At 40.5% G+C, this 138,607-nt stretch overlaps 17 protein-coding genes and 1 non-coding gene across 25 annotated transcripts; 6 read left to right on the top strand and 12 right to left on the bottom strand.

Moving 5' to 3' along the window:
- Positions 1–21,171: 21,171 nt before the first annotated feature.
- LOC116263053 (short-chain dehydrogenase reductase 2a) lies at positions 21,172–22,498 on the bottom strand. Its single transcript, XM_031642632.1, has 2 exons — positions 22,379–22,498; positions 21,172–22,009 (listed from the first exon to the last, which is right to left on the bottom strand). The coding sequence occupies exons 1-2, from the start codon at positions 22,459–22,461 to the stop codon at positions 21,172–21,174; spliced, it is 921 nt and encodes a 306-aa protein (XP_031498492.1). The 5' UTR covers positions 22,462–22,498.
- Positions 22,499–28,450: 5,952 nt separating this feature from the next.
- Positions 28,451–33,227, bottom strand: LOC116262927 (uncharacterized). Of its 2 annotated transcripts, none has more exons than XM_031642463.2 (2): positions 32,364–33,227; positions 28,451–28,773 (listed from the first exon to the last, which is right to left on the bottom strand). In XM_031642463.2, exons 1-2 carry the CDS (start codon positions 32,696–32,698, stop codon positions 28,572–28,574), a joined length of 537 nt encoding a protein of 178 aa, XP_031498323.1. In that variant the 5' UTR covers positions 32,699–33,227; the 3' UTR covers positions 28,451–28,571. The 2 variants fall into 2 exon arrangements, with proteins under 2 accessions (XP_031498323.1, XP_031498324.1); XM_031642464.2 differs by lacking the exon at positions 28,451–28,773 and adding an exon at positions 30,304–31,089.
- Positions 33,228–37,757: 4,530 nt separating this feature from the next.
- On the bottom strand, positions 37,758–41,736 carry LOC116261886 (uncharacterized). Of its 3 annotated transcripts, none has more exons than XM_031640810.2 (2): positions 40,690–41,734; positions 37,758–38,281 (listed from the first exon to the last, which is right to left on the bottom strand). In XM_031640810.2, the coding sequence occupies exons 1-2, from the start codon at positions 41,076–41,078 to the stop codon at positions 38,074–38,076; spliced, it is 597 nt and encodes a 198-aa protein (XP_031496670.1). In that variant the 5' UTR covers positions 41,079–41,734; the 3' UTR covers positions 37,758–38,073. The 3 variants fall into 3 exon arrangements, with proteins under 3 accessions (XP_031496670.1, XP_031496672.1, XP_031496671.1); XM_031640812.2 differs by lacking the exon at positions 37,758–38,281 and adding an exon at positions 38,292–38,521 and having other exon boundaries at positions 40,690–41,735; XM_031640811.2 differs by lacking the exon at positions 37,758–38,281 and adding an exon at positions 38,528–40,575 and having other exon boundaries at positions 40,690–41,736.
- Positions 41,737–43,075: 1,339 nt separating this feature from the next.
- On the top strand, positions 43,076–47,602 carry LOC116261722 (U2 small nuclear ribonucleoprotein B''-like). The gene is made up of 5 exons (XM_031640539.2): positions 43,076–43,233; positions 43,977–44,149; positions 45,309–45,402; positions 46,313–46,386; positions 46,896–47,602. The coding sequence occupies exons 1-5, from the start codon at positions 43,161–43,163 to the stop codon at positions 47,181–47,183; spliced, it is 702 nt and encodes a 233-aa protein (XP_031496399.1). The 5' UTR covers positions 43,076–43,160; the 3' UTR covers positions 47,184–47,602.
- A 1,162-nt stretch (positions 47,603–48,764) lies between these two features.
- On the bottom strand, positions 48,765–58,750 carry LOC116261865 (uncharacterized). Of its 2 annotated transcripts, none has more exons than XM_031640774.2 (9): positions 57,941–58,750; positions 56,682–56,845; positions 55,335–55,458; positions 55,115–55,247; positions 54,747–54,802; positions 49,723–54,574; positions 49,536–49,622; positions 49,354–49,458; positions 48,765–49,261 (listed from the first exon to the last, which is right to left on the bottom strand). In XM_031640774.2, the coding sequence occupies exons 1-9, from the start codon at positions 58,093–58,095 to the stop codon at positions 49,199–49,201; spliced, it is 5,739 nt and encodes a 1,912-aa protein (XP_031496634.1). In that variant the 5' UTR covers positions 58,096–58,750; the 3' UTR covers positions 48,765–49,198. The 2 variants fall into 2 exon arrangements, with proteins under 2 accessions (XP_031496634.1, XP_031496635.1); XM_031640775.2 differs by lacking the exon at positions 57,941–58,750 and adding an exon at positions 55,843–55,901 and having other exon boundaries at positions 56,682–56,817.
- A 9,793-nt stretch (positions 58,751–68,543) lies between these two features.
- Positions 68,544–73,105, top strand: LOC116262952 (uncharacterized). 4 transcript variants are annotated; one of them, XR_004174543.2, is made up of 5 exons: positions 68,544–69,017; positions 69,142–69,211; positions 69,329–69,422; positions 71,533–71,592; positions 72,918–73,105. XR_004174543.2 is itself a non-coding variant. In XM_031642499.2 (4 exons), exons 1-3 carry the CDS (start codon positions 68,631–68,633, stop codon positions 69,379–69,381), a joined length of 510 nt encoding a protein of 169 aa, XP_031498359.1. In that variant the 5' UTR covers positions 68,544–68,630; the 3' UTR covers positions 69,382–69,422; positions 72,918–73,105. The 4 variants fall into 4 exon arrangements, 1 of the variants encoding a protein (XP_031498359.1); XR_004174542.2 differs by lacking the exon at positions 71,533–71,592 and adding an exon at positions 71,394–71,466; XR_007574514.1 differs by lacking the exon at positions 71,533–71,592 and adding an exon at positions 71,394–71,466 and having other exon boundaries at positions 69,329–71,050.
- Positions 73,106–76,917: 3,812 nt separating this feature from the next.
- Positions 76,918–80,929, top strand: LOC116263333 (F-box/LRR-repeat protein 3). Its single transcript, XM_031643025.2, has 7 exons — positions 76,918–77,646; positions 78,032–78,157; positions 78,868–78,972; positions 79,177–79,567; positions 79,670–79,799; positions 79,889–80,183; positions 80,268–80,929. Exons 1-7 carry the CDS (start codon positions 76,996–76,998, stop codon positions 80,523–80,525), a joined length of 1,956 nt encoding a protein of 651 aa, XP_031498885.1. The 5' UTR covers positions 76,918–76,995; the 3' UTR covers positions 80,526–80,929.
- A 637-nt stretch (positions 80,930–81,566) lies between these two features.
- On the bottom strand, positions 81,567–82,319 carry LOC116263334 (heavy metal-associated isoprenylated plant protein 33). Its single transcript, XM_031643026.2, has 3 exons — positions 82,192–82,319; positions 81,987–82,062; positions 81,567–81,843 (listed from the first exon to the last, which is right to left on the bottom strand). Exons 1-3 carry the CDS (start codon positions 82,195–82,197, stop codon positions 81,713–81,715), a joined length of 213 nt encoding a protein of 70 aa, XP_031498886.1. The 5' UTR covers positions 82,198–82,319; the 3' UTR covers positions 81,567–81,712.
- A 3,803-nt stretch (positions 82,320–86,122) lies between these two features.
- LOC116262672 (WRKY transcription factor WRKY24) lies at positions 86,123–89,219 on the bottom strand. Its single transcript, XM_031642155.1, has 5 exons — positions 88,923–89,219; positions 88,400–88,603; positions 87,537–88,207; positions 87,277–87,438; positions 86,123–86,606 (listed from the first exon to the last, which is right to left on the bottom strand). Exons 1-5 carry the CDS (start codon positions 89,217–89,219, stop codon positions 86,123–86,125), a joined length of 1,818 nt encoding a protein of 605 aa, XP_031498015.1.
- Positions 89,220–94,149: 4,930 nt separating this feature from the next.
- Positions 94,150–94,222, bottom strand: TRNAA-CGC (transfer RNA alanine (anticodon CGC)). Its single transcript has one exon. It is a non-coding gene; the product is annotated as a tRNA-Ala (tRNA).
- Positions 94,223–96,398: 2,176 nt separating this feature from the next.
- LOC116262324 (germin-like protein 5-1) lies at positions 96,399–97,304 on the top strand. Its single transcript, XM_031641576.2, has one exon. It carries the CDS (start codon positions 96,469–96,471, stop codon positions 97,132–97,134), a length of 666 nt encoding a protein of 221 aa, XP_031497436.1. The 5' UTR covers positions 96,399–96,468; the 3' UTR covers positions 97,135–97,304.
- A 1,250-nt stretch (positions 97,305–98,554) lies between these two features.
- LOC116261985 (uncharacterized) lies at positions 98,555–101,867 on the bottom strand. Its single transcript, XM_031640956.1, has 2 exons — positions 101,319–101,867; positions 98,555–99,182 (listed from the first exon to the last, which is right to left on the bottom strand). The coding sequence occupies exons 1-2, from the start codon at positions 101,328–101,330 to the stop codon at positions 98,715–98,717; spliced, it is 480 nt and encodes a 159-aa protein (XP_031496816.1). The 5' UTR covers positions 101,331–101,867; the 3' UTR covers positions 98,555–98,714.
- Positions 101,868–101,990: 123 nt separating this feature from the next.
- On the bottom strand, positions 101,991–103,018 carry LOC116261984 (NAD(P)H-quinone oxidoreductase subunit S, chloroplastic). Its single transcript, XM_031640955.2, has one exon. The coding sequence runs from the start codon at positions 102,953–102,955 to the stop codon at positions 102,212–102,214; it is 744 nt and encodes a 247-aa protein (XP_031496815.1). The 5' UTR covers positions 102,956–103,018; the 3' UTR covers positions 101,991–102,211.
- A 4,537-nt stretch (positions 103,019–107,555) lies between these two features.
- LOC116262671 (hexose carrier protein HEX6-like) lies at positions 107,556–108,389 on the top strand. Its single transcript, XM_031642152.2, has 2 exons — positions 107,556–108,141; positions 108,307–108,389. Exons 1-2 carry the CDS (start codon positions 107,556–107,558, stop codon positions 108,387–108,389), a joined length of 669 nt encoding a protein of 222 aa, XP_031498012.1.
- A 912-nt stretch (positions 108,390–109,301) lies between these two features.
- Positions 109,302–114,426, bottom strand: LOC116263306 (rhomboid-like protein 14, mitochondrial). Its single transcript, XM_031642995.2, is given in 4 exon segments — positions 109,302–109,911; positions 109,914–110,310; positions 113,277–113,820; positions 114,348–114,426. Coding segments are annotated over 3 exon segments (963 nt in total). The 5' UTR covers positions 113,487–113,820; positions 114,348–114,426; the 3' UTR covers positions 109,302–109,555.
- A 946-nt stretch (positions 114,427–115,372) lies between these two features.
- LOC116262107 (phytochrome A1) lies at positions 115,373–121,561 on the bottom strand. Its single transcript, XM_031641199.2, has 5 exons — positions 120,956–121,561; positions 118,204–120,288; positions 117,245–118,061; positions 116,850–117,140; positions 115,373–115,940 (listed from the first exon to the last, which is right to left on the bottom strand). The coding sequence occupies exons 2-5, from the start codon at positions 120,260–120,262 to the stop codon at positions 115,727–115,729; spliced, it is 3,381 nt and encodes a 1,126-aa protein (XP_031497059.1). The 5' UTR covers positions 120,263–120,288; positions 120,956–121,561; the 3' UTR covers positions 115,373–115,726.
- A 2,058-nt stretch (positions 121,562–123,619) lies between these two features.
- LOC116261884 (protein COP1 SUPPRESSOR 2) lies at positions 123,620–131,345 on the top strand. Its single transcript, XM_031640806.2, has 9 exons — positions 123,620–123,740; positions 124,770–124,851; positions 124,935–125,014; positions 126,594–126,970; positions 127,152–127,349; positions 129,340–129,463; positions 129,700–129,773; positions 130,285–130,442; positions 131,004–131,345. Exons 4-9 carry the CDS (start codon positions 126,900–126,902, stop codon positions 131,162–131,164), a joined length of 786 nt encoding a protein of 261 aa, XP_031496666.1. The 5' UTR covers positions 123,620–123,740; positions 124,770–124,851; positions 124,935–125,014; positions 126,594–126,899; the 3' UTR covers positions 131,165–131,345.
- Positions 131,346–134,488: 3,143 nt separating this feature from the next.
- LOC116262269 (putative expansin-A17) lies at positions 134,489–136,897 on the bottom strand. The gene is made up of 3 exons (XM_031641457.2): positions 136,686–136,897; positions 135,721–136,042; positions 134,489–135,099 (listed from the first exon to the last, which is right to left on the bottom strand). The coding sequence occupies exons 1-3, from the start codon at positions 136,810–136,812 to the stop codon at positions 134,793–134,795; spliced, it is 756 nt and encodes a 251-aa protein (XP_031497317.1). The 5' UTR covers positions 136,813–136,897; the 3' UTR covers positions 134,489–134,792.
- Positions 136,898–138,607: the final 1,710 nt, after the last annotated feature.

Below are 138,607 nucleotides of genomic sequence, written 5' to 3'. Positions count from 1 at the left end.
CCCACACACAAGCAACAAATGGTTCTTAAATATATAAAAGGTTTTTCTCTGCGGTAGTAATAAAAATGGCTGGTACTTCATGAAAAACGGCATGCTAATCTTTTTTTTTAGTTATTTAAACACTCATCAATCACTCTAGCCTTGCTCACCCTGGTGGAAGGACCAATAAGAGAAGGGTGGCAAAAGGCAGAACCCGTTTGCAAAATGAAAGAAGATCACAGAACTAGTTCTTAGAACATAGTGCCCAACGCGACCACCCACCTCCAAAACTCGGATATCTTAATCAATTTCTGGGATGCGCCGGCCTTTTCATTAAAAAAGTGAGATAAAAAGTTCGGAGCTTGTGTCGGGAACCACGATTCGAAAAGTTCATGCTTTATTAATTAAACCAAGTGTTTTCAACCAAATTGCACCCACTTAATGGTCATAACTTCTTTTGTGCTTTTCAACAAGTCGATGCCGTCTCAACTACCCTTCATTTAGTGGCATATTTTTTGTCTTTTTGGATCTATTACATAGAAAAATTACATTTAGGTTCAATATTAAGAGTATGGTATCCTACCAAATGATGGGCAGGTTGAGTCGGGGGCCTGTATTAATCACGTCTTCGGTTTTGGTTCTATAAAATTCAATCTTATGCAGCATTAACCAGCATAAATGCGGTAATCATTATAAAATAACTCGATCACTGTCGACTATGCGACAACATCCACTACCAATGTGGGATAGAGTTAAATTAATTAACCGATCCACGTTAAGGAATTCATTGAGAGAGCCACCTATAAAGAACTGTGACCAGTGGCCTAGCTAGAAAAATTGGTTGGAGGGACATTTATTTATAAATATTCATATTTGGAGGGGCACCTTTATTAAATTTGCCAATATAAAAATAATGAAATTTTAAGGAGCTGGCGTGGGCAACTGCCCACACCAACCCATATGCCACTCCGCCATTGATTGCGACGTGTCACAATTCCTTGTTCTTTTGATGTGGACGACAATCAAGAGATTGCGGCCATTACAGAGTATGATTTAATTATGTTTTAGGTTAGCTTTTTAATTGTACTTTTAAAAAGTTGTTTTTAATTTTCTTTTTTTGTAATAGGCAAGATGGGATATGCAGTAATTTGACATCTTAGCGAATAGCTGTAGAGTAACGTGGTTGTGGATTCTGTGCAATAGTATTCTTATAAGAGGAAGAAAGCTGCTCGATGCTAATCGGTGTAGCCACTAACTGCCCTTTCGTTGCGTGAAGAGAGCTGCGATAGTTGCATGTATACGCTTACAAGAAAATTATTGACATCATGACCTATGGACATATTTCATATGTGAAATGAATGAAGTAGTAAACTGGTAGATGGTTAGTTTTGGTTTCGAACTTTTATGCTACAAAAAGAATGACCATTGACATGTAAGTTGAAGGCCGCAGCACATCGAAACACTAAAAACAAATCCTATACCTTAAAGGGTTGAGTGGATGCTTCAGTCTTCACCCAAACGGTGGGTTTCTTGGCTCACTCTATCAGTTCGATCAGATATGCCAAACACATTGCATTGCGGTTTAAACCCTAGTGTTGCTGAAATGAGGCTATTTGAACTGAATCAAACTTTTTTAAAATTTGATTTGGAGACCCTTTTAACGGAGGCACAAGGCATTTCAAAAAACAAAAAAGAAAAAATTTCATGCGAGCTCTTTAATTAGTTTTTCTTAATCTTCAAAAGAAAAACAAAATTTAATTTGATTATGATCCGATGCAGCTGATTCTTTGAACCGTTTTGCCGACCAACCATTCAATTATTCAAAGTGCAAACACCGAAAAGCGTGATCATGATCGAAAATATAATGTAGGAAAAATGCCCACATTGGCAACACCCAGTTTTGAAGAGAAGGAAGAAGACAACGGCCAAAGGAAGGAAGGAACTGGGTCTGGGGGTTCGCCGTCTTCTTGTCGACATGCATGGAGGAGGGGCCTGCCTGCCCCATGCCCGCTTAATTTCATCATCAAGTACTCGACGCTGCCGTGATGGAGTTTGGTTTTAATGGGGGCCGCGGCACTTACTGCACACGAAGAGGCCCCCCATTCTCTACCCTCCAATCCGTGGAGCTGTCCTGTCGGCGTCTATGAATAATTCTTCAGCAGCAGCAGACGCTCTTTAACACGGTACCGATGATGGCAGCAGTCGTCCATTTTTAAACAATGTTAAGAAGACAAAGAAGGCCGTCTGAGCCAAAAAGATCAGAAGCTCATCCCCGACGGCAGAGTGAGAGGAAACAGTGGCAGAAGCCGAGGAGCATCCAATGCCAAGTGCAAGGTGAGCACTTCATTGGACCATGAAATTGTGCTCAATTGGCATCCAGGATACTTTGTAAAACATTAGAAACATTATTAGCATGAACATATCTCAATCTTTATGATGTATTTACGAGATACTTATAAAACGTCTCTGCTATCCTCTTGATTACATTTTCATTTTATAAAGTATTTTATTATGTGTTTGAAAGGTTAGGATGTTTTGAGATGCTTAAATTTGTGTTAGTATTGCATGGTGCCTTCCAACGAAAAGTTGGAGATTCTGCCCTGCTGCTATTAATCTTAGATCAGCCACCAGTGTAAAATTCACCATCAAACGCCGCCCCCTTAATAGGCTGTTCATGGGAGAGGGCCCATCAATCTCCAAGGTGGGGATGATGATTGATGATGATGATAAATGGAGTTGGGCTCCATCGGTTGGCGCAGTTGACTGGTTCTTTGGCCACATACCAACACCGTCAATGGTGTCACCTTCGTTCAGCCTGCGTTTTGTAGGATCCCACATGTTCTTTTGGACGCTCCCTTTTTTGTTTTACCCTTGAAAACCACTGTCTCACGTGTCTGAATTTTCAATGTTAATTAAGAGGGTGTTTGGTAATTGAAACTTGGTGTTAATTAAAACTCGCATGATCTATGCTTAGGGCTGCATAATGAGTCGAGCAAATTCGGGCTTATCTTGAACTCGCTCAAAAAAGACTTGACCGGATTTTGACTCCTTTATGAACAAGTTGAGCTCGAGTTTAAACTTATACTCGAAAATGTTAAACAAATTGTAAAAACTCAATTCTTTTAAACTCGCCTCAGCTTGACTATGCAAAATTTGGTTCATCATAGTTGTATTTGGCAAAGGAGTTAAGGAGTTAGACAAATTGATGGTTATACGAGTTAAAAGAAACAAATTAAACTAATAACTCGAGTCCAGCTCGACCTCGACATTGTATAGTTGGGACGAGCTCAAGCCTGATCCATACAGCTCGATTCGAGCTGAGAAGTCAAAATCGAGTTCGAGTTGGGCCAGTTCGAGCTCGACTTGGCTGCAACCCCATTGGTGCCTAAATTGCATCGGCTTGTGAAAAAAAAAATACTTAAAATGAACACTCATCCAAGTTAATCAAAAGAAGGATCTCCTTATTAGGCGATCAGCTGCTAATTTTTCCGGAATAGTTAACAACAGAGAAATTCTAAAATGTAGAACTTTCTTTTGAGATTATGCAGGGAAGTGTGGATCTCAAATGAAAAAGCTGCCTTTGGGTATTCTCATTTAAAATATCGACATCTTCTTGTACACAATATCAGAAAGCGATCTAACATATATCTGATTTAATTCGGCTTCCCAACAACTTTTAGGTAGGAGGTCCAATTTAGTTAAAGTTTATATGCATGTTGAATTATATATGTATGTTGTCAATTTCAACATCGTGCCAACAAAAGAACTGTTCATGTAACAGGGGCTTGCACTTTTTTCCTAATTCTAACTTGTACCGAGATGAACACGAACTTTTCCAAAAATTGATAGACAAAATCCAAGTTTTTTCTCTTTTTATAAATAATGGGTTCGAATAAGATTCATGAGTTTCCTTATTACATGTCAAAAGCTAGTCTTTAGACACGGCGTTTCCGTATATGCAATTAATTTTCGATATATATAGCTGATTCGTATCCATAGTTATTAATTTGCAGCTTTAAGATTCAAATTATTCTTTTTACATCCTTCAATTCATATGGCCTTATAAAACACCGATCCCACAATTCTGGTGTGACAATTGATCAGGAAACTATAATTCAAATAATTATTAAACTTTCTTAAATAATATGGCTGACACTCGCCGCAAAGTATAGGTTGCAGAAGATCATGCGGCTAAATTTTGTACTGAAACAATATCAGAAGGATTTGGCACTGCATATATAGCTTATTTTCTTCGCTTTTCCAAAGAAAATGTTTACAATCAAAAGTTTTGCAGAAACCCGAGCTTACAACTTGTGCTTGATCAGTCCCCTTTCATCGTGGCTTGTAGCTATCTTTAACCGTTACGGGCACTGTTCAACATGCAATATAAAGCTTGAAAAGAGTTGAAACAACCAGAGATGTTCGTGTTTATGATCAGCTTATGTCATCTGGTATGATGCTCTGCTAATTTGTAACACTATTAGTGACCACATATTACCAACTACAATACACCATGTGCAATCTAAGCAGTTCTCTCAGGTGAAATTTCATATTAATGGCGTCATCTACATGGTGATTGCTGAATCATCTGCTCGTCCCTCGCCTTTTGATATCCATAGAACTCGGGAATGCACACTAAATATAATAAAACCTATAGAAAAAGTCATAGGAACCTCTCTCGAGTAACACCTGTCTTGCTGAACTAACACTGACGGGTGGGTGTGGAACTAATAACTAGAACACGTAATGTTGCTTAGCTGTAGTAATTCTTTGTTTAAAATGAGTAGAATGGCCTTTCTTTTTTGTCCATGGCAGTTTGTTTATGATGTGGCGTTTAGCTAATCAGGAAGGTGTCTCATGCTCGGATGACATACAGTAAGCAGTATCTTTATTATTTATTGTCTTCGGTGACGACGAACCATCCAAGAAGGAAACCCTTCATGTTGCAAGTGGCAGAATTTGTCTCGATTTTAGGCTACTCATAAACTTTAAACAAATCTTGTTCTAGGGGAAAAAGATACAAGTCATATGTGTTAAAACTTTAAAGTATGGAAATTATGTATTTAATTTTAAACAAAGTTATTTTATGGGAAAAGAAGGATGTGGTTATATAAACAGGCCGCTGGATGTAAAGATCATGATATATAAGAGCTCATCAGGACCGCCTTGGGCTACAGCATTACATAATTTAAGTAGTCTATCTGCTGCCACACATTTAAAGTGCTTTGGAGGATTAGTGACATATTTTGGTGGTGGCGTTGTGTGCATCAGCAGCCCACACTGTAAACAGATCACAATATTCTATAGTTAGGTAAGAAAAATACAAAATTGCAGAGTGGTGAAATGAAGAGTCCAGATGCAACCATCACCAGAAACGATCAGCCATGTTCTCCATGAAAAAATGGCAAGTTTGGATTAAAATACTCAGTCAGAATTGGTTGTAGTGCTACTACATCCGGCCATGATGTCACTACCTAGAAAAATTTTGCTTCCCCTTTGTTTTTTTTGTTTTTGTTTTTGTTGGACAACCGGTGCAATCTTTCTGGCTTTGTACTGAGCTTGTCCCCTTGGGTCCAAACATATCAGTGGAGTGATAACTTGAACTTTTTGCCTGCAGAAGCAGGAGTTTATTAGCAGTAGCACAGATGATACTGGAAAACAGAGCTCTGATTTTCACTTGATCCATACACTCAACATGTTCTGCTTTGCTCATGAATGGTATGAAAAATGATACTGGAAACAGGACTCTGATTCCCATTTGATCCATGCGTTCAACATGTTATGAATGGTTCTTCTATGAAAGTGTGGTTTTTCTAGCCCAGTTGTGTCAAATTGTTGAGAGTTCTGAAGAAGGGAATGTCATAATTAAGCTATCTGACAAGCTTGCTCTTGATGTTCCCTCATTTTCGGGTATACTGTGGAGGGTAATGTTGGTCACTTTTCTGACGTCCCCAAGTTCTGCTCTCTGTGTCATCATCTTACAGTACTCTCCTAGTTATGGCCGTCATGGCTGACAAACTTCTCAGAGCACGCACTTTTAAACTGCCCCTTTCATGGAAGAAAGAGGGACAGAGAAAGAGAGATGACACGGACTCATCAACGAACTCCAATGTCACCCGTCTCACCTGCCTAGCTGATTCCCAAAAGGATGGGGGCTCATAATCTTTACAATTTGGGGATTTTGCAATTCAATCCTGCATTATGGACTCTTGAGATACTCATCCCTATCTTTTATGGGAAACTTGGTTCTTTCATAGTCATTCCGATCTAGTTTTTGAGGTCTTTCCTTCTCATGTAATGAATGATACAGGAAACTTTGAGAGACCAACCAACCAACCAAAAAAAAAAAAAAAGAAAGAAACTGATGGAGTGAGATGAAACTATTCTTAGGATAACTCTGAACCATTTCTGGATATACTATAGCGGGACAGTTGGAGCACTTTTGAAATTAAGCACATTTTGCTGATTGTGTATATAAATATAGTAGGCTTCCATCCGTTGTTAAAATGACAAAAGCATGAAGTTTTCTCAAAAGCTCAATTGATGAAGATGCAGTTGAAGACCAGAAAAAGCCAGGGATGCATTTATAATTGGAGGATGAATCTGAAAACCCTTTTGGATCCCCATTAGCTTGGGAACTTTGCATCTACCATGCGATCCCGCAGTTTCTATCGGGTGTTTCATTGCTCATTGCTTGTTTGTTGAGTTCCCGAAGAATATACAGTAAATTTGAGACAGATGACCAAAAGTAGGTGAGAAGGCCGAAAACTAAAGGTTTCCCATATCTTGATAATTAGTCGAGATCGAATAGCAATCGCGTATATTCATTGGACCTTTTTGCTTTTGAAGAATTTATTATCATATCGATCTGCATTAAGTCTGATTCTGAAACTGTTCTCTAGATGTGAATTCCCTGGGCAAAATGTTGTCTTAATCATGAAAAAGATACCCAACTCTGATATTTGCAGTCGAGCTTTGGTTGGCAATTACTTGACACATTTTACACCTTTCATCGAACCAATCTGGATCGTAAATCCTATATGAAATGGATGGAATCCGAAGTGGTGGAGACCAGGGGTTCAACTCGACTAGTTGCGGTTGGATCCAGTTAGATCTGCATCTAAACCACAACCTGAATCTCGATAACAATGATGCAACAAAGTAAAAGTGAATTCAAATTCAAAATATGTATGTTAGATCAAACCAAAACCATCGAGGATGTCCCAGTGTACCACCATGAGGCGTCTGCTGCTAAGAGCATATATTCATGGTTCCTGGTACACGTTGCATGAAACACCAGGCACCAATCGAGTTTTCACTTTAGTAGGGACCCCTACCAATAGCCGTGCTGTGGTCATTCTCTACTAGCTACGTGCTGTCATCTGCATATAGTGAAGCTCACGTGGTTGCGCCTCAGATTTCACTTTCCCCTGCCAGCTGCTCATGAGCAAAGGATCTGGTCATTATGGTGCCATATTCATATAATTTATCAACAAACCTGTCGTAGTTGATTGGAGTTAGGAATGGTTTTACCTGGTTCCCTTCATTGGCCTTCACTGCAGTATAAACTATGTCATCCATACCTAACCACCAACTGTTTGGACAAAGATGTGCACTTAGACTACTTGATGTGCAAGTGGTTCGCCGAAAATGTGGCTTAGTTAATAAACATGCTGTCATATATACCAGGGAGATGATCATCAAACTCAGACTAACAGTGTTCTGACCTCAGAAGCTGTTCATGTACAGACATCCTGCTTTCCGTTCATGTTGAAAGGGGCAATACCCAAGTGTATTCATCTGGGTGATCCCCCAGCAAGGTTGCACCGGAAAGAAGCAGCACCTAGATGAACCTATGGCGGTGAGGCAGATAACCAATTTTAAGCCCGCACTGGATTTAAGTACTGGAAAGGGTTAGTTCAGTGCTCCACACATTCGCTACATAGATGTGGTGCATGACATAAGTGCTCTCCCTCTCTCGCTCTCTGCAAGGGGCAGCCAATTATGGCCCTAGACAGACAATGTCAGTGGTTGCAATTTTATATTTCTTGGAGTGCTTTAAAACTTACTACACTTTGGTCTAGCATAGAAGCAACGTGCAGGACATTTGCCTGTTGCTGCTGAACTACTTTGATTCAAGTAATCTTGTATGTGCTTGATACCTTATCAGACTCTACTCTCGTTTTATGATGCAAGAAGATATCCTTGGCGCATGATGGCATTGCCTTCATAGCAAGATCAAACATATTAAAATTGATTTTCATTTCATTAACAGACAACTGCAAAGTATATTTCTGCAGTAACATATTTCATATATCCTGTCCAAAGCCATTTGGGTTGCATTTTTTGGTCGAATGACCATAGTTAAAGGATTGCATGAACTACTAGCCAGGCGAGAATAAGTGATTACATCTGGGCCTATCCGAAAGAACTGGAAGTTCCTCTTTGTCGTGCTGAATAGGACGAACCGGCCTCCGTTGATATCTTTGCTTCGCGGAAATATTCCCCCATGTCACACCCAGAATATGGGGCCAGAAATTGCAGAGGAGCAGGATCGGAAGCGGTGGCTGCTACAAGAATCGAATATTCCAAAGCATTCGCTTCTGGAAGAATTTGAACTAATTGTGCCACAGTCGATATGCATATATCAGATGCCAAATGAGAATCTATAGATCAAACGTGAAGTCAGTCGTAGAACAGAGGAAATTTCTTCAGGATTATTTAAAACAAACCTGTTCAATGTCCATTGAGCAGGTGGCTGTGCATGCTGTAATTCTGCATAAGAAGTACTCTGTATATATATGGACTATGGTACCTGCCAAGTTGGGAACCTAAGAACATTAAGGATATATATATAATTGCAAACTACTGTCTCAAACAAACTTATATTCAACTTTGTAAAGTACCTAGTTTAAATTTGGCGTTTGTTCTGGAGAGTCTACTTGTTTATTCATAGGTCTTTCCCAAATGTTACTTATGTAAATCTAGCGTGTCCCTTATGAAAATTCATTGAAGAATCGGTCCATCAATCTGTCGAATTGGAAGACCAGCTACTCTCTATTCGCTTTATGCTATAACACGTTTCTACTCTTTACTCCAGGGACAAGGGACCTCAAAGAAGAACGAAAATAAGTAACAGCTTAATTTCATTTTCACTTCAAAGTTTTCTCAGAGTAGGAATATGCTGAGGGATTACTTGTCAAATTTCGTCGCTTCCATTTTAAAAGGTCAATATGGGAATCAATTTCATACCATTAGTCTGGGGAGCATCCCACTTCCTGCAGTTAATAAAAATATGGCACTTCATCTACTGAGAATTTGGAAAAACGATTGTGCTTCGAATGATCCTGAGATATCAATAAGTGCCAACAAAAACAAGTTCGTCCCTTCTTATGCGATTGTACCCATCGAACCTCCAATGAACGTAACCATACTGAACAACTGCATATGGGTATCAGGTATATATTCTTGAAACTGTCTACGATGAATCCTATTAGATCCATCCCAGCTACTCCTTGATCATGATCTGACTTAACATTTTCACTTTCATTTCTTTTTCCCTGTATCTAAGCACATGTTCTTTGAGCCTAATGTTGACGTTGAATTATATGAGACATGAGTCAACACTATGAGGTTCTTGCCTGTCCTCGTGTCCAAGCCTGTAGCGAAAGCCAATGACTGTTTAAGCGCATAAGTGAGCTATGACCACCATGGAAGCAATCGCACGAAAAGCTGAAGGTGCGGAAGTATCGGTCTTTGTCTCAAGGTTCCGAAGTTCTTGCACTCTCTCAGTTTGGCAGGAGACGTAGCATCTTTGAAAGGCTAAAAGTTTGTCTTAGTTCATTTAACTTTCTTCCAGGTGTCAATTAGATAACGCCAAAGACTTAAAGCTACGCACTAGTTCTTCCTTAAAGAGAAAGAAAGCATTTGATTTCTCTCAATGATGAACGGATGTAGTTCCTTCGATCTATTTGAGCCAGGAGCTGACAAATGTCACTAGCAGGCTAAATGTATTTTTGATCCCACAAATCCTACACTTTCGGCCCATGTTCACCATTATTGCTTGGTTGTGATCCACCTCCGCTTTCTAAACATATTATTCTCTTGTTATAATATTTTATCTAATATTCCCGGCGCCACTTAATTATGTGTGTTGTTTAAGAATGCCCTTAGTTAATGTGATTTCAGGAGGAATGGGTCCACAGTTTGATCAAAGGGATTCCTGTCCTGATCACCGCCCCCACTGTAGGTGGTGTTAATGAAAGGGACGGCAGTAGCATAAAAAGGCCCTACATCTCTTTTTATGATGTACATCACTTGGAAAAGGGTTCTCACCCATGGTGGAAGGCCAAAAGCAATAAAAAATGGTTAGCAATATTTTGAAAGAAAAAAACTTCAAAACGAAAATATTACTCTTTTGTCATGTTGTTGCGTTTTTTCCTTTTTCAAAATGATGAAGTCCCATTTACTGTTAGGATCAGTTAATTAGGAAGGCGCAGTTGGAATGACTTAGAAACAGTTGCTGAATTTTCAAATACTGGATGTGAGAAGAAATGGATTTCCGCAGATTGTGGATGGACTTCAGAAATGGCATGGAAGAAGGTGTAATTCTTTTTCATGGCTCGGGTTTAATTAGAACTCCCTCATACTTCCTATTTTTGTTGGGAAAAGGCAGTAATACTGTTGAAAAATCTACAGCAATCCTTCTAGAACAGGGAAGCAGGACTACCTTTCCATGAAGGAGGAACCTGGAACAAGGGAGGGCCAGCTTCTTCCTCCGAAGCGCCTAAATTCTTGCGACTTAGTTCAACTAGGATAGCTGTCTCCAAGACTCCAACACTACCATCCTAATTCCTAAGCCCTTCGATAGTTCCAAAGAGCCTTACGGAAATAGATGACTAATTTTCCTTTTCATTCCAGTTTAAGGAGGAAGAGAGTTAAGTTTTATTTATAAACATCTAAATCTGTAAGATACTTAAGGTAAATGACTAATGATATGGGGTTCATATTTGGCAAAGTAAGAGAAATTCATGTCCGCATCAAATATCTCAGGAAACAGAGATTTTTCTGGCGAATTTAAGAAAAAGGCCTCTGTCTGAAAAACAAAATTTCCCCACCAACAGAAATGAAAAGCACCTGTCATCTGTCAAAAGGATGCCATCCGACTCTTATCTACAGCAACCTTTCGTTGAGAGAAAGCTGGAGGATGGACTGTGCATGCAGCTCAAACACTAGGCCTTTTTGAAGCGACTTGTAAAAGTTGATGAGCATCAAAAACTCATAGCTCATGTGCACATCGCTTCCTTTTTTAGGAAAGCTCGAAAAGGTCAGTCTACCCAATAGCCAATGAAGCTGTAAAGAGTGCCAGATCATGGTCTGTTTACTTTCTTTTTCTACCTTAAAAGCAGCAAGCTTACAGCTCACGGTCGATTCCGCAAGCTCCACTGTAAAATTTGATAGTGGAATGCTGAATCTTAGCACCTAATTTTTCTGGTACAGCGTACTTCCTTCCTATCAGTAAGCAACAAACGCAACTAAGACAAAGTTGTTTATTATGACTGCTGAACTGCGTGGCCTCTAGACTCCTGATTTGTATAGCTACACTTGGGACAAAAGGAGTATTGGCTAAAAGTCTACTGCAGCAGATAACGTTCAGATTAGAATAGATTATCTTAAAGCCAGACTTTTTGCATGAGTAGTGGACATTGGTAGTGCCAGCTACCGTAGCTACTTGTTCGGATAGGCTAGCGTCCTTTAGTTCAATGAAATGTCGAAAACCATGTTCTCCAAATGAGCATGTTATGTAAGTGAACTGAAATGTCTGGACTCCAATTTGGTGATGCCCACTTGCAATATGAGCGTTAATGGTACACATTTTATAGAAAAGAAAGTTTCTGAAATCATGAACTGATAGCGAAGATGTTCAATCTATTTAAGAATGCAGTTTGGCAGAATACCAGCAGATGCGCACTCGATCGTTCTCCATAGATCAATGTATGATAATTTGTTTTACTGTAATCAACTTGCTTTCCTATTTGTTCCTTTCCATGTTCCAAGATTCTGAGATCTCTGCTTGGGAGGGCATATATTTTAACATGCTAGCCCGACAAGAGTACCATTTGCTTCGTATAGGAATCGCTTGATAATATCGCTAGGTTACCACTTTAAATCCGCAGTGTCCATTGTTATGAGGTTGAAGCTGGTTACATCTCCAGAGTATTTGACAAGAAGGGCCATAAGACATTGGCCAGTCAATGTAAGGTGGGTTCTAAGGGGTTTTCCCCTTACCCTAGAAATGCATCCTAAACCATATTCTATAATAAAGGAATGATATGATAGCAACTTTATGCGATCTAGACACAATGTCTGCTAGGAAGGTGCAGAATTCCTCAGGCGCAGATATACCCCACTAGCCATCACTGAGTGAATGATTGAATAAGATGTAGATCCTCATAAATGTGAAGGGAATTTTAAATTAAAGCTTTCAACTTCATGTTTTCAACTGAGATATGTTGCTCAAAAGATGCGTCGACGCAGCAAAACATTTTGTTTTCTGTTTCTTTTTTATTCTGTCTCTTCTCTGTCTTTGTCTCTCTCGCAGTGGACACATATGTAACATGACCATTTAAAGGCAATCATATCTAGCTATGGCCTAAATTAGATTCCATGACCGGCTTGGCAAAGTCAAGAGCCTGAGAAGTCAACAATGGCCCCCCTCTGGTTCGGCTTTTTCCATTAACAGAAGGAAATATTGCTCATTGCATCGCAACAGCAACTTCCACAGCTACATGTACTCCGTTGGTCAAACGCCTCCACGGCTGGCGAAGGAGCTTCATGCATGTAAACGGCATGTAAACGGTCAATTTCGCGTAAGCCGTTTTTGCTTTTGTACTTTGTCGGTACCAAACCAAAGTCAGAGATCTCAATGACAGACGGCATTAATTTACAGACGAATCCGGAGTTTATGTCGTAGCGGCGATTATAGATTATGACTGCCTTAAGAAAAGAATGTAATTTAGGAAAGCATATATCATGATGACCGTTCTAAGAAACACCATATCTATTTCCAAGGAGCTGCTTCCAAAGAACATACTGTTTCATAATATTTTTTGTGTCAACACCTCTTAACTTTTTCTCCAAATTCTGTGTTGTCGAACTTGGCAGTAAGTTTTAGCAATACTTTTGAGCGTTGACTAACCAACAACCGATTTAAAATGGTTAGACAAGAGAAGATCAAATCAGGATCGTGAAGTTAAGAAATATTAAAAGCTAGATGATCTCTGTGATCTTCAAATTCCATGCGCGAGTCAATGGACGGCCACAGGAAAAATCCTGTTTAGGTTCAGAGAGATCTTGTTGGGGTCGTAGACTATGCCCATCAAGTTTTTGGTCAACAGTCAGCGTAAAAGTAGCACTTGTTTCTCAAAGATAAGATGGTACGTCTGACCAAAACCAAATTCTGGCTTTCTCAACTTCCTTTTCTCCTTTCTTCTGTTTTTCTTCTTGTTCACTTTGAAACCTCTTCTCCTTTGTCAATGTGAACATCTAATTGACCGTCATTATATATTTTGTAGAGAGATAGCCTTTGAACTCCACTGTTCTGTCCAACGCGCCGAGCTTTGTCCTATCCTAGTGTTAAGGAAATAGATGTCAAACCGTGTGAAGCATTAAGGAAAGAGGCAATCAAGGATTACAGTGTGGAGAAATAAGGCAAGAAAATGAAGATTGGCAATCAGGAATTGCCGTGTGAAGATTCATTCCAGCGAATGAAGATTTTCAAATGATGTAACTCCTTATCATATGTATAGCTGCCTCATCACGTTGTATCTAGTTACCATTTCTGTATCAACCGTGTAAACATTATAAATACAGTGAAAACTCTTGCAAAACATACAACAAGAGATTTACTCACTTGCCTGTGTCGTTTTTTCATGGTATCAGAGCCAGGCTTCATATTTTCTTATGCGCAGCCTTGGTTTCTCTGCACGGTCGTCGGATAGGTCTCTCTTATCCAAATTCCTGCTGCTCTTCTGTTCAGCCATAGTTCCTTTCTTTTTCAGCGTACCTGTTCTGCAGCAAACCGTCGCCAGTGCCTTCCTCTGATTGTACCCAAAACCATCTGCCTGGAATCCTCTGTTTTTCGTCCGTCTCCCTTGTTGTTTTCTTCTTCCTCTTCAACGTGTGAAACAGAGTTTCAGCCCTTCACTTCAAGAACCCGGCGCCTCCTCTGTTCTCATTTTAGGTTTACCCTACGTCGAGTAGAGGAGACCCAGCCGTCATCTCCAATCTCGCAGCTTGCCCGACGAGCTCTGCCCACTGCTCACCAGCCGTCATCTCCAACCACTCGCCCACCATCTGCCCAATCGTCATCTACCCACTGCTGAACAGCCATCATCCGCCCATCGCTCGCCCCTGCCGTCATCCGCCCACTGCTCGCCCCCTTGCCCGACAAGCTCCTGGCAGACCACTAATCCTTGCCCTTTTGGCTTCCGATTCCTTCTCGTATTAAGGTTTTTCCTTCCCTTTGGCTGCGGCACCCTATTTTTCTTTTGGACATTATATTAAGCACATATTGTCGCTTTTGGACTTCATTGGTGTCTAAGTACCATGGCTGCTCTGTCGCCTATACAATGGAACGCTGCTGCAGCGTTGGTCTCCATCAAACTCAATCGAGATAACTACTTGTTATGGCGAAGTCAACTAGAGTCTGTAATGGACTCTCAAGATCTTCTTCAATTTGTTGATGAGACTCAAGTCGAACCACCAAAGGAGATAACAAAGGACGGCCAATCTGAAGTAAATCCAGATTTTATAGCATGGAGAAAGCTGGATCGACTTGCATTAAGCTGGATCAAGGCAACGGTCACTGAAGCTGTCTTGGGGCAGATTATGCATGCCAAAACTGCCTATGATGCTTGGTCGACTCTTGAGAAATCATATGGTTCTCAGTCTCCTTTGAGAATCATGTTGCTGCGTAAAGAGTTGCTTCTTATCAAGAAGGGAAGTATGTCTATGCAAGCTTATCTAGATCAAATCAGATTTCTTTCGGATACTTTATCTACTGCTGGTCAAGAAATTTCTGATCAAGATTTAGTACAAGTCACACTTAATGGATTATCGTCTGAATATGAAAGTTTTATAACTATGCTTACTAGCCCATCATCATCAAATCTTTCATTTTCTGAACTTTTTGATCTTCTGCTCAATCAAGAAAAACGGCTTGCCCTACTTAAGTCGACTTCAATAAACTCGACTGAATTTGTTCAGCCAGCATCGCAGATTGTCAACCAAACTGCATTCAATGTTTTTCGTGGGCAATGCCGAGGCCGAGGATTTTTTCGTGGTCGAGGAGGAAGAAATCAAGGTGGTCGTGGATATCAATTTCAGGGACGTGAAAATCGGCCTCAGTCACAAATACAACCTGGTACGACCAATTCACAATACCAACGTCCTCCTATTGTTTGTCAATATTGTGGACGGAAGGGGCACTCAGCTCGCACATGCTATGACATTCCACAAGCCTACTCTGCCATGAGTCTGCAGGACTCATTAAATGAATACTGGTACCCAGATACAGGGGCTACAAACCATATTGTAGCAAGTGATGATATGATGCACAACAAAGCTCCTCAGGATGGACAAGAAAACGTCATGATTGGTAATGGCTCTCGCCTTTCTATTAAACATACTGGTCATCTATTAGTTGATGTTGATGGGAATTCCTTTAAACTAAAGAATACTCTCCATGTTCCCACTATTGCTCACAATTTGTTATCAGTCAGAAAATTTACTACTGATAATGACTGTATTTTTGAGTTCTCACCATATGAATTTGTGATCAAGGATCGGCGAACAAACAAGATTCTTCTTCAGGGACCAAAGAAGCGTAATGGACTCTATCCCATTGCGCTTAAGCGAGCTAGCGAGAATCAAGAAAGAGCCGCCTTCAGCAGTTGGTTTTCACGTCAAAATAATGCAGCCTCATATGAATTATGGCATCGCCGGTTAGGACATGCGAATAAAAGGATTGTGAATCTTTTGAATACTAGTTGTTTGATTTCAATAAATTCTTCATCTCGAAAAGAGATCTGTGAATCATGTCTTGTTGGCAAAATGCATAAACAATCATTTCCTTCTTCTGATTTTCATGCTTCTCGAGTTCTTGAAGTTTTGCACATGGACGTTTGGGGACCGGCTCCAGTACTCTCCAAGGATGGTTTCAAATATTTTCTTCTAATAGTTGACAATTTCTCTCGCTACTCATGGTTATTTCCTTTAAAGACAAAATCAGAAGTGGTTGACTGTGTTTGCAATTTTAAAGTCTTGGTGGAAAATCAATTAAGTTCTAAAATTGCCACCATTCAATCAGACAATGGAGGAGAATTTTGCAACAAGGTGTTGGAGTCATTCTGTGAAGAAAATGGAATTCTTCATCGATTTTCATGTCCCTATACGCCCGAGCAAAATGGCATAGTGGAAAGGAAAAATCGACATGTTGTTGAAACCGGTTTGAGTATGATACATGACTCTGGCCTCGAGTATAAGTTTTGGGTCGAATCTTTCAGAACGGCAGTATATATTATTAATCGGCTCCCGACTCTCAAGCTCAAACGAAAGACTCATTTTCAATTGGTGTTTGACAAGGTGCCTGATTATACTCATCTACGAGTTTTTGGAGCCATATGTTATCCACTGCTTTCTCTATCAAATAGCACCAAATTCCAACCAAAGACCATTCGATGCATTTTTCTTGGCTATGCAAGCAGACATAAAGGGTATCTCTGTTATGATACTACACTTCAAAGGACTCTTATATCTCGACATGTAATTTTTGATGAAAGTTTGCATATTGGGCATTCACCACCAACTTTTGATTCTTCTCTATGGACGCCCAGGGCTCAAATTGATCAAGGTACGTTCGATCTTGACCACAGCAACTCTCATAACATGAGCACTTCACTACTCGAGCCGACATATCAAGATCATCTGCTTTCATTAGTCAATCCCGCGTCATCACCATCTCATCACCAAAGTTCTTTTGTGCCACACGTCGTTGAACTTCCAGCCTCTCATTCAGACATGTCTGTCTCTCCTTTACAAGATCTTGCTGAAACTACATTCATACCACGACAACCAAGCCCGTTGTCACTGGTAGATAATCTTATGCACACACACGAGGCTGAAAATGGAGCAATACATGAACTTGCTGAAAGCTCATCTATCACTCGACCAGCTCAGCATACTCACCCTATGGTCACCAGATCGATGACCGGTTCCTTGATACCAAAAACTTTTTGTGCTATATTCGATCAAAAGGAACCATCCTCTTTTAGAGAAGCAATTAAACATGGTGATTGGCAGCAAGCAATGAAGCATGAGATCAAGGCGCTCAAAGAAAATAAAACGTGGCGACTCATTCCCCCACGTTCTGACCTTCATGTCATTAGCTCAAAATGGGTGTACAAGATTAAGCGGAATGTTGATGGGACCATCGCTAGACATAAGGCAGGTCTTGTTGCTCGTGGTTTTCTTCAAGAAGAAGGCATCGACTACTCGGAAACATTCAGTCCAACAATAAAACCCACTACTATTAGGGTTTTACTTTCATTAGCCATACAATATGGGTGGCCTCTTCGTCAACTTGATTTTGACAATGCTTTTCTTAATGGCTACCTTCATGAAGATGTCTATATGACTCAACCTGAAGGATTTGAAGATCAAGAACATCCTACTTATGTATGCAAATTGGAAAAAGCTATCTATGGTCTCAAACAAGCACCCAGAGCGTGGTATCAACGGCTCAGTTGTCATCTTCAAAAGCTTGGTTTCTTCATCTCACAATTGGATGCGTCACTGTTTATCTATTCCAAAGACAAACATAACATTTACATACTTGTTTATGTTGATGACATAATTGTTACTGGCTCGTCTCCATCTCTTATTGATTGGGTTATTCGACAACTCCAGGTTACATTTTTAGTAAAGGATCTTGGACCCTTATCGTACTTTCTTGGGATTGAAGTTAAAAGGACAACACACTCATTATATCTATGCCAACATTCTTATATCACCAACATCATCAAACGTACCAATATGGCCAGGGCTAAGCCTACTGTACTAGTAAAGACAAAGCATCATCTCTGACGTCCTTTGATGATCCTTCATTGTATCGAAGTGTGGTAGGGGCGTTACAATATGCAACCCTTACTAGACCCGATATAGCGTTTGCGGTTAATCGAGCATGTCAATTCATGCATTCTCCTACAATGAATCATTGGATCATGGTGAAGAGAGTCTTGCGATACTTAAGTGGCACCAGTCACTATGCTTTGCACTTCAAAAGATCGTCAACATTGCAACTCTGTGCTTTTGCAGATGCTGATTGGGCCGAAAGCCCAGAAGACCGAAAATCTACAGGTGGATTTGCTGTGTTCCTAGGAGAAAATGTCATATCTTGTGATTCTAGAAAACAAAGAACTGTAGCCCGATCCAGCACTGAAGCGGAATACAAATCCCTAGCATGTGCAGCTGCTGAACTGCTTTGGTTAAAAGCTCTTCTCAAAGAATTAGGGATAAATTCCTCATCTTCACCTGTTCTCTGGTGTGACAACATTGGAGCATTATACCTTGCAGCTAATCCAGTCTTTCACGCTAGAACTAAACATGTGGAAGTGGATTTTCATTTTGTTCGAGATCATGTCAATCAAGGAAATATCTAAGTTAAATTCATACGCTCTGCTGAGCAAGTGGCTGATGGAATGACGAAAGCTCTCAGCACTGGTTTATTTCAATCATTTCGAGACAAGCTAAACGTGGCTGATCCAACGTTCAGCTTGAGGGAGCATGTTAAGGAAATAGATGTCAAACCGTGTGAAGCATTAAGGAAAGAGGCAATCAAGGATTACAGTGTGGAGAAATAAGGCAAGAAAATGAAGATTGGCAATCAAGAATTGCCGTGTGAAGATTCATTCCAGCAAATGAAGATTTTCAAATGATGTAACTCCTTACCATATGTATAGCTGCCTCATCACGTTGTATCTAGTTACCATTTCTGTATCAACCGTGTAAACATTATAAATACAGTGAAAACTCTTGCAAAACATACAACAAGAGATTTACTCACTTGCCTGTGTCGTTTTTTCACCTAGGACAGGGAATGGCAACTCAAACTGTTCTTCCTTTTTTAAGAGCGGAATGTCTCAAAGCGTTCTCTTAACATTGTCTCTAAAGTGCATCCCTACAATCAAACACCAGATTGATTGTCATGAGGCATTCAGACTAAACCGTGTACTTTTGGATAGAATGTTGTCGTATTCCTAGGGATGCCGCGGGAGGGACAGCGTTATGGCACATTTTCTCCACGACAGTAATTACAGAGTCTCACGACGCATCTGAATGGGTGGAGAAAAAAGTCTCAAACTGTACTTTTGTACACCTGAGACATTGTATCTCAAGTTTTATACTCACGAGTTGAGTGGAATGGTGTCATGAGACACTCAATCAAAAATATCAACTTGCGTCATCGTATCCCTAAGGATGCAACCGGAGAAACAGTACCGTCCAAAACTTCTTTTCCTATGAGTGGATATCTGAAACTGGGTGTCTCGAGACAACCTTATTGAATGCATCAAACTAACCTTAGGCTGAAATCCCTGCCACCACAGTACGTTACTGTTAAGCATAAAGATGAAGGCGAGAATCCGGTGGCACTAAGTGCCTTGCAAATAATTCATGACTAGGTGGACATCATATTGATTATGTTGTAATCCCGTGGAATCATTTTAGGAACAGCTTCCATTAATTGTTGCAAACTGTTTCCTTCCTTGCTGTCTTGGCTGAGTTCGTGTTCTCGGTAAATACTCTATTATATACATGAATAGAATCTTCTTTCCACAAATCTTTGTTAACCGTTTCAGTTTCTCTAACAATGTAAAACTCTTTAACTCTAAGGCACCTTAAAACTTAATCGGAGTTATAGACAAGTTAGACTAAGCCAATTAATGATCCAGTCCACTCCCCAACTAGGCTCGGATTTCGACAGTTCCCAACCCGTTCCTTAACAGTTTTAAGTTCCAAAAAAGATTATGAATTAAATTAATCAACCATTTTAACAACTCATTTTATAAACCATTGAAAATCTTTCACAATCTTTAATATAAGATTAAACTTTTCATAGGGGAGCCTTACAATCCACCTCCTTAAGGTAGTGTTGAATTGTGCTTTGATATCACTATAACAACTAGACACACTCCCACACTTGGCCTGAGCTTCTGATTCGATAGATCACAGCCTACACCCTAACACTTTCGGTTCGAGCCTCAATTATGACAACTAACCACTTTAACAACTCTCTTTGTAAGCTTATGAACACATCTCATAATGTTTAATGCATGATTAAACTTCTCAAAATGAGGCATTACACCCATGGCTTGGTCAGTAGACATAAATCAATCAAGCATACAAACACTTCCATACCAAAATTTAGGATATATAAATATAGACCTGGTTTATTACGAAGCCCAGGCATGGCCCAAGTCCGCCTCGGTTTACCACTTGGTTCAGGCTATCGGCGGCCATTAACCTTGTCAGATGAAACACCGCCACATTTTCTTAGTGCTGTTTTATCATTGTCATAGAGTAAAATCAACCAAAGACATATATACATGTAATCGCTGATAATGCTGCAAATCGATCAACACCAACTTCACCGCGTAACCTTACCCCCTTTTGACATAAAAAGCCAAAGAACTTTATGTCCAACTTAAATAAACGAATTTTTCACTACATTGCCCATGCAGCCAGGATTACTGAAACTTCTCATATTTTTCTTTTGGCAAGCTGGCCGGTTTCAAACTTCAAGCAGGAGCATCCTCAAGTTCTTGCATTCCTCATCATGAAGGCCTTATAGACAAGTAAATGGCTATCCCATTCAGTAATGCAGGTTTTGCGTTTCATTGTCACTTTATAACTGCAGTCTTTAGGATGCATATAGCTCTTTGGATGTTCTCCTCGTTAGCTCCACAAAAATGGTGACTTTTTGGATTTCTATTCGCCATTGGACTGCTAATCACCAACAAGAAAATCTTGAAGGAATGACATTAACATGGTTGGGAACTTAGGTAATACTGGTACAATTTGCCTCACAAGAAAGCAAGGGCTCACACAAACAGAATTGCTCCCTCTCTTTCTCAGTTACAGGCCTACGCAGTTTCTTATAGTAGTTACACCACCATCGACAACAAGGTTATGACCGCTGACATACTTGGATTCGTCACCGGCAAGGTAAAGAGCTGCCTCTGCAATATCCTTGGCCTTCAAGTTGGTGCCCTTCAAGTTGGCCAAGCTTGCAACAAATTCCTCCATCTTCTCCACTTCTTCCTCCTTTGGCATCCTGCTAGCTTCCATGTAGTCATCCTCTTCGTCACCATCACCTCTCCACGCATTGATCAGCATCGATGTGGCCACCCCAAACGGAGAAATGCAGTTCACCCTTATGCCATACTTCCCCAGCTCACACGCAGCGTTCTTGGTGAGGCCAACAATGGCGTGCTTGGACGCAGTGTAGGTGTGCGGACCAAGGCCACCCATGACACCAGCCACACTGGCCATGGAGATGATGCAGCCGGTGCCTCGGGGAACCATCACCCGAGCGGCGTGCTTCATTCCGAGCGCCACTCCCCGCACGTTTATGCGCATGACCCGATCGAACTCGTCGGCATCGAAGTCCATGATGCTCTTCTTGGATTGATTCCCCAGCACCCCGGCATTGTTGACGAGTATGTCCAAGCGTCCGTGCCGGGAAACGGCGTAGTCCACCGCGCGGCTGACGTCTGACTCCTGGCAGACGTCGCAGTGGAGGAAGGTGACGATCGTTTGAGATGTGATCGTGAGGGCGTGGGCGAGCGCATCGCCAGCTGCGTCGTCTACGTCGGCAATGAGGACCTTCGCACCGTGCCTTGCAAAGAGCCGAGCTATTGCTTCCCCGATCCCTCGAGCTCCCCCTGTTACGATTGCAACCTTTCCCTCGAGCCTGCATAATGAATCAAACAAACAGAAACCGCTTCTCAGCAGTTGATAAAAAGTTTCGATTCGTTGTTGGTCCCTTGATGCTTTTTCTTATGCTTTTTTCTGACTACCTTCTTGCACCTGCTTCCTCTTCTTTCTGCTTTCCCTTTTTGTTTGGAAATTAACAAAACCCTCTAGACTTTGTGCAACAGTGTGGCATTCCACTACTTGGGAGATGGGCTCGAGTCAGGATGTTAGAAGCACAGATGATTATGCTCATAAGAGATGAAAGATTGCCAGGTTTTAAAAAACCTAAAGATCTTGTCTCAGATTGATCGTTTGTGGCTATGCCTGTGTTCCCCGGGAGAGAAAGAGAGAGAGAGAGAAAGATTACCTTCGAGGGGAAGGAGTGCCGGCCTCTCTAGCTAATACTTGCATCCCAGGAAGTGAATTTTCTGCCATAATTTTGACTGCCATTTTCTCGTCCAACCAGGAACTGAGGACACCAACAGAGAAAGCGAGCGAGAGAGTAAGAGAAATCTTTCTGATGGACAAAGAGACAGATGCTTCGATGAATAAGTGGTGTTATGATGCTGTATTTATAAGTCAAAGGTGAGACAACATTCCCTTCGTGAATTGAATAAGCACCATTACCATGACTTCTACTGTGCACCGTCCAGCTCAACTTGGCTCGGCTCATTTGATAATGCAAGCATAACATGCAGGTCACTTCCCCAGCTGCTTGTTTTTTTTCTCTCTCTCATGCAGGTCACTTCCCCAGCTGCTTGTTTTTTTTCTCTCTCTCTCTAAAATTTTGGTGTTGGAAATTTCTCAGTAAGAGTCTCGTCCCTTGGAACAGAAGCAAACGTCCCAACTCGCGTGCGCATCCGGCCGTGCATAGAATCGGCCGGAGCCCTTCCCACCATTAAAATAATATCGATGTTGTCGGCATCTATCTCCTTTTTCGCGCTATTCAAGTCAAGCAAGAGTACCTGCTCGGTTGGCCTGTAGATGTTTCAGATGCTTCTTCCTTTTCATTATTTTAAGCTTAACACTCCATTCTTTCCAAGCAAAAAGCATTCCGCTTTGGCCATTATCAGGTCACAATTAAATTAGTTTGTCAGCGCAGCACTCTCTTCTTCTTCTTCTTCTTCTTCCCAAAGAGCTTAGAATCAATGACCAAGACGAGTCCGTCCAAGATGACTTCTGAAACCAACTTGCTGTGGTGCTTCGATGTGAACAACCATGATCAACCCCATGACGATGGACGAACTAGACGATTAGAGGCGTACGTGGTATACCAACCTCCGTCTAATTCCGTCAGTAAAGGGGAGATACAAAAATAGGGTAACACCGTCTTCTGATCTTTCCTCGATCGTATCCCATTAATGGTGAAAAGAAAAAGAAAAAAAACACCTGTTTAAAGTCCTTTGATTTCTGTAGGCCACTTTCCGTCACGCCAATCAGAAAACATGATGAACAAAAGAATGTCTTTACCATAATAACTAGTGACAACCTTATTAACCATTTTAAGATTATCCTTTTTCCAGAAATATTCATCTTTCTAAACAATCATCCTACAAAAAGGTGCTGATATCCATAAAAGAGATGGGCTTTTTTCACATCTACAAGTACTTTTTGTATGTAAAATTAGCTGCACGAATGCAATCATCATGACAAATTAAAACCTAAACACTAACTGGTGTCAAAATTCATACTTATTGAACAGTAGATTGGATTCTGCTAGTATGGTGCGTATGAAAAAGGACTTAATTTGTTAGAGTTTGCCCTTTCCATTGTTTAAATCTAAAAAAAGAAGATCCACTCTACAAACTAAAAAATATCGTTTCTAATTTTTTTCACATGATCACATACAGTCGCATCTTTTAAGCAACTTTTCTTAGAGAAAAATTTCGATGTTCTAAGTATCTTTTGGATTTAGTTCTCTCCAAAATCATTTCACCTGCCATGTTATTGACTTTCAAAATCATCATTCAGAAAAGGGCAGTTATGCCTTCATATGAAATCTGGCAGTTTTTGCTAGTCTCCTTAATAGTCTACAGCTGCAACACTAGGTAAGAGGGAAAAGGGAAGGACGAACTCGGGACTTGAAAACCAAAGGAAGAATCTGGAAAATGGCCTATAATCTTGTAGGACTATTATGAAAAAATTTTATAACTAAAAATATAAAACTTCATGAACAATCAAAATAAATTCCTTTCATTTTATTGTCAACAAAAAGTAAAGCGAATTGATTTTTGAATTTGAGTGCACAGCATTCCCCGTTTATTCAAATGCCAAGGAGAAGCGCAGCTGTTGTTTCCTCTTTGATTCCTTTTTCCACCACTGCTTAAAATCAATATCATGGCAGCGCAGGGGACCAGACTGTAAGAAGAAAGGTCCGGCAAAGTTGGTCCTGATAATTGTAAGGGTCAAACCGGGATGGTCCCCTTCTATTATTTTTAGCTTGAGAATCATCACCAATTTGGGCAAAGTAGGACGCACTAATTAGCCGAGGCTTCTCATGGACTGATCATGGTTCAGATAGTTGTCGTTGGTCCTTATTTTTAATTTGAAGACCAAGTCTCGAAGATGACTGATCTTCTGCTGCAGAAGAAGAAATTAAGGAGCACCAACCAAGCTAAAACTTGTTGAGTGAGTGCTTGCTAGAGAGGCCAATGGTAGAAATGAGAGAAATTGCAACATATGTTGATCACCAATCCTTTTTTGAACTTTACAACCCAAGTTGTGTTGGCCCAACTATATATATAGTGTAGATGTATTGAAACTCGTTGGTTCTAACCGGTCCATATATTAAAAAACCATGATGTACATTAGATCCCCATCAACTAGGCCAAGCTTCTGAGCAGCATCTATGAAGTAAAATACAAAATTAAAAACAAGAAAGGTGGTCCAATTAGTTTCCATGTACAGACAATTATAAACAACTGGTGGAATCATCAACACTTATATGTAATTTAGTCGGATATGATTAATAACTGGGTTTTATTTTCTTTACAGATCCAATAGGTCTGGAATTTCATGCTTTGATGATGAGGTTTATCTCATCCATTAACAACCCTAGATCGTGGTAGCATCGAAACCATACAGCAAATTCTATATTATATATCAATCGATGTGTGGCTAGTTATGATTGAGTTGAACCGTGATTTATATATTGGCAAAACTTAAAGCTTTCAGGCAAGAGATGTTGATTATTAAGGAAATTATAATACACTTGTTATCATCAGCCTTGGCCCAAGTCAACTATAGCCTTACATAGAGTAAAATGAGTAAATTAAGCCTGAACCCTCAGATCATGTAATAATTGGCAGCGACCGTGCTACCGCCAAGAAGATCAATTGGGAGCGATCGGATCACATTTGTGACACTTTATGAATTATCGACCAAGTTGATAGGACAGCTTGTAATCAAACTTTATAGTCTTTACATTAATTATTGAGTTCACCTATACATTGTGTCAATATCAGTTTTTTCTAAGATTTTATGTATCAATTTTCTGGAATTTTCCAGCTTAAAAGTTGCGTTCTACTTATCCTCAAAACATGGATTTTAATTTCAATTCCCAACCTTTTCGACTTTAAAGTCGCTCCGGTACAGCTAGAATCCACAGAATGGTAGAATTTTAGCTTAGAACTTCTGAAAAGAAGAGAACAGCAAACAAACAGTATTTCTGAAGAAAAACAGAATGTCATTCGTACTGTCCATGTGAACGGCAATGGCTTCTGAAAAAAAAGTTTAAATGATGACGATGAGGTCCGACCACCAGTGACGTCTTTGGCCATTTACCAACTGTTGAGCACAGTAAGGTCCACTCAAAGCGTTGACGTGACCACGAATGGTGGAACAGAGAATGGAGAAGACGCCGTAGTTTTTCAAATTGCTTTGCTGTTCTGAACTGAGCTCCAGGAAAGGACAAACTTTCGCTCGCTGTGGTGTTTGGCAAGCATCTAATCAAACACGGCGACTCCAGACATCGAAGCTTAGCTAATATTGGAGAGGAACGGGGAAGAAACAAGGATATTCCGCTCCTCCTCCCATACTCTTCATCATACCCGAACTCTGCACTCACTCGAAACTCGTCTCACAATTGTTTCAAGCAATCCAGACTTAGAGACGGATGCATCATGACTTATTTCCTGTGACTTGTCCTTCTAAGTCATGTTTTTCAGAGAGAGAGAGATGCCTTACTATAAATGTTGACAAATGGGCAGTCTAATTTTCGCATGCATTTGCAGAAATTGTATAGATCAGACTCTGATAGTCTCCAGAGAACACTACTGAATGGCGATGACGAATCCACTATAAGGTCCTATTTTATTGAAGCAAAAAATGTATACGTGTGCTCAGTTTGAAGGAAATCAGAGAGCAGAGATGGATTAATACTGGATCCAAGGCCACCTTTGGCTGTCGGATAATCAAGATGTTGGCTCAGTTTAAGAACATGAAGATCTGGTTTTCTTGGTGGCAGAATTGTGGACACCCTGAACAGTTTGAATTAACAATATTCATGGGGAATATATCATGGAATCCATCGTGCAGGCCAGCCTCAGTAGGTCTATTAAAAAAATTTTTTCCAGAACATTGAGTCCAACAAATTAATCAGCTATTTGGAATGGATTCAAAGGCCAGCTTTCCTAAAGAAGGAAGGCAATGCCCTCAGCAAAAGAAACAAAAGAAAATTCGACCGACATTTTCTTGTTAAAAACTACCAATATCTTAACATTAGTGGCTCTGGTCAGAACGTCAAACAAGGAAATTCTGCGACTCTTTATTCGGTTTCGTTGAACACATTGCAAAACGTTGAATATGCGCTATAATCTAGTGTAAAAAACCATATACTTCACATGCAGCGAGCAACATATGGAAAGATTAGAATCAAGATTTTCGTTCCTTATGCTTAAATGGCAATCGTTACGGCAGAAAAAGAATGTACGCATATAAATTAATGCAGATCGCACGAAACTGTGGGGTTGGACATGAATTCCTGCAGGCACTAGAATTAAACGACTTATAAAAATTTATTATAGGGAATTATTTCGCTGCATGCCTTTTGCAATAGGATCAGAAGCAATTAAACGATAGGCTAAACTATGTGGTATGAGAAGAAAGGCTTTAGATTGAGAAATTTATCGCGGATTAAAACAAAAGGCGCCTCTGGTGTCATATATTCATGTGTCGAACTAAAATTTTTCACTTGAATTCATGCAGGTCTCCAGTAGTATTTCTGCGAGTTAGATGTAAATCCGAGGTGCACCAAATGGAATATTTGCCGGCAACAAGTGGCCCGCATCTAGCTATTCCAGGGGCGCTAATATAGAATTTGAGTCTTTAAAGCAGTCTCTCCACGTGAAAAAAGCGTACTATCAACCTGATCCCTCCTGCAAATTAAGCAAAAGATATATATATCCTGGAGTAGTAAGTCAAAAGGTCATTAAGAAAAGAAACTTTATTATAAATAGAGCATGGAGATCTAGAGGGGCTGCACCTTCCAACATTGGAATGCCCACAGGCACATGGCTGCGCCCCCATAATGTGTTTATTATTATGGGCTTTGTCCTCTTTTTCGCCTTCTTTTCTGGGGAGGACAGGCAAGAGATCAAGGAATAAATTGAGTCCAATTAGCTAAAGACTGGTTACCTCAGTGTAGGGATGGAATAAAAATTTGGATCCTCCATTTGGGTTAAGGATGCATGACTAAGACTGAGTAACTCAATTCGATTTGCCATGACCGGACAGGGATCAGCCTAAAGAATACGTGTTTCCCTAAATCTTGAAGTATGGTATGTATAGCTGATGAAAGATTCGACATGGTTTTCTGATTGAAACTTATGAATCAGTTGGACGACGGACGGAATAGTGTGTTACTATTCTATAAATATGGCCCAAAGATTGGTGCTGATTAATGTAACATCTTAAAAGTTATTGTAAGTTGATATAGATTCATGAAACAGTTACAAACTGCTCCATTTTTCAAACCAGCTCTACGTTCTTCTTCTCCATCTGGCCTTTTCTTTGAAATAAAACCAACATTAATTTTTATCCCAGTAGCTTTTATGGAATGCGAGCAGTTCATGATATTTCGCAATGCCTTGACTCCTTCTTTCTTACGCGTTCCATTGAAGTGATTCATAGCGTCTTGTTTGTTAAACTATACAGATCACATCACATCTCTAGTGATCTGATGGTGTTGTGGCAGGAAACTTGGAGGACATAAAATTTGAGGCGCACCATTCTTATATAACAATAACATTGCATCTAGGTTATAAAGATGGTGTCTCAAAAGAGATTGGTGCACTAAAAGATCGAGGCAAAAGGTTTACAATGGTCTCGATTTGACTTGCCTATTAATCCAACGGAAAACGAAATCGATTACCAACAAATCTTAGTAACAGCTTCGCTTTGCTCACTCAAGTAGAGTTGACTCAAATAACTGAAGTTGGTGTATGCGAAAAAGCCAAAACATGAGTAGCAAATGAAGATTTGCACTCAAATATATTTACAATATCAAATCTTTGGTTCACATATAAGTGAACAAGAAGAAGGGGCCTCAAGCAACACGAGCATCATCTATTTACATGAAAGAACCAAAGAAGAACAAGACAGATGATGACTGCAACCATGACAAGGGTGCAGAATGGTTGTTGCTGCCACCTTCTTGGCGGTGCTGCAACTGGTAGAGTTCTCCCCCCGTTCCAATCTTGAATGAAGTTTCCGTCGCCCTCTCCCGAGACATTTTTCGCTTCCAAGCCGCAGATTTCGCATTCTCTGCACCAGCAAGAAGACCAATCGGTTCGAAATGTGGTTCTTTCTACCAAGAGAAGTTAATCATAAAAGATTGGGCCAGTTATTTGTCTTGACATGGAATCTCGTTACTCATAGTCAAGTTGTTGAACCATCTTTTGATGGAAAAATTAAGGCAGAAACCAACGACCCAGAGCTTGCACCTTGATGCAATTGGACCTAGGATGCATTAGATGCGTTTGATTACTTTAGATTTAAAATCCATGAATCTGATGTGACATGTTTTTTTATAGATGTGGTGAAAAATTCATCCTAAAATGTATGTTTTGTCAAACTGATGATCTTAAGTCAAACATAAGATCCACCCTTTGAATCCTTATGTTACCTTTTTTGAATTGATAAAAAATTAGTATTTAAGTCAAAGGGGAGGGTTTGATATTAAACCGGCGGTTCTCAAATCTTATGGACTTTGGGTCAGGGGCAGTCAAACACCCGCATAATAATGTCTCAACATCTCCATCACGACGCTTATACTGCTCAATTGTTTCCTACAAAAGACTCACAGTTTACTTTCATACTTCTCATTTACTTTTCCTTTTTGCTGTTCTTATGCTTTCAAATTCTATTTGATGACCAACGTGAGTAAAGAAAGAATTCTGGCACCAGTAACAAATTTATTACTATCTGGGTAAAATTGCTCAAACATTGAACGAGATTTATGAAACCCTGTAACATAGTGGTTCATGAATCTATTTTAAATTTTACAGCAGAATCATCAGATAGTAACAATCTGTTATGGTGTCAAACGGCACTTTGAAACACAAATAAATAAGTTTAGTTCTACTATTTTTTCTGATAACATGCATTAAAGAATTCACTACAAAACTGTGGTATTTTAACCAAGTAATAAGCACTTAGTTCAATAACTAATAGAGACTGAAATGAAAGTCAAATGACTCAATCAACTTGAAGAAAAATAAACAAAATACTGTAATCTTAGTCTCACATCATTGGCAATAGCACAATGCTTACAAGTTGACAATCCCCTATCGAAAGAAATGAAAAAAAGCATGTTGCAAGGTTGTTCTATGGTTTACTGCAGGAATATATACATGCGTTTTAAAGAAATGAGCAGAACCAATACCATCCCGATATCGAATCTCCAAAATTCATTTTCCTCATAATTTATCAATCCTATTGTGTAACAAATAGTTGCGAAAAAAGAAAAATTAAGTTTACTGCAGGATTATATACATGTGTATTAAAGAAATGAGCAGAACCTATACCATCCCGATATTGAATCTCCAAAATTCATTTTCCTCATAATTTATCGATCTTATGGTGTAACAAATAGTTGTGAAAAAAGAAAAATTAAGAAGAGAGAGAGGGAGAGGTGAAAGAGTGAGTATATATATATATATATATATATATATATATATATATATATATATATATATATATAAAGAGAGAGAGTTGAACACATAATATCTTAGACTGTAAGTGATTAAAGCCGGGGTCCAACTCGTTATGTCACGGCGTTACAATCGAGAGGTCCTCAAGATATAAAATTCATTTATTGGCTCTTGACCTTTAATCAAGAAAGCAAGCCACGCTCGTCATCTATAAATAAGTTGCAGCTTTTCTTCGATCAACATATTTGGTCATCATTTTCACATAAAGTAAACCTGTTATAAATAGGAACTCAATAACATATATATATATATATATATAACACGGGGAAATGTTATCGTAACATGAATTACAGAATTCCAGAAAGCAGTGGAAAGCAAAAACTAAGAAAGCGGGGAAGCCAAATTCTGATCGGACATCAATAAAATTATAAAATATTACATAGCGTTGGGCGTTCGGCCCTTTTCACGGTTCTTTCAGTATTTCATATCATCATTTAAGATATAACTTTTTTGCAAGGCGCCGGATACGCCAAGCTTACATTACATACCCGACGACCGCTGTTCCAGTTGGATTCGACGTCGTGACATTTTGACCGCCCTCTTTATTCTAGGAGTCCCCCGTCTCGATACTAATCCTGAAAGCCCCCTGACTTTCGTACTATTTTGAGAAACGCCTCAATGAGCGCGTTTAATATTTTCATTTGCCGCTGCTTGTTCATTTAGTTTTAATAAACAAAAACACCTCAAGGCTGTCCCTGAAATATCGGTAAAAAAGGTGAGGCCTTCAGTGAAATATCTCTCTCCCCCTCGCTGCGGAAGTTGGTAACCGGTCAGGACGGCTCTGGTCACTAAACGTTCCGTTTTTGTTGAAAGTCAAAAAGCAAAGGCCGCCTTATCTCTCTACCTCCACCACGTTTCTCTTGCACCTCTATATATACATATTATATATTCCCATTTATATAAGTATCTAGAAGTTTCAGATATACATTCCCATATATTTAAATAATTGGAACATTCAAAATAAATCATGTCAACAAAGCATTTGCCTTCATGTTAACAAATCATTCATGCATGATTAGTTAATAAAATTAAAGGCTCTATCTTGCTCTACTGGGTAAGTAATTACAGTGTTAATTATCGTAGAAGAAGGAATGCAGTGCACGAAATCTTTACCACTTCCAAAGCACTTTATTATATAACAACAGGATCGAAATCTTAATAAGAAATAATTAGTGGGAGGCATCATGAACCATATGGAGCATTAGTGGGACAATATTTGCTTACTTTATTCATCCTTTTGCTACAAGATAACAAAAAAATGGGGTGTCCCTGCCGCGTATATATTCATTTACGTTGAATCATGTAATTTTTTTTTTCTCTAGTCTTTGTTTAGAAGTAAATATAGGCTTATTTTAATGCATTCAATAGAAAAATCGAGGTTTTGACAATCTATCTCCTCTGGAAGGGAAAAACTTTATACGCAGTTACATGTTGTTGTGTGAAAACTATGTTTGATAAAGTCAAACTGCAAACTCATTTCTTTTCGGGAAAGTTACACTTGAGGCAGCGACAAGTGAACCATCTACATAATTTGACCAAGAAGCTCGTAACGGTTCTCATGAATCCCATATTCCACAGTCATCAAACAATTCATACAACTAGCCTTTTTTTTTCTAGGTTTTTGGATGCTAATCTTTTAATTAATCTAACCTTGTAATTAATTATACTACCTCAATATGCATTGCGGTTCGGAATCTAAAGACTCATTCTATCAAAATCAATAGATTAGATCACGTTCAGCTAATTTAATCGTATATTTATATCAACAGCAATATCTAGCATATAGATATATATGTATATAATGTCTGGTCTGGGTACTCTATCGGAGTATCTGAGAGCTCTTTCCTCTCAGTAAGATACTGACATGGCTGCATTCACATTCAGCAAATTAGAGCGCCGTTTGGTCCAAAATTAGGTGGACCAAACTGTGAATGTTCATCTTGTCGATCATGTGCTCTACAACTACGGGAGGGAAGTTGCCCTTCTCTCACGCCACCATGCATCGAAATGTTCGAATGCAACGGGAAAAACTTGAGGGGGACTATAAATTGTTGCAGGATCGGAAATGGTGAAGTGCAATCAAACTACGAAGAGTAAGCAGTAGTAGAAGAAGAAGAAGAAGACGGAGAAAACGACGGTTACCTGCATCCTCTGATCGTAAACCAGGCCTCAGCGCAGCGCCGATGAGCGAGGCCGAGCCCGTTCTTGCAGCCACAGCCGAGATGGATGAGCTCGCCCTGCCCCGACTGCGGCTCGTCGGAGCCGCCGAGATGGCAGACCCTGCACATCCGCTCCCCATCCCCTTCTCCTTCTGCGGCGGCACCTTCGCTCCCCACATCGATCACGCACGACGCCGGCTTTCCTTCGGCCTCCTTGCTCGGCCTCTTGTCCGCCGCTCCACCGCGCTTGCTTCCGTCTTCTTTGTTCGCAGCTGCTCCATTCTGATGAGTGGCTGCGCCACCAATCTGATCACCCATCCGCTCACACCACCATCACTCTTGCAGGCTCCCCGATCACTCTCTCTGCCGGCGGAGAAAGAGATAGGAGGAAGGCAGGAACGGGGAAACTCTGCGCCCTGATTTTTCGCGTTTTATATTAAGAATGAGACGGTTCTCCTCTGTCGTTTCCTCCGCAGAAAATTAATTAAAACGAATCGCAATTGATCACAGCTCTCCGAGTCTACCTCCCCTAGAGAGCTCCGAGAGAGAAGCGAGAGGGAGAGATACTTAATACTTTGTCCCCTTATTCCTTTCCCTCTCAGTTGGTTCCAGGGACGGCAAGAGATATTTTGGCACCTAACGAGAGATCAGGAGACTTTTCTTTTGTTTAAATATCCGCCCTATGTTTGAGATTATATCAAAAGAAGAATTCTGCTAAACAAAGGGAGGGTTTTGAGGAAAGAAGTGTTGATTGGTGGAAGCCCACAAGAGTTATAACCTGACGTGTTAAAGCCAAAATCTTATGGACGCCAATCAATTGAAAAGAAACGTGAAAATGAAAGATGGGGGAGTCAATAACTGGGGATGTAGAGAAGATCGGCCTTGGAGTATTTATAATATATGTTCGTGTTTCTTCTGTTCTTAAACAGGAGGATGTTGTCTTTGCTTTGCTTTGCTTAGAAACGACGTTGTTAGATGGATTTGCACGCGAAGCTAGGGGAGCAATCACATGCTTAGGTGTGCTGGATCTGGTTGCCAACACATAAACATTACTTATTACTAAATTTATATTGTAGGCGATAGCTGTTAGTAAACGACTTCGCATGGTCGATAATTTGACGCTAAGAAATTGTTTTTGACTGCTTGGAAAAGGTGAGGTTGCGCCTGAGTCGGACCTTTTCTCTCTCAAATTCTCCCTTGAGTGTTTGATGGTGTTTTTCCTCAGACATGTCGTCCACGCCGCTTTATATATACAAAGTTTTGAGTCACATCTGCGTGTCTGCACTCTCAAAAGCGCCCACAGAGAAACTTGAAACCTTGACTTTCTCTGTTTTTCTTTCAAAGAATCGAAATAGGAAGACGAGGAGGAAGAAGACGATGAAAATCTCCATGAGAAAGAAGAAAGGAAATCTCATTGCTGACACGATCGATGACAGCGAATTGGAACTTTGTCGACGCTCGTTTTCTCTTTTTTTTTTCTTTTTATTCCACACGAATGCAGTAGATGTGTAATCGGCTTTGGCCTTTTGCTCCTGTCCTCCTATTAAATGATCAGCCGCTACGTCATATATTTCCAAAAAATGTTCCCCACGTGGAAAAAGAAAATGAAGCCGCTGGCTTTATATCATCAACTGATATATATATAAATATATAGCATCGATTTGATGAAACTAAATGAATGAATCACTTTGATAGGAATTTTTTGCTTTTAAAATCTGTTTGGTAGGTTTTGAGCTTTTCAACTTTTGTGAAGTGATGGCGAACATTCTTTTAGTAATTAAGAAGTGGATGGAGCGAACATCAGAAGCTGCGGGTGAAAAAAAAAAAAGTAGGAGATGGAAGTCATGAACCCGAGCTTTCTGGGTTTGTAGGTAAAGTCAAAGTAATCACGCAACGGCCGGTGCAGTTGCCTTCTTTTCCTCTCACTTGATACAGCGGCAAGCTGTGAAACTCAGTGCCCGGAATTCCCATATTTCACGGACGGCCGCCGCCGGCCGGGTAGAAGTGCTGTTGCTAATTATCGGCATGGCCATGTTAAAATCGGCTGATATAACGGTGAATCGGCTAATATCGATCTATGTGGACCAGCATGATCATATTTGTAAATATGTTTGTGGGTTTTTGGATGGCGAGGTTTTTTAAGAATAATAATACAAGTTTAAAAAGGAAAAATATGCTAAATTTTTAAAAAGTTTTAGAAGTCTTAACTTTAGAGAGAAATAAAATTAAAAATTAAAAAAATATGAACAACCAATTTGACATTGAAAAAAAAAGGACAAAAACGTAAAAAAAAAAGATGAAAAACATGTATTTTCGTGTTTTTTTCGTTTTGGCATCTTTTGAATGCAGTTTTTTTGGGGATACTCATTTATTCATATTAAAATACGTCGGCTTGACGTGGGGGAGAAGTTTACTTTGAAATGAAATAAATTGCCTTGAAAGTCAATATAAAACGGCCATTCTCTTCGAGAGACTCGGAAAAATTTATCGTCGGAAGCTACAAATTGGTTGATTCCAAGATCCAAAGAGGAGACTTTCCACATGGGTGACACCAATGTCCATGATTCGTTAGGTTTGAAATTATCAGCACCACTGCACACCGAAAGATAAAGAAGAGCCAAGAAAACAAATTTGTGGACACTATTTTTATCCATTTGGGATTTGATGTCCCATAATGTTGTTCATTAAATGTAGAGTTATATATATATATATATATATATATATATATATATATATATATATATATATATATATATATATATATATATATATATATATATATATATAGTTGATAAAAAACAGACCACTTGCATAAGAGACAAAAATCAAACATATTGAATTAATTTTTTTCTTTTTTTGAAATCTAACTTTATAGATATGATCTTAAGAATAATTTGATGAGAAACATACATTAAGTTAGTAGTTTTCTTTGCTTAAATAATCATTTTTAATAGTAAAAAAATGAACGGCTGTTATAACATCAAAATTTTGGTAGGTATAAAGATCAAATTCTTTTACAAAAATAACTTGAATTAAAGCATGATTCATATTAAATTAACGTTTATAAACACATTAAAAGGTTCATATTTGTTTAGAACACTTTTTAACATGAATTTAAGAGCCCAAATGGTCAATGGTCTGGTAACGAACAATCACTCTCTCTCTCTCTCTATATATATATAACTACTTGGAGATGGCAGTTATAATGATCATGGAATTATCATTTTGAGCAGCTTGTTAGTTGGTTATGGAAACTTTAAAAATAATCATCCACTTGGTGCTTGCCTTTGCATGATCTAACTTTTTAAATTGTAGACTTGGTTGAGATCAATGTATTGGGTTTATTATTAAATCAGTATAGATACGTGAGCATGAACCTGATCTCCCCCACTTAATCATAAGTCTTAAGCCGGTGCTCATGTCAGGCGTACCAGCTGTTCAACTCAAGTTAGTTGAGTAAACTTTCCACACATCATTAATTACATTGCACTTTCATCTTCATGTCTCCATGCTTATCCAAGTCATGAATCTCAATCTTATATATATATATATATATAGTCATGAGACTCATTTCACCTCTTTCAGTCACTACATATATATATATATATATAGTCATGAGACTCATTTCACCTCTTTCAGTCACTACCTGAATTTTTTCTAGAAGAAAAGATCCACCACAATATTTCTTAAGAGGGAAGAGGGAGTGGATGACCTTGCCAAAGGCCTCTATCAGTTGAACATCTTCCTCCGTGAAGGCAAATGAATCATCTCATGCATGTGAATTTAACTATTATGAATATTTACGTCTCTTCAAGAATGTGCTTTTGCTTTGATTTATTATCTATTCCCATCATCATCTTCTTCATCCACGGTACTGTAACTTAAAATATATACTCATAATGCTATTGCAAAGGGCAATCATTCAAAAATGTCTAATGCCTTCGCTTTTCTCTTTCATGAAGAAGACAAGAAGTTGCATCCTATTTATTTTCTTCACCATCTTTTCTTTTTCAAAGAAGTCCTTAATTGTTGCACTAGTGACTTGATCATTCACTATTCGCCTTCCTATATCAATTTTCCTTTGCATGTGTTCCACTCATTGGTAATTCATTGATCATTGGGCTTTAACATCAACTTTTTTTTTTTAAAATTTACATGTAAATTTTGAAATATTTCACTTGTTTTATATAAAAAATTTGAAAAATCTCTGGCTCCGTCCTTGATCCACGAGTGCTTCACCTCAAGGTGAATCAGTGGTAAATACTCTTGCCTGTCCCCAACACATTCTCCAAAGTTGTGTTCCTTTATTCTGCTCCACATGATCAAGAATCTCTTGACCTCACTCAACTTATTAATAAAAAGTATATGGGGCAGCCCCTCCAAACTGTATACCACCCAATGCTTATGATCATTCTGCAATATTGAGTTGAAGAATCAAAACAAGCCTCCCAAAGCTGTATATGTAGAATTTAGAAGTGATTGCAAATTTGGAATTTAATAAGAATGCCTTGTCGATCCAATGTCGTTTTGGGATTGGGATTAGGAAGGGTTGGTGTTGAAAATGGACAGGGGGGCCCTAAGATTTGACTAGATGAACCAGTCATGTAGGTTAGATAGAAACTTATAGAACTCAAACTATGGACTACCCATCTAATAGCTATGGTGCACTCATCTCTGCAAGCCTGATTTTTGAACTTTAAGTTGTTTGACAACAGAAATTCTGATGATTTTTCCATGTCCAGCAGCATAAGCACGATTTTTTGTTGCTTGATTTGAAATTACTTCTATTTCATTTGAAGATTGTGATGGTGGTATTTCCTTGATTGCACCAGTTTGTTCGCTGTTGATAGGCTGGGGCACAGAACTCCTTTTGACTCCTCGAGAGAAACATAGCTGAAGAATCTCTTTGCACTTAACATTGTTCTTCTTATAATAAAACACCATGTGCTAACTCGTATGATCATGCCTTCAAATTTGATCTATCTATCAATGCGCCTATGAGAGCGTTCTCGTGCATCTGTTGTATCTCAAATAATCTTCCTTTTTATAAGGAAGAATTCTATTCTTTTATCTCAAATTTGAGGGGTTAAACACTACGGGGCATTTGATAGCCTCGGATTTGAGATCCTGAAGATTTGAGAACCATGAGTTTAAGCTCTGGGCTTTTATCTCATCTGGTCTTAAGTCCGACGGTTGTTCAATGCAAAGAAGCAAAATAAGGACCTTAAGCATTGATGGGATGTTTGATATAAGACCTTTAATTTGATGAACCATGAATCTTTTACTACATCAGCAAAATCATGTGATGTTGTATTAATCCACATTAGATGAAATTCAAATCAGAGATAATCAGACGCTCCTTAAGGATTGATGTAATATACATTATATGCTTATGAAGTGGTAGGACAAGACAGAAAACTCTAAAAAGATGACAATATTGCTATCCTTTGGTTGTGTAAGACTCGAGATCCTGACTTGCCAGACACATTCATAAAATTATGGGCTTTATTCTTCCATGTTCAAAGAGAAAGACACACAGGGCTACATGCTCATCCGACCTTGATCCAAACAAAACTCTGGATCCCAACTTCTCTTTACTCACTCAAGCTGTGTCATGCATGAAGGTGATAAGCGGTCGAATTTCCACGAGCTTTGCATGAGAAGTAGAAGGGTCCAAGCCCTAAATATGCACATCATAAGCCGATGTGAAAGACCCCAAGAAGAACAATACAGATGATTACTAGAAGCAAGAGGATAGTGCAAAATGGTTGCCGCCTCCACATTGGCACCGAAGTCGGCACATCTTCAGGGCAAGCTCTCCCCTCATTCCACTCTATGAGGAAGTTCCAATCCGCCACGCCCGTCACATTCTTGGCATCCAAACCACAGATTTCGCAGTCTCTGTGTCATCAAGAGCACTGTTAGAACCCGATGGCTTAGCATGACCCAAGGGGGATTCGGCCAGTTGGTGGCTCGTCACAGGTTCGAACTTCAATATCATTGCAGCCCTTTGCTTTGTAAAGGTGATCTGTCCAAGTGTCTTTCACCCCGGAGCTGTATAATATATACGGGGAGGTCCGGACCGCAGGTATGACAAGTTAAACCAGCACGGCCAGTCCTCCCGCCCCGAGAGTGGTTTCTCTGTTATCGAAGAAAACAAAAGGAAAAAGAAGAGAGCAACATTCACAATGTGCATGCATATATATATATATTAATCAATACGCAAAGTTAATCTTCAAACAATTTGCCATGTGGGTTGTGCTGAGATCTACTACATATTTTTGGAACTGACCAACATGAAAGGGATAGAACAGTTTGGATTTACTTTATACATGTATTTTCCCACAAGGAGAAACAAAACTGGAAGCTTTATAAATGATATGTAGGAAAAAGTGTGATAAGTATTACGCGGAGCAGTGTCAGAGCCAAAAAAATTTTACTACGACCCATGGTTACATTAAATCCGAAAAATAAGAGTTGGCACCGGTTAAAATTTTTTAAACATTCTATTTAAAAGTCATCACCTAAACATGAGATCTTGGCTTACTCTTATATATATATATATATATAATTAAGAAGGGGCTGTTCCATCTTTCAAAGAAGGATATAACATATTAAAAGGCGATATTGACCATGTATATAATTTAGACTTGAATATTTTAAATTGTACGAAAAAAAAAGCTCAATCGCATTTAAAATATACCAAAACAGGAAAAGTCAAATCCAAAAAAGCAAAAAACCGTATTTTAATAGAGATTGACTTTGTATTTTACTGGGACCAAAAGGCGGGACCACAGCCGTGCAACAATCAACCTTATACAAGTGAGAAAGCAGCGGCGAATCCATTGACTTGCAAACGCACTGGACCCCACCAGCCGAGCTTTTGGCGAATAGGACAACGCCAAATGTACATATATACAAGTAAACGTTGACCACTAATTTGTCTGTATCCTCATTTCCTTTTTGTTTGCCCATTAGTACATACTTTCAATTTCAATGCCATCCAGTTAATTTGGCGAAGAAAGAACAGCGACAGGCATTTTTTAAATGCACGCATGTCTTGTCATCTATTTAACAAAAAAAAAAGTGCCTGATTAAATAAATTCTGTGAGAAATGTCGAATTCTCCATCGTCGATACGAGTAATTCATTTTGCAGTTGCCGTCGGGAAATCTCTAATGTAATATAGGTTCTTAATTGTTGATTACATGTCCAAAGTTTTGGTTCAGTTGAAAAGGACTTGTAATCATGTTGACAGTAAGTGGCCGAGGTGATTAAATCAATTGGAGGCCACAAAATTTCTGCAGGATTTTCTAGCTAGTTATTTTTCCAGCAGATTTTCGCAAATGCAACAGCTCAACAGAGTTACGGCGCAGGCGTTGCATGTTAGATAGCTCAAACTAAATTCGGGAAAGAAGATTTTATGGTTTGATCTTCGCTAATTGAGCTTTCTCACAGTGTTGCCCTCGTAAAGCTGGTCGATGGGAAAACATTATAGAAACAGAACAAAGTGGCAGGATTCAAACTCAACCTAAAATTTTCAAGCAAAATCTCTGAGAACTGCAAAGATTTTGAAGGTTTGCTTTAATTCACGTGAACACAATGGGAGTGAAGTAAGTCCTGCAAGATCGTCCCTCTTTGTGAAATCTAAGCCATATGTATCTGTAAAACAATCGTAATATGAAGAAAATACCGGAGGCTGATGAACGCTTGTTATTCGTATGAATCTGCACTTAATTCTTCACACTTTTATTTGTTTCCAAGAGAGCGCGCGCGCGTGCACCTTTGTTTGGTCTGAACTCTCTCTCAGCTGCACTAACTGCAGTTGAGCGGGAGGCCGATTGAACGACCATGAAAGCTAATTGATCATATATACTTCAGATGGAGTCCTCTAGTTCTCTTACTACTTTTCTACTTCTATTTCATTGAGAAAATTTGATGGTAATTGGAGATAAACTGAGTTTTACTTTGAAGTAGTTTAAATGAACTCAGTGTGGCAAGGAACACAGTTTGGATAAAGCCTTTCATGACTTGACCGTCCAACCAAAATAGACGAGGGAACCACCTGTTGGTTTAATACAGCTACAACAGAGTCGCTGCCAAATGGAACAAGATCAGATGGTGGCCAGCTGATCACGCGTGTACACCTGTGTCTGAAGCAGATGCCCTTTAACAGCAGAGGGAAGTTCATCCTCTCTATCAGGATTTTATAGTTCAGGCATCAATTGAACTTCACAGATTGTGGGTTTCCATTAATCAATCAAATGCAATAAGAAAGGAAAACAGAGAGAGAGAGAGAGAGAGACTCACTTCCTGCCTCTGGTCATAAACCAGGCCTCGGCGCAACGTTTGTGGGCAAAGCCGAGACTGTCGGTGCAGCCGCAGCCGAGATGGATGAGCCCTCCCTGCCCCGACTGCTGTGATTCCTCGGTACCAAGATGGCAGATTCTGCACTCCCTCTCTCCATCCCCTCCTCTTTCTTCCTCTTGTCCTTCTTTATCTGCGGCACCCTGATCGCGTGATCGACCTTCTGCATCCTCCTGCCTCACGTCAATCACACACGACTCTGGAAGTCCTTCCTCCCCATCTCCCTGATCTGCTTCATCACCCTTGCCCGGACCCTCCCCCTTTCCTGGTTCTTTCAGAGACGTTCCATCACCACCGGATCCATGGACGTCATGACCCTTCTTGTTTTCCATGATCAAGCTCCCTCTGCAGATTCTCCCCCACTTGGAGAGAACGGGGAAGAAGTAAAATGAAAAACAAGTAGAGGAAAGAAGGGAAAGGGTGCGGAGCGGTGACCCCGTTCGGCAGTTTTTTAATACTGAGAAGCTTCTTGCATCCCAATTGGTTGAAGGCGTGACAGTTTCCACCTAGAATTTAATTTTAGATAATGAAGAGAATATGTACCATTAATGAGCCACCACCCTTCTCCCTCCTCTTCCCATCCTTGGGTCTACCTCCCTCACTTTAATTGCACCATTTTTACAGGCAAAAGACATGCTACCTGTTTCATACTCGGTAAACACAGGGCAAAACCATGGAAGTAATGGCGTCATGGAAGGGGAAGCCCGCTTCTGAAACGAACTTGGCTTGTAGACCAAATCTATTGGCCAAATTCCCCATGAATGAGTGACGTTCTGACGCGCAGCTTCGGCCTTCAATGCTCGACTTTCTTGGGAAAAGAAGAAAACCTGAAGGGAACCCACTTGTTCCTTATTTTTAATGTACGTGTGTTCATCAACGACGGGGTTGTGATACTCTGAAATAATATGTATTATATTAAGCAAGATCACAGATCGGCGTATCTTTTCTCCTCGTGAAAAATTTTCAGCTGCCACTGTACATGAATGAGCTGCATCGATTTGTTCTTGGTAATTCCAAAAGGGAGAAAACATGAGTTATCTTTTCAGACAGAAAACTCTCAAATCTTTGTCATGACTCATGTGGTTGTGAATATCAGTTCTAGTTGACTATAGGAAAGCATTAAAAAGAATGATGTGTTTCGCCCATACGCATCAGCCTTTTGTCAGGTCTTCGCCACATTAAATTAAATAAAAGATAAAAGAATAATTTATTATTATTTTATTAAAAAATATAGGCCGGTCAGATTTTCGGCTATCTCTAATTGCCGGGTGAATTTTTATTTATTTTTCATCACCAAAAAACGTCACAAAATGCAAAAGATGCATTGACCATGGTTTTTTGTTTGACACCTGTTTTCAAGACATTTAACAAGTGTTTTTGTTATTGATCCCTTATTCTTTTTCTTATTCGTTTTGTTGCTCTTTTTCGGATTGCATTTGAAGAAATAAAAAATGCAAAAATCAGAATTTTGGAGAGGAGCTACTTTACCCTTTGACCATGAGCCTACGCATTTAGTTATCTTTCAGTGCAAAAGATTCTGACTTTTTTTTTTCTTTTAAACCTTATATAACTTTTTTTGAAAGATACCATCTTGGAATATGTTCAATGAGTGGAGCCAACTAGAGCTCGACTCAAAGTCACTCAATTAAGTTTGACTTAAACTTGACTCATAAGTTAAACAAGTTGAGTCCTAGCTTAACTCATAACTAGAGTTTGTAAATGAGCTGAATTCGAGTTGGATGAACTCCATTCGATTAAACTTGATTAGATTTATTTAACACTAATATTTATTTTTGTAATTTCAAAAACTTAAAACAGTTTAAATAAAAATGTGAAAATTTTAGGCATAAAGCATATATTAAGGAACACGAGCTTAAACAAGTTGAGCTTGAGCTAAAACTCAGTTAAGTGAATCAAGCTCGAGCTTACCTCATAAGCTCAAGTCAAGCTCCAGCCGAACTATATGTGAGTCCAGGTGAGTTTGAGCTGGCCAAGCTCGGCTCACTCGTTGTACATCCTGAATTTCATCTCTCTCTCTCTCTTTGTTCATAATATTGATAACAATTTCATTATATTAACCTTATATGCATAAGTTGAATGAAAATCTCTCTACTTGAAACAAAATTCAACGATGAACTCTTGAGGCTAAGAAGAAAGGAAAGACTTCCGCTCTTAAGGAGTTAATCCTCGTGTTTGCTCGGAATGAATAGAAACAGGATTTGATTTTTCCCACACGCAGACTCCGACACGAATCCAAACAAGCCGTGTCCAGTCATGTCGCGCTCATCAGAGGCACCTACCCGACCCGTTTTAAGCGCCTCCTTTACCTAGAGGGCTCCAACTGCTTCACTGCCCTCACTGCTCTCTCCCTCCCTCTCTCTCTCTCTCCCTCTCTGTCGTTCGCCTCGGTGACCATGCTGTCTGCAGATATCCCGCCGAATCAGACCATCTACATAAAGAATCTCAATGAGAAGGTGAAGAAGGAAGGTGTGTCATGGAGTTGCTTCCCTCTCTCTTGCGCCCTAGTTTCTTCATTTTCTTTTCCTTCTGTTTTCTCGTTTGGTCGCCTCCTCCATCATTTTAAATATCAGTGTTCTAGGCGTTAACGAAGTTTGTTTTCTTTTGTTGTTGGCTATGTTTTTTTTTTTTCCCTCTCGAAGTCCTCCTTGCCATTCGCTTTGTTGGTGATGTGGTTTTTTTGTCTCCAAGGAAACAATTTTTCGTCGAGCAACCAACTATCGGGACATTTTAAAATGCGACTGAATGCCCCTGCTTCTAGATACCGTATTCAATTTGTGGGCGTGTTTTATACTTTTAATGGATGCGATTAATTTGTTTTTCTCAGCCTCAATGTGGCGATTTGAACTGAAATTGCTGGCCAGGATGGTAGTTCGTGAGATTGAAATCTCATGGGGTCGTCAGAAGGACTATAATAAGATATGCAATTAATCACCAAACTTTATGTGGCTCAATCTTGAGTCATTGTGACTGACATGCCTGGATTATGATGAAGCCTGGGTTGAGGGTGTCACTGGGTCGAGGTTAACATTGTTTTCGAAGCTGATGTCGTACATCAAAATCTCTTTGTTGTTTTAGTCTTGACAGGTTCTTTTCTGTATGAGGGATCCATCTTGATTGTTAAGAATGTTACTTTCTTCTTTGGATTCGGTTTGCAATTTTTTATTGAACTAGAATTTCTTGTTGTAACTGTTTTTTTGTCTTTTTGCTAGAATTGAAGAGATCGCTTTATGCTTTGTTTTCCCAATTTGGAAGAATTTTGGATGTTGTTGCTCTGAAGACTGCCAAACTACGAGGTCAAGCATGGGTGGTATTCGGTGAAGTGACGGCTGCAAGTGCTGCTGTGCGCCAAATGCAAAGTTTTCCATTCTATGACAAACCAATGGTGTGTCTTAAAATGACTTTTCCTTCTTCTTCTTCTTCTTCTTGATTTTCGAATGTGACGATCCATGGTTTTGTGGCATGAAATTATGTTTTGCTAGGATGGCGTAGAGTTAGAAAGTGCAGCTCTTCTGCTTTCCTCTAAACTGATGTTTACAGCCTTACTGTCATCAAATGATCACTTGCGCGTGATTTTGTGCCTTTGTGTTGATCTCCCCCTCATTTTAGAAAACTTGTATGCTGAAAGTTAACTTTTGGCTGATTTTTCTCTCCCAAGTTCAATGTGAGGAATGATTCAAGAATTATTCATGGAGTGGGTTTGATCATTTCTGAGCATAATGCTTGTTTATGCTTAGTTTTCTCAACTTTGAAAGCATGACACTGCATGTTGGTAATTCCTTTGCACCGTGGGAAATCTTCACCCATTACCCGTACCTTTTTAGACCTCTTGACTTTTGTTTAGATATTACCTTCTTGTCACTTTCTTCATAAAGTATCTCTTGAAATCTACATATTTTGTTTGGCCTTATAAAGAAACCATCCTTAAAATGTCTCTTGTATTTCTTTTATATGCCTGCTTCACAATGAATTATATATGAAATTGTTGATTTTTGGTTGTCAAAATGATGCTTCTCATTCTTCTCTAGAAATGGCATACCACATAATTGGACTCATTTTTAAGTCTCTTCATTCCTGATGTTCCAAGTAGTCCTTGTTTTGTCCAAGCGACAAGACAGAATAGGATGACTACAAGCACGTACGTTATAATGTGATGTGAACGAGTACTGACCAGAAAGGATACTGAATTTGAAGTTTGAACCAATAACCACTTGGCAGTTCTAAAAAGTAAAAGTTAATCAGACATGGTGGGGATGAATTGCCAAAAAATTTTAGAATTGTTTAATTTTTCATGGAACTTTTGGTTGTACTTTTAGAAGCTGGAGTTGTTTGGCTTGGCAGACTTAAGATGCTAGGCTTTTCATCAAATAGATACTTATGTGTAGTATGTGTGTCTGTGAAATGATCCCTTGCCTTGCTTTGTGTCTGTTAAATGATTTGTTTAATGCATAGTTTCATTTATTTTCATAATATGTGTTATAAAATGAGTGGCTGAGATACCGTACGTAGGGCATTTTGAGATTATTGTCAAATTTATTCCCCAGAGAATACAATATGCCAAGTCAAAGTCTGATTGTGTTGCAAAAGCTGATGGTACATATGTTCCAAAAGAGGAAAAGAAGAAGCAGGAAGAAAAAGGTGAGAGGCTTTCTATATTAGCTAATGGCGTTTCACATTCTGATTGCTCTTTCCTTCAGTCTCCTTCTGTCTGTGCAGTCTCATATTGTGGTGCATGCATGTAAAGGTTTAACATTTGAGCATTTTAATCTTTCTTTCCTGTTGTCTCTGTCATGTCTGCCCTTTTTTTGTCCATTATATAGTTCTCAGGTCATTTTGCACTTCATAGGTTTTAATGATGGACATGACTGTGGTTGTGCATCTTATGTTTCATCTTGGTATGAGATACGTATCTCTTGTTGCATCTTAAGTCTTAACTATGTTCACTTTTTAAAAAGAGGTCCAGCCAGTTTTGGCAGGGTTCTTCTTAGTACCAAGTCATTCTGTGTTCACGTGCACACATTTTTTCCTAACCAACGAAATCAAGAGCTTTTAAAGGCTTAAACTTTAGACTTCATTCTGAAGCCTTTGCCACAAATAGAGAGTGGACTTTTGGACTTCTAGTTGGTACTGTCATTAAAGCTGATTTAGATTGTTTTCATCCTTTCTTTTGTGGCTTAAACCAGTGATAATAAAGAAATAGATTATGTAGTCAATGATACCGATTAGGAGGAACAGAGCGAAGAATATGAAAATGATTACTGATGATCAGTATCATCTATGTTATGTTTGCTTGAACATTGTTAGTGTTACTTATGTTTGTCTCATGAGTCATCTGTTGTTCTTTCTTGGCTTCTAGACTTAGATGATTTGAGTTTTTATTACTACAGGATATCATTAATGATTAATTATCTTGTTCCTTTGGTGTTTGATGTTTTTATGTGGTTTATTAGTATTTACTATATCTGTATTAGTATTTACATAGGGTTCATATGCTGATTTGCTAGCTTCTAGCCTCTGTCATCAATATTGTATTTTTTTTTTTTTTCAGCTGAAAAGCGTCGCAAGGCAGAAACCGAACAGCACCCAGGTGCCGGTCCTAATGCAAGTGCTCAAAATAATGGGGTATACTCATACTTAGTCTTTTTTTGTTTCGTATAGATTATCTTTGAAAGGACAGGAGTTAGATACTATGGATGTTATGACAGAAAATATGTTGCTGCAAGTTTCAGCTGAAGCCTAATGCTAGAATAAAAATACGTTTGGTTTTCGGCATTGAACAATAATCTTTAGGAGACATTGAAAATGGCGTGTGTGTGTGCATTATTTTAATTTGTGAAATGTGTCTTCCTTCTGCTGCTCTTGAAGGGTGCATGAAGATTTCTCACTGTAAACAGGGTGACTTGTGAACAGCTAGTCTCATTGTTGTCAGGCAATTACTTTCCAGAAATGTGGCACGATCCTACAGCTTTTGTTGAAATTCCTGTAGTCAATGTCTCATTGCTACTTGGGTCTGTGGAGTAATTTGGTTTCTCTGACCAAACCATTTCACCGCAGAATCTGTGTTGGTGCTGCATGTTCCATTTTTTGAAGGGTTACCTAGATAAACACTGCCGTTCTGGTGTTTTATGCAGGCTTTCCAATCGTTCCGCCAAGGGAAACCCACTTCGCAAGAGGCAGCTGCATCTCCTAACAATATTCTGTTCATCCAGAATTTGCCTCATGAGACGACAAGTATGATGCTGCAGATGCTTTTCCAACAATACCCTGGTTTCAGAGAAGTGAGGATGATCGAAGCGAAGCCAGGTATTGCTTTTGTTGAATTTGGAGATGATGTGCAGTCATCCATCGCTATGCAAGCTCTGCAGGGATTCAAAATCTCGCCGCAGTATCCCATGGCTATAACATATGCCAAAAAGTGAGAAAAGACGACGAGGAAAACCAACTGAATGTCGGCCTCATCCTTCAACGTGGTCCCCCATTTCCTTCATATGGTGGCAGGTGCTCTGTGTTGTTGACATTCTGTTGCCCAGCTTTTTCTGAATTGTTTGTCTGCAACGGAGAAACCCCTGTATGGTATCACAGTCACTCCCGCACAGCAGATGTGCAGAGTTTACATGTGAAAATGCTGATTGTGCTGAAATGGCTTGATGAAGGACCTCTTTGTTTAAAGGGTGAGTGTCCATGTTTTTGTTCAAAAACTCTTCGCTGGCTGCACACAAATTGTTTTTTGATGAGAATTGTGTTTATTATACTTTCTAAACCCGTGGGGATTGCCTTCAAAATTTGTTTCTCTCGATAAAAAATGTTGACATTGAGAAAGTGCTGTCTTTTTCTCTCACTTTGTTGCTCTTAAGGCCCAATTTGTTTCAACCTGTGTTAGTTGAGAAAAACTTTTCGTGGGTTATGCCAACAGGCAATCGTACGAGGGTAAGTGGGATTGAATTATGGCTCTTGAAAATCGTCCTAAGTTAACGATGGGGCCCTCGCATTCTCCCACCAGGTTGATTTTTTTTTTTTGGTGAACTCGCACCAGATTGTTGGTTTATGACCAATAATTTTGTAACGATTCACAAGGAAGTGAAACTTAGAGCCCCTTGCGGTAGGATTCTTTGGATGTGCTTCCTTGGTTTCATGCTGGCTTGTACAAGGATCCGCGCTCGTAAGAACTGAATTGTCCTTCACAATGACAGTCAAGGCTCGCATTTCTGTCAGGGAATGAGGCCCATCGTTGCAGCGGTTAAACTTTTCCGGTGCCGAAGGGAGACAAAGCGTTAAACGTTCTACACTCCGTGAGTTGGATAGTCTAGTTTTCCAGTTGGGATGTCTATTCAAGAAGCAACTGAAATTGATATTCCGTTCAGCACAGAAAACCCATTTTTGTGAGTTTTGAGTCAGAACAGGAAAATCTATCCTGATATGTGCGATCATCCTATATCTGCTTACAGTGACGATCTTAGCATGGTCACCCTGTTGCCTCCGTAAAAAAGAGCGAAAAGATTCGAACAGAACCTGACAGAAAAGACAGATGTCAACAGGCCGCTCCTGTGTTTTATATCATTGTTCTCTCCAACTCCGATCAGGCCCGAAAAAGCAATGTGGATACGATCAGGAACAGGCCCCAATCCAGGTCATGCGGAATAAGAGATACGTAGTTTTTAAAAGCGAGAGAGAGAGAGATGGTTATGATTAGCTTATACGATAGAGATTAATAGGCGTTCCCTGGTGGAGGGATGGGAAGATTGTCCGTGCTGTATCTGTCTACATTGTCCGTGCTATATCTGTCCACCGCAATTCACCCGTTTCCCATTTACAAGAAGCAGTAGGTTTCAACTCATCCGGAGTTAAGGGCCGGCGCAGACGAGTTATTTTAATCTTAAAGCACGCCCTGAAGATGGAAAATCTCTTGACGAAAGAGTACGGTGTCGGACTGCGAACATTCTGCACGATGCTAGATCCAAAATTTGCATACCGGTCCAATGGAATCCCACGTACTACACTCGTCTTGAAAACAATTTTCCTTCCACTAATGCATATTAACGCAAATTCATCAAACACCAAAAAAATGACGGATGGAGAACTTTACAATTGATTTCGTCATTCCTGACTCGTGACATCGAACCTATAGAACATCTCACAAGGCAATAATACAAAACTTTCACACATACACCGGCAGCACTTCACCTATACACACAAGCCATTGAACTATTTTTCTCTTTGGACGGTAGGGGTGGGAAGGGGCGCTAATGTACAGTTACAGAGGCGACGAAATGACTTGATTCTTCCACCTGCCATCTCCAAGCAGACTGTTGATGAACCATGTCGGCCAGATCAGGAAGGTAAGAAGAGAGATTCTGCTGATGACTTCAGTCTCATAAAAGATGCAAGAGGCAAGTTGGTTAGCAACTACCAAGGTTACTGCCAAGCCAAGTAAATATTATGTGTCACTCCACTTGTCCGCTTCATCGTCGTCGTCATCACTTCCAGTTCCAGCACACGCCTGCATGTCAACAGACAGGGCTCCAGAAAACAGGCACAAAATAGTATGAAAATATCAGGTATTGCAGATAAGCAAAGTTGCCTATCACCAACCTGGCGTATCGCATTTGCTTTCTCCAAGATGGCAGCAACTTTAATGTTTGTTTTAGGACCTTGAATTGCAGGTTTGTTTGCAGCTATGGGCTTCAGGTTGAAGGACTGACAATTTCAGTAGAGTACGAGTTAGAGCACAACTAGAGGTAGAAATCACGACAAATAATGGAAATACATCAAACCTTGGCTCTAATTTGCTCCAACAATACTTCTCTTTCATCAGCTTTCGGTTTAACTTCAGCGCGATCACGTTCAGTTACCTTTCTCAACTGCAATAATTATAAGTTGGTTCAAGAAACAATTTTCCTTTCAAACCTGAATCTATAGAGGCTAAAGTGCACGATCTAAATAATCAGAGGATAAAATTACCGTAGACTTGTCATGAGATGCGACAGCCTCAATCAGAGGATCTTTTGGTCTTCTATACAAGGAACGGTGTTTCCATGGGAGACCACCATTACGTTGACCAGCTTCAGCAGTTGGATAGCTCGGAATAAAGATTGGCTGCTGTGATGCTTCTCCAGGTAATGGGAAAAAACTCTCACGGGGCCTTCCCATTATCCATTCCACTGGAGGAAGAGGAAGTGGTGGCATCCCATCTGTCTCAGTTCCAATACCAAGAGGAGGAAACACTAAAGACGTTGAGATATTAAGGCCTGCATTAGTCTGATGTCCATTATGTACTAATTCTCTCTTGTGGTTTTCTACCTGGTCTGTTTGAGAGATAACCTGAGCAGAGCCAAAAACAAGTGCTGACGATGACCTTACGAGGGCACCTGAAGGGAATAGCACACCCGGGACTGAACTATCTTCATCTTTCACAGGTAGAAGGGGCTTCCCAAGTTTTGGCAATCCCTGATCCGGTGCAGTTGAAGGAATACCTTCCACAGAAACATTGTTAGGAAGTCCAGCATTCTTCAAGAAGTCATGAGAGACACGGTCACCTGATTCTTCTAGATTTTCTGCGGTTCCCAACTCAAGAGTTGAACTTTGATCATCCATATGTGCAGAAGTCGTGGTAACAACTTCATCAGCTTGTAATTGGTACTGCTGTGCTAAAGAAAGAACTGGTTGAGGAACTGTTTCATTCCTTTTATTTTCAGGAAGCTGATAATTAAAACTGACTGTCTCCTCAGACTCAATGAACCGCATGCGGTCTTCAGAAAGGGTAGAGCTGGAAAATTCAAGGGCCTCTGAAATGCCACCTTGCTCCAGATGAACTAAATTCCTTGAGTAAACTTCCGCATAATCAGAAGGATAGTGATCATCCCTGATAGACTGCTCTTGGATGTCGTCTTTCCGAAGTTCTACAGAAGCAGAATGTGCTTCCTCAGTCTCAAGTCCAATTTTTAGAACCTCCGAAACCATGGTTACTCCTTCATTATGATGTTTATGTTGATCAGCATTGACTTCTTTGACTTCTACTTTCTGCTGATTGGCCAAACATTCTTCCTGAGAGATAACTGTGAAACTACATGAGGTGTCTGAAACCACAGATATTTGTTCAGCATAAAGTTTGGATTCATCCAAATCCGTTTCTTTCCTTGGTGCATCTTGCTGATAGCTGGGTTCCATATAAGCAGAACATTCTTCCTGAAGTTCACCTCTGAAATTGTCTGAGGTATCTGAAGTCACAGACATTTGTTCAACTTGAAGTTTAGGTTGATCTACACCCATTCCTTTCATTGCTGCTTTCTGCTGAAGACAAGGTTGCATATAAGCAAAACATTCTTCATGTGAATCATCTGCCAAATTGGCTGGGGCCTCTGGAACAGTCGATATTTGTTCATCGTGAAGTTTACATTGATCAGATCCCAACTCCACTTCTTCCACAGAAGCAGCTGCACTGCTCTGAACATTAGCATCTCTGCAGTTCTCTAAAAGAGGAGCCACCGGCATATTTCCCTCGCTTTCAACTTGAGCTGACACAGAAGGAAGATAGTGCTGTTCAGGTCCAAGATTTAAAGGGCATGGAAGCTCAAGGTTGTCGAGCCCAGAGGACACCAAGATACCTGCAGAATCAAGCTCAGAAGACTCAGCAGAGGACTTATCAAGTGCACGAACAGGACTTGTACAAGTATCCACTTCCAGCTGATATGGAGCTATCTCTTCACTACAAGTTACATCTCCACATGAAATTTTTGCATAATCAGAATGAAAGTTCATTGTTGCAGGAAACCCCAAAGGTGCCACCACGCTGGGTCTTATAGTAGTACCATGGGGGAATTCATGGGAAGCAGAACCGTTTGACAAGCCAGATTCAGATATGATACTCAGTTCAGCCAAAACATTTGAATGCTGACCATCAATTGCCTCAGAAGCAGGACAACCTTCTAAATTTTTATTGTTGCTTAAAATCTCCAGAGAATCATCAACTGTGCTAGCATTGTCACCTTCTACAAAGCTAGCACTAGAAATACCCGATTGAGAGGAGGCCTCTACAGTCCCAGCCACATTTGGCAACATAGAGTCAGATGGCATTTCTCTTTGAAGAGAATCATTTAGTGTGACATACCTAGAAGCCAAACACATCTCATCCTGAACATGTTTATCCTTTGTCTCACAGTTGCCTTCTACAGTTTCAGTTACCACGTGAACAGGTTCTATATCAACACAATGAGAAGATTCCTCTATGACATTAGTAAAAGGCTCTGGTTGAGAATCTTCAAAAATCGCATCTGTAATTGTAGGAATTTCCAAATTTTCAGTCTCATCATGCAACTTTCCAGAGAATTCTTCCCTTTCAATCTTCACAGATTTTGATGTAAATTCTTCAGAATCAGGAACCTTGGAAACCGAATAGGACTCGTGCTCATCCATAACCTGTGTTGTGCTGACCATCTTGACAGATGGTGTATTTAATGTTTCAAAAATTTCAGATAACACATCATGGACATCATGAGATGTGACATCAGCTTCAGCTGACTCATTGATAACACTGTCGTGCCGAGAAACAATAGAAGTTGCCTCTGCAGCACGCCTCTGTTCAGATTGTTTTATTATAGAAGCAGCTGTAGTTTCTGCAGATTCACCTATTATCATGCATTTTTCATCTTCAATAGCAGTAGTAGTTCTGATGAGTTCTAAATTTCCTCTAGGAGCAATGTTCTCTCTGCTTTTATCCATCTCCCCATGCTGGAGCTTAGACAGATCTACTGAAACATCTTCTCTTGCCAATATGCCAGATTCACATTGTTCTGGTTCTTTCTTGCCCATCAAAGGAAAAGGATCACCTGATTCACTAATGAAGCTGTCACAAGGAATCGCTTCATCAGGACATTGCATGGATGCTTCAACATTAAGGACAGCTACAGTTGATTGGGATGGGGCATCAGGTAATGCCAGTTGATCGTCGCTATTATCGACCGGTTCTTTTGATGCAAAAGCTGTTGACGGCTCTAAATCTGAAGATGTATCAGGATTGGAGATACGTCCACCTTCCTGTGGGAAAGATGTCTGTACTTCTTCAAGGCCAGATCCATCATGTGAGCAGGGCAATAAAAGGGTCCCATTAGGCATTGAGGAAGCACAAGATGGTTGCTCCAATATCAAACCAGAACCACCCTCGGAAGGCATGCTGCCAAGTATATCAGAAACCTGAGATTCCACAAACTTATCTTGTCTATTACTTCCTGGGAGCATGGCAGAAGCTGGCATGTAAACCTCATCCGAGGTTGGCTTGTCATGTGAGAATGATACTTCTCCAGACGTCTGACAAGAACTTGCACCCTCAAATTGTACATCACAAATTATAAATTTTGCAGGCTTACATTCTTCATTACTTTCTGGAAACATCACAGGGGCCGGTTTTTGAGCCTTGTCTTTGATTGGTTCCTCATGTGGGGAAGCAAAAGTAGAGACTGCATGAACCATTAAAGAAGCAGAAGCTTCTTCTCCAGACATCTTACAAGAGCTAGCACCCTCAACATGCACATCGCCAGTTACATCAGAATTTGGAGTTTCCACAGATTTATGTTGTTCATTACTTTCTGGAGTCATGACAGCAACCAATATCTGACCTTCATCAGGGCTAGACTTCTCATTCATAGAAGAAAGCTTTGAGGCTGAAGCATGCTCAGCAGAACCACAAGCTGCATCTTCAGATGTATGGCAAGAAGCAGCAGATTCAAAAGGCGCATCAACAGCCGTACTAGAAATTGGAGCCTCAACACATTTTTCACTATCTTCTGTCAATGTAATATCATTCATGTCTTCAATAGTCGATGATCCATCACTTGCAGATGACCTAACTAAAGCATCATCAGTTAAAGAGGTGGGTGTATTTTCAGCAGACGCTGGGTGTGGTTCATCACACAAATTGCCAAGCATCAAATCCTTCAACTCTAAAGAATTTTGAGAATCTGAAGATATATTCATGGTTTCTAGACTGTCATCTATAGGCAGAACTTTAGCAACCTGAGGAGGTTTCCTATCTGTCAAGCCATGAAGAGAGTCTGTGTAAGAAATTTCTCGGTCCCCTTTCACAAAAGAACAATTTGAATCATATGATGCTGGAGAATTTTCAACATGGGAGTTGCAACTCTCAGAAAGTTGACACAGCTGATCACCATTTCTATCAGAATCAACACCTAGGTGATTCAAGGTAAAGAGTTCATTTTCGTGCTTGATTTGGCACTCAGAATCTGTTTCAATTTCAGACTCAATGGTAGCAAGAGCATCCAAATAGGTTTCTAAATCACCGACAAAATCATCAGACCTTTCTTCCCTGGCAGTCATTACTGTTTTTCTTTCACTATCAACTACGATATCCTCTTGAATCCCATCATTAACAGTGACTGCTTGTTTCTTACCATGGTCTATAGTTTCAACTGAATTTTCTGGTGCACTTCCTCCAAGATCACAAACTGACTCATTGGAAGGCAGCGCTAGCATATCTTTCAGCCTCTTAGTGGATGGAACTTGTACATTTCCATTCTGTTGCAGGAAATTCAAGGAATCTTCCTTATTCTTTCCATGAAGTTCTAAAGCAGACGACACATCATCTAATGCGTTCACAAGTGAAGAGAAGTGATTTACAGCTAAAATGTGGTCATTGTTATCTACAGTTGCTTCAAGAATCTGTTCCATGTAAGTTCCACCCAGTTTTTTGTTAGAGCAAGCATATCCATTCATTTGCCTCATCTTCAACTTTACTATGTGAAAAGGAATTTTTTCAGTTTTGGCACTTTTCACATCAGGAGCCAAGGAGGCGTCATCCGTGCTGCATAATGGAGACATACATATTGTAAATAAAACCACTTAGTTCGAATGTGCTTTCAAACACTTTACTATCAGAAAACCAGAAGAAAAATTGCAACAAGAGTAAAAATAGAGCAAATAATTCTGTAGATGCTTTCAAATGCTTCACTAACAGAAGACAGACAAAGACACACCTAGAATCAAGCAGTGCCTCCAAGGTATCACCATTCCTTTGCCTGAATGCCTTTCTCTGTTAGAAAAATATGAATATGAGTTTCAAATCAGTCTGTCTCGTATTTACTATTGGAAAAAAGGAAGATTACAGTAAAGCCCACCAAGACAGCATTCAACCAAAACCTTAAAGAATAAAAAGAGAGATTATTATCAACTCTCATGGTAACCATTATAGTACATAGTAGACAGTCAGTATTCTGCATGACATTTTTTAATTACTATGACATGATATCTCATCACAAGAAGAGAATTTCATTGTTTACACTTGAAAATCTAGTAATGTTTTTTTTTTTTAAAAAAAAATCTGTCAACATTTTAAAGTGCAAACCTTGACTCTACGAGCACGTTTCCCTATTTGAACTTCATCAGCTTTCAATGCCCCTGAAGAGGCCAGCTCCATCTTAAAAAATGAGGGGTCAGAGTATCTCTTCAAACATGCACCAGCACCAGCAATATCAAACCTGAAAAGGAGAAGACAACATTATTTCTGTAAACGAGGAAATGAACAAAAAATGCTAAACACAATTTGTGAGAATTTAAAACCATACTTATCCAGCAAAAATAATCGTGGTGGAGCACGACATTCTTCATAGGAGTCCATCACAAAACGAGGCAAGTCACCCCGTGTAACAAGGTTTTGTTCAATTCTCTCACTCGAATGCCAATCAGAGCCTAAAACCAACGAACTCAACATATCATTATTGTCAATGGAGGCGCTAAACCAATTAAAAACAACTCAATTTATTAATCAGTTATTGTTAACTTCTGTTTCTTGTATGTGAATGTTAATGAGATTGCTGTGTTAAATAAATTAGTGTTCATGAAGAACAATGGTCAAGCAAATCTAGCAGTACAATCAGTTGACAACAAGATAATATCTACCAAAGGAGATAGACTAGCCTTCCCAAAAGGTACTCAGTTAATAAGCACAATCCATTCTGTCAACTACAAGATGGTCTCAAAAATTCATCAAAAGCATAGGTTGTCAACTGACTCAAACTCATAATTTTTATCTGAATAAATCTCTTTACATTTTGTTAGAAACTGAGAACCTACCTGACAAGTACGTTACACAGGCATTAGCAAGCTTGTCCATGCTGTCACGAAGCCACTTCCTATACACAGTTAAACATGTGGCAGACACGGTCAACACCATATCCATAGTATTAGCAATTTTTTTTATAATGTTACTTCATAAACTTTTGTTTACCCATGTGTTTTTCTATCCAAATTTATTATTTTTATATTATGTTTAGAATTTCATCCTAGTTTATAAGCTAATGATACAAAGTTATCCCTGAATGTGTACGGGATATCCTATGTGTTATTTTCCTTAGACAGAGAATTTTCACTTCACAGCATATTTCATCAATACGCATGCACAATTTTGAGTTACAGACTAGAATATTCAGTATCTGGAACATAAATATGCAGACGACCAAAATAATGTTAAAACACACCGAAACTAAGTTCCTCCCAAAATGGAGGTCTATAAATCATCCTTATGTCGTATATGAAGAGCTAGATTAACAATCAGACAAAAACAACAGCGTGAAAGGTGTCAAATCTGTACATTATGAACATTGCAAACACCAGTACTCCATGGGCATGGCGGCATGCCAAGCCAGACAAGATACACCAACTTGAGCTCTTTATAAACAAGTTCTGAAAGAACCTCTTATTCAGCTCGTGCTTTCACAAACTTGATGGAAAACCATTCGCCTCATTAATTAGAACTCGTTTTTCTTAATTAGACTAACTAACATAAATTTTCCAATCCATGCACATTCTTCGGTAGCACCTTGGAAGCAATCAATAAGGCGATTAGCAAACTAGAGGGCTAGAAGAAAAATGAAAAGAAGGAAAGGACAAACAAACATCAGAGGTATTCTAACCTGTACCATAAGCAAATTCCAAATGATTGGTACGTGATAGAAAGGCCTTCTCAATAGAAGGCAACTCTGCCTCCAGTTGTTGAACACGAATCATAAGACCATGGCCTCTTGCCGATGTAGCCATTACTTCTTCATGCAAGTCATGGAAAAGTTCAGCTGCAAACCTACAGAATATATCAGAATTCAATGTCAACGAACAATTATGTAAATCAAAAAATCAAATTAGAAAGCAGAGATGTTACAATAAATTCATCACTTCCCAAGGTTACTGGGGTCAAAGCGGTCTTCAGTTTGAAGTTTTAACGCTGTAGGGAAGGTGATCTCAATAGGTCAGGTCAAACACCCCAAGAATAGTTTCTGTTCTTTGAAAAGGAAGAAGACTCTTCGATTCATTAATAGATAAGTGTTCAAATTGTGCAAGCATCCAACAACGTTACGCTTCTATCCCTTTTAGTTGGTTTTCGTCACTGGTTTATCAGCTCCATTTTTGTTTCAGCAAGAGGCCTTCAGTTTATTAAACATAAACTTGAGAATGTGGCGCTGAAAAATGGGCCTGTCTATGTTTTATAAGTTTTCTCTCTTCAATCCATCATTCAGTCTCCCTCTTTCGCTATCATAACCAGAATTATTTTCACAAAGAGAAATGTCGAACCAACTCAGTTTACACGGCAATATTGATCAAGAAAGTTCTCCAGGCGAGTCACTGCATACTGTAAGATAATCCGCACCATTGGGGCGGTTTCTCGTGAGAAAAAGCAAACAAGAAAACGCTCTGAAGATTGTAACCAAGGAAACTATTACAAGGCCAGTTAGGAGGGACGCTACCCACAAAGTTATCAACTCACGAAGAGCCGATATAGGGCCACACAAAAGAGAAGCCAAAAGAGTGACGCTGTGACAAAATTCTACATACATTGTAGATGCTAATAAAAAACTTGCCGTCAGGGATTCATATAGGCGACCTTAATCCCATCCCACACAAAAACCCTCACGCCAACCTCTAACCCACAACAAATAATCGTTCAAGAATGTTAACGAATTACATGCTAAAGTGACAGATCCACCAAACTGCCCAACGCCTAACTCTCAAACCCAAGGAAAGAAGCAACAGCAACCTCGCTTCTACTAGCAATCACCAGAATGGAGTTGTGGATATCGCCACAAAAAAAAAATCTAAACCACCAATTACTTCAAAAGAGCACCACTACGCCCACGCGCCCGCGAGAGAGGGAGAGAGAGAGAGAGAGAAGGAGACGTACTCGGCCAGGTCTCCGAGCTGCCGCAAGACGCCGATAAGTCCGGCCATGGCGATCCCTTCCAGCAACGCCTCCGGGTCATCTTTCTCCACACATCTGTACACCTCTGGGTCTGCCAAACTGTACTCATTTCGAATCACGTATCTCGTCAGTGGCATCTCTCTCTCTCTCTCTCTCTCTCTCTCTCTCTCTCTCTCTCTCCAGATGCTCCCTCTCTCTCTTTTCTCCCTCTCTCTCTCTCTCCCCTTCTGGTCTAGAGAGATTCAGCTCGCTTTTTCACTTCATTCCTCCAAAGGATCCTCCCCAAATGCTCTCTCTCTCTCTCTCTCTCTCTCTCTCTCTATCTCTCTCCCCTTCTGGTACAGAGAGATTCAGCTCGCTTTTTCACTTCAACCCTCAAACGGATCCCTCCCCAAATGTTTTTTTTATTGGGCTTCCCCTTCCTTTCTAGATTTTCTTTTCTCCTCCACCTTTCAGTTCCTTTTCCACGACGTTCTTTCCTTGCTTTATTTAGCGGACAAGGCAAGGGAATGTAATGGAAGACAAAGCGGCAGCTGAGAGCAGTGGGTGGGGCGGGTCAAGAAGACGATGGGGAGGAGCAAGGAGAGACAAGAGAGAGAAAATGAGTGAATCAATATGCGCAATGGAAATTGGGAAAGATCGTCGCCCATTTATTATTATTATCATTATTATTATGTAATGATGAAAGTTATTTACGATCGATCACAGGGTGCGGTAGCAATGAAGTGTAGTAGCCACTCTAAGAAAATCTTCCTTCCTTCTCTGCTCTCAACTTTTTGTTTGTTCTTCTTCTAGCTTTCTTTTCCCTGGTCCTCTCTAACTTGGCGTGTGGGGGGATTCAATGGACCATTGCTGTCAATTGTTTAATAATTGAGAGTAACGAGAACCGAAGTTGTGTAAGGTCTTCTTGGAATGAAACACCATTCTTCTTTCCCTGCCTTGGCTCTGTTTTTAAACTATCCCTTTTTTGACCAGACATATTTTAAGCCATTCTTCTCTTACAGACTGAATTTTTTTTGCTCCTCAAACTGTGCCGCTGCTCTGTTTTCCAAGTTTCTTACTTTTACTGCCAATCTTTTCCTATATTCTGCACATCCATTTTTGTTTGAACTTTGAATACCATTTCATAATTGACTATGAAGATATGCTTATATGAAGTCCGGACGGCAGCTTATAAATATCATGTCCGGACCGCTACTCTATCTGCATTTTACATGCTCAAAAACTTAGAAATACAAACAAAAAAGGGATACCCTTTTTCATGCGTACATGGAATCTTAAAAAAAAAATTAAAATTGAATAATATGAATTTTATAGTTACTATTTTAAAAGAAAATTGTTGGAGTTTGACGTGGGTTTGTTACTGTAGCATACATAGGTCAACAAGAAAACGTAAACTAGGCAGTCCGTAGTCATGCGTAACATGCGCTTGGAGAGCTAGCGATGAAAACTGGGTAGCTCCTTGCATGAAAAACTTAAATGCGCCTTAAATTGATTCTATTTAAAGAATGCCCTAGTGAATGATCAGCCATGATCACATCTGCATGTTTCAGATTTGGATTAAAAAAAGAAGCAAATCTAAACATTTCTTTTAGGATCGTTTCTGATACGATGGTTTCCAATGTTTAATGATTATATATATCTCTCTCTCTCTTTATTATATATATATATATATATATATATATATATATATATATATATATATATATATATATATATATAGAGAGAGAGAGAGAGAGAGAGAGAGAGAGTTTTTGCTGGCTTGCTGCCATTTGACGTTTGAGAGCTTAAAGAAGAGTGCAGATCAAATTTCATGACGGGAGATTTATGAAGAAGGGTTGCTTTCAGTAGCGAGGTTTGGCAAGCTAAGGTTAGGCAGATTTTACCAGATTATGTCGATACATATTCATTTGATCATGGAGAGTTATCCGACTTCCTTCAACAGGAACTTCTTAAGCAATCCTCCATCGAAGGGCAGATATTAGGCCACAGAAAACTGATGTTAGAGAAGTACCTCTAACATGGTGTCAGAATCATCGAAGCCGGCCACAGAGAACTCTTGAAACTGTATGGTCTTTAAGTTTCAACTTTGATTTCTACTGAGAAATGGTAAGTAGGTGGCCGGAAATGGTCCCAGACTCCCAACACATCAAGACAGCAACACCAAGAGGGAAAACTAAACAACAGTATGGAATGGGTTGGCCGTAGCCTTAATGGGTATCACGCAAATGGTTGATCTAGTGGCTGATAGGCAGCCAGTCAATGGTTCAAATTTCAGAAACACCTGCTTATTGCCAAAGCTAATGCAGGCTAGAGTAGCTTTACACCATGGAAAAGCGATCAAGTCTCCTCAACCTGTTCAGTTTCCACCAAATAAAGAACAAAAAAATGGTTTCTGGTTTTGAATCTAAGAGCCTGGCCAGCCATGGAGACAACAGGTCTGTGACAAAACTTTTCCTCTTCCTCCCCCTTCCAAACACACACTGCCTGAACTATTGATCAATGATTCAATGTCATCTATGTTTAGCTCATGTACTTAATTAGCAGACTCCAAACGCAGCTCTAACATTTTGACATTCTCTGCTGCTGATGCCTTCCGGGGTTTATACACTGTCACATGCATTAAGTGCTAAAAAGGATTTACCCTTTATTGACTTCCTTTTCAAGCTTTTTGTACTCTTCTCTGAGCCCCATGTGATGTGCCCTCTCTCTCTCTCTCTCTATCTCTCTCTAAACTAAAAAATATGTGCCATGAAGTTATAGGTGCCATCCAAGCAGATTCTCTCTCTCTCTGATGTATATATATATATAAAGATGCGCAAAAGATGCCAATGTAAATGCGTTGAATTGGGATCAGCTAAATGCATGAAAAAATTTACACCAACATCTGATTCGACGCATTTAAAGATTTCAATGAGTATGATCCATCAGTGAGAAAGGACATGAACTGATCACACCACAAAGGCCCCGAATGAATAAAGAATGCTCCAATAAATATATATATATATATATATATATATATATATATATAGAGAGAGAGAGAGAGAGAGAGAGAGAGAGAAAAAGAGAGAGAGGGGTCGCCAACCAGCGGTCAAAGATTCCATTCCTTCCGGCAAATGATGTAGATGTCGGATCGGGTCTCATTTGTTGGTCCGGATCTGGACGAGCTGGCTACAAGCATGTTCCCCTTTGGTCCAGATTCGGCTCCCATAATGGAGAAGGAACTCTTCCTGATACCAGTCGGGTTTGTCGGATTGTGTTCATGGGGAAACCAAATCTTGTTGGGATGTGAACAGAGTCCGAGACCCGGACTCTTCTGTTTCTTTCTGCTCCTCAAATTTTGACATCCCAATGCCGCGCACGACGCCCAGATGTTTTACTGTCGGCTGCTTGAAATGGATTTCGGGTCCGTCATATCCAGATCTAACCGGTAAAATACATACACATCCTTCTAAGAAATCTAGAGTTGAATTCGGATCCAAAATATGCTAACAGTGGACACAACCCGTGAGAAAGATGCTTTACAATGCATGCTTTCTATTTTAACCACTGTTGCTTACGTGCATGTGTGTGCATGCATACACACATACACCCATAATATATATATATATATATATATATATATATATATATATATATATAGAGAGAGAGAGAGAGAGAGAGAGCCATAAAAAATGAGAGGTTGAAGGCATTTTAAGTACATGATGCAGATAAGGCGGACGGGCATACATGAGGTCTCTATGATTTTGAAATGATGCTGTCATTAAGGACGCAAACAGGCTGGACTTGGTTCCTTTTGTAGGCTTCACTGGACCCTACCCGGATCTCTGTCTTATTAGTTGAACCTTCTCTGCCAGATCTGGAGCCTGATCCAACTCGGATGTCAATGAAAAAAAGGTCTAAAACTACTATTAACATATATTTGCAGAATTGGACCTAGATGTCGAGTGCAGCTCTAATTTGTGTGTCTCTCCAGATATGTAGGAAAACTGGTTAATGAGCCATCAATAAGACGATAAGAGAGTGGAGATTAAATTGAAAAAAAAATAAAATAAAAAAAATAAAGTTGTATTTCCAAGAGATGAAAGTACCTCTCAAAAGAAAGCAAGAGATCTTGACTAAAACAACTGATTTGTTTCTTCCTGTGATGGGCATTTATGTGTCTTGAAAATATAGGTAGGTTGTTTATAACTTTTCAACTTAATGGTAGCTACCAGTTTTCCTCTCTCTCTCTCTCTCTCTCTCTATATATATATATATATATATATATATATATAGAGAGAGAGAGAGAGAGAGGGAAATCTCTAATGGGGTCTGACCAACAATGACTGGGAAGTCCTTGCAGTGAGAAAGCTCATTGATGAAAAGGAAGTACAAACACATAAACTGCCTTGTCTTGCTTCCTTAAATTAAAATTAGACTTTCCTAGTAGGTAAGGAAGAGATACCCAAAAGACTCTACATTTAGGAACAGCTGAAACAAGCTCATGATAAGCATGTTCTGTGCACTTCCTTCATCTCCAACTCTCATACATTCAAAAACTTCTTAACTAGTTTTCATTTTAAATAAGAAGCGAACGCTGGCGAATTCGGCATTTTGAAAGTTTTTGAATTCAGTACAGCACTGTGTTTTTCATAAATAGTGTTTTATCACCTTGCGTAGCTATGCATTTAATTAATATTTTTTACTTCATTCTTCAACCGGGCCTGCTTCCGAAGACATGCTGCATTTGTAATGATTGTTAATACATCTAACTATTTGGATATATTTATATGAATAAAATGTAATAATAAAATAAAACTATCTGTTGTTTAAGTTGATGCTCCCTTCTTGCTTTTTGATGTCATAACTGATATATGATTGCCTTCAATTCCCTATCATTTTGGTTTCATCGTTAGTTCTATATTCAAATCATGATATATATATATATATATATATCGTTGCAGATGCAATCGAAAATACCTTTGCCTTTGGCTCCAAGCATTGTTTCTTGTGGAACACTTTTTTCCTTGTTTTAATTGCATGAGATGTTCTTGGCAAGGGCCCCCTATTGTTTATAATTGCAGCGTAAAATTTTCGCTGAAAACCCACAAAATTAGGCCATAATCTGGAAATAAGCCGCATGTTATGCAGATTTCTAGGTACCCGTGAAATTCTGTCTATGGCAATTGTCAAATGAAGCCTCAAGGTTGCATAAAGCACACGAAAATTAAGCCTTTTGAATCACTTCGATTTATGTTGGAAATTGTTTACTCACTCTAATGAAAAAAATTGAACAGCATTGTTGTTCCAGTGGACCATTTTAAACACAATTTAAATTGTGAATGAATAACAGATATACATAATCATGTTTCAGTATTTTTTTAACATCTTACCTTTGCAAGAGAAAAAGTTAACTGAAAATTCTTGAAACGGGAAGAGGTGTCAACGTTATTTTGCGAAATTCAGGCGACTTTTCAAAAGTATTCGTATCTTATTCTATTGTGTGCAAGCAACATCCGGAAAGCAAAAGCGGCATAAAAGCGTCTTAAATCACAGAAGCGTCGCCTTTATCACTCGTCGTCGCGAAATAATGGAAGTTCTTGTTTCTCTCATGACGGGCATTGATTGCAGGAGCGGCCGTTCCATCTCAGAAAGGGCAGTGGATCAAAGTGGTGGACTTGACACACCACGTGACACCCTATGACACATCCCGCAGTCACTAATTCGTAAATTTTTTTAATGCAATTAAGTTGATTGACGGGTGACAAAAAATTATTTCCCATTAAATAATCCTGACATATCTAATATGCAATCTAGGTACTAGTTAAGTTATGTGTGTATATATCAATGAATGAACGAAAATTAAAAGCCCATAATAGGTCGACTAAAACTGAACTTTTGAGAGTCTAACAATTGACAGTTTAAACTTTTCTGGTTCGTGAATCTGAAATTATATATCCCAAAGTGTGATTTATGATTTTACTAATATTAACCCATTTCTGTATATAGTTTATAATATATATTGTCAAAAAAGTTACATCACTTATGCCTAAGTGAAACAACCAGCTAAATTTGAGTATTTTTCTACATTTCTATGTCAAATTTCATTCGAGATCTTTCCAAGGCACCTGAGGAAAAATGAGAAAAGGCTTCACATTTGCCAGATCATCTCTCCACAAACCATGTGAGTCTGATTCCTGGGTTGAATTATTTTCACATGCATCGACTTCAGATTTTCATGCAACGATCTCAGACACCCATGTGAATTCGACGCACGGGTGGAGCAGCCAATTAGCAAACTTGGTTCTAATATTCTAAACGCTTCTTTTTGATGAATTGAAAGATCATAACTCACCTCATTTTAGATAGTTATTATGTTCAGTTGATACAATAATGAACAAAAGTTTGGAACTTCTTTCAGTTGAACTGTGAGCCAAAGTAGCTCGACATACTGCCAAAGGGAATAATGTAGGGTAGCAGACTAGCAGTTGGGGATGGAGAGCGCATATGATCATACGGGGGAAAGGAGAGGGATCTTGGCTTCAAAGGGAAATAATGCATCTGCCTCACACGTCATTGGCGCTGTCAACTGAGTACTCTAATATTTATTAGTTAAAGCAGATCCTTTTGCTTTCAGAAGAACCACCATATAGGACGTAGTACAGTACCCCCACATTAATATGCATGTCCCACAATAAGATCATTACTGCTGTGACCTTAAACCTCTATGTAAGTTGCTGCTCTGGATCCACCATCACCACCACCTAAAAAAAGGAGAAAGAATGATGAGGTCCTTCCAGAGATAGAAAGCCTGTCTAGCTAGTGCTGTTTCAGAACTGATCATGACAGAACAGATCTTCATCATTGCTGCAGTATATATATATATATATATATAATTTGTGGAGCAAACTTCTTTATCTTAGAGGAGCTTAAATATTTCTACCATCTGATTGAGCTCGAGTGATCTCCACTACGAACTACCATGGTTTTGCTTTGATTTTCATGCAAACAATATTTCGTACCATTCCTTTGCTTGCAAAGAAAGTCTCGTTGTTGCTTGATTCTGACTCTTGTGAAAAGGTGTTTAATGCAAATACTTAACTCTATTCTTTAGTTATATGTATATATAAAGAGAATATCAATGTCAATTTAAACACCTATGGGCAGTTTGGCAACAGAAACACTTTGTAAATATCCCATTGAATCTGCTCCTTAGATTAAAGCATGTTCATGGAACAACAGTTGTAGTATTCGATGAAGCTATCTCAAACTTTAGGTCAGATTGATGAGGCACTCATAAAATGTATCTGCAACCAAACACCAGCACCCTTAGATGATATTATCGATGATAGACTTTATTTTCTTCAAAAAAAAAAAAAGAACAGAATTACAGTCATATAAATATATTTTCTTTTAAAATATATGTCTAATTAATATTGACTGGCTCTCACAAACACATTCTGACACTGGCATACAGGCTACAGCACCGAAGAAAGAGATAAGTAAGTGCTCTGTTCTTGGGCAGTCAGAACATGGGTGGCAGATTTGGATTAAACTGCGGGTGACATCAATCAAGTCTATGGCTAGAAAGGAAAAACCCAACTGCTGGTAGTGGCTCTAGTAAAGGTGGTTTTCAGGGAAGAGGCGACTGCAGTCGAACTCAAATGGGCCGCCTTCTTAATGCTGTGGAATAGGTGCAGAGGTCGCAGGCCTTGTCTGCAAATTAAAAGCGAGGCATTTACGCAGGGATCGATGCCGACGGCTCAAATTTGGTGCGAGCGATCTGTCGCTTTGGGTTGTACTAGATGCGATTCTCATCACTTGGCTTCCTTCCCTCCCATCTATTTCTCCGTCTGGGTGTGAAATAAACTCGATCCCCACAGTAAGATTCCTAGCAGAGAAGCAATTGGTCCCTATGATTGTATGATCGTTTGAACAGCGAACACAGCACACGTAATAGCAGCTAGGTCTTAGTCCAATATACATGTAACTGTGGCCTTTATATGTACCTCATGACGCAATTATAAAACAAAGGGACAGCCTGACATCTAAGTCGCTCAAATGGAAACCTGAAGACAAAAGGGAGTGCAATAACACGAAGGAATCATCATAAAAATAAGTGAACAGACCTTAGTATATGTTGCCAAAACTGGGCGTAAGTGGCTAAAGCACATGGATCTTGTTGTGTGGGCAATTGCCCACACATGCCCGAGCAAATGACCGATTGTTATGTTAGTATCCCATAGTCATTTGCTTAGCTATCTACTTATCTATAGATTAATGCTCCTCAGCTATTAACTCAATATATATATACCATCCACATGGAATGGTAGTGGAATAACGAAGAGTGTTCAGAATTGAAAGCTAGTGCTCCATTTTCATATCAGTAGCTTTAGAATATGATGCGCGTACCTATGGCCGTGACAGCAGAAGGATTAATAGATAGAAATATTTTGTGATTGAGTGTCGACGGTCCTAAATGCTGTAACAATCACCAGAGCGGTGAGATATTAATCCGATTGCATGAGTGCAACAAGCGTAAACAGGTTGCGCTTCCTTTGACTTGGGCATTGAAAAAATTGATGAAATTAAGTGAAGCCATGTCGAGGAAGGCACGATGGTGAATCCCATAGAAAAATGTACCTTGATTTGGGTGCATGATTTATAGATTTCATTCGGTTATGTGCACTGAAAGCATCATGCGATTTCAGAACCAGATGTACAAGTTGTAAACTAAACGATGTGTCACAGTGAAAGTAGTCTTTGATTGAAAGGAGAAGCAAAGTTCTGATATAGAAAACCAATGTCTTTGATTTAAAGGAAGCCCCGGAACTACGCAAATGACATGAGCCACGAAGGTCTGACCTTTGCCCATTACACGGATCGCCTATAGTGGGTAACGTAAAATTTTAGTTCAGCATGGGCAAGGGAAACAAAGTAAAGAAGCAACAAAAAAAAAAGGAGATAAAACTAAAATATACGAGGAACAAAGGAAGTCATATCAAACAATGTGAGCAAAAAACAGAAAAATATCCATTTGGTGTAGCTTTTACGAGACGATAGAGCCAAAGGTGGGGACTAAGAAAAGTATCTGCTTAATAACAGTTTATATGGCAACATATAGAAAAGGATTATATATATTTAATCTGGATCTGGACGTTATCTCTCTTGAGAGCAGTAAACCCCTTAGATGGTGTTTGATTTTTGTCTCTTGGAACGCTGACGGATGTTCAGTTTGTAGCATCTCTGGAATAGGAATTAGAAACAAATGCAGAACTCATTCTCTCTAGAGAGGAGCAGTAAAAACCGTAGCGGGTGTTTGATTCTTGTCTCTTGGAACAGTAGAAACGGCGTGTTGATAAGTTCCTAGCATCTGAGGGATAGGAGAACAAATGCAGCTTCGAGAAGGGCTGCATTTGACTCGGACGGAAAGGACGATTTCTGAAGCACGTGCAGAGGTCATGAATCTCTTATCAGCTTTGTAGAAGAATCAGATTATTTCTTAGTCCAGAAGCTACATCAGCTTGGTAAGATTTGGTCTTTAAGATCTTCAAACTAAAGGAGGTTTGAGAGTGTAATCACCATGGGCTACATCCGTTCATATAAGCTGAGTCTCAGTAGATTGCAAATCGAGACCAACGTAAAAATTTAATCTTTTACATTGTCAAAATCATAGATTAATATATGAAAACCAAGAGATTGACTGTTCGAAAATCATGATAAAAAAGTAAGTTCCTAGACCCCTTCTTGCATCTTAAAAGTCATACGTCGTCGCTCGCCTCCGATAGCAACTTCCTTCTGTTGTTTGCCAATCACTTGTATCCTGCATGATCCATCTCCTTTATCAGATGATCGTACAAACTTGGAAGTCCTGATGAACAGAACGGTTAGATCACAGGAACACAATCTTTCTATTACCTATTCTTTGTGTCATATCAGCCTCGAAAGAAAAAGATTTAGATCCATCGAAACTGAGATAATGTAAACGATTTGCAGTTGATTCAATCTGAGATTTATTGATCATCGAAGTCGTTTAGTTTACCTCAAACTTCAACTATCAAAATGGAATAAACTATTATCGGATTTATATATGAATCTAAAGCTATAGCAGCAACCTATATGCACATGAATGCCGATTTTGTGGTTACTCGGATTTGGATTCATTCTTAATCACCAATGGTTCTAAATCTAAATGTGAATCCAAATCTGGTTATGCCTATATCCCGTGAACTCGCATACATCCGGAACATAGAGACTCGATAGGTTTCGATGAGTGGTCAAAACCGCCACCTTATCTTTTTCTTTCTGTCTGCAAGGTCTAAAGCTGCTGTCTGATTTAGATGAGAAGTGAAACACCTATCAACTAGAATGCACTGCACTTCAGAAGAATAAGGTGTGCTGAGAACAGAGCTTTCATCTTCCTGCTAACTTGGCTACCTAAGCCAAACTTCTCAAAGCAGAATTTGGACATGCAGAGAATATCATAATGGGTTTTATTATGACCTTGGTGGGTCGAAACTGCGGAGAGAGTCAAACCGGGTGGGATCGGGTCCAAAACAGCCTGACTTGAAATGGGGCCCTTGATCATAAAGCTTCAATCTTTTTTCTTCTCTCTCTGTAACCCAAAAACCTCAATCTCTTCGCTTCCCCAGCCTCTTCCCAAATTTTCTGCTCTTGGTGCTTTCATTTTATGGGCCGTCTAGTCCCTTCTGCCACAAGTCTGCAGCACCAACTCTCACGAGCAGCCCGGCCCCTCTGTTCTAAGATCGGCAAGCCAAATCCTACCACCAAAGTTCTCCCTGAGATCGTTCAAACCGCTACCCTTCCTCCTGCTGCTGCTACTTCTTCCTCCATCAAGAACAAGCCCCTCAAGATTCAAAGACCGACCACCAACAAGATGCAGAGGGGCGCCGAGGAGACGCCTGACAGGGTTCCGCTGTCGGAGGTCGTCGCCGACTGCGTCAAGCGTTGGTTCCAGGACACTCTCCGGGAGGCAAAGTCCGGCGACTCCGCGATGCAGATTCTGGTTGGGCAGATGTATTACAGTGGCTACGGCGTAGCTCGTGACGTGCAGAAGGTAAAGTCGTCGATGTTTTGTTGTGTAATTCTGTTCATTCCGGCATTGTGATGCTTTCTTTCTTCAATTCGCCACTTTTCTCTGAATTGTGGGTCTTCTGATTTTGATCGTGGGCTTTGTTCAGGGACGGGCTTGGCTCACAAAGGCATCAAAGAGTCGGTCGTCTGCGTGGAAAGTCGGTGACAAGCGTCCAGGTGAAACCACCTTCCCATCCGTTTTGTTTCCCCTTTTTTCTTTCTTCTACATTGTTGTTCTGAAAATTCATTGCGAATCCTGAGCATTGCTCCCTTTCTTCAATTTGGTTTTTGAAGGGTATAATGCAAGTGACTCGGATACGGATGAGGAGAATGTCCAAGCAAAGTAGGGTTTGAAGGGATATTTAGACATGGAAAGTAAAGGCCAAAGGTCGACTGACTTAGATTAGTTTCGCAAATCTTTGTATCTGTTTGTGTTATAGCTCAGTGTTCATGTGACTCTTCTGTTGCTGATTATAGATTAGTTGATCTCTCTATGTGTGTTATCGTGCTATTTTTTTGTGCGTCGTTTCCATAAACTCTTTCTTCTTGGAGAGTTTGTATGAACTTCATAGTCTACTACTTATTAAAGAGTAAGCTTTTGCTTTTGTGGGAGGAAATGTTCCTCTAAATTCCTTCCACATTGAACATATTGAGGGTGAGGCTTCAAGAACTTCAAATTAGCATTGGCCTTTGTTGGGTGGGATAGATGGTAATGCCTTTGTCTCTTCATGTGATATGATATGGGAAGGGAATTGATTCCTTAAGCCCATATGGTATAACCATTATTCATGCATCGTGGTAGTCTTGAGGAATATTAATGGGCTTCTAAAAAAATATATATACATGTGTCAATCTTTCTGTGACAATTTCTGTGACAAGGACAGTTGAAAGGACACAGGGGCAGAGTCATCTCTTAAATCACATCAAGGCTCAAAATTTTTGTGATCTCGAGCCTAGGACCTCATGGAAAGGTAATTGGACTCATGTTGGAATAAAACAATTGAAACAAACATCAAAATAGTTTCAGAAATTTATGGTTTCTATTTTCTTTGGATTTACTTTATCTATATGAAGGCACCTGAAATCTGGGTGCTTCAAAGCAGATCAGCTCAAAGAGAGAAAAGATGTGTATGGACACTGGTGGGTAGACAAATTGAAACCTTGAAACTGTGCAGGCATAAATTTTCAGATTCTTGTTCTGCGTTTATTTGAAGCATGTCTTTAATACAGGGGTCCAGATTGAAATTTACGGGCTCTATGTGGGAGAATGGTTTAAGAAGGATTTCTATGGATCCACAAGTTGTAAATCCAGGCACATGAAATAAGGGAAAGTTGCATTTGGATTTCCCATGAGAATCTGGTCACCTTTCACACAACCTTGTCAGGTGAAGGCTAAAAGACAGGTTTTTGCCTGGTTGCTAAGTGGATTGGAGATGTGCATCACATTATTGTGGCAACTTTTCAACCAGCTGAGCTCTAGTTGTGTTGCATAATAGACTTCATGGTTACTCCTAAGTCCGAAGTGTTGATTTTTGTTGGGGTCCCCATTGTTCAATTTTTATTTTTCCAATCTGAACCGACATATCTAACTTGATCTGTGTAGCTTCCGTGAAGCCTAGGTTGTGGGAGTTGTAGTGACAAGGGTACTGGTGAAATTGATATTGATAACCTGTCTGCCCATGAACTGAGAGCTTTTGGTGTTTGCACAAAAAAGTAAGAGCGAACTAAGATTAGTATACAATGCCTGAATGATCTAGCATTGGGTTGAGCTAATGGGAGGAGATGTTGTTGGCTTGGAATAAGCATGTCATGAGCATCTAACTCTAGCTTGCCTAAGGGTTTGCTTGTTTACTACAGAGAGCTAACCATTTTATTGGTGAAATACTGAAGTTTCATATATTTTTAGAAAATTTCTTGGGTTAAGTGTCCAGTTGCAGTTAACATTTTTCATGTATCCAGATAAAGATGGTGTACGGATTTATTAGCAATAATGAATTGCAGCATTCAAGAACAATGGTAGTATTCTTTTTTGGCTATCACAGATTACATCTTGGTACACGTAAGACAGCTGAAATATCTGTCGAGAATACAATGCCATTTACCTGCATAAACATCTCAGCTTTGTAATTGGCTCGAAGTGATAAACTAATCCATGCTCTGAGATGGGTTTAATATATAGAAGTTATATAATTTCATTCAATTTGTCTAAATCTTGACAGTATGACAATCTGCCTTCATCAACCTTATTAAGGCAAATAAAGTATGCTGAAGTTTTATAAGAATAAAAAAGGAGAACTGGGCTTTTGTTATCGTTGTATCTTCATGTAGGTCTCTTAACTCCTTTTTCCCCTTTTTGTAGCCCATCAGTCTGCGCTTTGCTGTACAATTGATGTTGCAGATTTAAAAGACAGAAGTTTGCATTTGTATAAGCTGTAGGTCCTTGTTTCCACTTTCCATATTGGGTCAGCTGATTGACCTTTTATGTGTTCCCTGGTCAGGCATTTCTTTTGGCCATTTAGCATCAATTCTCGTGCATATATTTCTGCTACTCATAAGAGGTTAGTTTGTCTCTTTGCATGTGGAACTGCTTATTATTTATTGAATAGTTCACAAAATCATTCTACCTCCTATAAACTAGCTATGACTCTAGAACTAGCACAGACTTCTTCACCTAATGTATCTGTATGTAAAATGCTTATCAATCATACCATTCTTAGTGATTTCCATGTGTTTTGAATCTTGGTCAGTCGACTTGCTTACTATTTGTTAAACAATCCATTGTACTAAGAAGCTATATCATTTCCCCTTATTAGACAGGCTATGACTATTCTAGAAATGATACATACTTCTTCACCTAATATTCTCTGTGTAAATGTCTAGCAGTCTGCCAGTTCTTAGTGATTTTCCCTGTTTTGTGAAGCTTGTTGTTGGTCCAATCTTCTGTATTATACTCTTAGTTTCCTATGCGGCCATGAGTATTTTAAGATGTTACATGTTGGAGACACACACGACTCGTACACTTTCTTGATTCTAAAAGTAGGCCGTGTCATAGCTTTGAGATTCTACCCTTCATTCTAGGTGAAGAATTTGTAGATCTTCTATTCTATGTCATAACCAACCTGATCTTTGAGCAATCTATGAAGATCTTTAAGAGCTGTTTGGCAACACTTGTACTTGCCTCTTTGATGGACTATCCTCATAAGAGTGAAAATGTGAATCATCTGAGGGGTCTCATTGAACATAGCTTGCCTTATACGAGCTAGATACCTCTGGTTCTTCTCTACGAAATTAATGGCAATGTACTGTTGTAAGTAATTTTCACGAGACAAAACAATCTAAGGCTCCATGATCACTGTACTAGTCATGTAACGTGCACACAGTTCACAAGGGTGGAACAGAAGAGGGGGCATTTTGAGTTCCAGTAGACTAGGTATATACGATTGAGAAGGGTGGGTGCTTGTATTGCGTGCTATAATTGCCTGCATGATCAATTACTCTGTATCTCCCAAAATCCACATCCATTGAAGACATGTGTGGAAGAAGCATTAGTACATAACGTGATTATAATTGGTGACTGCATGGCAATATCATTAGTGGATACATGCTTAAGCTTAACATAATGAATGCATTCGACCAGTTTTCCATTAACATGACAATTGTATCATTTTCATTGAATTTATTTGCAATGCAATTCAAAGTTTTAAAACCGTACAGCACAATAAAACACAATTTCTCCTATCTTGTAAGTTGGTGAACTGCCCAAGTTTCCATGTGGACAGTTTTGTATGGTTTGGACAATGTAGGGTATTAGATGATACTGTCCTTGTACTTCATGGTTTTAGGAAAACTTTCTCAATGTCTCTCACCTATATTCTGATTGCAGCTCTTTTGGATGTTGTGGGAGCAAGTACCGTATCCTCCAAGGAGGAAGTAGTTGGGCATAAGCAACTGGTTGATCATGCCTTTCCACTGGTATTCTCATATTATTGTATTTATGGTTTCTTATATGAATTTTGTTAGAACTAAATAACTTGCTGTTTGGTCATAAGAAAGTCTCAGTATGGTTGCTAATTTAAGGTGCTCTGAGTGAGAAGTGTCCAGGTGTCATCGTTCATGCATGATTAGGGTTGCAGTTCAATGACGTTTGATCGTAGAAACCCATAGATAAGGAAAACAATAAGTTTTTCGGTCCCATGCTTTTTTAACCCAAGAAATAGGGATGCAAGTGGTCCAGATTAAAGTCAGATAACTGAATCTTCTTTGTTACAGCCAAGTGGAACAGGATTGAAGAATAGAACTCAGAATCTTTATTGAACTTTGTGTTCAAACCTCAAGTTTGTATTCGGATATAAATTTTGTTGGCCTTTAACCAACTAAAACTGTATCGGAATGCAAAGTGAATGATGATGCCGATATCATGCCTGATTTTGACCTGTTGGGGCCCTAATATGAAATTTCATGGCTGCTTCTATAGTTGGTAATAACTCATCTTCCTGGAAAATTTTAAGGTAATCAAGGAACGTTTAATAAGGTGAGAGAACTACTTCCGGATTGAAAGTCTCAGTCACTTTTTAAGTGAGGTGAAATATTCAACCTCGAATCTTGTCCCTCTAGTTGAAAGAAATAGGATGTGTAGTTGATTGCTTTTTTTTTTTTTTTTTTTGGGACCATTGTTCAGTTGAAACTTAACCAAGAAGATCAGTCTTACCTGCATTCAAGCGCCTTCTTAAATCAAATAAGCGTTATGTTGGGTTAGATAACATTGTTGTAAAGTGTAGCACCAGATAAATGAGTGCATATTAGAGTTTCCTCCAATTTATGCTCTGGCAATTGCTAATTTGTCCCAGGGCTGTAAGCAGATTGGATTCCTGTTTGACTATATTTCGGCCTGAATTAGAAACAGTAATGGATCCAAATTTGAATCTGAATCAGAAAGGGTTCTGGCTAGCTGTAACCAAGTCTGAATCCAAGCAATTCTATCGTATCACCAATCTCCGGCGAAAAATTCCCAAAAAAGAGCATATGGTGGGTCTGACCAAAATACAAGAGAAAAGGATGCTCATTCCTTTTCCTGCTTTCGTATGGAGGTTTTCTTTCGATCTCTGGGAAATTTTCCTGCATATTTTTCGCTGCAGAACAGTGGCATGGGACATCCTGATCCGGACGTCGTTGTCCACTTGTACTGCCAAAAGCGTTCTACACTCTACCAAGCGGTGGAGCAATCAGCAAAGACGTTCCTTATGTAGCTACCCTGCATTGCAAATAAAGCACAACCAAAATCAGATTTTACAAATTCGCGCTCATGATAGTGTTTCTTAATTTGACTAGAAAACTAAAAAAATGCTGATCAAGTGTTATCATCCAATAAACATGGAAAATTCACTCTCCAATGGGCTTATCTACGTAACTAAGGCCTTACAGAGATTTACGGCTCCATGGTTTATCTTAAATTGTAATGTCTTGTCTAGTAATACAAATAAATGTATCTGAGAGTGGTGGAGCCAGATATTCTTTTTGAGGGAAATATATATTATTAAGAAAATTCAAACATAAATATTCTTATTCAACAAAATTCTGACAGAAATTCAATCTATATAGGCGTTTTATTTTTCAGTGTTTTGGTCCTTTCTCCAATAAAAATCAGTTCAACTTTCAAGAAGAAATAGCCTATGTTTTTTCTTTTTGGTGTTACACTGCAAGCAAGTAAAATGATGCTCGCTCAATTTTCAACTTAATTTACCTTTTTCTGGAACAAATATATAGTATATAGGCATACCATCTGTTACCCGTTTGAGAATAATATCACAATTATTGGAAACTTCTAAAAAAACACCATAACTTCATTATGATTTTTTCAAAAGCCAACAAAAATAATGGAAAATGACGATGTACATAAAACGTCCTTACTTGTAAGTACTGCACGTATTTAATTATTATGGGCAACACAATTTTTTTTATCCCATCTATATATATTTTCAATGTTATTAGCATTTTACCAACCCCAAAAAAAATATTAAATCACGAGATTACTCCTTCCTCAGCAAACCTTGAGAACCAATTTGCAACCATTATTGATGCTACAATGAACCAATATGGTGTACATGCATGCAGAAGAATAAAAACTAAGAAGCCATGTGAACACATGGACAAGCTGACCCAATTAAGCTAGAGATTTAGTTTGATTGTATTTTAGTCTATTATTAAGTAAAAAATGAGATTCGTGACACTTACATCCACATGTTGTCTAAGGCTGGTGAGTAGGAGGTTAACAAACTTACCGTTAAAAAAATGAGGCGTCATTCAGCTTCGGACTACACAAGATTCAGCTTCGGATTCAATTTCCGCCGGCAAGAAAACCAATTCAGGCAGCCGGCGCCAATCAAACACAACAGACGTTGCAATTCAAGTCGCTTTACTGCCGCCGCCGCCGGGTTTTGTAGTCTTACCGTCCTTCAACATAAAGGTCTTAACTGAGGCGAATGCGGCTTCTCGTTACATTACCATTAACTGTTACCATTATTTTTATGCTGAAAATGAGCATGTGTTTCTGTTGCGGCGAAGACGGAATCTTCCATCCCCAGATGAGACCTCGCCGGGGCGAAGATGGTGGTGGGGTTTCCCACATCAGTCCGCTTGCTTTCGTGGGCGTGGTTGACCTGGACGGTGGCTAACTGGGTGAGGTTGGTACCCCCCATTCTCTTCCTACCTGATCGTTTCCTCCGAGGTCCAACTATTTGTCGTGATTTTTTCCGGCGTGATCTATCCGAACGAATTTGCAGAGGAAGGCTTGAATGTTCGTCCTGTTCCTTTAACTTGTGCATTCATATTACCTGTTAAAACGAGTAAAATGTCATAGGTTTATCATCGTGTGATACATATCTGGAGTTATCTGTTAATCGAAAGGGCGTGAAGGCTCTACCAAGCACGCATCTCTTCTTCTTATGGGCTAACAGAGGAACGAATTATAATTGTTGGAGGAGTCCTTTGTGTTCAAATTATGAGTTGAGAGCCTTCAAGGCAAAGCCAAATAATTTATTTCCTTGTTATTCTATCGTGACAGAGTGTGTGAAGAAAAATTTGATTTATGTTGCCCCAACCCAAACTTATGCAGAGAATTTGCTGCAAACGACTGTAAAAAGTTTGGACCAAATGAGAAAATGTCCCTGTAAAGGAGAAGGTGACACCGATGGACCGCCACCAACTTGGCCTGTTAGAACAAATAATAAAGAAAAGGGAGACAGCAGTGAATGGTCGTACCTGTCAACACTACAAAACCTGTCCTTCCTCGGAAGCCTTCACACCCATAAAACTTGGCCTCTTACTCCCAAAAATTACACTGGCACGCCATCGCTCGATTTGTTTGGCAAATCAATCACGTTGGAGTAAGATATCTTTTTCTTTGCCGCCACAAATAGAACGGGAAAAATATTTAACAGAAGTAAAAGTAGAGGGATTTCAATCCTGGCGTGATATTGATCCGCTTGAAGCGGTTATTGATTGGGGAACCAACCATTTGCAATATGTCTTTTAACTTATTGTACTAAATGATCAGAACATGATTTATCTTATAAGAATTGATGCTTGCATGTTTCTGAAAATTTGGAAGAAATGGTTTAGAAACTTTGTAAGTAAATTATGTCTTCGAAGAAATTATTTTTTCGTAAGAAAGCTAGTGGTTGGCAAACTATTTGGGATAAAAGCATTCGAAATTTCGAAGTCTCAGACTAAGTAAACTTGCAAATTTTTGTAAAAACTCTCGCTAGTGGTAAGCAAGCAGTGTTGTTATTTACTCGACATGGAGGGGCAGATTGGAGAAAGGTGATACGATCGCGAAGGAGGTACTGTTTTTCGACGGCAAGTACGGCACCTTGGTTTTCAAGAGCGCGGCCATTCTCCGTTTTTCCTTTGCCTTCTTCCTCCCTCCCTCCCGCCTTCCATCTTCTCCTCCCGAGGTTCTCTCCATGAAGAGATTCCGGGCCACGGTGTCACCACCTTCGGCTTGCCTCTGCTCCATGAACGTGCTCAGTGAAGAGATCCTCCTCACCATCCTTGAGAAGCTCACGGACTCCTCCGACCGGAAATCGTGGTCGTTAGTCTGTCGGTACTTCTACGTTCTGGAGTCCCAACACCGCAAAGGCCTCAAGCCGAGGCGCTCTGACTTTCTGCCGTCGCTTCTTGGGAGGTACAGGAACATCCAGTGCGTGGATTTCTCCCTCTGCCCCAGAGTTTCCGACGATTCTCTCCTGGCTCTTTCGAGACTCTGTCGGTCTACCTTGGCTTCCGTCAATCTCTCACAATCCAAGTTCTTCACCCATGTTGGTATCTCTCAGTTGACCATCAATTGCGCTTCTTTGGTCGGAATCGACATTTCCAACGGCACCCAGCTGACGGATGTTGCTGCTGAGGCAATATCCAAGGCGGGGAATTTGCAGACGCTGAGGATGGGGAGGTGCAAACAAATAACTGATTTGGGTATTGGATGCATTGCGGTTGGGTGTAGGAAGCTGCGGACACTCGGTCTCAAATGGTGCTTGGGCATCGGAGATCTGGGGATTGGATTGGTCGCCATCAAGTGTAAGGAGCTAAGGAGTCTGGATCTGTCGTATGTGCAGGTAAGATGTTTGTGAAGTATGAGCATGGGGATGGCGGTTTTAATTAGATTGAACGGTATTCGTGGTGCTGGAGAAGGAAATTTGGTTGAAATTGCTGATTTGTTAGATCTTATCTGCATGTGATATGTGAAGGTCTTCATCAGGAAGATATTCTCTTTGTTACTTTAAATGCATAGCAACTCGTATATTATTATTTTGCCTTTTTTGTTTCGAATATTCTAGTTCATAAGGTTACGCCTTCTCGGATAAATTCATTCGCCATTTCGTCGACAAAATGAGCTTACGTGATTTACTTTTGCTTCTACTTTTCTTTCATCAATTTCAGTTACATATAATGCAAATCAGCTAAAATGGTCGGTTGATTTTCAATTTTCACTATTGGCAGATCACAGAAGCTTGCATTGCATCTCTAGTCCAACTTGAATATCTTGAAGATTTGATTCTGGTGGGTTGCTTTGGGATAGATGACGATGGACTCAAGGTTCTCAAGAAGGGATGCAAGTCTCTCAAGGTAACCGTTTTGCTATGTTGGATCATGGATGAACTTTAGTGTTTCTTTTTACCGATTTTTACTCTTGAATTTTTATGACTTAAAAAAGGTCCCATTTGTATGTAATTCTGTAAAAGGAATTTGAAGGATCAATGCCATGGGCCATCCGATATCTTTCCACTGCACGTTTGTTGGCAGAGGTTATAGGTACTGGAGTTTCAAACCTGAGATAAATCATAAGTTGTCATTTTCAAAATTTTAAATGCTTAATCATGATACATATATTTATGCTATTCCACATGATTAACTCTTGTTTCTTTTATGTCAACCAAATCTATTCAATCATAAGTTGTCTTGTCATTTCAAAAATTTCAAATGGTTCTTGTTGGTATACTCTTTCTACCTTAGGTGCTTAGAAATCTCAATTATACATCCGTCTGGTTGTATATGCACAACGGGCAGTACCTTGTTATTTGGGAATTGCTTTCAGTTTGGTTTTCTCCTGCGTGTGGGTTCTCTCCATGCAAGTTAAAGTTAATACACTAGAACGATTTGATGGATCCAAAGTAAGATATGATTGTTGATGTCCATTACATTTATACTCACAATTTTGCAGTTAGAGTAAAATTTCACCTACTCCACTATTCTCTAAGATGTTGCTGTTTTTTATTTATAAATTATCCATTTTTGAGACCTTGGTCTTGGCTAATTACCTCCTGTATCTGGAACAGGCACTTGATATGTCCAACTGCCAAAATATAAGCCCTTCTGGCTTGTCTTACCTTGCTAACGGTGCAACTTTACTGCAACAGCTTACTTTGGCATATTGTACTCATGTAAGTATGGTTCTTTGCAATCTGCAGTTCACTTCCAGTTGGGTGATGCTGAAACCATGTCAAAAACTTGGTTTGACAAAATTTTTTCGAGTTAGTTTTGATTTGGAACAAGGTTTTGCATGTTGTTTTTGTGTCATCTGAACAGGCAATTAATGATAAGGCAAGAACAATCAAAGAGCTGCCTGACATTTGTCTTGTAAGCAGGTTTCGGATTCCTTGGCTTATAGTTTAAGAAATCTCCCCAAGCTGCAGTGTATCAGATTAGATGGTTGCCAGGTAACTTGCTCAGGACTAAAGGTAATCGGTGAATGTTGCACATCTCTTCGAGAACTGAGCTTGTGCAAGTGCAAGGGAGTTATGGATGATGGCCTTTGTTCTCTTCTAGCAAAACGCAAGGAGCTAAGAAAACTTGATATCACTTGCTGTCGAAAGATTACTTGCCTTTCTGTTGTTGCTATTGCAAATTGCAAGCAAGTTTTTTCCCTTAAGATGGAGTCTTGTAGCTCAGTCTCGAAGGAATCCTTCAAATTAATTGGAGAACAGTTGCATCTCTTGGAAGAACTTGACTTTACAGACAATGAGATTGATGATGAAGGTGCCGGCGGCTCTCTATTCTTACATGCTAAATAAACATAAGTTTGATGTTTTCCTTTGAGATACCGTGGGGCCTGGACATGACTTTTGTTTTGATTTTCAGGTTTGAGGTCTTTCACAAGATGTTCTGAACTTACAAGTTTGAAAGTCGGTATATGCTCAAACATCACAAATAGTGGGCTTATACATATCTCAGGCAGTTGTCGGAAACTTATAGAGCTGGATTTGTACAGGTTGGTCTGAGTTTTATGTTTTGACTTGCTGAGCGGAGTTGGTCTCTTTTTTGCTAGTTCAGCTGAATCTTTACTTCCCCATTGTTCAGGGTTGCAGCAGTAGATGATACTGGAATTGGAGCTATAGCTCACAATTGCCCCATGTTGCAGAAAGTGAATATGTCCTATTGCACGAGGATAACAGATGATTCATTGAAATTTTTATCCACATGTCAGCGGTTGTCCGAACTAGAACATCGAGGTTGCCCTCTTGTGTCATCAGCTGGTCTTGCCGCCTTGGCTGTTGGTTGCAGGCTTATATCCAAGCTGGATATTAAGAAGTGCAACAAAATTGGTGACAAGGGCGTTCTGCAACTAGGTCTTTTTTCCCAGAATCTCAAACAGGCAAGTGTCTTTCTCCAGTATTTCAACCCTACAAATAGTAGTTCAATGTTTCCTAACATGCATTTGCTGTTGTTTCACTTGCAGATAAATTTATCATACTGTTCCGTCAGTGATGTTGGCTTGCTAGCATTGCCAAGCATGGGGTGCCTGCAGAATCTCATCCTCTTGCACGTGGGAGGTGTTTCTGCACAAGGCCTTGAAATTTCTCTTCTGTCATGTGCATGTCTTAGAAATGTTAAACTCAACGCACATTTCAGAAGCATACTATCTCCGCAAGTTCTTGAGCATATGGAGGTTCGCGGTTGCACATTCCAGTGGAGGGACAAACCCTTCATGTTGTGACGACAACTGAAATTTATTAATCATCTACTAGGACCATGTTCTTTGTGGCCTCAAAAGTCTGTTAGCTGCTGTTACCTGTATAGTCCTGAATTATGCTACAGGTACTCAATCTGTGGCCTACAGAAGAATCGAAAATTGTATTTCAATATCTGGAAATCTCTGTCATCTTTCAGGTAGAGATCTTTGCCCTGGTTTGGTGAAAATTATAATGTTGCTTCAACTTTTCCAAGGTACCCGGAAACCTATATGATGCACTTGACTACTGAGTTCACGGTTCACACTCACGGTTCACTGCTTTCATCTTTCTTGTACTGTAACAAAGTTTAGCAGTGAATGCTACAACGAAGAGATTGCGAGTGCGATGCAGTGGCAATTTTTCAGTAATGTAGAGCATTCTTCACCAATGTTATGGCCTTTGAGTTTTCCTGGTATGGTTTGTCTCATGGAAACTGGATTTATTTCCGTCCTGACAACAAAGTGGTTACGATGAATGTCTGGTTTTTCCCTGGAAATCGAAAACTAGGAAAGGGCAAACAAATTCTGAAAATTTAGAAATGAAAAGAGACCAGATTGGATCTGTGCTATAAAAAGTTGTGCAGTATGCACTTACTTTACGTTTGTAACCATGTATCTACGTCTGCAGTGTATCGATGTGGGTGTGGTCATGCTTTTGTCATACTTTTGCTTTCGTCCAAACAAATTGATCCAAAGCTTAGTTTAGCATTACAGGATACACGTACGAGCCCAGACTCCATGGTTCAAGTTTGTACGCATTAATGGTCTTCCATCATTCTTCTTTTTCTCCTTCCTGAAGTTGTTGCTTAATCGAGCGCACCGCCCTATAAAGCAAATAATCGAGTGTGTATCTTTCGGCCTCCATGGCTTTTCACTGGGACCCATCTCCAGAAAGCAGAGGTGCACGTTCTTACTCCTATTTCCCTCGCATTAACCTTACTCCTCATTCCCTCAACAGGGCACTTGTAAGAATTCTTCTCCTTGCTTTATAATGATAATAATATGAAGTCTTTGATGCCAACATCATGAAAAATGGTTGTTAAAAATACATATATCAATGGCATACATTCCAAGGGTGATAGCATCAGATGGTACAGCGTTCAAGGGTCATCCGCGGTTGTTAACAAAATCACCGCACTCTTCCTCATCTTCATCATCGAGCAGAGCTGCTTCTAATCCTCACAGCTCCAGTAAGTAGCGTTCTTCCCGATTTTATTGAGCACTCTAACTACTTCCTCTGCTGTCACATTTCCCGTCACGGTTACCTTGTTCAGCTCTGCATCCACCCTGTATGTCTCTATATCTGCGAAGTCATGGATGGACGAATGTATGATAAAGTTCAGTCAGCATAAAGCTCTCAAAGAAGCCTTCATTTGAAAGGAGGTGCAGACCTTGAAGCAATTATTGTCATCCTCTTGATTGAAAATGAGAAGCGCGCAAACTAACCTTCGATCTTCTTGATAGCCTTCTTGATGGCTTTAGTGCACCTGTCGCAATGTACTCCCACTTTCAATTCCACTACCTGGAAGAGTTGACAAGCGAATGAGTTCTCAATCTGCGCATAGAAATCATGGCGATGCGATGCAGAAATTTCTGTAGCCCAATTATGAGCATGAACGAACTTGATGAGAACAAGGGGGAGAGAACTTACAGCCATCTTTCACCAAAAGACGAGCGTTGCTCGCTACCAAAGGAGAAATTTGAGAGAGGGAAAGGATGGGGAGGTGGGGGTACGTATTGAGTATCAAGAGGCCTGCTTATATAATGGGAGAGAGAGATTCTTTACTTAGGCAAGGGTGAAGAAGAGCACTACTGAACTTTCTGGACAAGGTAAGAGTTGCTGTACAGCCTGATGCACAAAGGGCGGTGCTTTTCCCCACAGTCACGTTCAAAACTCACTTTTCTTGATGACAAAGCTTGAAACTCGAAAGTTATCTGGCCTCTCGCTTTCTCTCTGTTTTTTCTTTTCCAAGGAGAAGTACTCAAGAGGTCGTTGACTCAAGACACGTGTAAGAGGAGAAAGAGAAGGAAGCCAAAAGGTAAACTCCTCAGGCAAATTGTGGAGATAAATTTTGGTTTTTGTTTTCTTATGGAAAAAGATAACGTTAACATGCTGAAAATTTTAGATATGTTGCATTAATCGCCTGAACTACATACAAAAAAGAGAATTAAACGGAACAAATTTCAACTTAAGCAAGTTATAATTACACCAAAGAAAGTTACTAAGTGTGTTTCGGAAAAATTTTCTTTTCTCTATTTCGTACTAAACTTTTTCACCTCCTTGAGAATGTCTTAAGTTAGAGCTCGTAGCCAAATAACCGAAACTTTACTAAAGACAGCTACACCGTTATTCCTAATGTGTTTCAGCACAATGTACTGATTGAACAAACTTTCTGCAATTACTACCTATAGTAGATTAAATTCCCTTTTAGCAAGTTATAGCCATTTGGCTTTGAATGCAGTCCAAATCTAAAAACCCATTGTTCACGTAATCTCTGTTGCGTGTATGAACATAATTTTATAAGCTTGTGAATCTCGACCTTATATCGACTCCTAAAGTTCTATTTGTTTTGCAGTCAATCCTATCTAGATACGCTAAATTCTCCATTTTCTAGATATTCTCCATGAATTATACCAGTAACCCTTGGATAAGGTAAAAGACTGTTACTGCATGGGGTTTTAAGGATTGTAGATTTTCACCGCGGCTCCTCCCTGGCTCGGGTTCAGAACTGAACTTTCTCCTTCCTGTACTAAAAATGGAAAAAATTACAGAGCATAGAAGGCTTGGACCATTTTTTGTAATATCAAAGAATCTGCGAACTATTTCTGATAGTTCAGGGCAAGAACTTATACTATTGAATGTTCATCAATATCAATAAGTGGATGAGGATGCACAAGCAAGTTGGTGTCAGTCTCAGCTCTCTAGGCAAGCTAGGGTATGTAAGAGTCATTCCCTGTTCAAAAGATGGCAAATGATACACCTAGCAATTAAAGTATTTTGCATATACAATTTGTAGTGCAGAGAAATAGCATCCACCAAGATCAAATTAACGACTGAACTTTCATTCTCACCAACTATGCTGGGTCAAAGGAACAAGATCAGGACACGTCAAGTCAAAGACCTCTTGAAGCTATGAAGTGAGAATTTGATAAGAAGAGCGTCTGATGTTTTTGTTCTACAAAATATAGTATAATTTTAGATGTTTTTGAATTCAGTAATAAAAAAAAAAAACAAAGTTTAATATAAGCACACCATGTTTTATAGAATATAATAATTATTTTTTTTCTGGACCATGTTCTTCTGAAATATTCTTCTTGTCAAACAAATGACAGGACTAGCATGAAGGCCGACCTAATAGTCAACATTGAAGGTAGGTGGCTGAAGCATTCTCAACTCAATTATATGTTTGGACAGAAACAATTCTACCGTCCAAATCCTGTGATTTTGAAGACTATATATTATATATATATATATACTCTCTCTCTCTCTTATTTATTTATTTATACGTTAAAAATGTATTTTAAAAAGATCGATCACAGTTTGGAAAAGGCCGATTCTCTGTTCTTTATCTGAGCCGGTTGACTGCAGGTGCTAAGACTGACAGCCTTGCTAGAAACTGTTCATTGTCATTGCCTTCCAGGAGAAGCCAATACATGGAGCAAGTTTTTCCCCGACGAGGTTCACTGAATCGTGTATCGTGTGTGAGTTCTCACACACTTATCAGTCAAATGGTCATAACATCCCAGCAAACAAATAACAATCAGTGGTGGCATTTGACCTTATTCTTCCTTTATAAACCATGCAAGTCTCTTTCATTCCGTCCGATTTGGAATTCCTCCCAAAGAATGAAAATCTTCAGACATATTCTTACAGAGTCAAGGAAGACTACATAACAAATTGGTTACCACCGAGGGGTACCGGAGAAACAGCCCCCTTAAGAAGACCTTCTTTTCCGGCCGCCGGCCGTAATGGGTTGCACCGGAAAAAACAAAATCCGTGACTGTGATTCATTAATGAAATTGAGTATCCCCAACCTGGCTGGGCATGTCTTCTAGAAAGTTAATGTTGGCTAGTTAAACCCAGAGTAAAATGTTCAAATTATTTTTACCCCTGATTTGGATCAAGTGGCTACGTAACACAAATTACACAATGGCACACAAAGAAGAAAAAGGGAAAATCCCAAACGAAAACCTTAAGCTGAATCGGATCTGATATCTAAAAGAAATTGGGTATGGAAGAATTTTAACATCTGATTAAGAAATCCGAACAACTTCAAACTTAAGAAATTACATCCAATCAGATTCATATTTAAATAAATATCCGATTGAATTCAGACTCATCTTTATATCTGATTCAGTTTTAAATAAATATTCTATATGTTATGGCCATACGTATTGAAAGTCATTCTCAAAATTTTATAATGCAGTTTGGGTTGAGTTTAAAACTCGGATGTAGATTGGGATGTTAATTTAAAAATTAGATTCTGATCGGATTCAAAAACAGTATGAGACTTTTCTATATTCGAATATGAAGCCAAATGTATGAACATTTAAAAAAGTGAATATGGTTTTAGAGCGTACATCCTATTCGGTTGTGGGTGTTGAGTTCAAAGGTGAGAGTCCTGGCCCCAAAAGAAGGTTTTGAGACGAGAATAAAGAGGAAAAGACAGAATCGCAGAGTCCAATATGCAAATGAATGAAGAGTTGGGAGAGGGTCTCTTCAGCACTAAATGGCAAACATCCTACCAACTTAATTAACTGCTCTCATCTCCGCCCAACTCCCAAGCCCCAGGGGCTGCAATTTCTCATCTGTATAATCACCATGACGTGTGAGCTGTGGTCCTTTATCAATAAACAAGGAACCACGCTAAAGATTAGAGCTTCTTTAATGCGATGTTAGGTGTGGCAGTCTGGTCAAAGAACACCAAAGAAGACCTCGGTAGCCAATTAAATTCCTCAAAGCGAAGCCCTTTTCTACTCCCCCGTTTGGAACTTTCCTGGAGTTCCCCATCAATCATACGTCTGCATGTGAACGCCCCCAGCTACAAGTTTCTGACCAAGTCAGCAGTCAAAATTGGAATGCAGGAAAATCTCACTCTTTTTTCTCTTTCGGCGTTTGTACACCACCACTAGATTTCCCAGAGTTCGTGGGTCCACAATAATATATAGGAAAGATTTAGACGTGGAGTCTCTTAATTAGAGCCGTGTCTCTGTTGGGGACCCAGTCAAACTTTAATTAGAGCCGTGTCTCTGTGATCATCAAAATAAAAAATCAAAAGCAGCTTTTTATCATTTATTCTGATGGATTTTTACAAATTTTCTTTTCAAAACAATCAAAAGCTATGTATGTTACTGTCCTAAATACATTTCCTGATGACCTCCTTTATCTGTTCTTTGAATACATAAAGAGGGGCCTCCCTGTATGAGGCCCCTGAACAAATGAACAAATTGGGGACCCAATGCTCTGGCTTCTAAACTACAACACAAATCTGAACATCTACACTTGCCAATCATCAATCTGCTTGCCCCAAGTAGGGGATGCAGACATGGCCGCTGCCTGTAGTGAAGAATCTGTTCACATATCAACACAACAGTGAATCCTCTATCAGCAACTCATCCCTGGGCTCCTCTTTAGCCTTTGGGAATCCACCATCCCTGTGGTGATTCATCTGGTTCATGAAAGAAGTTACAGACCTTCCGAAGCCCGGTGGGGCGTAATTGTGTTCGTGTGGCTGCAACATCTGCAGTGTGTATGGAGCTTGTTCAGCCTCCAGTTTCCTTCCCATCATGGAATTGTTTGTCATATGGTTGGCATGCTTGACGATGGGCGAAGGCCTGTATATGCCATTGCCTGTGCTGCTGGAGTCGTTCATTAGCAGACCAGTGGCTGCTCCATGGGAAACAGAAGCAGCAGCAGCTGACGCAGAAGCCCCGCTACCACGCGCGGCGGGGACGTCGTGGTTGTGCTTTCCTTCATATGTTGTGATCACTGACCTCAGATCATGTGACGCCCTCTCTACATGCTTCCTTACTGGACAGCCTACGCTTGTACATTTGTAGTAGCTCCTGCATGTTTCAAGAAACTAGGAGTTAGAGAGAAGCCAGCTTTCAAACTCTAAAGCAACAACATGCAAGCTGATAACTATCCATATAGCCATGAAAGCAAGGAATGGATGCAAGAGATGACATGAGAAGCGTAAAAGGAGTGCTCAATGCATTTTCAGTGATTGAAGACGCATAAATATTTCCAGAAATATTGTGCGAAACAGAGAAAGGCTTTGACTGAAAAGGGGAACAAACAGGGAACAAAGTGTAAACAAAGAAAAGTGTTAAAGCTTTTACTCATCAAAAGTTTACCTAGAACATGCATATATTTAATAATAAAGAATAAGTTACAGGTGCCCTCCTCCTAAATAAGAAAACTGCACAGAGTTCAGAATCAGGGAAATTGGATTTGAAATAGAAAAACAACAAAATTTTCATCTACTAGCTATAATAGTATCGCTTAAAGCCATAACAAATCATCACTTGCACATGCCACAGATGCACTTTGGTGGATGCACTTTGCAAATAGCTCCCTTTTCTTCTTCCCGGCAGTCTGGAAAAATCATTCAGAACTGCCAAAAAGTAAAGAAGAAAGAGCCAACAGGGGGTATAGTGGCATGCGCATCCAACAATTCCTGAAATAGAACAGTAGATGCCAAAGAATCTGAACCACAAGAAATCTGAAGATCACCTTGGATTTGGGTTCCCCTTCACTACTTTTTGTCCATACTTTCTCCATCTGTAGCCGTCGTCCAGGATATCGATATCGCTGGTTGTCTGTACCACGACTCTGGGCTCCCTAACAGTCTTACTAGCAGATGCAGAAACACCCTCGATATCGTTCTCTGCTTTCCTGAAATGGAGACAGAAAAGTTTTCAATTCTATTGCCTAGACAACTAAAAAACCAACCTGAAGTTCGTGACGGGAGAAACAGGAAAATTGATACTCACCAGCGTTTTGCTTCAGGTTCGTCGTCGTCCAAATCATCGCCACCGGATCTGCTCTGGTCAACTTCCTCGTCTCCGAACGACAAAGAGGAATTGTCAGGAGTTCCGGCAGGATCTCCTTGAGCAAGATGGTTCATGAAAGAAAGATCAGATGTTTCTGCCAATGAATTTTCAGGTGTATCGGCCTTGAAAGCATCTCTGTGAGGCTGCATCGGGTTCGCAGACGATGATCTTCTTGATTGTGGCTTAGGATGATTATGAGTGCCCTTGTAAACGATTTGGGTCACATGGCCATCCAGGGACCTTTCAACCTTTTTCTTTGTTGGGCAATTGGGGTGCGTGCATTTATAGTAACTACGCGGATTTTCACTGCCTTTCACCTGCTTCTGCCCGTATTTCCTCCAGTTGTAGCCATCATCAGACCTTTTCTGCTCCTTCAGAGTCTCAATCGGCTGGGAATTCTGGTTTGAGTTCTGCTGAAATCCAGGATTTGACTGGAAATTGCTTGAGTTGGACTGTAGAGTCGGAATTTCTGAAGGAATGGTCTGAATAGGTGGATTATACTTCGTATCTGCTCTATTGTTTGCCGCATGGAAGGCGTTTGCTGACAACTCTGAGGACCTGTTTGGTAGTTGAGAATTCCATGATTGCTGCTGACTCGGTACTGGTTCCTTCTGTTGATGGGAATGGTACCAACAACCAATTAGTACAACAATTCCTAAATTCACTCTTCATGAAAGAGAGAGAGAAAAAAAAGGGGGAAAGGATTACTAAGAATCTTCCCATTAGAAAATACAAACGTCTGAGACGCGGCTGAAATCACAAGAATAGGGGAAGGGACGAGAAATTCTGGAACAAGAACATACCGCGGAAATGGTCGACGAGAAAATGGATCCGGACGTCCTCGCGGCAGTGTTGGGAATGAAAGAGAAATCCGGAAGGCTCTTCCCTTCCACCTTCACACCTTGCTGCTGGTAACTACCACCTTCAGCCGAGGATGGAGCGGAAGAATGGTTGCTCCATTTATACCACTGCGCCGGGAAGGTCCCGGTCGTCGGGGACGGCAAAATCTGTTTCCAATCAAACAACAACACACTTAGCAAATCATTTCATCATAAACTGCAGAATTTTCATCTCAATAAGAGTCTAAAACTTTCAAAAAAAGCTAAATTTTCGGTCAATATTTGCCTATCAACGTTTAGAGGGCAATTAATACACATGAATTGATTAACACAACCATAAGAAAAATATTGAGAGAAAGAGAGGGAGAGGGAGAGCACGTAGACGAATCATAGCCTCATCAAGGGTAATAAAAGCATGCGAACGCAAATTAACAGTTCACACATGGGCGGAGCAGAACTAGGGACAAGAAGAGAAGAGGTGACTTACGTTGGAAGAAGAAAGCAACACGGGCGAGTCGAGGAGCTCGGCGGGGCTCAGACCCGCAGGGATGGAGAGGTAGGAGGAAGGAGAGAAAGCGGGAGGGGAGATGGGGATCGATGGTGGTGGAAGGGACTTGAATCTGGGGACGCCGACGCCCGAGTTGCGATCAGAGGGAGGCCTGGCGGCCGTCATACTAGTGGGACCGAATCTGTTCTCCGGCAGCCCGAGTATGCGCTCCGGCGAGTCGATTCCGGCAAGTAGGTCGGAGAAGGAGGTGGTGCCACCGCTACTCGTGGTCGTCATGAGAAGTTCCAGGATGTCCACAGAGAGAGAGAGAGAGAGAGAGAGAGAGAGAGAGAGAGAGTACACGCAGAAGAAGAATTCAAGGTGAACAACTAGAGGATCGTGGAGGAGAGATGGCGATATAAGGAAGGAAGAGAGGGAGAGGAGTAGTCGTCGCGAGCATCTTCTCGGAAGCGCGGTAATTTTATCGCCACCAAAATCAGTCAAACTTCTCGCTTTTGACCAATCCTGGCTGCGAAGAGGCGGCTCTTCTTCCCCCACACACACTCTCTCTCTCCACTTTCTCTCTCTTCACTTTCTCACTCCTCCTTCTAGACGAGTTCCACTTTTTTGCATCTGCCGTCTGAACATGGGAATCAAGTGTTTTGGATCGAAGCACGAGAGGTCCAAATCCAAGCTCAACCCCCTTTTCTTTTATCTGAATCCACCGAAGTTTAATTTAGACAAAACGAGAAGGAATCATCAATCTTCCAATTGTACCATAAAACAAGTTGAACATACGAAAAAAATGACAAAAATTCAGATTTGATCTGGAACAGGGAATAGCGGTTTAAATCGGATCCAAATATGTGCAAAGATAACTTTTCATGCTTCAAAACTTCAATTCCAAGAACAAGATCGGTTCTGGACCCTACGTGTAGGTCTAAATCCAGACCGATTGGACATGCATGCCTGATGATGACCATGTTGGAACAGTCAATAAGTAGATATTAAGTCCACGGCGTGCGTGAGTTAGCCAGGTCCTTGGATTTTAAACCGCAAGATACGGTCTGGACCATGGCAATCAACCACGTTTCTACTAATACAAATCCGATTCGAAACTCGCGAACTCTCAGTAGACTCGAACACTCTCGACTTGGCGGATCGATCTCAATCAGTTCCTAGTCCACTACAAAATACAAAATTCTTGGTGCAACATAGCTGGTCGGATTAACTAATGAAAATTCGCTGTCGATTACTATTTCTTTAAACTACAAACAGTAGATAGACGACATTCTATAACTGTTGGGTGTTTCGCTCCCACTGAAGTCTCTCTAGAAGGTCCATTTGTCCAACTTTTCTCATAAAGCATGAGAACTCCAAACACTCAAGAGTGATTCGATGCCAGTATGGATCCAACAACTGAAACTATTTCATCGTAGTCTCAGGCAGCTCGGTTGGCACGCACCAACTCCGGGAACAAGTCTATGGCCAGCTGCATTTCGAGTGCAGGGATTGTGGGCAATGTTGCATGAGAGCGGGGCCTAAAACCCGACCATGACTGGCGGCCGACCTCACGGACCCAAGCTGCCGGAGCCGGGTGGGTCCGGTAGTCCTGCTCACCGGCCAGCTGAGTTCCAGCACAGATCAACCATCTGCTCAATGCCACAAAGGACGTGCGTTCTTAAATCTTCCAATTGAAAAGCAATCGTTTGGACAGATCATCTCTCTCTTGATAAAGCTTAAGATGTTACATAATTTGATTTCATTGATTTGATTGTCCATATTACCGGCAGATCTCCGTTCATTAATGGGGAGTTATGAGATCGAGGAAAGAAACTTTCTGGTTTCTTCTCCAAATATGATCAAGTCGTCGGTGAACCATGTCACCCACGCTTCCATAAAACTTAAATTGAGAGCTTGTCTGGAGACCAGCTTTGAAACGCCCTCGAGCAACAATCACAGTCGCAATATTAAATAGCAAAGTGGACAACCTTGTTCGGCGGCGACGATCGCCTCCGTCCCATTCCGTGCTTCTTTGAATCCCATCACTGACATGACCTGCACAAGATCCGTGTCAAATCCTGACCAAAAGTCGATCTTCAACGTGAAAAAACCTGTACAGTTTGTGCTGCTTCTTCAAACGAGGATGCAAACTAAGCATCGTATCATGCTCCTTTTTGGGATGAAAACTGAAGCGCAAGCGGCGAGTCGGAAAATGTTGTCGGAGACAGGTCTCGCCATCGGTCTGGAAATCATCAAGAAACCAACCATAACGATGCATGTCGAAGTTCCACGTCTTTATTTAATGCATAGATATGGAACCTGAATGAAACATTTTCAGAAAATTATCTTAACGAAATGGCGCCTACTTAATTTTTTTTCTTTTGTTTTCGGTTGAGGAAAAAAGAAAAATAGATGGAAATACACGTTGATGTGAGATTGTAGGATTTAGGAAAGGCCTTAGGGTTGGGCATCGCTTCTCAGAAAAGTTAAAAACTATCGACTTGATGCTCACGTTTCTTTCTTAACGCACAGTTGGATCTCATGATCCCATTAGCTGACAGAGAAGACGGAGGAAGACGTCTGTTTCTTGCACAAGACTCCTGCTGCTCCTAAAAGATTAATAATCTTTTTGTCCCTTTATAATTAATTGGGGATCATCCATCCTTCCCTTCGGATATGAGTTCAGACTTGAGAGCAGCACACCACCCACCAAGTCTGGATCGGATAGCTACATTGTGGGGTCCAAGTTGTCGAAAGAATCAAAACAGTCTGGATCCACAGAGTGCCCGGTATAAAACTACATAGTTGGTGGCGGCTCAGCAGCGGCGGAGTGGCGGAGATATGATTTTTTGATTGAAGGGCACTTGAGTCACAAGTCTACTTTTGATGTGGCCGTATTATGTAATTTTTGAGTCATCACAGTATGATTACGAGCGCTTCCAATGAAGTCTTTCACGGGTGGTATGAGCAGTGACCCACACCAGCTTCTATGTATCTCCGCCACGGTCGCTCAAGTAGGTGCATAGGAGCCAACCTTACTCATGCCACCAGTTTCATGGATTGGATCGCGCTATATTAAATTTGGTGGTCCAAATGTAGCCTGGTGCCTGGTTCCGGTTTGGTGGGTATGAAAAACACCTGGTCCATGTCCCATTCGGGCTCCAAAACTGCCGACCTTGCTAGAAGTACTTAAATTGAATCCGGATCAGGTATGACATCTTAAACTATTATCGAAACAAAATAATTAAATACTGAGCTCTATAGGTCTGATCGTATAATTAACAACCACCTCTCTCTTATGTACCAAACCTAAAACCTATCGGATCCAGTAGGGGTGGTGACCGGCGCAAGCAGAACGCTACTGGCTTTGCTTGTGTTTGACTCGCACGCAGTAATTAGTTCAATAAAGTTTTCTTGGCATGAACTAGGTAGTTTGTTTTTCAAGTAACTTCCCAAGAAAATTAACTTCTTTGGGAGCAGTAGTGAAACCCCTTACATATCACTTCCTAGGGTTATGCTTCAAAGTATTTAGAGCTGTAGATGGTAGAGTTGGTGGAGGTCACTCAGTTCAATTTTTGTGGGTATTACTCTACTGTGCTTGTAGTGGTAGGCGGCACCCTTTTATGCCTTATGAAGGTAGAGCATAGTACTTATCTACCTTGAACTGCGGATGCAAAGGAAAAACAGATCGGAGGAAAACTTCATGTTTTTTTCTTTTCTTTGGTGGTGGGTCATAACCCTCTTGCTAACTGAACTTAAGGTTGAAACGGAGGTGCGGATTCTGAGTCAAGCCAAGCTTAGTTGGGCTGAAATGAATGGTTGCTAATAAGAAGCTAAATATTAGTGTTTGTATTGGCACCCAGAGGGCCAAATGCCTTCAACCTCTTTTTCCTCTACCTCAAAGCTCCTTTGAGTTTTAAGTGAAGTGTGGGATATCAGTCAACTAAAGTGTCATTAAATAACATTCATAACATTCATGAGAATCAAATTGAAGGTTTATGAATCCGATCAGCTACCTTGTTCTTATCAGAACTCAATGAAAAAAGAAAAAAACCTAAAGAAAGAAGAACCCAATAAAATTTTTGTTCACGTTAAAACGCCAAAAAAGGGGGGCCCTCCGGGGTGAGTTAGGCGAGGAGGGGAGGCTTCCTCTCTGGGCCACACGTTCTACCTTGCCGTGCAGAGCGGAGCACGATGGATCTTGATCCTGAGATTGGACACCTCTTCGCCTTCTCTACCGTTGGTCTTCTTCCTCACTCCCCTCCTTCCCCTCGTCATCGTGTAAGGTAAACAGAGATCTTTTTAAGTGGACTGCAATTTTCAAAACCGTATATAACTCAGCCATTTAACCTTGATCAAGCTTTGTTTTGCTTACAATCTTGCCTTGACAAAGATCACGTTAGATGCATTATCTCGATTCGCATGTCAGCAGATCAGTCTAAATTTTGTATGATTCGTCAATTGATGACATATAAGAAATCTTGGAGTTGGGGAGGTGCATTAAACGTCCCTCTCTCTCTCACTTCCTCTCTCTCGTTCACGTTACGTCTTTCTGTTCGTCTTCTTCTGTCCTGTCTTCCGCTTCATCAAGGAGACTTGCAGTGAAGGCTGGTTTACAACCAAACCACGCCAGCCAGTCGAAAACTAAGAATCTGCCTGCAGCTACGTATGCAAGCTTAATTACTGTCTTCCTCTTCATCAAGGAGAGTTGCAGTGAAGGCTGGTTTACAATCGAAAATTAAGAATCTGCCTGTAGCTGTGTATGCAAGCTTAATTACTGTCCCTGCAATTTTAAGTTTGTTCCTTTTTCTGTATACAGTAGTGTTACAGTGTCCATGAGAGGGAGACGGAGGGAGAATTTCATGCATCGAAAGGCTGGTGGGCCTACAAATTAATGGAGGCCATACAAGACAGAGAGCACGATGCCCCTCAAATTAATGGCGGCCACCACCACTTTGTAGCCTTTATATATTCCAACAAAGCCATTTATGTCTTCTGGTAGTTCGTCCATGATTCATCGTCGATCGTCTTGCTAGGTAGCAGTGTCTTCTTCTTAAGTTACCATGCAGCTAGCAGTGTCTTCTTCTTAAGTTACCATGCAGCTAGCTGCTAGGGACAGAATGAATGTATAAAGCTGCTTTTAGGTGCAAATTTGAAAAAGCAATGACCTTTTCGGCGAGGAGAGAGGAAAGAAAAAGTATGGAATGGAAAAAATAAACGGAACTGGAGATGCGGGGAATCGAACCCCGTGCCTCTCGCATGCGAAGCGAGCGCTCTACCATATGAGCTACATCCCCATTTGCTTATAGGCCAACATCTTGATTCTTAAGGAGGCTAAAAAAATTTCTTTCAGGGGCACAACATTTTCATAGTTTCAGCAAACAGCGTCTTAAGTTTTTTAATTTCCAGAATGGTGCAATAAGTTCACCTTTAATTAGCTGTAACAGGGTTGAGAGGAAACTGCCAATTTGATTGACATTTTGCATCAGTAAAATGACCAATATTATCATCTACGAAGAAAAGAGAAGGTAGAAGCATTTAATCCTTGCACAAGAAATAATGGCTATATCATTTCCATTAACAAATAAAAATGTAATAAGGGAAACCTAAAGATTTGACAATGACAAAAGTACACATAATTTTTCTACATTGCTAATGTTGTCCCTAATTTTTGCCAGTTAAACATAGGTTATTACAGGCTTAACTTGAGTTAATGAGAAAAAAATACCCCGATGCATTAGTTTATACCATCCTCTTCAATTATACTTAATAACATGGATTCATTTTTAACCATATCCATGTAATTGGTTGATTTTTTTGTTAATATATTAATGTAAACTAGTTAGCTAAATACACGTTGTTCTTGTTAATGAACAAAGTTGAAAAACTTAAGTATATTCACAAAGGATAGGCACATTTGTCATAATTCTTTTTTAAGGCTCTGATTTAACGGTTGACTTGTAAAACATAAACATATGGATTTATGAAATTTTTTCCTTAACCATGAAGAGAACTCAAGTGTGTTGGTAACCATAGTGACATGTTAAGCACATTATTTATTATTAAGAAATCTTTAAACATGTTTTTTAAAAATTTCTCGAACAATAAAAAGATAAAGATGACGCTTGGCCACGCAACTATATCGTCCACAAACAATTATCAAGGAGCTGAGCTGCCAAAGTCAATCAACCTCCTGAAACCTTCCGTGTCTTGGCGTGCACAAGGGGAAAGTAATGAAGAAGGATAAACCTTTGACTCGGATCTAATATATATATATATCTTTTGCTATATATAAATATATACATATATTATAGGCACCCCATTTTCGATTTTTTTAATTTTTAAAGTAAATGAAACTAATTTAAATTTATTTTTTCAGATAAAAAAATGTATGCAAAGTCACTCATATAGGTCATATCAGTACAATATGTTTGGACTGATATAATCCGAAACAAAGGCCACACAGTTGCAGATGAGTCCGGTTTGACTCAGTCCTTGTTTACTCCCCATATCCAATCTTGAGAAGAAGTACATTAAACCGGCTTGGAATTGCAGATGATCAGCTCATATCTACAATTTAATGCAGCTTCGTCCATTCCACGACAACAACAGATGGTTCCCCGAGATTGGAGCTCCTGATCTTGCAATCTAAGACGATGATTTCATGTCCACCATTCATTCTTGTGATCAACGGAACTGAGGCGTGGCGATAAGGCTGACAGCAACGCTCCCGCGAAATGGCATGAAAATGGGTTCGCCGGACGGCGACGAGGACGTGACCATGAATTGACGTCAAGATTCGATCGGCAATTAACTTGCAATAAAAGGAACATGAACAATGAGAGAACGGATCGTTGCAGATGATCAGCCGCTCCCCATCACTGGTAAAACCTACATTCCATCTCATCGACATGGTGAAGGAGCAGAAGAAATCTCTGCAGTGACAGGCGGTGGGTGGATTTCCTTATTTGCAGAGAAAACTTCATTACCATTTCTGTTTCCAAACATACATACAAGGGTAGCTTTTTATTTACTGGTTGACAGCCTTAAAGATCAAGAAATGGCACAATATTAATATGGCAAGCAACAGGAGCTAGCTACCTCTCTCTCTCTTTCTCTTTCTCTCTCTCATATATATATATATATATATATATATAAATATATGAGAGAGAGAAGGAGATTATAATCACACAAAATACGAGAAAACTTTCATGATGAAAGAATTGCCATCAACAACCACAGCGACTGGCTGGGGTAGGCAGAACTCAAAGAAAAGCCAACCCCGTTTACTTTTCTTTTACACGATCATCACAACCACTCTCTCTCTCTCTCTCTCTCTCTCTACTACTGTTGTTTGGTAAACCTTTTGTCATTACTTTTTACTTGAATTGTCTTGAATGAATTTTTTAATGTGTCGAAAGAGGTCTTTCTCTCTCTTCCAGCGTTTATTATTATATAAGCTTCAACAGATCTTGCCTCCTCCCACTGCCCCTCCCTCTCTCTCTCTCTCTCTCTCTCTCTCTCTCTCTCTCGCGTTCAAGCCATGGCGGCCACCGGTGCATGCATATTCGCCACCCTTCTTTCCCTGCTGATACTGCACATATCCGGCAGCTGGGCAGCGGACCCGGACATGCTGCAAGACATCTGCGTCGCCGACCTCGCCTCCCCTGTCAAGCTTAACGGGTACGCCTGCAAGGAGTCGTCCAAAGTGAACGCCTCCGACTTCTTCTTCGCCGGTCTGGCCACCGCCGGTGCCACCAACAACAGCATGGGCTCGCTCGTGACGGCGGCCAACGTTCAGAAGGTCCCCGGTCTCAACACGCTGGGCGTCTCCCTATCCCGCATCGACTACGCCCCAGGCGGCATCAACCCTCCGCACACGCACCCCCGCGCCACAGAGATGGTCTTCGTGCTGGAGGGCACGCTCAACGTCGGCTTCATTACGACCGCCAACGTTGTGATCAGCAAGACCATCACCAAGGGAGAGGTGTTCGTCTTCCCCAGGGGTCTCGTCCACTACCAGCAGAACGCCGGCGACTCTCCCGCCGCGGTGATCGCTGCGTTCAACAGCCAGCTGCCGGGCACGCAGTCCATCGCTGCCACCCTCTTCGCGTCCTCACCACCGGTTCCTGATTCAGTCCTGGCTAAGGCCTTCCATATTGGAACCGGGCAAGTCGAGAAGATCAGGGGCAGATTTGCACCAAGCTGAGACGGCAATGGCTAGACCTAGCATCTCTGCTGAATGGGTCCAAGGATTTTTCTTCTTTTCTATTTGGTATTGTAATGTTCTAACTTCCTCTCTCTGTTCCCTGTCTTTTGAGTGATTGTCAGACAGCAATAAGTTGATCAATAAAGACGCGTGTGCCACATTTGATGTCATCTTTAAGAGGCTCTGTGACTACTTGCATTGCCTTCTACAGCTCATCGTTCATTAGCATCATTATCTATCATTGCTTTGCTGTAATGTGGTCTCCTTCTTTCCCTCAAAGCGTTGCAAGAATGAACACATCCCGGGCCAGTATAAAAACTTCCACCCGTCTTCCATTGTTCATGATTTACAACCGAGGAAACTAATTAGTTTTTGTCTCCCTATTTATTGCATGCACTAGATTGTGCAAAAAATACGCCTGCAGAAGTTATTTTCAAACCACCCATCAAAGAATCATTTGCTTGGTTTTTATAGGTGAGGAGTGTGCAACGAGAGATTTAGTTAGGTTGCCAACCCTTTGAATATGAGAACTTGAAAAGTTGCCTTCGTGACTCCATCGGGAGATTAATTTTGTTCCCAACAAGCAGCATCTACGAACAAATTGTTTCTTTTGTGCGTTTGATGTGATCAGTTGTCACAATATTCCACTCCTAGAAATTTGGACGTCTTATTATACTGTTTTCACTGCTGCCTGAACCATGCCTTATCATAAAAAATTTCAGGATTTTAAAAACCTTATCTAGTGAAAATAAAATATGCTCGACTTCATCTATATATAGGTTGAGAGACTAACTTTATTAGCATCGCTATAAGTAAAACGGGCACACACTCGCAGGAGGGCACAGACGCTACCAGAAATCTGACGTCTGATGTATTTTCCTAATGAATTAATGTCCTTAACAACTAAGCTCGTGATGATTAATATAGTTATCATGGATAGTCGATAGAATATTTTTAGTTGCTGGGATGGGCACTTTACTTTTCGATGAGGGGATAAGTTCCCAACCATTTTTTGATTTTAAAAAGGCAAAAACTCCAAGAGATTGGGATATCACTTTACTTTAGCAAACACCAAGTTTCTTTGGAGTTTTCCAAGGACGAAGGAAATTAATCGACCTACTCTTTTCAATAACCTGAAAACCCGGTTTGATCAACCAGCTCTTGTTTTCATACTTCTGCGTTTGAGATGGAAATTTTTTTTGAACTTCTTTGATGGAGAATTTGAGAGGCACTGGATGAAGCGAAAAGGAGACAGTTTTATGGCAGCATGCCATCGGGCATGACCATGTGCAGCGCCACTGCAGGTAAGGGGTACGTTAAATTGCGCTTGATATTTCGAGGGGACAGATTTCGTACAAATAATATAAAAGCAAGTAATGAAGCGTGAAAGATGAGCGTGAATATTATCAGTTTTTGGTCAACCACTTATTCTCTCTTTACGGAGATAGAGGAATGGCGTGCCTCATGCAGTTTTAAAAAGGAAAAGCAGGTCCCCCCAACCTGAAGCATGACTTCAGTTGGCTACAGAAGTAATATAGTAGCCATCTCTTACGGCGTGACTTCAAGTTTCTTCCAATGCTCTAACATTTAATAGATTTTTGTTTTTTTTTTCTTTTGGCATCTGTGAAGACTTGAATAGTTAAAAGTCCTTTCTTCCGCATTAGTCTCTGCCAGGTCGCTTTCTGCACAGCTGGGATATACGAGTAGCAGTAATGCCGGAGGAAGAAAGAGTCAGTCATCTCTTCGACACGCTGCAGCCTGCAACTTCCGCCTCTCATGTCGACATGACCATCCTTCATCAGTACCAGAGGTCTACAACTGCTAAAGCGGCTTTCTTTCCACAATGTTAAGGAGAGGTATCTAGCACATTGTAACTTCAAATTTTTTGATACCAACAGAAATGAAAGAGTATTGTCCCTCTGCAAAACGCAGTCGTCGAAGAAGAGGTGACTCTTATCGACTTCAAGCAGTTCCGGAAGAAGAGGTGTTTGTGACTTTGTTGCTATATAATTGCAAACAGGTCTTTCAGCTAAAATGAGCCGTTTCTCCTATGACATATAAAGATCCATTAGAGATTAATACTACAATTATAAAGGAATTGAAGTTGATGGGAGGTGCAAGTTACAGGAACCATGACAGCAAAATAATAAGATAAACTTCAACAGGCAGTTTGAAGTTCTGAAAGTTGACTTGTCCACGGCAGATCATTGATTGCTAATTAATTTGTATTATTTTAAACCTAGTTGTCCCACAGATAGATGCATCTCACATCACCCTCATGGCAACGCCACTTGGAGAAACGAAGGGACAGGATTGAAGTGATGATACAAGACATTATCAAGACAGGCATCCCCAAGTCCGAAAGAAAACGGGAAGAGAAGGGGAAAGAAAGATGCGAGCACTAGAAAGATACAATAATAGAACAAAACCGTCAAATTTTGACTAAATAGAATGAGAAACATGGGATAGCTAAATAATTTCATGGTACTAGACCCAAAAGTTAAATCGGCCAGAAACATGGAAGTCCGAGAATCTAGATTATCTCAAAGAATCGCCCCAGGGCCATTGCAGTTTTTGACAGCATTTTCTTTTCTAAGAACAAACGAGAAAACTAGATGACATAAAGATATAGGTGTCGAAGAGGATAAATAACAATTAAGAAGAAACAACAGTATTTTCTTTCCTGCTCGTTTATGAAGCTGATTATGTTTCTGCTCCTTTTTGAAGTTGACCATTTCACAAACTTTTTGATGAAAACCACATCTCAAGTGGTTGATTTGATAAAGAATGGCCTCTGATCAGTATACTCTTTTCTTGACCAAAAAATTGAAGCTTTGTTATAAAACAGCCATTCATCCTTCTGATAGCCAGGGAAGTCCTGGAAACTAGACCTAGAAAAGAGCAGTTACAGTTAAAAGAGACGAGGGCATGGCTACTGAGGTAACACAAACATTGAGATAGTATGGACAAGATGAAGTTAAAACGCTTACACGCTTTCATATTCATGATTTGTAAGTCCTATATGCATTTGTTTTGAGATCTATGGGAGAAATTCTGCAAAACGGTCGCCTAAAAACAGTGGCAGAACCAGAAAAATATTTCAGGGCAGGGCGCAGAATTATACTTTTTGTTGTAAACTTTAGGGTGCCCAATCGAATATTCTGCAAACTTTAAGGGGGGTATATGGGTTTTCTGGAAAAAGCAATAATTTCTTAACTTTCTGAAAATCCAGGCACACTATGCCCCTTATCCCCTATTTGGCTCTGTCCCTGCGCCTAAAAACGAACAGAAGAAATGTTGTTATTGATTCTTTCATGCACAAGGACCTGAGGCCTGCAAGTAAACAACATGGAAAAAAAAAAAAGCTGTACCCAGCAACAAGTATTTATGCAATGTATTTTCACTAGGAGAGAGAGAGACTGAGTGAGTGAGAGAGAGAGAAAGAATTGCAACAAAATGTGAGAATGGAACTTCCATTGGTCACTAACATAGAGCTAAAAGAACCACCAAGGATCCTGCCTTTTCTTTCTTCTTACACATTGGCGTCACCCTCACAATAACCATCACTTCCAAATTATCCGCCCAACATTTATCAATGTCATCAATCGTCAAGAACTTTCTAAGTATTTATGAAACCTTAGTCTTTATAATGTCAGCGTACTAAAAAACCATGGCCTTTCCACCTTAAATTGCTTCCTTTATGCATATACCAGCATCAAGAAGAATTTTCCTTATCTGTAAAAGCTTACCTCACAGAATCTAAACATAGTATCATTCAATATTTCAGCTACGCCAGTATGCCTAAGCAAAGTCCACAGTAGAAACCTACGATGCCTACTGGGATACACTACTAAAGTCAGTTGAGATAATAGATCGTCCGCTTGCAATCTCGTTCAAGAAGAATCCTCAGAAGTCAGAATTCAAAAGTTTTTAAAAGAGTAAGGTAGAAACGCAATTCGATCTTGAAAGCATGCATTACAATAGTTACGCTCACAGAAGCACAAATTTATTAAATTGGCATCAACCACTGACTGAAACCGCCACATATAATTTCTCTATTTACCACATATTTAATTCCTAACGGACCTTGGGTAGTAAAGTGCGAAGGAACAAAAACATGCTTGCAAAGATACATCTCAAAGGAACAAAAACATCAATCTTGGTCAAAAGATTGCTACAATTACCTCATAGGACATGTCCTTAGCGCACAACGTGAATCGTTCTTCATATTTGCCAAGAATTGCTCACACGAGGCCATTTTGAGAAGTCAAAGGACATGTATACGGTCGCAATGTATAAAATGATTCGGTAGAGGCACTCTCGTTCTGGTTTGCGGAAATGCAAAAATGGCCGTAGCTGTAAATGAATCAGAAACGTGAAAAAGAACCATATCTGATCCACTTAGCCATGCCATGTTGTAACCCTGTGATTACACTCTCCGCTCCACATTTGATTTTCATCATATTTGCATGTGAAAGGTGCAAGCAGAAGTCCCCAGAAAAGACCAGCTCTACACTATCCTGAAGCATTTCTCTCCACCTTTCCCACTGCTAAACTAGATTATTAAAGCCTTCAGCCTACAGTATCCATAAAAAAAATAAAAGAAACAGAAATGGAGATATTCATTGCCAACAACATCCCGTCGGTGTAATATGAATATTGCTAGAACCTATTTTTGAAAGAGAAAAAGAAAAGGGAAAGAAAAGAATGTCTCATACAGAAATCCTGGAAAATGAACGGCGACAACATGCACTTCCGTGGAGAAACGAGACAACTACTATCAGTTTGTCTTTTCCTTCTATTATTGCTTTACTCTGGTTTAACATTTGTGCACTGAAAAAGGATTTGCAGGCAAAGATAGGAAACAGGCGAATCTTCAATTTTACAACCCAATACAGATAATTATACAATAGAAGAAAGCACAAGATGTACAATTTGATTGCAATCCTTCTGCTAACCGTTTGAACATAAAAAGAAACAAGTTCACCTATATCCAACAAGACAAGAGCATCGCCGCATATGGCAAGCAACACTGGACCAAGAAAACGAAAACTAAGGCATACCACGAAAACGCAGATCATTGTTCCGCCATTGTTTCAAGAACAGCGGACTTGGGGTTAACCATTGGAGGGCCCTTCTCCCTACGCTCGAGCTCTCCCAACTCGAAAGTGATGAGTCGATCCCAGTTACCGCCTTCAAACAACACGCCTGCCTTCCCATCGGTGATTCTCTGGACTATCCCACTATACATGTAAAACGGGTTATCCTTGTTCGTCACAATGACGATCATTCCGGGCATCAAAATGGGCAACTCCGGCGCCTTTGGTCTCGCTCCGGGAATCCCCTTACCAGAACCGGCTTCCTTTCGTGGAGGCGGGTTCTTCTCAATGAACTGCTTCAAACCCTTCTCCCCACCTGGGAAACCTCCGGTGAATCCAAGCAGCTCCTTCTCGAAAGCGTCTTCCTTAAGACCAAAGGAAGACAGAATGCGCGTTTCTTTCTTGTCCCCTGCTTCTTCCTTTTCTGGTTCGAAAGCGTGGGTGGTAGCATCCTCCTCCTCGCTTTTTCTCTCTTGAGTGAGCTCTCGCTCGAGTCCTGCCTCTCCGTTGCAAAGGCCTCTGCCGCCCATTAGCTGCGAGAGGTCGAATTTGAGGGAGGCCCTTGGCGGCGATAGCCTGTCGATTCGCCTGCGCTGGCAGGGGCTGCCGGTGTTTGAGAAGGGGAGGAGATGGGACCTCGAATTAAGAGATCCATTGGAGAGGATGAGGCTCTTCTGATCAATTAAGCACTGGAGAGTGTGGAGCATCTGAGCGGAAGCCATGGGTGCCTAGCTAGCTAGCCCGCTGGCCTGACAATTTCTCGACGTACTACGCCTTTATTTCCCTCCACAGAATGTCGAAGGAGCAAAGCCATCAGAGCGATATCTGCTGTCCACGTGTTGCCGTCTAAGTTCAGCACCTCATCTGCATCCGTCCCTTCTTCCTCGTTCTTTTTGTTTGAGAAATTCTCAAAACTGGGGTAAATTTATCATTTTTTTTTAAAAAAAATTAGAGAATTTCTCCCTCATCTCTTATTTGATGTACAAGAATAATTTAACGTGATAAATTTAACTATGTTTGATGTACAAAGTAGAAAAATGAAGAAAATTTTTTCAAAACTAATTGGCTTCCGTAAGAATATATATATGTGCTTATAGTTTGGAAACCTGAATTTAAGAATCAAATTTGTTGGATATGTGAATCAACATATAACCCATTCTATATGTCAAAGCCCCAAAATAATGTGAACCTAACAACAGAAATATTAGATAATGATTAAAATCAATTTAAAGAAATTGTATGTATGAAGAAACAATAGTGGCTCTTCAACTAACATAACTTTTACGCGGATCTCCGTAAGCATTCTACAATTAAACAATATGCTGATACAGAATTGAGAACAAAAGGAGAACCCTAAATCAAGCCAACATAGCATTCAAAAATAATCAACTATGGAATCTAGAGGCAATTCTGATGAGAAAGACAATCAGCACATGCAGCATCAAAACAATATGAAGATGTGGGGGCATCTACTGGAGAAGCCAAAAAACAAAGAAAGAGTCTTCATTTGGGCGTTTCTGAAAGGGACAGAGAAACATGAACAACAGGACCACGACAAAATTTTTTTTCCTCCTGAAAGAAATCAAGAATGCACTAGAATGACGAACAAAACGGTGGAAAACAAAACCAGAAAGAGGCATAATGCAATTAAAGAGACAAACCCTTCTATTCACGTTGCTCAGTCCAGCAAGCGGTATCAACGAGAAACCGTGGAGACTTAGAGGCGGAAGAAGACGACTACCAACAGTGTCTGGTTGAATTCTTTGTGGGGGCAAGTTTCCTCTAGCAATTTTTCTCTGTGGTAGCGAAGGAAGTGAACCATTTGACTCTCGCTTCTTCAGCTCACATGCAGCCATAGCAGCGGCAACCCGGGAGGAATGATCACCGCCATTCAGTTGAGAGACATCAGGGAGCCTTTGAATTGTTCGTTGAGATGGAGAGAGTGAGAGAGGAGAGGAACGAGAGACCGAGAGAGGAAAGGGGAAGAGGCAGCACAAGGAAAAGACGAGAGAAAACGGGATAGGATGGAGAGAGCGATAGAACTGCGAGAGGAGAGGAACGAGAACCCGAGGAGAAGAGAGGGGAAGAAGGTGTCGACGAGAGGGGAAAGCAGCAATAAAGGGGAAGATGGCATCCACGGTTGGGGAAACCAGCAAAGAGGGGAAGATGGGCTTCAACAGAAGGGGAAACCAGCAAAGAGGGGAAGATGGGCTTCAACGGGTGGGGAAACCAGCAACAGCATAGGGGAGTGTGGATGACTGGAGGGCAGAGGGGAGCGTCGGAGGGCAGAGGGGAGCGTCATAGGGCAAAGGGGAAGATGGGCTTCAATGGCTCGCCATCCGTCCAGCTTGTCCGATCACTGATCCTTGCATCTAGCCCTCTCTGTGGCAGGGAAGGGCTGCACCGACAATCAGGCAGTGAAGAAAACGTCGTCTGCAAAATCCGGTAGTGAGTTTCGGCGCTCACTCCTTTGTTTCCTCAGGCGATATCTCGGCGGTAGAGTTTTGGCACCACAAACCTCGGGGCAGGGGCTTTGACGCGGGAGAACCAAAAGCGACGTGCCGTTGAGCGGGTGAAATTTCGCCCGCTCAAAAGTCCGACCTCACAGGTCGGACTTTTGAGCAGGTGAACTTTCACCCGTCCGCTTTAACGAGAAACAGGTGAAAGTTCACCCCGTTTGATAAGCCGTGAGTACGGGCGGGTGAAATTTCATCCACCGTACAGTTTTCCCCCTCTCTTTTCGTTTTATCTCTGCAATCAAACGGGCCCTAGTGGAAGAGGATCTTCTCGTGGCACCAAAAAGTAAAAAACCATTTAGATAGTGAGAGTTTTTCCTCTGGTGTTTGATTGAGATATTACAGTAAGATTTTAGATTCCAAGGATTTCAAATTCATGATCTTTAACTAGGATCTTACGAGGTTGACATAAAGGTAGTGTTTGATACGTAAGAATTCTACTGTAGCTCAGGAAATATTATTCAAATTTTTAAAAAAATTCCTCGGTATCAAACGCAGAATTATTTTTTCGACCGTTCAGGTCGATTCCGGAATAATGTTTCCGGAAATATATTTCCACCCGGAGGGGTGGAAAGATATTTCCTGGTTTTTTTTTTCTGCCCGTTGGAGCAGCGTCGTCCGTCGTCGTCTTCCTCTCCTCACGCACAACGTCCAGCAAGCGTTGTCGGCGTTGGGCATCTCCTCCCGCACAACGTCCAGCAAGCATCGTCGTCTCACCAGCGTTGGGCATCTCCTCACGCACAACGTCCAGCAGAAGAAGGGGAAAGAGGAAGAAGGGAAGAAAAGGGGAAAGAGGAAGAAAAAAGGGGAATGGGCATCGTCCGTCGCCCAGCACCTCACGCCCAGAACCGTCGTCGTCTTCCTCTCCTCACGCCCAGCGTTGTCTTCTTCCTGCACAGCGTCGTCGTCTCACCAGCGTTGGGCATCTCCTCACGCACAGCGTCCAGCAGAGGAAGAAGAAACGCTGGGCCTGAACTATTCCACCCCTTCCGTCGTGTACTTCCGAAGACTTACCGTCATCATCGCCGATCTCATCCTCTTCTTGGACATTTCACGGATCGCCCGGAATGTCTTCCCCTCAACGAGATGTGCCTTCATCCTAGTCGTCGTGTTGTGGTCGCCTGCTCTATTGATTGTGGACCATGTGTGTAACACCCCAGATGTTTAGTCCTGTATCGAAGATTGTGAGGGATCTTCAAGGGCTTATAAAGGGAGGCTTTAATGAGATGATTGTCCTGGTTCATAGCCTTTTTAGGATTGGAACCGAAATTGCTAGGGGGCGGGTTAGGATCCGTCGAACCAGGGGCCCGAGCCCGGGAGTGGGTCGGGTTGTTATAATGGTATCAGAGCAGTTTCAACACTCGGACCTAGGGTCCCACACGCGCGGACGCGTGTGCCTTAAGGGGGGTGGATTGTAACACCCCAGATGTTTAGTCCCGTATCGAAGATTGTGAGGGATCTTCAAGGGCTTATAAAGGGAGGCTTTAATGAGATGATTGTCCTGGTTCCTAGCCTTTTTAGGATTGGAACCGAAATTGCTAGGGGGCGGGTTGGGATCCGTCGAACCAGGGGCCCGAGCCCGGGAGTGGGTCGGGTTGTTATAATGGTATCAGAGCAGTTTCAACATTCGGACCTAGGGTCCCACACGCGCGGACGCGTGTGCCTTAAGGGGGGTGGATTGTAACACCCCAGATGTTTAGTCCTGTATCGAAGATTGTGAGGGATCTTGAAGGGCTTATAAAGGAAGGCTTTAATGAGATGATTGTCCTGGTTCCTAGCCTTTTTAGGATTGGAACCGAAATTGCTAGGGGGCGGGTTGGGATCCGTCGAACCAGGGGCCCGAGCCCGGGAGTGGGTCGGGTCGTCTTCCTCTCCTCACGCCCAGCGTTGTCTTCTTCCTGCACAGCGTCATCGTCTCACCAGCGTTGGGCATCTCCTCACGCACAGCGTCCAGCAGAGGAAGAAGAAACGCTGGGCCTGAACTATTCCACCCCTTCCGTCGTGTACTTCCGAAGACCTACCGTCATCATCGCCGATCTCATCCTCTTCTTGGGCATTTCACGGATTGCCCGGAATGTCTTCCCCTCAACGATATGTGCCTTGATCCTAGTCGCCGTGTTGTGGTCGCCTGCTCTGTTGATTGTGGACCATGTGCATTTCCAGTATAATGGGTTCCTCTCGGGGATTCTGATGATTTCCCTGTCGTTCCTCGAGGACGGTAATCGGGATTTATTGGGGGGATTTTTTTTGCTGTGTTAATATGTTTCAAGCATCTCTTCATGGTTGCGGACCCTGTTTATTTCGTGTATTTGTTGAGGCATTACCGTTGGTTGGGTAAATGGCGCTTTGGAGGGTTCTTGAGGAGGCTGATTCTTATGGGGGCGGTGGTGGTCTCTTCGTTTTTGGTGGCGTTTGGGCCATTTTTGTATCATGGCCAGGTAATGGAGTTGAAAATGCTTTTTTGTTGACTTTGTTATGATCTATGTTCTTGTGATGGTAGTTTGCTTCTATTCATTTCCATGTAATTGCTCTTAATTTGCTCTACTTTTCCAGGTAGCGTTTGGGCACTTTTAGTTGATTTTGCATACTTCACATGATGCATTCTTTATTTGTTTTCTATCTATTGTTTTGAGTCAGTTAATTTTTATCCTTAGACAACACCATTGAACCTTCTGGCTTCGTCTCTCTGCTGCCATGAGCAACACCATTGAGCCTTCTGGCTTTGAAGCCATTATCCTTGACGAATACATAATTCTGGGAGATATTCCAATGTGTAGAGATGCCTGAATGTAAAACTTAGAAAGCTATGTTGGAAACATGGAGTTGCACCTCCATAAGTTTGATCAGAGAAAGTGGTTCTCTTATGAGCTCTGTAGTAACAGGAGGAGCAGGGCTTGTCACCACCTTCTTGTCGATGTTAATTGTCGATAAATTTGGCCGGAGGGCTCTGTTTATAGTCGGAGGCATGCTGATGCTTTGTGCACAGGTAGCTGTGGGTGCAATCATGGCAGAAAAGCTTGGTGACCATGGTGCTCTGAGCAAAGCTGATTCATATTTGGTGTTGGTGTTGATTGGTATTTACGTTTCCGGATTTGGAATATCATGGGGATCTCTGGGTTGGCTGGTGCGTAGTGGGATTTATCCACTTGAGATCAGATCAGCAGGTCAGAGTATTACTATTGCCGTGAGTTTCACCTTCACCTTCTTGATCGCGCAGACCTTCTTGGCTATGCTTTGTCACATGAAGTCTGGCATTTTTTTCTTCTTTTCTGTGTGGGTGGTGGTGATGACTGGCTTTGTTTATCTGTTCCTACCAGAGACGAAGGACATCCCTATTGAGCAGATGGCACGTGTGTGGCACGTGTGTGGAGGATGCATTGGTTTTGGCACAGGTTTGCTGGGGAGGAAGAGGATAAAAAGGTTGGTAATTAGATGAGGAGTATGCAGGGATAATATTTGCAGTTAATATCTTCTGGATGAAACCAACCATTTTGTTAAGAAGCGAGTGGCCTCAGAACAGATTGTTTTCTCTGCTATATTTCCATTTGGGGGTTCAGATAATATTTCAGAATGGATGTCTCAAGCTGTACAAAGGTTCAACCAATCTTGTGAACCTGTGAAGTGTGAACTTTTGGCATAAGCCTTACGTGCTTGTTGTCTTATTCTCTTATAATTCCTGGTGTATATTATATTGTTGTCATACTCCTTACACGTTTGTATTCTTGTCATATAATTCCTAGTACATGTTATACTAATGCAATACACCTGGCAAATTCGTCAAGTCTTGTCTCCTCTCCTGGTTATTCAGAAATTATGCATGTTTTCCTGATTTTTACTCGAAAGCTGGAAGTCAATATGTATTCTTCAATCATGATGTTTGATGTTCATAAGGTTGCCAGTTTCCTTATTATCAAACAAACAGAGAAATATTATTTTGAAAATATATTTCTTTATCATCAAACACAAAAATACATTTCTAGAAATATATTTCTCAGTCATCACACACACATCAAAATAGGAATTGGAAAGATTTTTCTCATTACTTTATTCCAGAAAATATATTTTCAGAAATATATTTTCAATTCTAAAATCCCTAGCCATCAAACACTACCAAAGTGAAACTGAGCATTGCTGCGAAACCAAAAGCCACAACTAAATGCTATTCGCCTGACACTCATGAACTGAAACCATTCTTATGAATAATTATGACAAGAGACCTGATCACGCTTCCTAACTTGTCAATTGTCATACTCAATCGAACTCTAGAGCCTTGACCTGATCCTGCGAGCGGTCGGACTGAAAATAGTTTTTATTCATGACAAGTCAATGACATCAATAATATATGTCTGGAAAAGTTTAACCGCTTGCTTGTGCTATTTAGTAATCTAAGTACTGCTCAATAAAGAGTTAAAACCTTGCTCATTTTCTAACTACCAAACTTGCTCCTTAAGTACCAAACTTGCATTTTGTTTCTGGAGATGAACCCTTATATGTTTCAACTTGAAAATATCGATTTCATTTTACGATTCAAGAGCTCAAAACGGACAACATATATCCCATATTGATGGGGTCAACAAACCCCCATATAATTGTCATATAACCATGTTTTATACAGCTTGTACAGATGTAGACTTCAGCAGATATGCAATAATAAATTTTTTTATTTAAAACCAAAAAAAGACCCCCAAAAACCCCTGCCATGGAAGCCAATCTTTACCAAAGTCAGCTGCAAACCCAAATTCCCCTCACAAGAAACCGGTAAAAGATGCCTCCAGGTCAACTTGATTCCAACCTGTTGTGCATGCTTCAGCTGGAGAACCTCTCCAGTCTCCTCCTGCGGAGCTCCTCTGCTGACAGCTCACGATTCCGATTGGTTGGAAAAGCACCACCTTCCCTTGGTGTCTCGCACATTTCACACCTCCTCAAGCTAACGGCGTTATCAAATGTACAAACTGGGCATCGCCACACAGCATCACTCCTTGTTCTTCCAACACTCCCCCTGCCAAAGGTCCGTCTGCGTTGGCCTGTCAAATAGTCCTTGATGTACCGGACAGGACGACTTAAAACGCCAACGACCTTTCTAAGCAGTATAGTAAGAGGATCTGATCTGATACGTTCCCCTCTGAAATGCAGGTAAAGCATACCAGCAAGTATGCCCCCAGATGGCCAAGAAATGAAACTCCTGGCACAAACATCTGGATGAGAACAAGTTCAGCCCATGCAGCATAGCGTGATGGGACAATCAGCCCATGGACATAAGTATAATCATCCGACTGAGAATTGAGTACCACCTTCATGGCGAAAAGCACGCCCGAGAAACCAACAGCGTACTCCTGGTAGTAGGCTTTATCATAATCAAACAGTACCAACATTTTTGCTAGGGCAAGCGTGATGCCTTGAGACATGGCGAGCAAAGCTGCTACCATAGATGCAAAATCAACACTTCCCATTGAAATTTCCAGTTGAACCCCCTTCCACAGCAATGATAGCATATTGTAGACAAGGTGGGACTCGCCCATGTGATAGAAAGCAGATAAGAAGAAACGCTTCAGATCCCGATTCTGCAAGAAAAATAAGTTAAGAAAGATAAAGGAGATAATGGCAAATTTCTCTAAAGATCATATCTCCATGTAATGACTAAACTACATCCAAAAAGGAAACGTAAATGATTTACAGAAAACTATGCATACGATCACTGAACATGTGACCACATGCAAGAAATTAAAGGTATAATGATAAAATGTATTGATCCTAAGCAAATCTGCAATATGTTAAATCATCATTCTCATTCATCTGCTCAATGATAGTTTGGTCCAGATGATGATCATGAAACAATTAGTGGTTATTTCTGTGCTTGCGTGCATTCAAATTTCCATTGCCTGGTTTTCTCACACCAAGTGTCTTCGTGTCATTTTTCATCAAACCAGGTAATTCAGCTGTCAATGTGCATAGCTGATTTCACCAGTTTTTGCTGCAATTTCACTGAGAGAGGGCCTGGATACAGCATCACGTATTCACCTCACACCACATTTATCCATGTTCACTATGTTCCATTGGAGATCTCAACCTAAATTGTCCACTAAAATTGTGGTTGATCATGGAAAAAATCCACACAAAAAAAAGCCGTAAGGGTGAGAAAGGCCTAGGAACTGGATATGCATCTAACACAGGCCATAGATCTATAACGGACGCCTTTGAAACCAAACCTCAACATTTGGTTCCGCTATCATGCCTATCCCAAGCGGACTTTCCTAAGGTGCGACGTGTACCGGGCAATCGATCGGAGGCGCTCTGCTGGGCGGAAATAGCTATTTGGGGGGATGACCTTGAAAATACGTGATGTCCCATACCCTCCATCTGTGCTAAGAAAGGTTATATGTATAAGGGCTAGGTTTCATCCATTTCAACTGCTAGTCTTTATAGGAGCTCTGGTTCATCCAAAGGTAGGGCCAGGATAAAGCATAAATTTAGAACTGGCATGTGATCTCCAGCCAGTTGGGAATCTAAATAAGCAATTAGAATTTAGAACTATGTAGATCTTGTTAGCCGTTCATGGCAATGCAGGAATGGTGCTGCATGCTGCACACCAGCCTTGGCTTGTGTTTGCATGCTGCGGGATGGACACCTTTCTACCAAGCAATAGCAGAACATCAAATTGGTGATTGAACGCCATGTTCCTCTTCCCTTGTTTGCGTGGGCATGAACCGCACGTGCTCCTGGAATGCTAGGCTTCTCAAAATGTTGTGTTCTATGCTACCAAACAAACTCATAATGTTCAATGGTAACAACATCTGAACCAAATCTAGATAATCTTCTAGTCAATATAACACACCTGGCAGATTTCAGCTCAATTTTTTACTCCTTATGCTGGATCAAAGATGAGTACCCTCAGGACATGGAAAGCCAATCAGACCGTTGTTTCATCTTGACTTGAAAGCAGAAGGTGATTTCTTTTTATCTTAAGCATACCCTAAGTCTTTTTCTGTACCGCTTCATTAATGTGTAAACAAATAATCAAACCGAAAATTTTGCAAAATTGCAAATATGTTCTGAATGGGAAAAGGTTGTCAATGACAATAAAATGTGAAATCAATATTCTCAAAAGATTTTGGGAACGACCCTTGTTCTTTTTTTCCCACGTCAAAGGAAAGTCTGAGCAGTGCGCTTGCGGGGATAGAAGTTGATGAAGAGAAGTTTTCGCTGCATGATGAAAGGTAATGACTTGAAAGGATTACTATTATCAACTTCTTTTAGTACTTTTAGGTCCTGTTATCTGATGTGGTGACAGCTCTACATGCTCTATGGAACTTTATATAGTTTAATATTTCCCAAATAGAACTATAAAGCGTAACATTTCAAAACGAAACATAAAATTTATGAATGCAGATCTTAAGCCAGAAAAGCACAAGGGAAACCAGTGATTGCTCTGCAACATAGTGTACTACCCAAAGGGACATGCACGAACTGCAAAGCGTAGTAGACAGTCAACAGACTCAGCACAAAACTATGACTTAAATTTGCTCCACTAACAAATCCGTTTGAGATGTGAATTAGAGAATCAGTAGCATTTCCCCCTCACAACGATCCTGTTCATATTCTCCTCGAATACAACATTTCAGACAGTAGTTTAGGCTTTTAAATCTCTCAAGCTGATTAATCGATGCTGCATGAACTGGGCAGATCCTATATAAGAAAAACTCCGCACGCATATCATGCCCTTCAATATTTGGACGACAGTCACTAATGCTAGAAGAGATGTACTTGGCAGCCGTTCCCAATTCTAAATTTGTTCATAGTTGAATGACGTTAAAATCTTCTAAGTTGAAATGACTCAAAATGAAATGCACGAAAAGAGGAGAACATAGACTTCAGAACAACATACATTACACACCTGTTGTTCAGCTGGTCACATAAACCCTTCTTCTACTCCTATATAAATATTCTTTTCCCAAATATTCATGGGGCAGAATTTCCACCAATGTTGGAATATAAATCAATCAATCTGTGAATGATGAAAGCAAAAAAAAGAGACAATCTCTCCCCTGCAAATGAAGAATATACCTCTCCTGCTCTTTCGAATCCTCAAGTTTAATGAAATTTTCAAGCAACGTCGCGACAAAACAACAAAAAATTATCCGAGACGAACGAAAAGAAGAGAGAAATAAGAAAATAAGAGATAAGAAAAGACATGAGGACGGATTGCGGAAGACGAAACCAGTCTAAAAAAAGAGCAACAACGATCCGAACAAGCTTCACTCAACACCAGAACAAAGAACGAAAATGTCGAGCAACCGGCCTCGACAAAATGAGGATGCCCAAGTTCGATGAATTCTTTTTCAGTATCTTAATTTTCTCCGGCAGTAGGGGCTAAACAAAGCATACTCCGTCAACAATCGCTACGCCAAAATAATACGTCGAGCTCTTCCCCTAAAGACTAAAGTCCTAAAGGGGAAAGGAAATAAACCAAAGCAAAGGAAGGAAGAAAGGCAAGCCAGAAAAGTATTGCGGAGGAAAAGAGAGGACGAACCTTGACAATGATGTGGGGATTGAACCAGACCTCATCTATGGTGGGGAGTAGGGCATCGAGTACGCCGGGCCTCAGGTAGATGAGGGTATTGGCCAGTAGCAGCCCCGCCGTGACTGGGGGCTTCCGCTCGAGGCGATAGAATTCGTTTGCGACGTTTAGCGCCAGAAACGGAAGCATCCCTCTGGACGACCTCCTCACTACACCATCCATCCTTCTTCTGCCTCTTCTCCTCCTCCTCCTTCTTCTTGCTTCCAAGATAGGGCGGTGCCTTCCTCCCTGAGCTTGAAAGCGCGAGTACGTGCAGCGGAGATTCAGGAGACTTCGAGAAGAAAAGCATATGGCTGTCAGGCCCTCATTAAGAAATTTTCGTTTCTTCGGTGTTAAGGCAGAGGCGGAAAGACGCGAACTCGAGCCGCTCTTTGGTGTTGGGGGCGGGTACGCCTCGCGGGCGACCGTCACGCTCCACGGTGACCGGGAAGCGAATTGGAAGCTCACTTTCTCTTTCCAAAAAGTCGCTTCCCATTCGCGCTCCTGCTCGCTTCTACTGCACATGATATTGAGAAAATTCCATTACATGTACCAAGCCGATATTTTTCAAGACATAGGCTTCCACCCTTTTAATTCAGAGATACTTGGTCATATTCTTTTTATTTATTGACAATTATCCTGTACCAGTGTGAAGATCCGTTTATGTTTCAATGTTTTTCATGTTCCCACCTAAATTAAGATTTTTTTCTCTCAAAAACATGCTTTTAAGAAATCTCTGTCACCAGGGTGCGGCAACCCTGGTGACGCACCCGCGTCGACACGACGCCGGTGCTGATGCAGGTGGGGTGCGACCCAGATTCGCACCCTATTGATACTCTCCCCTACGGGCGGCCAGAGGGGTGGCGTAACTCGAGAGTCAGGAGGTAGGGAGAACCCAAAATGGCGTCGTCGAGGGGGAGGCGGGGAGAAACCCGAGAGGGCATCATCGCGGATGGCTGCCGGCAGCACCTTCAGGACTGACACAGCATCCACAAGCAGCAGAAAAAGAATGAGTAGTCAGTGAAGGGGAAGGGTGCACCTTACCCTTCGTCTTGGTGTACAGATTCTTCATCTCCAGTGGTCTCTGGTTCAATGGCGGCAGTGACTGCTGGCGCAAAAACATGCTTTATATGCAATAACAGTTCAGTTTCGCTTCGAAAGTGATAAAATTAAAACTCACAGTCTTCACATTCTTCTCATGTTTCCTTCTACATTCCAAATCTTAATCTACACCAGCATTTTTTATTCAACTTAAAAGTGTAAACGTGCTTCTCACATTCGATTCATTATATATAAACCAAATATAAAATGTGAACCCATTCCTTGTTTGCGGAACCAGATCGAGAACAGGCATAAAGAAAGGAGCAGGAAACAAAGAAAATGAGTGATTTGAAGTTGTATGTTTCTTTTAAGTCCTGTTTGGTTGGAGAGAAAGGGAGGGAGAGGAAAAGAAAGAGAAATGAAAGGGAAGAGAAGTGAATGAAAATGCTTAATCCCTTCCTTTCTTTTTATTTCTTTCTCAATCCCTCTAATTTTAGAGGGATTGAATTTGCACTAAACTCTCTTTTTTTTTTTTTCCTTCCTTTCACTTTCATCCCTTCGCAACCAAACAAACTTTCTCCCTTTCTCTCCTCTTTAATTAGTCAACCTTCTCCCTTCCCCTCCAACCAACCAAATCTTGGTCGTAATAAAGGCACACATCGCACAAGAAAGCCATATTGCGCATGCACATCGCACAAGAAAGCCATATTGCGCATGCCATGCCGAAGCAGCCTGGTAAAAGAGGAAGGATACTTTAAACAAGCCAACCCCCCTCTTCCAAGGCCACTTTGAAATTTAAATGGGAAGCGACAACAAGAGACGAAGCAAGAAAGGGGCCAGGAAGAACTCAAGTTTCAACCTGATATAAAAAAAAAATGAAGAAAAGTTCAAGATTATGCTATTTACTAGGAGACCACACAAGAGACCACACAAGGTACTAAAACTAGTTGGGTAGAACTTCTGCATCTTATTTGGAACAACGAGCATGATAGGTGACAAGCACCACCAAAATATTTAAGGGAAAAAAGGGCAAAAAATGGGGTGCTAATTCTTATTGCAGTCTGAAGAATCACCAAGGTTTGACACGTACAGAAGATTGTGCCCTGAAAAACTTGTTATATCAGAGACAAGTACATTTACCCACGTAAGTGCAACGAACTAGAAGGGCATTCATGCCAACCGCGTTCTTAGTAAAGTGGACCCGAACATGAGCAAGCATGCTCATGAAATAGCAAATTAACCAGGTTCATATACAACAAAGAGATTATGTCGTCAAGAGAAGCCCGTAAATCTAATCAAAGTGCTAACATTAGTATCTACATGGCATCTCCCGAGTCTAAAAGGAAAAAAAGAAAAAAAGGTCTCCTCTTTCCCTCCGTGCCTTATGCCCTCACAGCTTCCTGAACAAGAGCAAGTTCTGCGGAAATAATGAAAGAACACCTGTCTGCTTCTCGAAGATACTGCACATCCCCATTCATTAGCTTCAGTATTTTATGACATATTGACAAGCCAATGGCGTCCTCAACCTCACACTGATCAGTTCCAAACATTTGCCTGATATATTCCTCAGGAATTCCACGACCAGAATGTATGATTCTGCAACATCATAGAGCAGTTAATCAGATCATCTTCAGTTCAGTACACATGATTCGGCAAGTTTGGACGTGGGAGACAATCTATTTTTACGCACACACTGCAACAATATATCACAAAGTCACAAAAGATTGGGCCACAACATGTGGTCTCCAATAGTTAGATCTTTGAATAAAAACTCTTACAGTATCTGATCTCTTTTCCTTCAAACAATACCGTAGATATCTCACCAAAAAATTCAACTGCTTAATTTTTATTTGAAAACTCAGTTGTGCTCCAATAGACACACACACAACCTGCTAGTAACACTAAAAAAATTTATCCTCAAAACGGGATACTAAAGACATGTTTACTTAGCAGAAAGCAGGACCATGATTGTGCTTTACATCACAAAAGAATTTCAAGAGTATTTGGCCAATAAAGTTACTAAGACTTTACGAGTTTAAACAAGTTGTGCTTTTATATTGGAAAAAGCATGAAGCAAGATATGATACCATTGAATAAACCCACCAAAAAAGCTATAAAGCCAGATCAGACATTATTGTAAGACCTGTTTAAGACCAACATAACTTTTGGTAAAATTTAGTCTTGGTACGGAGGATATTGTGTGGGATCACAGCTGAAGCCCTCGTACAATCATGGAATTGAAAAACATGACCATGTCATCTTACAGAAAAGTCAATTATGAAACCACGATTGAAATTTGGAACAGTAGTTATTTGTTGGGATGAACAATCAAGAAAGAGTTAAAGCCTTCACCAACTAAAAGCATGATCGTAAGGGTGGGGCATATCTAGCAAGCTGTTTAATTCCAGATATTCCGCTGAAACACAAGTATCATACAGGCTCACACATGCATTAACGTTGTCCTTGACTTTGAACAAACTACAAGGCTGGAAGAGAAAACAATACCTGAGCTCCAAATGTACAAGATGAACACTTTTCCCCAGGCTATCTTTCAATAGATTAACTGAAATTGTTATGAGGCCTTTCCTTGGGGTGAATTTCACAGCATTTGACAAGAAATTAGCAAAGACTTGTTGAAGCCTCAGATTATCCCCATACAACCATTTCAGACCTGGCTGCTCCACATAATCATGAATCATCCGGATGCCCTTTTCCTGGCTTCTGAGCATAACTTGGCTTATTGCAGCTGTCAGAACAGCTTCAAGGGTGAACTCAACCATCTCCAAATCCAAGCAGCTGCGCAGACACACACACACACAAAAGTAGTAAATCTCAAATCATAGGACTTGTATACATGTTTGAAAAATAAATGATCGTAGACATAGGCAGTTTGAGGTTACCCGTCTATCATGCGCTGCAGATCTACATCATCTAGGATCTTGCTAAGCTGACGCTGGCAATCAATACTCGTAACCACAAATGGCTTTTTCTCTTCCGGTAAGTCAGCATCTTCTAGCATTCCTGTTGAGAAAATGATCCCAGATAGAGGATTTTGAATTTCATGCCTTATGTATGACAATGCCTTCAATTTTTTCATAGCAGTTTCTTCTGATAACCTCTGCACATGCAATGCCTTTTGAAGCTCTTGACTAGCAAGTTGCAAGAAACAAAATACTCCTGTTACTGATCCCTTTCCGTCAAGTTTCTTGCTCACAGAAAGCAAACAGTTGACATACTTCCCATCACGTCCAAAAAAGCCAAAAGGGAACTTCTCTGCTTCCTGGCCCACCATTGCATTGTTAATTAAAATGCCAAGGTTTACAAACATGTCATGATTTTTCAGCCGACAACATGCCATGTGTGTGCCAAAAACCTCACCCAGCAGCATTTTTTCAACCACATCCTCCCTATCCCATCCAGACAGCTTGGTCATTGCTGCATTCCATTCAGAACACCAGCCAAACTCATCTGTCCCAAAAATGGGGGGTATCAATGGGCTAGGGTTCTGTACTATTGCTCTATAATCTCCTTGGATACGAGTGAATTTGTCCATCACCAACTTATGCTCAGTCATATCCTGGGCAATGAAGCACACTCCAACAACACTGTCATGCAGATCCCTGCTAGAGCAAGCATTCACAACCAAGATTACAGGGTTGCTATCATATTGAGGGCCATGTGTTTTCATCTGGAATTGCACTTCTTGCTCTTCTTCACCTGGAACAGAAATCAGCAGGACAATCCATTTTTGAACTTTAACAAATGAAGATAATAAAAATGACTAAAGATTGAGTGTCTTTTACAAACATCCACAAAACTAAAAGAACTAACTAGAATAAGCAAATCAATAAAACGTTACCATTCAAAGCCAGATAAAGCATCCTTTTCACACGTTCCACAGAACAATCCTCAATAAGAGTGAGCAGGTGCTTTCCCATGACTTGTTCGACTGACAAACCAGTCAATTCGGCAATTTTGGTATTCCAGCCATTAACCAGACCATTTATGTCAACTGCAAAAATTGGGGCACTAGCAGTTTCAATCAGCCTCACCATCTCATTTGTAACCACATTCAGTTCCTTCATTCCCTCAAGCTTCAAATCATTCATTCGAGAATGAATAATGTTCTCCGTACCAGTAATTTGTACTTCCTTAAAGGATCCGCGAAGGATCAGCTGAAGAGAATGGATGGCATCCATCTCAAAATCCTTCCATGGCAAACTCCTAGTTTTAACAACCTCGAGGAATGCTTTGAACGAGGATCTGGGGTGCATCCTCCTTCCATCATCCTTTTCCTCAGGATCATGTTTTGCACCACCCCATCGGATTTCAGAGGCAGTATGAGATCTGAACCAGAACAGCATGTCATTGGCGGTAATCCTAACAGCAGCCATTCCACAGACAATGCTGCCAATTGCAAGTGCACCTGGATATCCTGCTTCATAAAGACTATCTGTACTCAAACCAGTAGAATCCTTGTGATATTCTGAAAGCCAAACGGCAATATCGCGTATCTGAGATTCAGTAGGTGTCCGACCAAGCAGATAAAGTTTACTGCCATACAAAAGCGCAGCACCATCACATTTTACAAGATCCATCACGTTAGGGGTCTGAGACACTATTCCCAAAGGAGCATCCCTGAGAAGCATATCACAGAGCAATGTCTGTGTCCGAAGGATGTTCTTCTCACGCATCTGGTTTTCCAATTCAACCTCCTTGTTTACATGAATAGCAAAAACTTGCATCAGAAACTCACAAGCATATCTCAGAGGAAAAGGGACAAACCTTGGGCTAGTATTGTGGCAGACCACCAGTCCCCAGAGCCTCTTTCTCTTCTGCTGCTGCGACCTTTGGTTAGGCTCAGTTTCATCTTCCCCCTCATCTTCCCCTTCATTGATAACCACTGCCATGACCAGCGATGCAATAGAACTCATGTTTTCCATATATTGTAAATGACAGCTGTGGGGGGCCCTCAAGGTCGAGCCACATAGTGTCAGATCCGTTTGCAGGTTCTCATCTTGATACACCTTCACTGGTTTGGCACGGCAATCACATATCATCCGGACCTTGTTCTTCATAAACAAGAACCTGGCAGCCTGCGGAATATCGGTAGCAGGATAGTGCAGGCCCAAGTATGGTTCTAAGTCAGGTTTCCTTATCTCCGACACAACCTCACCATGATCATCTTCATGAAATTTATATGTCATGACACGGTCATAGCCAGTGAGCTGATGAACCTCCTCAACCACAGTGTCACAAAGTCTACTGATACTTCCACCTGGCAATGACTGCAAGCGAGCTATGGCCTTTGCTGCTAGCTTATAAGACTGAAGAGCTCCAGCAGCAGTGATAGGCAGCTCAGATGGTTTGACAGGCTCAAAATCCATAACAAGTCCAGAGACGACTCTGTGCACAATGGCGTAGAAAGGTTTACCGGAGGATTTACAGTGAACCAGAATGGGGTTTAACAGGGAAACTTCGGCAAAACCTGCCGCCTTTTGCAGTGATGCGACGCTAGTGGATGTAAAAATCGATCTTAAATCTGTGCCAATTCCCAGGACAGGGAGATCGCCAACACTAGGGACGGCATGGCTAGACATTGTTAACATCTCAGCAGCATTCTCGCTATACGCAATGACCCGGAAGCTCTTCTCATCCAAAACCAACAAGCACCCAAATGGCTGAATCAGTTTTCCCTTCTGTATGTTCTGAAGGTATGCTGTTACCTTCTCGGACCTAGCTTGATCAACGGAAACAGTCCTAGTGGCGGCAACGGATCTGGAGTAATCAAAGGAACTACCAGACTCCTCAAAGTCGGCATGTAGATCGGCATCAACAGTGGTCTGAGCAATTATTCTAGCAGACCTCCTTGTCCTACTCGAACTACTGGAAGATTGGCTGGGCCTGGAAGAAGACATGTTTCACCGAAAGAAGCAAACAACACCTGAATTGAAATCAGAGGGTTAGTTAGAAGACGCAGAAATGGAAAACATACAGGTACTGATCTAACCATGCCCCAGAAGCCTTCTAAAACCACAAAGAAGACTGACCAATATGTCAACTTGCACACTCTATCCTCTCCTGCAAGTACAAAAGCTGAAGTGCTCCTTTTCTTAATTTCCAAAGATAGGTTTGGAACAACAAGGTCAGAAGACACCAAAGCAACAGTTTACAAAGACGGAAAACACTTTTACGCCTTCTTCACCTCCACGAACTTTATAAATTAGACAAAATTCGCTGAGGATAGCAACTTAGCCTTCATTCTCTAGACCACTCACCGCACTTCTGACTTCCAGAAGAGAAACAGGCCAAAAAACTTCAAAAGGGATCAAAACCCTTTTAACTTTCCGGCTTTCTTCTTTCTTACTTAGCTCATAAACTATATATTCATCAGAAAACAGAGTGACGCCCCACCTCTCCCCTTCAACACAAACAGGCTTCTAACAACAGAACTCAACTAGCATCCCTTATCCAACACCAGCCTCACAATCTTTTTTCACATCATTTATGCTTCATATATCCACAGCAACCAAAAAAAGCTTAAAAAACTGCAACAAGCCATGTCAATAGACCCACATAAACTCACTCTCAGAAAAGATGGAGCAACCCACCTTGGAGAATGATGTGTAGAATGCCTCAATCCATGAGAACATTAAGCAAGCAGGTAGCGCTTCTGCCTGCGGCTGCAGTCGCCAAACACCCCACAGTATGATAGCAACGGGAGAGACGAGAGAAGAAAGAAAGCGAGGAAAGAGGGGATTCTTGAGACTTCGATTGCCTAACAGATAGTACAAAAAACTGGTTCGATGTCCGCTTGTTTTCTTTCATGTTTGCGCCTCTCCGACGCACCACTCCACGTGGGCACCATCGATACCGTACCAGGGACCTGTAGGCTCTCAAAATCCGACTTAACCATTAAAAGGAAAAGGAGGGACTTAACCAGAGGAAACCACGGTTACGGTCTTCCCCAGGCCACCTAATCTGTGTGCCGCGACTACTTTCCCTCTGTCTTTCCATCCCTCTCTCTCTCCCTCTGAGTTTGAGCTTTGAGGACTCAAAGGCACACGCTTGGACCCCAGCTGAAGTTGGCCCTCTGTTCACCTTCTATCCGGTAGGTAGACCCACGTGGCCACCCAGTTGATCCCCCAAAAATCTCAAACTTTCTAGCTCCCCTTTCTTTCAACAAGGCGTTGCTTCTGGCCCTGTAATTACGGCAACTACTGCTGTGACATGATATGGCGGTGCCTTTTTCTCCATCGTTTGTTCGTATATGCAACTGTGCAAGGTGGGGATGTCGGCATGATCCAACTCAGCGTCACTTGCCACCCGATCTTCTCCAAGTCAAAAAAGGTTTCGAGACGGTCATTGAAATATCTTAGCACCTTCGAGAGAGAAACAGATGGATGGATATGTTTTCAAGGGCCTCCGTTCGGATCAACAAGCCGGCGCAGGTGGCGTCTGATAAGCGAACCTTTGACATCCTTTTGATCTTAAAAAATCCTTGATTTTACATAGGAGGTGCCCCAGAAATACTTGGTGCAGAAGCTATCTGAACACATCTGTTCATTCATTTGAGATTTCGTGCTAATATTTTGTGCCTAGACACAAAACGGGCGCAATTTCTGAACCACCACAGATTCGATCTCCTACCATGACTTGCCAAGCAGGGGCACATGCATCTTCATGCCTTTGTCTGCTTGTCATAAGCAGGAAGACAGTGCATGCGTTCGTTCAGATATTTAACCAGTTTTGAAGGGGTGACGGCGCAGGCATGGAGTCCATCACGCCGAGACATGGGTTTCACAGGCTGCACCAGTGCGTCCAGTTTTGGATCTTTTTGGGGTTTGGATCGGTTTGCCATCTTTTGCTTTCAAAATGGATCCAGAACCAGCTATCCGTTAGGGTATTTGAGATCGGATCCGATTAATTTTCCTGGATCTTAAGACTGTGGTCGGGTCGGTGTGATGGGTCTGATGACTCCATGTGTGTGGGCGTGGATGTTGGCATGGGCTAAGTCTGCCTGGACCCACCAGACCGCCGACTTGAAGATATGAGAAATTCGAGATTTGGAGCTTCTTGCCTTTCGGATAATACCAACGGGACCGTGGTCCCACTGTAGGGGATGTGGATTCGGGTTTGGTTTGATTACCTCTTTACCATTTAGTCCGGCTCCTAGATTAAGCAAGGGTGAAGAACAATCGTCAATACGGATCCCAAAAACTTTCCATTATATTGATATTGGTGAGTAATTTTTTCATTTACTTGTTGGTGTCCCAGTTTAAAACTTTATACTTGGCGCTTCTTAACCAATTTGTTCAAATTGTTTTGGATCGGGTCAGAGAAGATGGAGATCCGATAGTTGGCCTGGTCTAAAAGTCTGAAGCTGCTGGGCCCCAACCCGCAACTTAGATATTTGGTAGCATAGTACAGCGAAGCTTGTAGAAGGGACATGTATAAAAGTTGTGGTGTTCATCCTGCTTGTTCTTTCCTCTACAAACTTGCATTCAATGCATTGATAAGATAGAGATGAAGCGTCATTGGCCCCATTTTTTAGTAATATGTTTCAAGTTGCCGGCCAGTTTCTATTCGCCCCTTGTCGCTTGTCATGCATGTGAAGCAGCCACTCATGCTACTTGGGAGTATTTTATATATATATATATATATGCATATAAAAATTTGTAAGTGCTATACACTTAAATGTGTGATGGACGAGTAACAATCACAACCTTTTTTTTTTTTTCAGATGGGTAATTGAGAGACAAAAAAAATGAACTAATAGTAGATGACAAAAACATTCAATCACATTTTTTTCTTTGTTTTAATATTAATCATCGATCTTGAAAAGATTAAAGGCTGGGATTACTTCTGCAATCACTTGAATATGCCATTGATAAATTCGACTGCACAGACATACTTAAAATGTCTAAACCTATAAGATTATAAAAGATTATGAGAATCCAATGTGCAGACTGGATGTTCATAATTCAAGTTTCCTCTTGTTGGTATGCCTTTTGTAGCTCACTTTACCAACTCACGAAACTGACGAGCTGCTAGGCTCGGTTTTCATTCCCACCGTCCATGTGAGGCGCCAAGCTATAATAAAAATACTATACCTACTCACAAAGAGTGTGAAAGCCAAAATAAGGGGCCAAATGCCTGGTTCTGTAGGTCTCTTTCATTTGATTCTCATCTCAAGTGTTCGATCCCCATTTCTAAACGGGTCGCGCGCGTGGAATATGGAAGATTCGCAGGCATCAAATCACATTCACCACAAAATAATCTATAGAGATCCGTAATGAAAAAAGGTAGAAAGAAATCGTTTCTTTTTCCTTGCGAGATTGAAGCTGTAGCAGGGACCCTAACTCTGGCATTGGTGGGACAGAAATTCAAATGGTGGTAAGTACCAAGTCTTTTTAGAATCGATTAATGCCATATTATATTGTTGTTACTCTGCTCTATTGATTGAGTTTTGTGTAAGATAAATGAACTCAAACGAAGTGCCTGCTGGAGTACGATTCATTGAGAAGGGGGATCAGGAAAAGGAGAGCCCTGAAAGTAGCTGCTAAACCAGCTGTCTTTCTGATGTCCTGCTGCATCATGAAGTTCTTGAAACAAAGCCTGGAAATGGGTACCAGGTATCAAAGTTGGGTCATATTTAGAGTCCCCATGAACAAGGAAAGTAGAATAAAACAAAGGCAGTGGAATAAGCGCAGGAAAGGTGTGGTTTTCTTTGCGAAGATCATGCAGTTCTCCAAGCAAGCTAAGGGTGGAAGGTTTCGACCTCCATTGCATCGATTAGAAACTCTTTTGTTCTTCATGGCCAGTGGTGGAGCCACAGACAGGTAGGTGTGGGCAGTTGCCCACACCAGCCTCACAAGAAAGTTTTTATTTTCATATTGGTGCTCTAAAAAATTTGGTCATATAGTTGGTGCCCCTTAAGATGCCAGGGTATTTTTAATGAGTGCCTCTCAACCTAAATTCTTAGCTCCGACATTTTTTATTGCTAAATCCACTTATACAAAAGGCTGTCTACTACATTGGGGTTCCCTACGCACTAGGCTTTGAACTCTAATTCCAGGATTTTCACTCTTCCCTAAGATTGGCTCTCATTTCACATGAGAAAAGTTCATTGGAAAATGGCCATTAATTTTGAATTCTAGAAAACTTGGTTTAAAAGCTAGCGCCAGTGTAATCCCTAATGATGATTCCCAATTCACTTACGTAATGAAATTTGGATGTTAATCGATGTTATCGATGATTTTACCATAGGTCTTCCGCCAATTACAACGCTGGCTTATAGAACATTAGGGGTTTTTGGCTGATGAACCATCCTGCTGTGTTATAAAGACAAAGTCAATCTTTTGATGTGCAATTTAGCAGAGTCATGTTCCCAACAAAATGAATTTAATGTCTTTTTGTTTTCAGTGATAGTAAGGAACTCTTCAAGAAGGAAAATCCGATGCGACCTCTGAGCGCCAAGCCTGAAGTACGAAGGGCAACACCCTGGGTAAGCTTAATCTGCAAAAAATTGCTCGTACATCGTTGGTTTACTAAATCTTCTCAACGGCATTTGTGTTCATTTGTTGATAGAAGGAAACTTTTAGTTGACAAGCTTGAGATTGAGGACTGATTCGAAACACACAAGTAAAAGACAAAGATGGATTTGTCAGGTAAAAGGCGAAATTGCTAATAGTTACAAAAAAGTTTATTAGAATGCCTTTTCTTCCCCAATTCAAGTTTAAGATCTTCGTGTTATGACTTGTTGAATAACAGAAATTCGATGATTCATTTGACAACAGATAATTCTGTTCCGACTTAGTTTTTTTACAATTTTTTGGACATGCTTTTATTACTGCCTAAATTCCACATGCCAAAATCATAATTTTGTAGTTCACGTTCCACGCATGATTCCTCTTATATTGATGTTTTTAAATGTTTTTGAATACTTCTCTCAGGTTTCAGCTTTTAAGAATCTGTCCCTCGATCCAAGTCCTATTGTTGGTAACTGCGGCCTCAGATGAATTAATGTAGATCCCCAGATTTCTGTGGGTCTTCCTGAACCAGGGTAACGTGGTTGAATTCTTTTAAAATTGGTTTCCCCATGGTTTCATTTCCTCAAGAGAGTCAGATGAATTTAGTGTCATCCCATTGAGAATTAGCCACTGCCATCATCCACCAACTGTAAGGAAAATAAGAAATGAAAGACAGAATGGCACGTTGACAGGAGCTTAAGCATATAAAAGCCTGCTAATTTTCAGGTTAGGGGGAATGGGTTTGAGCGCAGAACCTAGAATGGCACTTCAATTCATCCAGTTTAGGGGTAGTTTTTACCTGCAATTGGCAGAGCAAGAAAGAAGCCAAGCTTCTTCCTGTTTTTCCTCTTACCAAGAGTATGAAATGTGGTGTTCTGGAATTAATAGCTTCATGAGATAAGTTCATAGGTACAGTAAGGGATCTTACTAGAATTCCGTTTGATATTCTTTTCATGTTTATTTCACCAAGATCTTAAACCAGAAGAGGAAGAAACGAGAATGGCAATGGAAATTTTATGTCTCGTTTAGCCAAGGAGGAAGAAATGATCTACACGACGGTCATTAGCATAGCAAACGATACAATAAGTAGACACAACCAAACACAATCAATCTGGTTTTTATGGAAGCCCTAATATATGGATATCGCTCTTATACACAAAGGGTCCTCATTCAACCGCTTCTCAAATGTTGGTGAGAGAACTGTGGATAGAAAGAACCTTCAAGTTCTCATAGAGGAACCAATTGCATCGAATCTTAGCTAACATTTCAATTCCTTTCCTACTCTGGTTGTTAGATTTGTTGACATAAAGATCAAGGAAGACCTTTGAAGATGTATTCACCACCTCTTTCTTTCATCTTCTGTCACGTTCGTTTCTCTCTTCATCCGAAGGCCATTTATCTTTTTAGGGGCATTCCTTTCACCTTAAAATAACAAGAACCAGTTCCCGTTTCACATGAACAATGCTCTGTTACTCCATTTTAGACGAAGCAAACACAAAGAAAAATGAGACGCAGGCCTCACAAATTTCTCAAGCAGAGCCATTGGCATCATGGACATAGTGTTCCGTTTGTCTATTTTGAAAATTGGCCACTTAAAAGAAATCAGCACATTTTCTTAAGTAACCAAATCTCATTTTTCCAATGAAATTTTATGATACATTTCATCTTTCTCGTTCTATGTCGAAAAGTTGAATTGGAAATGCCTTTTCTTCTTCAGATGATGAGAGAAAGGAGGAAGGAAAGCCGTGGAAGGAAAACACTAAAATCTGTCTGGAGAAGACGAGGGAAAGAGTGTCGGAATGTGCCGCTAAAGGTAAATATGTCATAAGATGAACCGTTTTCAGCAAAATAAAGAGAGTAAAGGCCCTGGTAGAAGAGCGGGAAGTGGATCAATATTCCGGGAGAGGAAGAGGGAGGAAAAGGGCACGCCGGAAAAAGACGCTCCACCCCTTGTCTCTCTCTCTTTCTCTCTCGTTGCTCGCTCAAATCAAATCTTTCTGTCTGTTCATCGTCGTATGATGAGATGAAGAAGAATTTCAGGAAGAGAAGAGCGGAGGAAGAAGATCGTGCTTCTGAAGACGAAGAAGAAAGGAGGTAATGTGAAAACGATGATTCCTCCTTCCTTTCCTTCCTGATAGTTCAATCCAGTTACTTCTTGGTTTCCTCAATGGCAAGGTCTATGCTTTATCTTCGTTGATGGCTTTGCTATTTGCTTTAGTCTTTTCTTCCTTTTTGTTGGCGGGCCAGAATTCGATAAATGTTTCTTGTCGTTCAGGTTGGCGCTAGAGGAGGTCAAGTTCCTGCAGAGGCAGAGAGAGAGGAAATCCGGCATCCCAGCGATCCCCATTGCACAACCTGCTGCGGTTGTTCCGAAACCTAGCGAGAAGAATGAAGGGGACGGCGAAAAGGAAGAGTTGGTATTGCAGGACACTTTCGCTCAGGAGACTGCCGTTACCGTGGAAGACCCCAACATGTGAGAGATACATATCTTGCTCATTGTTTTCCTTTGTTGTCATTAGTCATGCACTTCTACTGTAGGCGTTTATTTAGGGTTTCAATCGTAAAGCTTTCTTGTTTCTCTGTTCTGCAAGTCTTTCTCCCTCCTTGCAACTCTAAGGCAAAACATGTAGATGAGTTTCTGTTGAGATTAGAGCCATGAATAAGATATATGTGCGTAATTCTTGTTTCTTGTTTATGATGGGATGCTCAATATGTTCGTGAAAACAGATAGGCGACGTTGGTGCCCCGAAAAACAATGTATATTAAGGCATGAAATAAGTGGATAGCATTTAAATATTAACTGGCTTAGAAGAGTGGTTCATAGCGTGATTTGGGATTTGGGTAATCACATGCGCCTAACAATTTGAATTGCTCCATCGTTTAGTTTTTTGTTGCTGCCTACTTCGATGATATGCTTCTTCCCACACATGACCTGCAAAATTGGTCACTTGCCTCCCCCCTATCACCTATGGCTTCTTTTTACGTTCCTAAGACGGCTCCTCTTTCTTATTTCTTTCTTGTCTACTCGGAACCTCCACAAGTCTTCTCGGAACCTGTCTATTCATCAGCCATTCCTTCTCCCATCCACGTCCCTTGTTAGGTTGGTTGGATTTGATACCCACGCTCTTGACCCACATTGAATGGACCAACCGAAGATTTTGAACATTTCTATGGATTGTATACCTTTATATGGATGTGAATAATGGTCTATAGCACTCGTTTAATGCTGCGAGCAAAGCCTGTCCTGTTGGGCCACCGTTATTAGGGCAGTTGTGGTGGATGCATGGATAAGAAGATGATATGCTCGCCTACAGAAATCTGATTATTGGTCTATCCCTCCAACTCCCATTTACTCTACTTCTCGTTATGCCTTTGGTCTAACCAAAATATTTTCTAAGGGATCCCCAATAAGATATGATATGCTTCCTTTGTCGAAAGTGATGCGGCCTGAATGACAGATTGATCTCATACCTACCACTGCAAAAAGAATATCTGATAGATAAAGCCTCATCATTCTTTGTTCTATTTAATGAACAACGTGTCAATGTAATGAGTTAACTTTTCACAGCAACTGTGGTTATGTTAGAAATGGCATAGATATTTTTATTGGTTAAAAAGTAAAAGAGAATAAGGGGAAGTGTATGTATAAATATGTTCTGTTAGATATTTCTATTAGCAATGGCACAAAAAAAAAAGTTTGTGTTTGTTGTGCCTCCTACTGCAGGTTGTGAGAAGAAAGGAAAATTTTAGTGATCTGAATAAGATGAGAAGAAATTCCATTAACTGAGGTGGAGAATTAATCATGACAGTTGTTTGAGCTTCATCCAACTTTAGAAAGTTGTTTGAAATGGATTTTGATGTCTCATGTGAAAACTGGTGATGTTTGTCATGGCAATGGGAACTTAAAGTGATGACTATCTATCATGAGATAATCTGTGTTTGATATAAGTTTGAATTGTCTATGTGCTTTAAAGGACCAAAATGTTATCTCATCCCATGAGGGTTCATCTTAAACAAAAGTTGCTATAATTGCTAGTATGTGAGGGTAATTCATCTTTCTGCCTCCAAGCACGTTGATTAGGAATTTATCTTTCTGCATTTTTTTGTGTCTAAATTGTGATTCAGCTTGGCTGAGGGTAAACTTCTTGTCAAAATGACTTTTTCCATGTTCATTGAAGCTTACTGGTGACATCACCAAGGAAACAAAACGAAAATAGGTCACGAATTCACAGTGGCTCTGTTTGCCACCATGACTTCTTTCTATTTTTCATTGAAAATAAATGGTAATATGTGCTATCACCAAAGGAAACGGCTTGAACATAAAAATTTGATTGGAAAAAGAAGCATGAACTCAATGTCTTCCAAGAGGCTCTGAACAAGTTATTCCATTCTAATCCCACAAATTGGCCAAATATCTTCACGTTCTCTCAAGGTTGTCTTCCTTGCTCTTGTTATTTGAGTAGGTTAAAGTATGTGGAGCAAGAGTTAGCGAAGAAGAGAGGAAAGAATGTTGGTACGACAGATCAAGCTGAGAAGGAAGCAAAACATGCAGAAGATCAGCTTTATATTATCCCAGAACATCTCAAGGTAGGGTTGTATTTCTACAGGTATGGTGAAGATGAGTGGTCTTCAATACCTGAAATTATTTCAAATTTCATTTTGGATAATGATCATAATGTTTATAGATGGTACCTATTTTTTGCTTTTTACAACAAAGATGGTTGTTGAACATGCAGGACATAATTTTTTTCTTGTTATTCTTGTTATTTTCTTTTCTAACACTTTACAAGGCTTACTTGTTGTATCTGCCCTTTGTCTCTTAGGTGAAGAGAAGAAATTCAGAAGAAAGTTCTACTCAGTGGACTACAGGAATTGCCGAAGTTCAGCTCCCTATTGAGTAAGTAGTTAATTGTGAAGACAGATTAAAGTCTTCATTGAACAAATTCTTGTTCAGAGAGATTTGTGTTGGTCAATGGTGCTGTTTCATGTTGCGTATGTGGAATTTGGAGCAGCTCTTAATGCGTCATGTTTCATAATTTTTTATCTTGTATTTTATATGTTAACAGATGCTTTCCTAGGGGTTTGAGTTGCTTTCGTTTTAGATGGTGATACATGATCTGTTTAATATTGTTCATTCTTCGTGGTTGGTCTATGTTGTTTAACATGAACTTTTCTTGTTAGGCTGGGGTGGTTAATGGGATATATATCTACTATGACCATCAATTTGGGTGATGCATGCTTTTCCACTTCCCGTTCGTGCTTTTTTACTTTCCCATTCTTCTCTTGTTTGATGCATCTTTTTGGCTTTTATAATGTTGGAGGCGTTTGCTTTTTCTCAATTCATGAGAGATAATTTCAGATTAGTATATTTTGTTTTTCTGAAGCTCTGTAATGCATTAATGTTGCAGATACAAATTAAGAAACATAGAAGAAACTGAGGCAGCCAAGAAATTGTTGCAAGACAAGCAGCTTGCTGGTCGGACTAAGTCAGATTCAAGCATACCTTCGAGTTTCAGTGCAGATTACTTCCAGCGAGGTCGTGATTATGCTGAAAAACTTCGCAGAGGTTAGTGTTGTTCTGTTAGGTGGCCAGGTGGTTTGCGCTATCTTGTCGTTAGTCCCTGTTTCATATTATGCTGAAAACACGAGAATGTGGTTATTATGCTGAAAACCGTGCAACAATAAGCTATAGTTAAGCTTCACACAATTAGAAAGTTTATTTCTTAGTCTTTTGGCTTCCTTTGCATCTGAATAATTCTGAGAGCTGTCGTCAAACAATTTTTGGTAATTGAGATGGCAAGTTTTCTTGTTCTTCAAATTTGAGTTTTCCTTTTCTCATTCCATGGATGTCAAAAATATGAAAATTGCACTCTTAAAGGGCTCTTGTTTGATCTTAAATCCATGGTTCTCGAATCTGCAGTTTGCTAGAACCATGGAAGGTAGCCCCAAAATTAGTTCAGAAAATTTGGATTATTTGTATCTTGTCACATACTAGGTATAAGTTTTGCAATTTTATGGTGGGGCGACAAATTTTTTTAAATGGGGGTTTGTGTTCTTTTCCCCTTTGTCATAGTCATCGTCTTAGTCCAACCTTCATAAACATGACATTCATTTGTGTTGCTTGTAGACCATCCAGAATTATACAAGGATCGGGGAGCAAACGAAGGCGGTCGTGCATTTAAATCCTCAGAGAATAATGTAGATGGAGGTCGGAGACAAGCAGCCACTGATGAGTTCATGCTAGAAAGGTTCCGAAAGCGGGAACGCCACCGTGTCATGCGCAGATAGTTCAGGCCTGTCAGTTGCAGAGGAACTTATCATTAGATCACGTCATCACAATATGTTATTTAGCTGGTTTCTGTGGAGATGGTTGCCTACCAACGTTTACTCTGTTGTTCCCGATTCCATGTATGCATAATATAAATCTTTATATTGAAATTGATAAAATCAGATCAATCTTTGTTCTTAAGCCTTTTTTGTCAATCCGTTTTCCAGACATTGGTTACTCGGCTGTCTTGGGTGGGGGCACCTAAACTGCGTCCTGTTTTTAAATACTTTGTTAGTCTTCGGCATGTAGTAGCCACATATTCTGAAATTCCATAAGATGGGTCCTTGCTCATTTCGAGAACCGTGAAGAAGCGGGATCTGCAGATGCAGTGCTGGTGCATAATAAATGACCCTCCAGCAATTTGAGTGTTCATGGAGCTTTGTATTGGAGGGTACTACCTGCATCTGGCATTCTAGATTCAACATGGGTCTTTGGGTTTTTTGCAGGTAAGCTGCGCAGCTATCTTCTCGGCATGGAAGTAGTTTCATATAAGGATGTCTTTCATTATAGTTTCTGCCTCTGATGTTATCTTGAAGAACAAAGGAAAAGAGCTAATTCACCGCACATGGACGGTTTCTTGTTGACAAGAATACGGTTACTGCTCCGACGTTTTTCTATTTCTCGTGCAAAGATGGGACACGGCCCAAACGGTACTAAAGGCGTTCTTCTTGGTTTGTACTTTTCAGCATTGATGTTATAAGGAAACGTGGCATCCGGGTGTGGTGGAGAAGTGGAAAACCTTTAGGACTTCATATTTATGATGGTTTTCCAAAATTGGGTTTTCTCATGTCGTGGAAAAAAGAAGCAGGTTGTGGTTTATGCTGTTTTGGGCCTCGTGAACTCCAGTCTTCCTCTTTCCGATCCGAAAAACGTGGTGCTGGAGGTCTGGCCTTCTTCCTTTATACAACCAGAAAACGATACAAAATCGCAAAAAATACTTCAAAAAATAAACAAACAATAAACAAACCTCACCCTCTGTATCCTAATCTTGAAGGGATGAGAAGAGGAGCCTCTTACAGCAATATCTGAGCCAGGATTTGGACGGACCAAATAATTCAATTTCAAATTTGAATAGAGTCGTAAAAAAAAAATACATTGAACAACTAAATTTTTTTTATTTTTCTAATGTAAAACTTTTTTTTCCACGCCTCTCCCAAGCTTTTTGTAATCTTCTCAGTTCTCATCCAACCTTTATGATTGCTGATTACATAAATTCTGGACACATTCGTTTCCAGCAAACTGAGCTTTCTCTAAATGCTTCTGCATCTGCTATCAAATCTCTCCTTTGAAAGCAGGCGACTGGCGACAGGGTCATCTCTTCGGATCCCCTCTTCACACTATAAAGCCTGTGGAACTTCCATCATTTTCCCAAGAAACGATCTGAATGCAGACTTCATCATCCTTCAAATCTGGGGGGTCTACCTGGAAAGAAACCAAACTTCAGCCAATTCCTGAGTCTTCTCTCTGAGTAGGTAATGAAAACATTCCAGGCAATGAGGCCATATGACCTTGAGCTTTTGGTTCTCCCCATTAGTCATTTTTTATTCCTAAGGCTCCAAATGCTCCATATAACCTCATGTAAGAATTATCCAGCACTTATTAACCCATACACGCTGAAACCGTGATCAAACTACAGACAAATTTCTCTGGGCTTGTCCAAATGGAATTCTTTTCTGCTAAAACTTCTCCCAATAAATCTCCAACATAAGGTAGCCAACTTACAGCTAAAAAACAGATGATGATTGGTTTCTTCTTTTTTCATACAGATAAAACATCTGTTAGCTAAACTTACTCCTCTCTTCTTAATTCTGTCTAGGGAGGGAAGTCTTCCCTGAAATTCAATATAAACGAACCATCTTGCACGAGGATGGCCGCCCTTGTGCCACACCCACCTCCACCTTCCCGTCTTCCTCGTTAACTGTTATTATTTCCAAGTTTCGTCATGCAAGCCGTCACTGGACCTCATCTCTGTTGTTCATTCTTGATATAAATGTGTGCTGCTGCGTAAGAGGAACGGAGACGTGTTACTTTCAGACTAATACGCAATGCATTTATGGTTGGACGATAGCTCGGCTGAGTTCCAGGAAATTCATACCTTCAGATGACATCGAAACTGGCGTTTGAGCGCAAGTAGCCAATGTGGTGCGATGTCAGGGTGAGTGATCGTCCTTGAAAAAGGCAACCTAGTATTTTCTTAATGTGCTATCTTTGCCGTTGTTGGTACAAAAGTACATAACATTGAACATCAAAGTTAGCTATTCATGAGCGATTATGGAAAAGCTGTGTTTTTAAATGAATAGTAATTTGAATATAAATATTGAATATTGATATTTGTCCTATTAGGCAAAAGGTACAGAGTAGAAGATGCGTAGCCGGTAGCTTGTCTTAATCTCACGGTCTTCCATCCAGGATGTTAAACTTCCTGGTTTCAAGATCATAGGATTCCTGTTAGGTACCGATTTTGAGTATTCCTATTAGGTGAAGATCCAAACTACCTTTGAATGTCGTATTGGGCATTGTTTTGGTGTCATATTAGGGAACCCATATTGACACAGATCCTCTGAATTGAAACTCGAAGTCATAGAAATCACCATCACAGTTGTTCAATATCTGTATGCAAGTTTCTGTTCTTTTGAAAGGTTTGAGAATGATCAAGGGGAAGTCCAGGCCTTCTTCTTAAAGGTAGACAAGGGAATATTACAACTACTCAAAATCCATGCACATATAGCTCTGAAACTGTGTTTCCGACTTCATGTGAATAAGACTTGCACATATGTACATGCAAGAATTACATGTAACAAAAAATTTGGTTAACAACATGACCTGATCCGCACTCAAACCTCCAAGTCGCCCCCCACTTGCAAGATTGGCTTATAAGATGCATGAACGAGTTGGGATCGATGGGATTGAATGGAATTCGATAGATCAATGGTCTGTCTTAAGTTCTTCAAGTCGAGGCAGGTCAGAAGTTTGGTACGCGTAGCACCTTTATCGGTTTCATTTATTAAAATCTACTTAAACCCAACTTGTCAAGAACGAAAGGTCTCCGGAAGTTGAATATTGCATTGCTTATAGAGTTAGAAATGCAACTCCGTCCACAATGACCATATTTAACATGACCATCTTGAAGTAGGTTGCATGCAGTTGCTTTTGACAGAAGAATGTTATGATGTTTTTTCAAATATTGGCATGTTTTAGTAAATATAATCAAATAACAAGGCTGCATGAAGACCGAAAGCTGATTCCATTACAATTTTTGATAAATAAAAAGTCATGCTTTGCCAATATAATACAGCCAAGTTTCTATCTGAAGCCTGGGCTTGCAATCACAGACTCGTTATTATTACATATTCTTCCACACAGCAACAACATATATATGAAACAAAGAAAAACACAAGTCCCATCAACTCATGGAATTCTTAGGTCTTCCCACGGCCAAAATTGAAAGCGGGGAGGGTTTGAATAGAAGAACCTAGCCCTCATGACCTTTCCACGGTTGCACTTCATGTACAAACAGAAAAAGGAAAAAGTATAACATGAAATTGCAGAGTCATCCACAAGTAGCTAGAATGAGACCAGACCGGGGCTTCAGAACTGCACCGAGCTTGAGAAGGTCTGCCCAAACCGCCAGTTGCTAGGCGCCACATCGTAGGCGGTTCGTGTCTGTCCATCACTGATCTGAACCTTGAACGACAGAGATTGACCGTTGAGATAAGAGTTGGATTGCCAGTTAGCACCCCAGTTCCTGGTCATCGGTTCCCATCCTGTTTTAGAGCCCTTGATCCATGCTGCCACCACATCTCCCATCCCACCAACGTTGCTGATCAGCACCAGCTCGAAGTAATCGTTTCCATTAATGGTGAACCGGATTCCTCCTTGCTTCAAACATGTAACCCTGTGAAGTAGAGCACAAGGGTCCATAAGAAAAACAAATAAATAATCTAATCTAGCAAGGTCCACATGATGGTTCTGACAGTTGAGGTGAGGTCTTCTCTTTGTTAATTTATAATTGAGAGGAGATTAATTATTCACTTCCTTTTTGCGATGAAAATTTCATCACATTGACCAGATCGCTGCTAAGTCTTCCATGTGGTTTGTTCACATGAAAATGGGCAATGATTTGTTGCATGTCTGAAAGTCACTAAAAATATGAAACCTTGAGAAAAGCTGACGTTTAATAGCATAAAACAGACAAAATAGGTAAAAAGGTGTTCATAATCATTATTGTAATCCTGAAAATTTGATCTAAAACAGAAAATATCATCTCTTACTCATAACAAGGGCTTGAAAACATGACACGAAGATCAGGAAATTTCAAAATATTGGCAATAGTTGTCAGAAACTTGAGTTGCAGATGAAAAGGTAATAAAGCATTCATTTTCCTTGTTACCATCACATTTAGTCTTATTATATAGATGGTTCTTCATATTGCAATCGTTGTCAAGAAAATGATGCCTGCCCTGCTGTATGTGTCGAAGGTAAACAGAACAGAAGAAGAACGTTAAGATGCACATACCTCCTGTAATAAATAGGGACGATGCCTGCCCTGTAAATGGCGATGCTTTCGAAGGCAGGCTGTGACAAATCGAAATGCTCACGGGGAGGGTTGCACCACCCTCCGTTGTCATTGGGCAAAGCATAATTTGGAGGACAGTAGTTGGTGGCTGTAACTTTGATGTACTTTCCCTTCAAGCACCACTGTGGAACCCGGGTCGAGTCACAGGTTACTTGGAAGCATGCTCCACATATCTTGCCGTTGTTGAAGAGAACAGAGCTTAAAGCTGCAGTATTTGTGCCGTAGCCAGTGCTGTACAGGTTGCCATAGCCACAAGCCCCCCCTGCAGATCCATTTTCGTTTACTCATTAAACAGATTGCAGGGATCAGTATTCCAATCTAACCAATGCTGTCTGTGTCTCGAAGATCATCCACGCACTCAATGAACGGCCAAGCGCTAAATATTTGGAAGCTTTAGGATTACGAGATTGATTTTAGTAAGAATCAGAAACAAACTGGTGGGGAGCATGAAACAAGGTCAGCCATTGCTGCAGGACCTTCAAGTTGAAGGAGGTGATCAAGAGTTCACCACCTGAAAGTATGTCTCTTAACCCCAACTTGCTAATTCATTAAAGTTAATTGCCATCCTTACAAGGTAGGCCTTCCTTTTACATGAGATCACCTGAGTCTCTGAGTACACCCAAGGTAGTCGAGCAGGGCAGATGATCGACCATGAATGAAGATATCAGGAATGCAAAATTTACAATGCAATGATGATATGGTTGTAAACAATAATGAAAAGTTTAGATGGCAAGACTCTACCACCTGGCCTGGCAGTTGCACTCAAGACCTTAATTTTAAGTTGAAGAAAATCAAGAGTTCATACTGAGGGCGCTTTTCTATTGGATAATATATACGTGAAGAACCCGAGATTTCCTATCAAAAGAAAAGAAAGAGACAAATCAGAAACTTTTGATAAGAGTTACCCATTGTTCCGGAGGCATCACTTCCTCCATAGAAAGTAGCATATGCCTTCAACCACTGTGCTCCAACCATGGAGGCAAAAAATGAGAGCATCAACAGAACAGCTGTGACTCTTGCACCCATCTTCATTTTGCTCCTTTAATCAAACTCTGCTTGTGTATGAATTCTGCTAGTGAACATCAACCTATATTTATACACAAACTGGCTGCAATAAGAAGATTTTTTAATACCCAAGTCATGAACCGGCCAGGAAATTCCGGCAAGAAACACCCACCATTACTAAATAAATGTTTTTCATAACAAATTGACTAACACACCCTTTATATAAAAGATAGAAAATAGTTAATATTAGGGCTTTCTCTCAACATGAAGAAGGATGTTCGTTGACATCACCAAATTAACACATGGGTAGTTTCCATTTAGTAAACCTGAAATTGGATGCATGGCATGAGGTAGCCTGATTAGTACGAAAGAGAGTACCGTTCCGTCCACACTTTGCTTTTCTTAGCACCCATAACTTATACGTCATGATTAAGGTCGAAGTCAACCAATTTTTATAATGTATTTCGCTCATGAAATCGCGGTTTTTAAACGTGGGCATCCCTTGGAAATCGACAATCATCAAAAAGTATATTGTCTTCCATTTGATAGCTTCTTTGCCTTTTGTTCTTTTCTTTATATTGTACACTTTACGCTTTTCTCATTGTACACCAAAGACTACTGTAGAAGTGCGTCATGTTGCTTTCAATAATATATTGCGATATGGCATATGTAGTTATAAAGAGAGAGAGAGAGAAAGAAAGAAAGAGAGGTCAACGGCCTCAGTTTATCTTAAATTGCACTTGCGTGGCGCTGTGATGGGAAGATTGCCTAATTTTTTAGATATTTTATGTGGGTATCGTTAGTCATATAGATTAAATTAACGATAACGAGTGTGGCAGTCTTGGATGTGTTGGAAGTTTTTCTAGGTTCCAGTTTAATGGAAACTTTAATCTTAAGCAAACATCAGTAAATTTCAACGATGAAGGAAATGTACATGAATAAAGTTCAGTTAGCGGAAAATTAAGTAATATTTTTGAATGATGAACGCCCAAAATCTTTTCATTTTCTTTGGAAGAAGTACCAGACACCAGAGTTCATCGGGTGAGCTAAAACCCTCGATTGTGTGGGCACTAAGCTAACAGTGCAGGCTTTAGTAGTCTCTTTAGATTCAAGTTCTCTTTCTCCCTTTTCAGATCAGATTAATTAATTTCTGCGTTTTTGAACCATGAAGATAATACCTCCAAATAAGTTTTTGTTTAATAAGCAAATGTGCTATCTTGCCAAATTTGTGAGACAGAATGAGCCGAACCCAAGCTACAACCCAGCTTGGTAAGCTTTTGATATTTGATGCTCCCCAGCACTTTGTTCTTGCTGATCTACTGCTCACATCCATGGCGTTTCTGGGTACTACCATAACCCCTAAATTATGTGACTGAAATTGGCCCAAACGGTTTCAGAATTTCAGTTTAGATGCAAAGAAATCTTCTTCATTCTGAGGGGCATGTGATTCTAGAGGAGAGTCATGTAAAGCATAATCAGCAAAAAAAAATTCACAAAATGTATTTGAGCATGCATCTGCATAAAATTCTCGCAGAACTGCAATATTCAATAAGAAAAAAGTTCGTTGCACTCAAAATTTGATTGAAATCTTATGTACCATCATGTTTAATTTCGAGTACTCTACAAACTTTATGTTACCAAAGAAAAAAGATTTTATGTTGAGTCATCCAAAATTTGCACTTGCTGTCTGGTGAGGAAGTTTTTCGATTTATTAAGAATATATAGTAAAAGACACTAACCATTAGAAAAATGAAGTATCATCGCTGCAAATGAGGATCTACATGGATCAGACACATCGATTTCGGACCTGTTTAGTCAGATC

Source organism: Nymphaea colorata, chromosome 10, assembly GCF_008831285.2.
Source record: "Nymphaea colorata isolate Beijing-Zhang1983 chromosome 10, ASM883128v2, whole genome shotgun sequence".
Lineage (NCBI taxonomy): Eukaryota > Viridiplantae > Streptophyta > Magnoliopsida > Nymphaeales > Nymphaeaceae > Nymphaea > Nymphaea colorata.
This window is presented reverse-complemented; position numbering and strand designations above follow the sequence as displayed.

What these genes read in the sequence shown, in the direction of transcription:
- LOC116262952 (XM_031642499.2), top strand. Translation starts at nt 68,631, where the DNA reads ATGGGCCGTCTAGTCCCTTCTGCCACAAGTCTGCAGCACCAACTCTCA. An exon ending in TAGCTCGTGACGTGCAGAAG is followed by an intron (nt 69,018 to 69,141) that starts GTAAAGTCGTCG and finishes GGCTTTGTTCAG; the next exon opens with GGACGGGCTTGGCTCACAAA. An exon ending in AGTCGGTGACAAGCGTCCAG is followed by an intron (nt 69,212 to 69,328) that starts GTGAAACCACCT and finishes TGGTTTTTGAAG; the next exon opens with GGTATAATGCAAGTGACTCG.
- LOC116261865 (XM_031640774.2), bottom strand. Translation starts at nt 58,095, where the DNA reads ATGCCACTGACGAGATACGTGATTCGAAATGAGTACAGTTTGGCAGAC. An exon ending in CGATTATTTTTGCTGGATAA is followed by an intron (nt 55,248 to 55,334) that starts GTATGGTTTTAA and finishes TCTCCTTTTCAG; the next exon opens with GTTTGATATTGCTGGTGCTG. An exon ending in AAGCAAATGCGATACGCCAG is followed by an intron (nt 49,262 to 49,353) that starts GTTGGTGATAGG and finishes GTTGACATGCAG; the next exon opens with GCGTGTGCTGGAACTGGAAG.
- LOC116261886 (XM_031640810.2), bottom strand. Translation starts at nt 41,078, where the DNA reads ATGGAAAACAAGAAGGGTCATGACGTCCATGGATCCGGTGGTGATGGA. An exon ending in TTTATGACCAGAGGCAGGAA is followed by an intron (nt 38,282 to 40,689) that starts GTGAGTCTCTCT and finishes TTGATGACACAG; the next exon opens with AGACTGCGAAATCTGTGGTT.
- LOC116263334 (XM_031643026.2), bottom strand. An exon ending in GGCTATCAAGAAGATCGAAG is followed by an intron (nt 81,844 to 81,986) that starts GTTAGTTTGCGC and finishes ATGACTTCGCAG; the next exon opens with ATATAGAGACATACAGGGTG.
- LOC116261722 (XM_031640539.2), top strand. Translation starts at nt 43,161, where the DNA reads ATGCTGTCTGCAGATATCCCGCCGAATCAGACCATCTACATAAAGAAT. An exon ending in CATTCTATGACAAACCAATG is followed by an intron (nt 44,150 to 45,308) that starts GTGTGTCTTAAA and finishes TTTATTCCCCAG; the next exon opens with AGAATACAATATGCCAAGTC. An exon ending in GAAGAAGCAGGAAGAAAAAG is followed by an intron (nt 45,403 to 46,312) that starts GTGAGAGGCTTT and finishes TTTTTTTTTCAG; the next exon opens with CTGAAAAGCGTCGCAAGGCA.
- LOC116261984 (XM_031640955.2), bottom strand. Translation starts at nt 102,955, where the DNA reads ATGGCTTCCGCTCAGATGCTCCACACTCTCCAGTGCTTAATTGATCAG.
- LOC116261884 (XM_031640806.2), top strand. Translation starts at nt 126,900, where the DNA reads ATGAAGAAGAATTTCAGGAAGAGAAGAGCGGAGGAAGAAGATCGTGCT. An exon ending in ACCGTGGAAGACCCCAACAT is followed by an intron (nt 127,350 to 129,339) that starts GTGAGAGATACA and finishes TTATTTGAGTAG; the next exon opens with GTTAAAGTATGTGGAGCAAG. An exon ending in TGCTGAAAAACTTCGCAGAG is followed by an intron (nt 130,443 to 131,003) that starts GTTAGTGTTGTT and finishes TGTTGCTTGTAG; the next exon opens with ACCATCCAGAATTATACAAG.
- LOC116262672 (XM_031642155.1), bottom strand. Translation starts at nt 89,219, where the DNA reads ATGACGACCACGAGTAGCGGTGGCACCACCTCCTTCTCCGACCTACTT. An exon ending in TCTCGTCGACCATTTCCGCG is followed by an intron (nt 88,208 to 88,399) that starts GTATGTTCTTGT and finishes TCCCATCAACAG; the next exon opens with AAGGAACCAGTACCGAGTCA. An exon ending in GAACCTGAAGCAAAACGCTG is followed by an intron (nt 87,439 to 87,536) that starts GTGAGTATCAAT and finishes TCTCCATTTCAG; the next exon opens with GAAAGCAGAGAACGATATCG.
- LOC116262324 (XM_031641576.2), top strand. Translation starts at nt 96,469, where the DNA reads ATGGCGGCCACCGGTGCATGCATATTCGCCACCCTTCTTTCCCTGCTG.
- LOC116262671 (XM_031642152.2), top strand. Translation starts at nt 107,556, where the DNA reads ATGTTGGAAACATGGAGTTGCACCTCCATAAGTTTGATCAGAGAAAGT. An exon ending in ATGCATTGGTTTTGGCACAG is followed by an intron (nt 108,142 to 108,306) that starts GTTTGCTGGGGA and finishes TTGGGGGTTCAG; the next exon opens with ATAATATTTCAGAATGGATG.
- LOC116263053 (XM_031642632.1), bottom strand. Translation starts at nt 22,461, where the DNA reads ATGGCAGTCAAAATTATGGCAGAAAATTCACTTCCTGGGATGCAAGTA. An exon ending in GGCACTCCTTCCCCTCGAAG is followed by an intron (nt 22,010 to 22,378) that starts GTAATCTTTCTC and finishes TTCATTATGCAG; the next exon opens with GCTCGAGGGAAAGGTTGCAA.
- LOC116262269 (XM_031641457.2), bottom strand. Translation starts at nt 136,812, where the DNA reads ATGAAGATGGGTGCAAGAGTCACAGCTGTTCTGTTGATGCTCTCATTT. An exon ending in TGATGCCTCCGGAACAATGG is followed by an intron (nt 136,043 to 136,685) that starts GTAACTCTTATC and finishes ATGGATCTGCAG; the next exon opens with GGGGGGCTTGTGGCTATGGC. An exon ending in GTCCCTATTTATTACAGGAG is followed by an intron (nt 135,100 to 135,720) that starts GTATGTGCATCT and finishes TCTACTTCACAG; the next exon opens with GGTTACATGTTTGAAGCAAG.
- LOC116263333 (XM_031643025.2), top strand. Translation starts at nt 76,996, where the DNA reads ATGAAGAGATTCCGGGCCACGGTGTCACCACCTTCGGCTTGCCTCTGC. An exon ending in CTTTGGCATATTGTACTCAT is followed by an intron (nt 78,973 to 79,176) that starts GTAAGTATGGTT and finishes TCTTGTAAGCAG; the next exon opens with GTTTCGGATTCCTTGGCTTA. An exon ending in ATAGAGCTGGATTTGTACAG is followed by an intron (nt 79,800 to 79,888) that starts GTTGGTCTGAGT and finishes CCCATTGTTCAG; the next exon opens with GGTTGCAGCAGTAGATGATA.
- LOC116262107 (XM_031641199.2), bottom strand. Translation starts at nt 120,262, where the DNA reads ATGTCTTCTTCCAGGCCCAGCCAATCTTCCAGTAGTTCGAGTAGGACA. An exon ending in CTGCAGCGCATGATAGACGG is followed by an intron (nt 117,141 to 117,244) that starts GTAACCTCAAAC and finishes GTGTCTGCGCAG; the next exon opens with CTGCTTGGATTTGGAGATGG. An exon ending in CTTGTACATTTGGAGCTCAG is followed by an intron (nt 115,941 to 116,849) that starts GTATTGTTTTCT and finishes ATGATGTTGCAG; the next exon opens with AATCATACATTCTGGTCGTG.
- LOC116262927 (XM_031642463.2), bottom strand. Translation starts at nt 32,698, where the DNA reads ATGGGTGATCAGATTGGTGGCGCAGCCACTCATCAGAATGGAGCAGCT. An exon ending in TTTACGATCAGAGGATGCAG is followed by an intron (nt 28,774 to 32,363) that starts GTAACCGTCGTT and finishes TTGCTGGTGCAG; the next exon opens with AGAATGCGAAATCTGCGGCT.